This window comes from Delphinapterus leucas, chromosome 15 (assembly GCF_059928025.1).
Source record: "Delphinapterus leucas isolate spDelLeu-1000000601 "Yukka" chromosome 15, BTC_Dleu_Yukka2, whole genome shotgun sequence".
In the NCBI taxonomy this organism is placed as follows: domain Eukaryota; kingdom Metazoa; phylum Chordata; class Mammalia; order Artiodactyla; family Monodontidae; genus Delphinapterus; species Delphinapterus leucas.
Window position 1 is genome coordinate 72,532,158 of NC_143143.1, and position 142,252 is coordinate 72,674,409.

A 142,252-nucleotide genomic window follows, 5' to 3' on the forward strand; every position below is an offset into this window, starting at 1 on the left:
CACTGCCCATGACCCCTGGGAGGCCAAACCACCCCCAGCTGAGAACCACCAATGTATCGGAAACGTGGGCTCGTCTTCTGGTTGCTGCGGACCGGTGCTGCCTTAGGCGGCTTGGCCTTTTGAGGGTCCCGCTCTGGCCACTGCCCTCCCTATGGGGTGAGAGATTCGGGCAGCCAAGGAGACACGCCTACCCAGAGCCTCCGCCTTTCTGAACAACGTTCCGTCTTCCAGGGCCTGAGTGGGCTTAGGGCCAGTTCTCCTGGCTGTTAGATTGTGTGCTTCTACCCCTGAGAGGTGGCCCAGTGTGTCATCGACGGGGGAGGGAGGTGGACAGAGCCAGACGTTTGAACTAGGTGGTCTGGACACAAATGTCAGGCCCCTCCGCTGCAGGCTGCTTGTCAGAGGTGGGAAGACAAGGCTGGTGGGCTATGGGTGGGGCCCCCATTTGTATCTTGTCTTAACCTGCAAATCTCAGGGCTGGCCTGCTCCAGACCCTGGCCGCGTGTAGCTGGTGGGAATGTGGTCATAGGCCATAGATTTTTAACACATCAGTTTGAAGAATTTATTCACCTCTTTCTGTGGGGGAAGAAAAAAGGATTTAGTGCTCATATGTCTCCATCTTTGCTCTCCCCTCCTCTCTCCTCCCCGTGAAGCTCCATAATCATTGTGGTTAAATCAACATTTCACGTTTACATTCATCCTATCATGTGAACAAATGTTTACTGATGGGCCAAGGTGTGTATTTTAATTATACCTTCTCCTCGAATACTTTTGTTGTTTTTGGTTTTTGTTCTTTGGGTACTTAATTTTCCTCTGTCCCTCTTTTCCCCCAATCTCACAGAATGTGAACTTGTTCGGCATATGGTCAGATACTGGGTGTTCCAATGTGTTCTCTCCTTCTCCGGGCAGACTCACAGCTGTCGTCTGAAGCAAATCCCTTTGCTTTTCTCCATGAAGGTCCTCGTTCTTCTGGATTCTGTTCATTCCCCTTTCTTGTTTTGCATGTTCGTTGCGATGGAGCACATCTGCCAGTAGCTTTCTGAGAAAAGGTAGATCGGAAATATTTGGGGCTCTGCAAGTGTTTTTATTCTCCCCTCACACTTCATTGATAGTTGAACTGGGTAAAGGTTGAAAGTAACTTTCTCTGTGAATTCTGAAGGTGTGGCTTCATTGCCTTCTAGCTACCAGTTTGCCGTTGAAGAATCTAATGTTATTCTGCTTCCCGTTTCTTCATATGTTGCTTGCATTTTCTCCCTTCTCTGGTAGCTTTTGGTTTTCTCTATGTCTGGTATGTCTTGGGATGGCACCATGCTGTACATTGAGGTGGGTCTTTTTTCATTGTCCGAAGCTCGGTAGACTCTTCCAATCTGAAGAGTGCTAGATGGCATCTCCCTACCGACTACTTCTGTCTTAGCCCTAGACCATATGTTTGAACTTAGAAGGCAAGAGATTGGCTTCTCTGTGCTCTTATCCATGAGGATAAGATGTGCTCTTATAATCACTAGTAGGAGAAGAACGTGAGGAACAAAGCACACCAATTAATTCTTCCACATGGCATCTCATGCCGGGGGTGAGGGGCGTGGCAGGGAGTGTTGGAGCTCCTTCCTCTTCTCTCCCAGCCTGGCTCTGGGCCACAGACCTACATCCTGAGCTCAGCCAGCCCTGCTAAGCCCCCACCCAGACCACCTTTGATGAAGACAGTGTATTAGTCAGCTTGGACTGCCGTAACAAAATGCCGCAGGCTGAGTGGCTTAAACAACAGACATTCATTTTCTCACAGTTCTGGAGGCTGGATGTCCAAGGTCAAAGTGTCGGCAGGATTGGTTTCTTCTGAGTCTTCTCTCCTTGGCTTGCAGATGGCCACCTTCTCTCTGTGTCCTTACATGGTCTTTCCTCTGTGCGTAAGAGTTCCTCGTGTCCCCCCTCCTGTATGTCCAGATTTCCTCTTCTTATAAGGACACCAGTCAAATTGGCTGAGGACCCACCCTAATGGCCTCATTTTAACTTAATCGCCTCTTTAAAGGCCCTGTCTCTAAATACAGTCACATTCTTAGGTACTGGAGGGTAGGACTTCAACACATAAATTTTAGGGGAGACACAACTCACTCCTTAACAGACGAGGTGGTTGATGTTAATTAGTAACCCCACAGTGCTGGTTAAGTCCAACTACCGGTTCATGGGCCAAGCAAAAGGAAATCAGAAAAGACACACAAATCAGGAAAAATTCTGCATGGGTCCATGAAGTAGCTGATAACTCTGATCACCCCCCTTGGGAGGATGCTGTGAAGTCCAGACGTGTCACATCCACCTCCAGCTCACCATCGTCTGTCACAGGAAACCCACACATCTGACGTGGTGCCACGCACACTGCAATTACTCAAAGAACATTTACTAACATGTCAGGGGACAGCACTGAAAGACAGGGCTGCCTCCCATGTCTCTGGAATGACATTGGGCCACAACCACTTGTCATCTGTGCCTTCCTTAAACCTCCAAGCTCCCCCAGTAGTTTTTTTTTTTTCAGTCCACAAAATGTTATTAGAATAAAGGGAGTCAACACACTGTCATTGGCATAAATGAAGTTGCAAATTCAAATGGCGTCAGAGTTGCGCAGATAAGACCAAAAAAGGAAAGAAACGACAGTTTGACAGGGTATGGTGAGGACCGTGGCTAAGCGGAGACTGATGCCCTGCCAAAAAGCATTTAAATTCAATGTGTTTTAAAGCATTTAAATTCAATGTGTTTTAAAACACCAAGCTGGCCCAAACAAGACAAGTTTGCCAGCCAAATGCACCCTCCAAGCATCTAGTTTGTGCCTTCCATTGAGGGTATGGTTAAGAGTATGGGTGTTGAAGACAGACAGACAGACCTAGGTTTAAATCTTAGCTTCTAATCTGCAAAGCACAATGGCCTTTGAAAACACAGAGCTGTTGTGAGGAATGTATGAAATAATGCATGTAGAGTGCTTGTGCAGGGCCTGGCATACAGTAAGTGCTTAATTTATAGTAGATTTTATTATTATGGTGAATCAGAGCATAGCAATGGTGATGATGAAATTTTTGAAAATTTTATTTATTTTTGACTGCGTTGGGTCTTCGTTGCTGCGCGCGGGCTTTCTCTAGTTGAGGCGAGTGGGGGCTACTCTTCGCTGTGGTGCACGGGCTTCTCATTGTGGTGGCTTCTCTTGTTGCAGAGCACAGGCTCTAGCTGTGCAGGCTTCAGTAGTTGCAGCACACGGGCTCAGTAGTTGCGGCACACAGGCTTAGTTGCTCCATGGCATGTGGGATCTTCCCGGACCAGGGCTCGAACCCGTGTGCCCTGGCATTACCAGGCGGATTCTTAACTACTGCGCCACCAGGGAAGTCCAATAATGATGAATTTTTTTAATAAAAGCAGCCTTCTCTTGAGCACATTCATGAGAGCATTCATGTGTGGAGTGGTGGCGCCTCCTGGTGGTCATTTTCAAGAACTGCAGTGCAGTGTAGCAGGCCTAACAGCATGGGTAGTAGCCAAGGTGGGCTTTAGTGTCAAATAGACAGTGAATTTGAATCCAGTTCTGCCAGATACAAGTAAGTAACATGGGTCATTCACCTCCACCCTTACCCTGCATCTCCTGCTCCCAACAATTATGATCCCATGGAGGGGCTCTGACAGCTTAATGAGACAATATAATATCATTGGCATGCAAGTGATATGAATAGCTCTTAATAAGTGATGGCTATGACCCTAGCGCCCCACATTGCTAATATCCTTCCTCGTGTGAGCAGGGAAACAGGTGTATGATTATTTATTTTTTCTTCTTTTGGGTGGGGGTGAGGAGGGGTTACTTTGGCTTGGAGCACCTGGCCAAAAAACAGCTCCCCTGTGGATAACTGAAATTTTTCTAGAGTAAAATATTCCTTTGGATCATGCATTGCTCTATCCAGGCTTCTCTTTTCAAGTGAAAACTCCCCTGGAAGGATGGCTATTCGTGTCAAATGCCCAGGTGACGATGAGTGTATCAGCTACTTTCCTCCCAGGCTGGAGGGGCCTGGGAGACACTCTGTGTGGTCGTTATCTCCAGCCAGACCCCTCACTCTACACCCACCCTCTGCCCCACTTGCTGTTCTGCCTAGAGAGGGGACTTCCTTCCTTCTCGGAGGCCAGGAGGGAAGGAAGAGCCTAGGCTGAGAGAACTGCCCTCCAGCTCCCCCCTCCCCTGCCCCAAGATGGAAGACCCGAGGCCATGCCTGGGCTCAGACTACAGGGTCTCCCTCACCCCAGCTCCCCACACGTCAGCCTTGCCCATCTTCCCATATCCTGCCCACACCTCCTTACAAGCCCCTTCTGTCTGGAAACCTGGGAAGAGGGGCCTCCACCTGCTCCCTGAGCACCCTGTCCCGCTGCCAGGTGGCGAAATAAGAACAGGGTAACAGCTCATGCTGACGAAGCTGACCTTGAAGGAAGTAATCTGTTCTGTTCTCAGAGGAGGTGCCGCATGGCCAAGAAGCACTAATGAGGTCTCGTTGCTAAGAGAGGTCCCTGGATAAGAGGTAGTCAGAAACGGGGACCTCAGTCCTACACCCACAAAAATGAATTCTGCCAACAACCCAACGGAGCTTGGAAGCAGATCTTTCTCTAGCTGAGCCTCCAGATGGGGATGCAGCTAGCCAACACCATGATTTCAGACGCGTGAGCCCTTGAGCAGAGGACCCAGTTAAAATGTGCCAGACCCCTGAGCCACAGAAACTGAGATGAGAAACAGGTGGTTGTTTTCAGCCCCTGTGTCTGGGGTAATTGTTACACAGCAATAGAAAATGAATACAACCTGCAAACCAGGTTGCACTAATGATGGCAGTTAGGGTTCGATTGCTAAAGAAAACTCACAGGACCCCAGATGACAATACCTATAATCTAAGGTTTATTGCAAGAAAATAATTCAATATAGCAACTGCCCTACAGTACAGAGAGTCATCACAGACAAAGACTGCCTCGTAACCAGGTCCCGAAGGCTGTTTGTGAGCTCCAACCATCCTCCCCTCTGCAGGGTCCTACTAGCTGTGCTTTCTCTCTTGGATCAGGGAGCCTAAGATAGAGTCTTGTACCCTGCTGGTCACATGGGCACATTCTTGCTATGTAACCAGTCCCCATAGCAGAGCCTTCTAGGGGCCTCACGGAGACCAGGTGCAAATCATCAGTCTCACTGTTATCAATAAACCACGCTGACAAGCTGTTATAAACTGCCCCCAAGCTCACCTCGAACCCACGGTTATAAAGCATCACAGTTAATCAGTCCATTTCATGCCTTGAGCAGGGGTCAGCCCTGTGCAGGTACATCTCTTGCTTCAGCAAAACAACAGGCTAATTCCAGGCCTCCTGGAATTATCCCTCTCGGCAAACGGGTTCAAGTTTTTCTTCTTCAGTCAGCTGGAACTCTTCTTGAGCCCATCCTGTGCAGTGACGGACAGGCAGCAAAGCCACAGAAGCAAGAGCCCCAGGAGTCTACACTTCTGCTCATGTAACTTACATCTTGAGGACCAACTTGAGCCTGGCCTTGTACGTGCCAGCTCCCCCTGATGATGGATTGCAACCGTACCTGCCCAGATGTCTGGCTTGGCGGCCTGAGAGCCAGGCATTTCGTCTCTAACAGGACCCAACAGCAAGTCCTGGTATTTTTCTCTGGGGAAGAAGGCATGACTTTGCTCCAAAACTCAAAGGTCTGTGCTGTGATTCTCCTGTTGGATTTGCTAGAAGCTCCCTATTGCATCTCTATTTGACATGGACTTTTCAATATCATTACATCTGATCATGAAACCCTTATTTTAAAAAGTGAGGTAACATAAAGCCTTTATGAATCAAGAAATCAAACCCAGTTGCTAAGTAACTTGGTTTGGATTATTTTAGTCATTAATTCCAAGTCAACTCCTCTGCAAAGGGGCTCCAGAAGCTCCAAGAGGGCCATAGGCAAAGGCCTCCATTACTGCCAGAGCGGACCTCTGCTTCCCCCAAGGGCTGGGTTGACTGGCCCATCTGTTTGGTCCCCATGTGCCATCCCCTGTAAGTTCCTCTCTCTCCCAGTCAAGGCTAGGTCTCCAATGGTTTTAATTGCCTCATGGAAGTCCCACATCCTCTCGAGTTGTCACTTTCAGCTCTAGTTCCTAGACCCACCAGCCCCTTTCCAGGACCACTTCCTCTCAGTTCACATGCCCTGCTTCCAAGTCACCCCTCCTCCTATCCCCAATTGTCCAGACCCCGTTGTTCTGTCTCCCAGCCTTGTTACACACTCACAATCATGGAAAGGCAGTTAAGTGTAAGGTGGTGAAGAGCCCGGGTTTAGAGTCAGCCTACTCGGGGTCCAGTCCCACCTTTGGCCCTGTGTGTCCAGGGGCAAGTCGCTTCACCGCTCTGAGCCACCATCTGCTCATCTGTAAAATGAATACCATGGCTTCCCTCACATGATCAACAAACTCATCCCCAGAGAGTGGTTACTATGGCAATGCTGGGTTCATGGAGAAAGTGGGAAACAAAGCTCAGGATGGTACCCTCTGCTGACCCCACAGCCCTAGGGCATGAATATCTCTAAAAGATCGCTAAAAAGTGGGCAGGTAAATGACCTGACACATGGAGGAGCCTGGCATGTGCTCTCCTGGCAGGAGGGTCCCACCTACAGTCAGCCTGTGAGCAAGGGGTCACTGTCCCCTCCGTCCTGGTCTGTCACTGACCTGCTGTATGGTCCTGGCAAGTCACTGGCCTCTCTCCAGCCTGTTTTCCCCTATGACAAGTGAGGGCGCCAGATTAGCTGATCGCTTAGACCTTCCACCTCTGCCACCTTGGAAGTCATTTCCTCGAGCTTCTTAAGGGAACCTTTCCTTCTGTGCCCGAGCTCTCTCAAGAAACTGTGAATTATCTCACCCACCCATTTCCAATATATGAATCCCCTCGGCCATATCCCTGTGCGGTAGCCATCTGCTCTTAGCTGGCTTATCCACAGTGACGGGAAGCTCACTCCTTTGCTGTGGGAAGCAGTGCAGTTCTGTGGAAAGAGCACAGCCTCTGCCCTTCCCTCCCTGCGATACCCTGAACCAGTAACTCCATCTCTCCAAGCCTCAGTTTCCTCATCTGTAAAATGGAGAGACATATCTACATCGTGGAGTCGTTGTGAAAATTGAATAAGGGTACATTTATCATGGGCTCAGCCCATGCTGGGCACTGTTCTCGGGGCTTCATTCATAGTTTTAATCTTAAGAGGCAGGTGGTAGCATAACCATCATCTTGGAAAAGGAAGTCAAGAAGATTTGAGATGTCAAGGGATGGGGCCAGGATTCAGACCAGCAGCCTAACTTTAGAGTTATTGCACTAAATCACACAGCTGTTCTGTCACTGGATAGAGTAAGTGAAGGGCACAGCACAGGGCCTGACCCACAGCTGCCTGACTCCGTTGAATGTGGGGTTTCCCTCCCTGGGTGGACTGGAGAGAGAGGGAGGGAGGGAGAAATTCAGCCTCCATAAACACAGTCAGAATTTTGGACAAAGAAAAAAATGAAGAGCTATTTTAATTTCAGCATACATACAAGTTTTGTGTTTTACAGTTTTGGTATTGCTTTTATTTTGAGCTACTTATTTGAAGGTCCTCCATATAACTTTTTCAGGCTTGAGGCCTCCACAGGTCGTAGTCTGGGCCTGCATCTCTCCCAGCGCAGCCGGATCCTTTGTGCGTTCATCAGAAATTATGAAAATTCCCATCTTAAAAAAAAAAGGAAATTCCCATCTTGCCACAAATCCCCAATCTGAATCCCACAGCTCCCAGGCCCCCTCCCTTTTTCTGCCCTGGAAGAGTCCTGCCAAGACCCCAAGGCAGTGGTCAGTGATCACAGACCCTGGCAATGCCCACAAGGTGGTTTTAAGTTCCCCTATGGCACAAGACATCTTAACCGGATCCTGGACCTGGCAGAGGACAGGACAAACTTCTAGAGCTGCCAGTGGCCAAGGCGGAAAAAGGGACCAGCCAGGCTGTAAGCTCTGCTTCGCCACCAGGGGGCGCCCGACTCCGACCAACCTTACCTGACTCGGAAGTTCCAAAGTGCGGCTCGGGAATGAGCTTTCTTTCCAAACCATTCCAGGTGATTCTAATGCAGCCGTCCTCCTGCTCTCCACCCCACACTCCCACTTTACACACACACACATCCAGTCTACAGACTAGTCAACTGGGCTGGCTGCCCACTTGCCCTGCCACCCTACCCCACACGCCTTCTCTTGGTGGATTTTACCCAAACCTCTGCAGATTACCACTCACTCCCACCCCCTCCATCCCTCCCGTAGTCCCTCCAAACCCATCCTTCTTCCTGGGGATCCCTGGATTATTCCAGGGTTTTGACAATCTCTTTGCCACCCATAATCTACCTCATTTGATTCTTACAACTGCACTGCCTGTGAAGAAGGCAACAGGGCAGGAACGATGGTCTCCTTGGCAAAAGAGGAAGCTGACACCCAGAAAGAGGGGCTGACTGGCACGCAGCAAGTCAGTGGTGACACTGGGCAGAAAGCCAGGGCTCCTGATCGCCAAAGCACCCCGGGACCTGCCTGCACTCAAGCCAATTGATGGGCGAGGGACCCTCCCCTCCAACCATCTCACTGGGGGCTCCTGGCTTTGAGAGAACCTTAATACTTATCCACAAACAAGATAACTGCTTTCCTGCCCTTGACTTGCTGTGTGACCTTGGGCAAGTCTCTTCTCCTCTCTGAGCCTCTGTAGAGGATGAAGATGGTCTCTGGGTCCCCCCTCTGACTGTGACATTCTGTGACTCTCTGATGGGGGCGTGAATCATCTCCACCCCCTTGGGGCTTCTGGGGTCTCTATCAAAATGCAAAAGGCTTGTGAGAGGACTGATGACAGCACTTTCGTGCAAAAGCAATAAGGATCCCAAAATGGAAAGTCTGCACTTCTCACTGCTCTCAAGAGCTGGGCTTTACATAAGCTTCAACATTTAACGTTATCCTCGCTGCAACCCCAGGAGGTAGTAGTATTATTTTCCCCATGTTATAGATGAGGAAACTGAGGCTCAGAGAAGTGAAATAAGTACGCTGAGCAGGACTAGAGCCCAGGGAGGCCAATCTCAAAAGGCAGGCTCTTTGGGGACTTCCCTGGCAGTCCAGTGGTTAAGACTCCACGTTCCCAATGCAGGGGGCATGGGTTCGATCCCTGGTCTGGAAACCAAGATCCCTCATGCCACACAGTGCGGCCAAAGATTAAAAAAAAAAAAAAGAAAAAAAAAAAGGCAGGCTCTTTCTTCTACTATATGCTGCTTAGGGAATCTTCTGGAAGTCTGCTTTAGAAACCCAGGGTCTGCCTTAGAAGGTCTGTGGCCTTTGGGGCATCCCTCCAGAACTGAAGCCCTTCAGCCACCCCTCAGGAGGTATTATGGGAACTGTAAGAGAGAGACAGGGCCTGGACCAGCATGACCCAGGGTCCCGGGCCTCTCTTCTCCTTCAGCCAGTCCCTCTCCCTAAGCCCACAAGCAGACACTGCAGCCCAGCCAGAGCCTGTGAGCAGATGCAAGTTTATTATGGCACAGACGGCAGCTTCCTGAACCCTCACCCCAAACACCAGCCCCCAAACAAGGCTCCGGGAGGGAGCTCTGGCAGCCAAAGGCTTATCCCTGGCCCCGAGCCAGACCAGAAACCCTCAACAGTGACCTCTGAGCCGAGGCCTGGAGGCCGTCAGCCCTGAGCAGTGCCCCCAGCCCACACCCCTCATTCCCTAGCTGTCCAGAAAAGCCCACACACAGAGGCAGAGCCCTTGGAGGATGGGAGAAACCACGGGCTCCTCTCCGCGGAAATGCAGTCCAAGGTTCCAACCACGCCTCGAGACCACAGCAGTGCTTGAAACAGCAAGTGTGAAGCTGGAGGGAAGGTTCCCAAGTGTTGAGGGAGGAGGGGAAAGCCGACCCCATCAGAAGCAAACTCCAGGTCAAAGAGCTGCCCCAGAGAGGCCAGACCACAACGCCCCAGCCCCCAGGGAGCAGACAAACAAAGACGAGCAGCTGCCCCCTCCAGCTCTGCTTAGGTGCCGTGGCCACATCCTTTCCCCCGGCTCAGCTTGGAGGGGCCTGGAAGACCTGCTCTCCATCCTCCCCGGGGCAGAGGCCACAGCCCTCAGCCTCCCCCCAGCTGCAGCCAACACCAAGGCCCAGAAGGATCAGTGTGGTACAAAACATCTGTTAACGGGCTACATGCAAATACCATCTTCTGCCAAGCAAGCCGAGGGGCTTATTATCACAGACTGTGCCCAGTGGGAGGCCCAGACTTGCTCCCCTCTCCCTGGGAAACGCTGGCTGACAAGCACCTGTCTTCACACCTGCCCGAGAGTCAGCCCCAGTGAAATCTGCCTGGCCTTCCATGCTCACGCTTCCCCGAGCCTGCGGTGGCCCCTGGGAGCGGAAGCGGACAAATCAATTCACGGGGCATCCCCGGAGCTTTGCACCAGCCCCACGGCTCCTGCAGGGCGACCCCTTCTCCCCCCTCAGCATCCTGGAAGCCCCACATGCAATGCCAGCCCCAGGCTCAGGTGCACTCAGAGACAGGGCCATCCTCACCACCCCTTAGCCGTTCTCCCCACCCCCACCCCCTGGCCACCTGCTCAGTGGCTTCCCAGCCAAAGGCCCCAATTCCTCCCGTCTCTCCCTCTTCTACTGGTCCAGAGGGAAGCTAACTGGACCAGTGGGAGGAGACAGAAGCACTGTATCCTGGGATATTCAAATGGAACATGTCCATTTCCTCTACTGTCACCCAGAACATCTGTAAGCAAGGGACAGAGTGTGGGCGGGGTCCGGACTGCGATGGGAAGGGCCACTGGGCTGTCGGAGCGTCTCCCTCGCTGGCCCACCGCAAGGATCTTGTCACTCCCTCCACTTGCCCGAAAGGCTTCAGCCCAGCAGCCAGAGGATGAAAGAAAGCAAGGGAGGGTAGAAAGAAGGCGACTGGGATTTTAACATCCTGGTTTGGTGACTTCTCCCAAAACACAGAAAAGCCCGGGGAGGGGGTGATCCAGGGGTGAGGCGAGCGAGTGGATGAGGATGGGGGACGGAGCAGATCAGGGTGCTCAAGACCAAGGCTCTGCCTTCAGGGCTTTCCCTGCCACTGGGCAGAGAGCTCCCGGAGGGTGCCCAGCCCTTTCTCTCCCTCTGGGCACCGCCTGCGTCGGGCATGGGTGCCACGGGAAACCTCCTTAAATGTCTGTGGTGTGGATGCGAGCTGGACCCCGGCATCCAGGTCCAGAGTCCAGTCCTCCTCGGCTGCCCTGCGGGGCACTGCAAAAAGATGGGTCCACGCGTCCTCAGCAGGAACTCCTGGCTCTGCAAAGATACAGCAAGAGGGTCAGGCGAGGGAAGGAGGGAGCGGGGAGAAGGGCAGGGAGGCTGAGGCTGAGCCAGGCTCCAGGCAGGGTTCAAGCCTCAGGCCTGATGCTCTCTGGGGCAACATCTCTATCACCACCACCAGCCCCGCCTCCCCAAGCCCCCAGGGCAGCCTTGCCCCTTGGCTCTGACTCAGTGGGACCAGATACAAGTCCCGGAGGCCTCCCCTGGCCCTTGCAAGGCCCCCCGCTGGATGCTGCCTCTGCCTATTTGCTCTCTCTGCCTGTTCCCTTTACCTGGGACACTCTTCCCTTTCTTCCTCCTCCCCCACTGCCATCTGGCTCACCCCTCTCCATCCTTCAGGTCAGGAAGTTGGCAGTCCCCACCGCAATCATTCCCAGATCCCCCATGAGACATGGACCCTGCCTAGCTCAGCATCCACCCGCACGCCAGCACCTACCAGGCTAATATTGTCATTGGCTATTTACCCGGTGACAGGACAAGGATTCCTTCTCCTCCTCTGGGACTGAGTAGGAACCTCCAGCCCACACTAAGCTAGGATCAAGGGAGGGGGTCTCTGGTGGAGCAGGGGAGGGCAAGAGGCAGAAACTGTTAGCATCACCAAGCACAGGAATTATAGTGTAAAGGCAGGTCCTGGCAGGAGAAAGATTTTATTTGCCTTGTAGATATTTCACCCTGAGACCAACCAGGGCCTTTTTCCTTCACCCCAGCCCAGCCCACTTCCTTTTCTCCCCGGATCTTACCCAGCCCCTGAGCTCCATCACAGGGAGAAAACCAATTGATGGAACCAACTGACTGACAGCAGGGTCTCAGGAAGAGAGGACTGAGGGTGGGGGCGGGGGGTGGGCAAGTAGAGGGTGGGAGCAAGAGAGAATTGGAGGACAGAGAGAAGAGGACCCGGCCATGCCAGGTGGCCTCAGTCTAGACCTGCGGGGGTCTGGGGGGATGGAGTCAAGAACGGTTTTGCTTGACCTTTAAACTGCAAGACTTTTACATAATGAGCTGTAAGTTAAAGGTTTACTCTCATGTTCACCCCCTTTCTTAGGGCAGGAGTGAGTCCCTGCTGAATCCTTAGATCCCAGCGAGCAGGTGCTCAGTAAGCTGTGCTTAAATTAATGATGTGTTAGTGAATGAATGAATGAATGAAGCCCCCAGTGCTCACCTGACAGAGATCCAGTGCTCTGCGAATGTTGAGCTAATGAGGGGGTGTACGTGTGTGTGTGTCTGTGTGAGGGTGTGTGTGTGTGTATTGTGTACTGGGAAGAGAAGATCTCTCAAATCCACACTCTAGGTCCCTGCCTCTGCTGGGGGATGGGCCTCAGTTAACCACAGGATGGTCCGCTAGGCAGGCAGCTGGCCCTTACTCTCCTCCCCCAGGGGCTCCCACCCCCTCCTCCCAGCCGCACCTGGTGGATGAGGTCAGGTCAGGAGGTGAACGAAGAGGATGGCCAGGCCAATGTTAAGCAGAATCACCATGCAGATGACGACGGTGTTGGGGACCTGGGAACAGTGGAGAGAGGCTGCCTGAGTCCCCGGGAGAGCACACCCCCACCCTCTTGCTCACTGCTGTGCCCAGCACCGGGACACACCATCAGTGCTGGAAGGATTCTTGGAAATAACCAAACTGCTCAGGGTCCTGAGAGGGGCAAGAACGTATCCCGGAGCACACAGTGGGCAGAACTGGGCCTGGAACCCAAGAACACGGCCTTCCCCACTGCTAATTCCTCTGGGGCCACAGCTGTCAGTCCCTCAGAGCCCAGCTTCAGTCTTTGGCACTGCAGTTCCTAGCTCCCAGCCTCCTATAGCAAGCCCAGAGGTCCAGGACCCAGGCCCCCCACTGGGCCCCTTGCTGCTACACCTTGCAGCTGACGCTGGGAGCCTGATGGACAGGGGCATCCCACCCCAGCCGCTTAGGACTCCCAGCCACCTCTTTCTCCAAAGAACTGCCCAAACAGCGGGCACAAAGGCCAGCCCCCTGCCCCAAGGTGGGGGGCTGTGTTGCATAACCGTGGATCAGGCTGCACTTAACTAAGGCCACATCCCGCCTGCCCTGTCCTGCGCCATCACCCTCGCCACCTGGCCATCTGCCCCCGAATCCCACCCCCAGCTCCCCCACGCCTGGGGAACCCGACTTCCCACCGACAGCCTCACCTCCTCCACCTCCACCTCCGCCGCCGTCGCCACCTCCTTCCGAGCCTTCTTTTTGGCCCCGGCCTTGGTCAGCCGGGCCTCCGTCTTGCGGGCCTTGGCCTTGGGCTCGGCCTTGGGAACGATGGGCTTGGGTTCCAGCTTGGCGGGGCTCTCGGGGGAGGAGCCTCGGGGCGGGGCCGCCGTGCCGGGGGCGGACGGGCACGGGGGCGCCGAGTCGGCCGCGGGGACCTCGGGCTCGGGCTCGTCCTCGAAGGGCGGCGGCGCGGGCGGCGCGGTGCGCACGGCGTAGCTGTGGTAGCCCTGGTACAGCGCCACCTCGGGCTCCTGCGACCGCGCGGACGGCGCCTGCAGCGCCTCGATGGCTATGCGCTCGCTGGCGGGACGCGCGGGGCTGCGACGGCCAGCGGCCTCGGACGGCGTGACCGGCCGGCTGCCCTCGCCGCCGGGCTCGCCGTTCCAGGCGCCCGAGCTCAGCAGGCCGTCCTTGGACGCCGCGGCCGGCCGGGGCCGCTTGGGCTGAGGGGGCGTCCCGGCCGGCGACGGGGGGCCACCCTCGGGCGCAGGGGTCTCGCGCTCATGCAGCTCCGGGCTCTCGCGGGGCCGCTCCGAGAGGCCTGCGGCGCCAGGGCCCCGGTGGGGGGAATCCAGCAGGCTCTCCGAGTTCTCCAGGATCTCCTGGAGCAGCCGGCGCTTCTGATACTCCGGACCTGCCGGGGACCACACGGGGAGGCTGCATTCGAACCCCGGTCCCAGCACTGGATGACCCAGGGCAAGTCGCTCTGAGTCTCATTTATGTACTCAGCCAGCCTTAACCTACGGCCACCAATTGCCAAGTACTGTTTTAAGCAAGTCCCCAATACTAACTCATTTAATCATTTTAATAACCCTATGAGGTGTATGCTATTATTTAGCCTCCATTGTACAGATGAAGAAAAGGAGGCTCAAGAGAGGTAAAAATCACTTGTCCAGAGTCACTCCGCTGACCAAGGGCAGAGCCAGGACTGGCATTCAGGCTAGTCTGGCTCCAGAGTTTATGCTCTGTATGGTGACACTGGTCTCTTTCCATTCTCTTATCTGACAAACGGGCCCAATCATACCTATTTCATAAATACTAACGAAAGGATTAATCGGGTGAAAAAAAAAATGCCTGTAATATGCTGAGCTCAGTGCCTGGCACGTGGTGACAGCTGTTGCTATGACCACCCAAGGGCGGAGGCAGCCAGCCAGGGTCGCTCTTCCTTGGACCAGCAGGGGGCGCACTGTGATGGGAAGCGACTTAACCTCCCAGGCACAGATCTGCGCTCCGCGGTCTTCCATCTAGTCTCCCTTTGGTCTTCCGGCCGCAGCCAGAATGTTTAGAAAATACAAATCTAATCGTGCCACTCACCTAAAAACCCTCAGTGCAGGCTGCACCACTCCCCCACCCTGATGGGCTCCCACCGCTCTATCCAAACGCAAAGTCTGTATCAGAGCCAGGGGGTCCTCCTTACTCTGCAGCCCCATTTCCCAGGGAGAAGAGATGGGCTGGAGTGGGGGAGCCTCTGATACCCCGCCACAATCTCAGCATGAGTCCCCTTGTGCCATGCTTGCACCCATCCCATGCTTGCACCACACTCCACAGATTCTGGAACTCAAAGGCATGCGTGGACCCAGTTAAGCATCTCAGCTTTCCAACAAGCAAAGAAAAAGTGTCCACCCCCCGCCCAGGACCTACCCCTACCCCGTCCTGCCCCACCCCTCCCAGGTTGGCCCTACCTGGCTGGTAGAAGTCTGGAGCCAGTTCCCTGGCCAAAGTGCGGGCAATGTTGGACTCTTGGTTGGCAGCCAGGGCAGCCTGTTCTGCTGCCTCAGCTTTGGCCTTGGCGTGACTTGTCCTAAGGAGACAACATGGTGGAGACTCAGGATCCCTCCAGAGAACTAGTCCTCTGCCCTTCCTCCCCAACCCACAAAGAGACACTCTGGACAGAATTTTCATTCACTTCAGCTGTCAATGAGTATTTATTGAGCCCTGTGGTCCAGAGTGCTGTGCATTCCCCAGACCACTTCCTCTTCATTCTGGGCACACAGATGGGCTACATTTCCCAGCCTCCCCTGCAGTTAGGTGTGGTCAGGTGACTGGCCAAAGCATTGTGGGAAGACAGGATTATGCCATTTCCAGACCTGGCCCACAGAAACCCCCCTGTAATCCTCTTCATCCTCTCTTTTCCCCCTGTTGCTGGTAAAATGCAGAGGCCAAGGCCCAGAACAGGGAATTTAACCTCATTTGTGTCACAGATCTTCCTGGCATCTGGTGACACCGCTGGACCCCTTCTTGGAATGTTTTAAAATGCACAAATTACACAGGATTACAAAGGGATGCAATTATATTGACACACTGTTATCAAAATATTTAAAGGGACAAATTTGTAATATAATAATGTATATTCTTCTTTATTAACACTTTAAACAAAAAATCTAGCAGGTCTATTAACTACCATGATTTAAAAGTATAGATTAACATAAAGAATATTTCAAGGATACGTGCAACAACAGTAATGTGACATGAAAATATATGTGATTTCTATTAGTGACAAAGTCAGAGATACTTCTAATACTACTGTTGATTTATTGCCAACTTCCATAATTGAAGAAAATACTAAATTTCAGTTAGAGGTTAGTAAAAATAAAGATGTATGGGATCAGGCTGAAGCTGGACTCCAGGTAAGACCACATCCCTGCTTGGCTACTTCCCTGTCCGATTCTGTGTCTCTCACTCCCCCTGTCTCCTGAGAGCACTTGCTCCATAAATCGTCTGCACAAGGATCCTCATCTCAGACTCAGCTTCTAGGGAATCTAACCTAAGGCAGCATCCAGGTTCACGGACTCCCTGATTCCTCTCCAAAGTACTGCCTGTGGACCCCAGGTTCAGAAACACAGTGGAAGGAATTTGGGTCCACAAATGATTATTGCATAGAGCAAAGTCCCCCCCCCCGCAGCCCCGCAAAGTCCCATATTAAATGTGGAACATTTAAGCATTAAATTTAAACATTAAAATCAGCAAGCCTTAAATGTCTACTGCGTTAAGCACCTGAAATTTGGGGGATGTTTATTTCAGTTTATTTAATCTAGCCTAACTAGGAGAAGTACCTGTTAAAATAGTAACAGCCCCACCTACCAGTGGGCAGTTTTAAAGGAATTATGAAGATTATCTCACGTAATCATCATGATGCCTTAGAAAGCTGGTGCTGTTATTATTTTCCTTGTTTTACAGAAAAGGAAACTGAGGCACAGGCAAGGTAACTTGCCCAAGGTCACAAAGTCTTTAAGTGCAGGAACTGAGATTTTGAACCCAGGCAAGATGATTCCAGAGCCTGTGCTGCTCTGAAGCATGTGCCACACTTGGCCAGGAGCTGGGATTCCTGTGGACAAGACAAGCCCCTCTCAAGTGAGGGAGATGGGCTGGAAGCAAACAACCAAAATTATTTAATGCAATGTAATTAAATAAAAAGTGCAATTGTGAGGGGGCTTCCCTGGTGGCGCAGTGGTTGAGAGTCCGCCTGCCAATGCTGGGGACGCGGGTTTGTGCCCCGGTCCGGGAGGATCCCACGTGCCGCGGAGCGGCTGGGCCCGTGAGCCATGGCCGCTGAGCCTGCGTGTCCGGAGCCTGTGCTCCACAACGGGCGAGGCCACGGCAGTGAGAGGCCCGCGTACCGCAAAAAAAAAAAAAAAAAGTGCAATTGTGAGAAGTGCCATAAAGGAAGAGTACAGAATGCAATGAAAATGTACAACAGGAAGATTGATATAGATCGGCGGTGGAGGTGGGGATTAGGCAAGGTTTCCTGGAGGATGTGACATTTAAGTTGAGACCTGAAACTGACACATCAGTTGGCCCATCAGAGGTGACGTGGGGACAGTGAGCCAGGTAGAGGGAAGAGCACGTGCAAAGGCCCTGAGAGGGAGTAAGAGCTTCGTGCCTTTGGGGAACTGAAAGGTCAAACCGGTATCCCCATGGGCAGATGAGTCAGTTCCTCGGGGAGCTGATTTGCGTGTGTCTCTAGCATGGAATTGGGCCCACGATAAGGGAGATAAATTTTACTAAGCTCCCTCCAAGTGCCAAGCCCTTTGCCTACATTATCCCTTTCAATCCTCAAAACTGCCTGGGAGGTAGTTTTTACTGTCTCTATTTCACAGGTGGGGAAAGTGAGTCTCAGACAGGTACCTTGCTCAAGGATGCAAAGTAACAGTTGACACAAAGCATTTACTACATATCAAGGGCTTTATAGAAATTAACCCATTTAATTCCCCCAATCACTATGTGGTAGATGTTATCACCATCATCCCTCTTTACAGAGGAGAAATCCGGGGCATAAGAAGGCTTCAAGGATCCCACCAAACTTACCCAGCCAGCAAGCGACAGCAAGTTTTCAAACCAAGGCTTTCTGGGATCTAGAGTCTGTGCCCTTAACCACAGGCTGTATCTCCACTCCATAATGAGCAGTGGAGTTCAAACCCAGAATTGTCTGATTTCTAAACCCTTGCCCTCTCCACTGCCACAATAATGTTTACTGAAGAAAAGAAAATTTTACTGAATGAAAGCATGCATGCACACGTGCACGTATGTACGCGTAAGCGGGAAGCATAGGAAGTAGTTAAGAGCATGGTTTTGGAATCGGCAGTCCTGGATTCCAATTTTGGCTCTGCCAAGGCTGGGGCTAGGGTGCAAATGAGGCATTCACCTCAGGCTCAAAATTTAGGGATGCCAAAAAACTCAGTAATCCAGATAAATAATACTCGAATGCCGTATTTTTAAAAGTCCAAACTAATGCAAAAATAATCCTTGATGAGCAAGCTATGAACAAAATTTAAATAAAGGCCAAATCAGACCCTGCATTTGTATGACTCTCCTCACTCGCCCCCCTCCCCTAGTCCCGACCCCACTGGGACTCCAGGACCTTGGGTGAGTGGCTTTGCCTCTCTATGCCTCAGTGTCTACATCTGTAGGATAATAATTCTGCCCTTTTGGAGTTGCTGTGAAAACTACTGAGAGGCAACACATGAAAGTGTTTAGCCCAGGATGGGGCTGAGTGATGGTGGTGACGGTGGTGATGGTGGTGATGGTGGTGGTGGAGAAGGAGAAGGAGGAAGATGACATTTGTGACATCAAAATCCAGTGTGGAGCCAACAAGGAACCTACTGTAGAGCACAGGGAACTATACTCAGTATTTTGTAATAACCTATAAGGGAAAAGAATCTGGAAAAGAATATATATATATATATATATATATAATATGTATATACATACCTAGATATATGAATATATATACACATACATATATATACGTATAACTGAATCGCTGTGCTGTACACCTGAAACTTACATGATATTGTAAATCAACTATACTTTAAAAAATTTTAAAACCGAGTGTGGTACATGCATATCCCCAGACTCGTATTTGCCTGTACATGGGTATGTGTGATTCAAAGATCTAAATTTTCAGAGACACTTCCCTGGAAACCTGAAACCCCAGGTTGGGGGAGGAGGGAAAGGGCTGGGCAAACCCTCAAACTGAGAAAATGTCCTTTTTTGGTAATGTAAGCTGGATGAGGCTTGTTTCCCGGTGCCCTGGGAAGCTGTGTTGCAGGACTCCTCAGGCCAGAATGGCAGCCTCCACACTGAGCCCTGGAAGATTCTGGGGGATCAACGGTGGACCCTCCAGGGCAGCCAGAACAGGGGTCAGAGGGGAGTGGCCACACAGCCCAAGGCAATAAGGGCTGCTGGGTTTAAAGGAAGCATGCTCCTCTGCCCACATCCATCAATCTGACCAACTGAATACCTTATTAGCTCCCCACGAAATGCCTCTGATTTCAGGAATAGCTCCCCAGCTCCCCAGCCTTCAAGCCAGGAATCCCAGCGTCTCCCACACCCCCCTTCCTCATCTTTCAATATTCACAGACAACAACCACCAACTCCTGTCTCTCCTGCTCCCCCTATAGCTCTTGAATCTGCCCATTCTCCTTCCTTCCAGCACTCCTCCTGCAAGGTCCCCCACTCCCATCTGTAGCCTCCCTGCCTCCAGGCTCGCTTCCTACAACCAATTACATGCAGCTTGCTTAACCCATACATCTCCTGGCCTCACCTCTTGCTGAAAATCTTTGCAAGGCTTCCTATTGTGCTGAAAATAAAGTCCAAACTACTTAGGGTGGCCTTCAAGGCTCTCCAAATTCTCGGCCCGAGGCAGCCTTGATGGGGTATATCTGGCAGCTTACCAGGGCAGGCTGAACTGCTGTGGTCCAAAGGCTATCTTCTGGTCCAGTGGCACTCACAGTGTGGTCCATTCACCAACCCCCCAGCCCCTCATCATCCAGGCACTTGTTGAAAATGCAGCTTTGGGGGCTCCACCCCAGATCTATTGAATTAGAATTTCTTAGGAGGAGCCCAGGAATCTGTATTTTATAAACCTCCAGCTGCTTCCACTGCTCATTAAAATTTGAGAAGCATGCACTAGTCAGACAGAGAGAAAATCCAGCCTTCTCTTGGGCAGTTCCTAGCCTGCTCAACCCCCCAGGAGCCTTGAGTGGCTCTCTTCAAGCACCAGGATCCCTCCCTGAGTCCAGGTCCTGCTAGGGAAGCGCAGGAACCATTTCTTTTCCTATGACCACTTTGATGTTTCTTGGGGAGGGTCTCCTAGGATGGCTCTGCCCCTAATGGGGAGAAGGGAAGGAGAGTAACTGGGGCACGGGGTGGGGCAGGGATCAGTCACCCTTCTTGATTTCAACAGATTTTCTTTCGTCAGCAGGGTTAAAAATAGGGCTGGTGGTGGTTCAGGGATGGGGCAGGGCAATAACTCAGTGGAAGCACGTCTGAGAGTATCCAGCCCCACCCCCTGACTCCTTTGCCCACCCCAGACCCCTAACCGCCCCATTAGATCTGGCCTTGTTGCCCAGGTGTCTCCATCAGGCCACCGATGGCTGCATTGGGCCAAAGGGAGACACCCACAGGATGTACCCCTGACTCCTTTGCTCTGGTTGTTCTCCCCTCTGGAATGTTCCTTCTCAGTCCTTCCACCTCCCAGCCTTAAAGGGCCAGCTCAAGACCCACTTCAACACCCAGATTCATTCATTTCATACAACTTTATGGAGTGCCTACTATGTGCTAGGCACTATTCTGGGCACTGTGATTACAACAGCAAACCAAGTATCCAAAAATCCCATGTAGAGCTCACATTCTACTGCAGGGGTCAGCAAGTCAGGCCAACAGGCCAAATTTAGCCCGCTGCCTCTGTACCACCTGTGAGCTAATGATGCTCTTTATATTTTTAAAGGTGTGGAAAAAAATCCAAAAGAGTAATTTTATGACGTGAAAATTATATGGAATTGAGATTTGTGTCCATATAAAGTTTTATTGGAACAGAGCCACACCCATTTGTTTACTATTATCTAGGGTTAAGTAGTTGCCACCGAAGTCCGTGACCTGCAAGGCCAAAAATATTTACCGTCTGGTGCTTTACAGGAAAAGTTTGCCCACCTCTATTCTAATGCATCCACTCAACAACGGCCTCTTCTACTACTCTTACTAATAATATTAATCTGTTATTGGTTGAGCACTTTGTGCCCAGCTCTGTGCTATGGCCACAATTACACATATGGCTTCAGTGAGGTGAAGTCACTTTCTCAAGGTCACACAGCTAGAAAGTGCACCTGCCCAAGCTCTTCCCCATTACACCGAGCCGCGGCCTTCCTGGCACTAACTAACTGGGCCAGGTGTTCCACGTGCTGGGACCAGGGATGGGGAAAAATCAGACCCAGCAGCCGCCTGAGGAGCTCACAGCTTAATGCAGCCCTGCCAGGTCAACTACGCCACATCTCTGAAAATCAGTGGATGGACAGGGGCGCAGAGCAAAGCCTTCAACTGCATGGGGGTGTGGCTAAGAGGGGGCAGCTCTGGCTAGGTTGTCTGGGGTCAGGTCTCGGCTCTTCTCCTTATACCCTTGGGCAAGTCTGAGCCCCCTGAGCCCCAGTCTCCTCATCTGTAAAATGGGGATAATAACAGCACCTGCCTCAGAGAAACAGTATAAGGAGTAAATGAATAAACAGTCATATGGCCCTTAGAACAGTAGCCAGGACACAGAAAGTGCTATCTAGGTGCTTGTTAATAAAATATATAAGAAGCACAGTTGTTTTTAGACGACTGAAACAAAAGACTTGAATGTACTTAATGTCACTGATTTGTTCACTTAAAAATTTTTCAGAAATCCATCAGAACAAGGAGCCCATGGTAGGTTTGGAGGACAGAGGCAGATAATCAGAGCCCCCAACTCAGGCCGCTGCCAGCCTCTCTGAAGCTGCAGAGGTGGTTGATAAGGGCAGTGCAGCCAAGTCTTCCTGAGGGGATGCTTCAGATGTCACCGCCCTGTCTTCTCCCAAAATAGCCCCTCGCCCCTAGCTCTGGCTGGCTGTAGCCGTTTCCCCCCAGAACAATCATGGTCAGAGTAAACTCGACGAGGAACCACAGGTGGGATGTCCAGCCACCTGCCCAGATAGCTCCCTGGGAGAAAGTTCCCCTGCCCTCCAACAAGGATGTAGACAAGGGTCCAGTCTTGCCTGGACTGCATTCATTTGGCAAATATGTGCTAAGCCCTGCTGGGAAACTCTTCACCAGAGGGATTAAGGGTACAAGTTCATGTCCATCATATTCTGGGTACCTGACCTTTGCTCTCTGGCCTCAGTTTCCTCAACTGTGAAATGGGGTTAATAACATTTAACTCACAAAATTACTGGAAGCCTGAAATAAGATTGCACAAAAGTGCTTAGCATAAACTGAGCACTTAACAAATATTAGCTATCATTATTGTTACCATTTTTGTTATTATTATAATGATGTTTACCAGCAATTCCCTTCCAAAATGCTAAGGACTGCCAAAAAATTGGGATTTAAATATGCATTTGTAGAAGGATATGTCATGTAAACATTGTTTCAAGGTTCACCTACATTGTAGCATAAATAATGCTTCATTCCTATAGAAATGCCAATAGAAATTGCCAAATAATGGTCCACTGTGTGGATAAACCATATTTAGTTCATCTGTTCATCAGCTGATGGACATTTGGGTTGTTTCCACCTTTTGGTTACTATGAATAATGCTTCTATGGATATTCATGTAGAAGTTTTTGGGTGGATGTGTTTGCATTTCTCTTGGGTATACGCCTAGGAGTGGAATTGCTGGGTCATGTGATAAGTCTTTTTAACCTTTTGAGGAACTGCCAGACTGGTTCTGAATTGAGTGCAAAATTTTACCTTCTTCCAATAACATATGAGGATTCCAATTTCTCCACCTTCTTGTCAACACTTACTATTATCCATTTTTAAATTTTAGTCACACTAGTGATTCGTGAGGTGCATTTCATTGTGGTTTTGATTTGCATTTCCCTGATGGCTAATGATGTTGAGCGTGTTTTTATGTGCTTAATGACCATTTATGAATCTTCTTAGGAGAAATGTTTATTTAGATTCTTTGCCTGTTTTCAATTTTTTTGTCGTCTTATTGAGTTGTAAAAGTTCCTTATATATTCTAGATACAAGTCCCTTATCAAATATATGATTTGAAAATATTTTTCCCATTCTGTAGTCTTTTCACTTTCTTGATGGTGTCCTTTGAAGCATAGAAGACTTTAAGTTTAACGATGTCCAATTTATCTATTTTTCTTTTGTTGCCTGTGCTTTTGGTGTCATATCTAAGAAAGCTTTGCCTAGCTCAACGTCCGAAGATTTACTACTATATTTTATCCCCAGGGTTTTATAGTTTATTTCTCACATTTAGATCTAGAAACATTACTTCTAATAAGAAAAAATGGGAAATAAACTAAGGGTTCGTACCTCCCTAGGAGATAGGCACCACAACCATTTTACAGAAGAAGAAACTGAGGCACAGAGAGGTTAAGTCACTTGCCCATTATTATTATAATGAACATTAAGCCAGACATGGCCCCTGCTCTGGAAGGATGTAGAGTCTGGTCAGAGATAAGACAAGGTGAAAAGTTTTGAGAACAAACAGAAGGCTACAGGGCAGGAGAAAGCCCATGTGGTGGGTTACATGTTCATAATTTGTATTTTGTTATTTTTATGTTCTATATTATAAATATATAAAATATGTAGTAAAAATAATATGGTTTCATCATCAAAAAAATTGGAAAATAAGCAGACGTTTTTGAAAAAAGAAAAATTGCTGTAAATATTTTGGTATTTTGAGGTGGTTAAGAACACTGTTTTTGACTGTGGGTGGCTTACATAATTCTCTGTACTTTGAGTTTTTTCCATCTGTAAAATGGGGCTATGAATAGCCCCTGCCTCATAGAGCTGTTGGGATTATAGAGTGAATGTACATAAGGCATTTAGAACAGGACGTGGCACATAGAAAGCGCTATGCAAGTGTTTGAAAATTTTAAAAAGTGAATTTGTTTTAGCTGAAGTGGAGGGGCATGGGTTTTGAGTCTAGGGGGCTGTGCCCCCCTTCAGGCCCTAGGTAGGACCTCCCGACCTTGGAAGCCCAGCCTGAAATCCCCAGGCCATGGCGGTGACCTGTTCCAGATCACGTTTTACAGAAACCTTTCTCCCCTTCTTGAAAAAGAGCCACCAGCCCAGCTGGGAAGGGGGCTCACACTCACCATGTGTGGGTGGGTGACACCCCTTCCCCCCCTCAGCCTCTAAGGGGGAGGCAAAGTAAAGAGTTGCTGTTTACTAAGCGCTAACTATGTACCAGACACCTGATCTTTGTGGTCGGCTGAATAATGGCCCCAGAGATATCCAGGTTCTAATCCCTGGAACCAATGAATGTCACCTTATATGGCCAAAGGGGCTTTGCAGATGTGATTAAATTGAGGATCTTGAGGTGCAGGAATTATCCTGGATTATACAAGCAGGTTCTAAATGTAACCACAAGTGTCCTTATAAGAGGGAGGCAGGGGCAGATGGGACCACAGGAGAGGAGACGATGTGATGTTGGAGCAGAGACTGGAGTGATGCACTTTGAAGATGCAGGATAGGGCCCCAAACCAAGGAGTGGGGGCAGCCACCAGGAAGTTGAAAAGTCAAGGAACTGGATTCTCCTGTCAGCCTCCAGAAGGAACCAGCCCTGTCAACACCCTGACTTTATTAGCCCACTGAGACTGATTTCAGACTTTTGACCTCCAGAACTGTAAGAGAATAAGTCTGTGTTGTAAGCCCCCAAGTTTGTGGTAATTTGTTACAGCGGCAACAGGAAATTACAACAACCTCTGTGATCTCATGTCATCCTCAAGACAACCCACTGTACAGGAGAAGAAAGGAAGGCTCAGGAAATTATTTGCCCACAGCTCATAGCTAGTGAGATCCAGAGCCGGCTGGAACATGATTCCAGATCTGTCTGGCATCAGAGCCTTTGCTGACCCACGCATCTGCTACACACTTCAGTTAAGCCAGAAGAGCCCAGCAGCTGGGACTGGCCACAACCACGCCTCTTCCCCCCGGGGCGTGGGCATCCCTAGCGTTCATCCTGCCTATCATAGAGCCCAGGGCTAGTAGTTACCAGCAGTGATACCCTCAACTTCCGCAAAGAAAGGTTAGTCAGTTGGAACCTGGGAATTGCCTGGCTGTGTGACTAAAGTCTGGCTGTATTTCGGCAGCCAGTGAAGTGACAGGGAGGGGACCTCAGGCCTTGCTCCCCCCGCCGCCCACATAGGACTGGGCCCTGCAGTCCAATCTGGAACCCAGGTCTCAGAAGTGAGGCCTTCTCTGGATGAGTTGGCTGCACTGGGAAACTTCCTTTTTAAAAAGTCTACACCAAGGACTTCCCTGGTGGGCCAGTGGTTAAAAATCCTCCTTTCAATGAAGGGGACGCGGTTTGACCCCTGGTCGGGGAACTAAGATCTCACATGCTGCGGGACAACTAAGCCCATGCAACGCAACTACTGAGCCTGTGCACACTAGAGAGAAGCCCGTGCGCCACAACTAGAGAGAAGCCCGCGCGCTGCAACAAAAGACCCTGCATGCAGCAACGAAGATCCCATGTGCCACAACTAAGACCCGATGCAGCCAAATAAATATTTAAAAGTCTACGCCAGATTTTAAAATCACATTTTTGAATTATGAAAAGAGTAACAGTAAAGCAACAGCACTGGGAACCCACTGTGCTAAAACGATAGCTATGTTAGCTTTTGAGCCTTCTTTTCTAGCCTTTCCACGTGTACATCTATTTTTTAACAGAGCTGTGAACACAATAAAGATTCAATTTTGAGGGCCAGTTTTTAACAGCATGGAATCTGAAGTTATGCTACCCAGGTCTGAAAACCCTGACTCAGACATTAGCTGTGTGACCTGGGCAAATCACTTAACCTCTCTGTGCATCCATTTCTTCTTCTGAAAAGTGAGTGTGGCAGGAAGATTTTTCAGATGCCTCCTGGTATTCATACCCTTATGGGATCCCCTCCCCTTGAGTATGGGCTGAACTCAGTGACAGGCTTCTAACAAAAAGACTATGGCAGCGGTGATAGGATATCACTTCCATGACTAGTTTACAAAAGATGGTGACTTTGCTCTTGCTAGCAGACTCCTGCTGGCTTTGAAGAAGCAAGCTCCCATGTTGGGGAGGCTCACGTGGCAAGGAACTGAAGGCAGCCTCCCGCCAACGTCAGCAAGGAGCTCAGGGCCTCAGTCCAATGGCCCACGAGAAACTGGATCCTGCCAACAGCCATGTGCGTGAGTGTGGAGTGGATCCTTCCCCAGGGGAGCCTTCAGATGGGATCAAAGCCCCGGCCGACACCTTGACTGCAGCCTCATGGGAGACCCTGAGCCAGGGGACACAGCTCAACCACGTCCTGACACCTGACCCACAGAAACTGCGAGATAAGAAAAATGTGTTGTTTTGTGCTGCTATGTTTGGGGATAATTTTTTAGGCAGTGATAGACAACTATTGCAAATTTGGATAATAATAATGCCTACCTCATAGGGTTGTTATGAAATTTAAAGGAATTAATATACAGAAAGCACTGAGTGTGCACTAGAGAAGTTTAGCTTTCACTATTATACATTTTTCACTCACATAATTTTTCACGTTTCCATAGATTCATGTTTATCACTTCAGACTGCTCAACCTTTTTTTCTTTAGAAATTTAACATCTACATATTTTTGTGCTATAGTGCTTCCCTTCCTGGGAATCTGGCCAACTGACATACTCAAATTGTGCAAAATGACACACGTACAAGGGTATTTACTGCAATCCTGTTTGTAATAGCAAAAGATTGGAAATGAAGCCAAAGCAAGAAGTGAGGAAGTAGTTGATTAAATTATGGTGTAGTCATTTGAAGAACAATTCTTGTTGAGTGCCTACTGTGTGCCAGCACTGTGCTCAGATATTGGCATGTATTATTTCATTGAATCCTCACAGTATTCTCTAAGGTAGACATCACTACCAATTCCCATTTTACAGGTGAGAAAACTAAGGATGAGAAGGTTAGATAAGCCACCCAGCTCACACAGTCAATAAACGGGGAAAGCCAGGAATTCCAGTGTGGTGAACACCAAAATAAGATTAATATTAAATAATTTTTAATATGAATGTTGGAGTTTTCGTTAATATTGGTGTCAGACGACCTGGTTTCAAACCCCAGCTCCTCCATGTCCAAGTTGTGTGACCTTTGCCAAGTCGTGGAACCTCTCCAAGTCTCAGTTTCACCATCTGTAACTCGGGTTAATAATAGCACTTAGCTGCCCCTAGAATTATTGTGAGGATCAAGTGAACTGTGGCATGTGAAGGGTATACTCATTTGATCGTGACAAGTATTTACTAAGCACCTACCGTGTGCCGGGTCCTGGGCTAGATCTAGGGGTACAGCAGTGAACAGAAGAAACTCACCTCCTAGAACTTACAGACTAGCCTAGCATGCCTCCCTGTGCATAGTGGGAACCCCATCAATGGTAGCTGCTATTTTTGTTGCTATTACTTAGAGAGTGATTCTTCACCCCAAGGGCTGGACTTCCCACCTGGGTCTACTGGGATCGCCCGCAGACAGCCCACTGACCTGGCTCTGGGTGTGATCTGCTCCCCGCCTCAGCCCACCCCACCCACCCGGTGAGCCAGCCGGCCGTGGCATCCCACAAGGCCCAAGTCAGCAGACATCTCCTGTCTAAATAAGGACAAGGCGCACAGGAGAGCTTTCTGAGCTGGAGGAATGTTGACAGCTGAGCCCTCCCAGCCCAGCACCCTCCCCAGCCTCCGGCCCCTCCCCAGGTGGTACTCCGCTGCTGCGGCATTCCAGTTTTTCCCAGAGCAGCCCCCAAGGTCCCTGACACCCCCCTTCACCCCCGAGGCTGCTCTGAAAACCGATAAGGAGCCTTAGGAAGGAATTCCAGGCAGCTCCATCTGCTCCTGGGGGCTGGCACCCCTGCTGCCACACGGGGAGGAAGAAACCGCGGGGAGGGGCCAACCCCGGCCCCAGCCCTGGAAAATCACATCCCTTGCTTCGAAAAGCATTTCCAGAGATTTTGTTTGGCTTCAGGCACTCTGTCAGGTGTGAGGGCCCCAGAGGAGATTCCGACCACGTTGCTGTCTTCCTCTATCCCCAAACCATGTCACAGCAGTCACGACTGAGACAAGTCCATGGCTCCTGGTGGGGTGGGAAGGGGGAGACACATCTAGCCCAGAGCACGGGCTCAGGGGAGACCTCTTAGAGAAGTTCTTGCTGAGGCAGTGGCTGAACGGGGGAGCTCTGGCACCAGATGACTGGGGTTCCCATCCTAGCCCTGCTTCTTCCTAGCTGTGTGACCTTGAGCAAGTTACTTTACAGTTCTGTGCCTCCGTTTCCCCATCCGTGAAATGGGAGAATAACAGCACCAACCTCACAGAGTTGGGAGAACTAAATGCGTGGGTATTTGCCAAGTGCTTAGAGCAGTAAGGGTGGGGGGTGGAGGGTCACATCCTCAGGATTTGTTTAGGGTGACCGGAGAGCTTATCATTCAAACCAGGGCACCTGAGGGTGAAAGGGGGTCTGTTTATAATTATACCCAGCATGATCCAGGGCGATCTCAGGCACACGAGGCAACGTGGTCATCCCAGCTTTGACCACAACTAAGGTGCCAGCTGTCACCGACAGCGACTGTCTGTCACCTTTGTAAGCCAGCCCTGCAAGAGATGAACACCATACTCAACACACAGCAGGTGCACACAAGAGCTGCTGAGGTTTTGTTTCCAACAGATCTGACTTTCAGATTTCCCAGGAAGAAAAAATTACCCTTACGATGAAGACATGTAAAAACGAGACTTGAGCTAGAGTCCAAGGAAAAAATTAAGGATTTCAATGCATTAGTTAAGAGATATTTATTGAGCTCTTTATGTGGGTCCATGCCTAGGCCCCGGGGTGGTGGGGTGAAGGGGGAGGGGAAAGAGGTGTCATAAGGAAGCAAAATAAAGAAGTAAAGGATTCCATGCCTGGTGACCAACTATGGTTGGTCGGGTAACAAGGAAGCATTTGGAGACAAGATTCAAGATATAACAGACACCATCAGGGAGGGGTCAGGTCTTGGGTGGGCCTGAGGGATGTGACAAAGGGAACCGACCAAATGCAGAGCAAAGGCATAGAGGTGGGTAGGAAGGGGGCCTGGGGCTTGGGAAGGGCATGTCCTGATGGCTAAGAACCAAGTCTTGGACCAGAATCAAGGGCCCAAGTCCCATCTCCACCCCTTACGCACTGGCTTACCCGGGGCAACTCACACGATCTACTTCGTCTCACTTTCTGCAGCAATAAAATAGAGCAAAGGATACCTTCGCTCTTCAGGGCTGCCCGGAGACCAAATGAGATGCCTGTGAAATTCCGTTCAGTTAATGGCACATTGCAAATGTAGAACGCTACATTTAGAACACTAAATGTAGAACGTACTACAAATGTAGTACGCTCCACAAGGAACAGATTTTTGTCTGTTTTGTTCATTGATGAATCCCCAGCACCAAGAACAGGGCCTGGCCCACAGCAAGTGCTTATTAAAAATTTGCTGAATGAATAAATGGCAGCCATTATGACTATTATTATCATAATTATTATTCAGTGATAGGCCTGGCTGAGCTGGAGCAGAGGAAAATAAAGGAGCTTTTTACAGATGTGGAAGCAGGCCGAGACAGGTGAAGGGATTTGCCTGAGGTCACACTGCCAACAAGTCACAGAGTGGGATCTGCCTCCGTGGCCAGGCTCTTCAACTCTACCTCTTCCCATCTTCCCTGCCTGCCTGCCTTCTATAGACATTCCCTGGGTGTCTACTAAGTGCAGGCATCTGACAACATAACAGGGATATGAAGAAACTTAAAATCAGAGTTCTGGCCATAAGGCGCTTATAGACCAGTAGAGAAAGCCTATAGGAAAATAATCTAGTTGGGAAAGTTCAGGCTTTTTAAAATGGGAAATCCAGAAGAACAGACGTGGTAAACTTGCCTGCAGAGGAGATCTCTGAGCCACAGCCTGAAGCAAAGCAGGGATGGAGAAATCAAGCCTGATACTAAACATGTACTGGAGACGGCCCAGGCAAGCTCTTGACAGGACACTGGTAGCTGAGATCAGCCACTGTGGCAGTGTCTACACCATGGAAACTGGCAAACTCAAGGAAGCAGGGTTCTCCATCTCCACCCGCCACCCACCAGACCCTCCAAGAGCTGTTGAATCAGCACATCACTTCACAGAATAGACATGAGCTAGAAAAAAGCTAACTGTCTCAGCAGATTCAGATCCTTATGTTTTATCTCCTACCTGGGCAATTTCTCTCCCCTCCCCCTTTGGAAAACAGATTACTAGCTTTTTTTGACAAAAAGCACTTGAAGTCTGCCATCTCTGACCTCAGGATCTCCCCTCCCTATTTATCACAGGACAATTCTCGGAGTGGGTCTCAGGCGGCATCTGTGGAAACCTGCGCTTTGCTCTGTGAAGGAGTTAGGGGAGCTGAAGGGGACCGCTCCACGCTGTGCACAGGCATCCTCTCTTCTTCCTGCATGTAGTCCTGGGAAAATGACCAAGTCTTATTTTAAATTCTGAGGCTGTGGGCTTATTTCCATGTCTGTGTGAGCTAGTCAGATGGAGAAGAGAAGAAAGAAGTGAGGAAAGGGTGGTCTGAATAGAGGGAACTGCAGGAGCCAAGGCACAAAAAGGTGTTAAAACACACACAGACACACAGACAGACACACACCGAGTGTTTACGAAGCTGAGAAAAGTTTAGCCTGACAATGTCATGAGTGAATGAAGAATTAGGACGGAGGCAAATGATAAAGAGCCTTGAAGGCCACGTTCACTAAACATTGCTGAGACCAGATAGCAGTTCACCAAACCCCTTTCCTCTGCTTCCTGGGCACACACCCGGACTGTTTCCCAGCCTCCTTTGCAGGAAGGTGTGGCCACGTGACTAGATTCTGGCCAATGGAATGTGAGAAGACATGATGTGCCCTACTTCCTGGCCAATAAGAACCTTCCACTGCCTCTTTGCGGGTGTTTCTCCTTTTCGTTGGCTTGATGCCGAGAGCACTATGATCTTGGAAGCCGTATGTTGACGATGGCAGAGCCACAAGATGGAAGGAGCCTGGGTCTCTGAATCATGGCTTGGAGGAGAGCTGCCCGCTGAGAAGTGTACCCATTTTGGATTTTACATGCGTGAGAAATAAACCTGTACCTGATCTGTTCTGTGTCTGTGTGTTTAAACGAAGGGATGGAAGAGGATGAGGAGAGGAGCAATGGTACTCCTGTGCTCTTCCTCTCCAGTCTGGGGGACTCCTGTTCCGATGCTCCACCAGCAAGCTTCAGCCCTGAGGTAAACCGTCTGCCACAGGAGGCGGGAGTGAGAGCAGGGCATCTGCTTTCCTTGGACAAGATTCAGGAAGGCACTGTTAGTCTCAATGTCCATCCCTCTTTCGTAAGAGCCCCTCAGGCCCACTAATGAATCAGTCACTGCCGAGCATTTAGTGAGTGCCTACTGTGTGCCTACTCCAGAACTCCAGAGTCTAGTTGCTCTTCTAAAGACTGGCTTTCCCTCCCTTTCAGGCTCTGGAAAGAGGGAGAGGAGAAATCTGTCCTTCAGGCCACTGACTCAAAAGCTTACTACTGACAGGATGAAAAATGATAGGTGGTACCAGGACATTCATCAGATAACATTGTTCCTTTAAGATTCAAAGCCAACCATCCTGATCTTTTCAATGAGAAAGTCTCATTTAATGTTTATATACCTTTAGTGAGTCTTATATTCCATTTTTTTTTAACAGAGAGAGAGCAGAGCAGCAAGCAGCCTTGATCTGAGCTTTTAGTGGGCAACCGCACTGGGGATGGTTTAACGATGTTTTGCTTCACTGTGTTTTTCTCTTTTTCTTGTGCGTATGTTTTTCTGGTTTTCTTTTGGTATTGTCTGGCTGTGGTTTTGTTTTTTCCGCTAACTTCTCTTTACATAACACTGCATTTCTATCTATGGTAATGACCTAAAGATGCTTTATAAAAATAAATTTAGGGAATTCCCTGGTGGTCCAGTGGTTAAGACTCAGCGCTTTCACTGCTGTGGGCCCAGGTTCGATCCCTGGTCGGGGAACTAAGATCTTGCAAGCCGCGAGGCGCAGCCAATAAATAAATAAATTTAGGCTTAAGAAAGTTAAGGTTTTTTAAAATAGTAAGGAAATAATAATCCCAAGGGTACATGGCTGTGGCACAGCTCGGGAAGGTACATCAGTGACTGGCATTTGGGAAACGCTGCCTTACCCCACGTGGTCACGCATCTGTGCCTTTGCCCATGCTGGTCCCTCTGCCTGTTCTTCCGTGCTGACCGCACTAGGCTACTCTGGCCTTGGTCCGGGCTGAAGTCATCTCCCAAAGAAGCTGTGGTAACAATGTGCACGTGGCTGGGGTGTGGGAAAGGCCAAGCAAAAAGCCAATTCTGGGTCTCTGTTTTTCCCCAAAACAAGGCAAGGACAGTTCAGTGTCCCAGGACACGGAGACCAACAGAGGGCAGGGACATGCCCAGGATCATTCAGCACGTCGGGGCAGCCTTCTCACCCTCCTACAATGTGGATGGGAAGATAAGAAGGGACAACCACTACAGAGAGACTTTGACCACTAATTGCACTTGGGGGAATTTATTCTACAGATATACTGATCCATGGGTGAAATAATGAATGTACAGCTTTATCTCACAGGGCAAAGTTCCGGAAACTACCTAAACAATCATGTGCAGCGACAGGGGCTGATTAAGTAAATGACGACTCAGCTACATGACGGAACACTACGTGGGAGTTAAAACGGATAAAGTTCTTTGGGCTTCCCTGGTGGCGCAGTGGTTGAGAGTCCGCCTGCCGATGCAGGGGACGTGGGTTCGTGCCCCGGTCCGGGAAAATCCCACATGCCGCGGAGCGGCCGGGCCCGTGAGCCATGGCCGCTGAGCCTGCACGTCCGGAGCCTGTGCTCCGCAACGGGAGAGGCCACAACGGTGAGAGGCCCGCGTACCACAAAAAAAAAACAGCAAAAAAACGGATAAAGTTCTTTATTTGGAAAGATCTGGAAAACTCTCTGATATATACACACAGCAAAGAGAAAAAAGCAAGGTTCAGGTGAATATGTATAATATGCTACCTTTTGTGGCAGAAAGAGGAAAACAGGAATCTCTGCATTTGCTTACATCAGGTGGAACCATGTGAAGTTGCTGCTTTGTAGGTCAAACATTAAGTTTCACCTTAATATAAGCATAAAGTAACTGGAAGGAAAAGAAAAAACTGCAGGTAACAGTTGACCAGGGGTGGAGGTGGCAACCAGAGGGGAACAGGGAAAGAAGATAAACTTTACATTATTGTCTAACTGTGAGGACCTTTTAAAAATGTAAAGGAAGAACTAATGAGGCTCCAGGGCCAGCTTTTCACGTGGTGCTGGTCTCTATTTCCACCCCAGCTGGGGTGCCCGGGAAAAACTATCTATGCCTGGGCCCTACAGGGGTGCGGGGCTGCCCGGGTGAACCTCTGACCAATTCCCACCGAAAGGACCCACCCTGTGGCATTTCTGACCCTACCTGGTGGGTCAGAGCTCAGAGGACCCTGTCCTTGGCCAGGCTTCTGGCAAGGCTACCTCAAGTCCTGTGGGGTTACGGGGTTGGCAGTGGGCTGCCGTGACCTTGGGGTAATACCCCCTTCCCAGATAGGGTTGCGTGGAGCCAGGGCTGATGGGACGAGCCCATGGGCAGTAATGCGATAGCCCTCACGAGGGATGTGCTTGGCCAAAGGTGGCTTTAGAGATGGATCCTCACTGCAGCCCCTCCCTGCTCTCTGTGGTCCCACTCCACACCCCTCTGGAGACGAGAGGAGACAGGCTCTCCCTGGGGTGACTGCTGGGACAATGGAAACACCTAGGGGACCCGGCAGAGAGCTCCCACCGTCTGCGGTCTCTGATTCCTCATTCATCAACACCGGAAGGAATCACTGAAGCAAGAGGAAGCATAGTTATAGTAATAAAAATGACAACTGCCACTACTGAGTGATGGCTGTGTGCCAGGCACTGTGGCTCGTACTTGACGGGACTATATCATTTTACCCTCACAACACCCTCACCAGTAAGTACTCTATTAATTTCCACCATATTCCACAGTTGGGGAAACTGAGGCTCAGGGAAGTGACCTGTTGAAAGAAACAGTGTTATATGACCCTAAAACCCATGCTCTCGATCACTAAATGATGTCTGTGCCTCTGTTTCTCCACCTGGAAAATGGAGAAAGTGATGAGATTTGAAAACAGGGGCTGAGGAAAGGGGCTGGAGACGTTTAGGCCAGTGAAGACTCCCAGAGGCATTAAGACCACAATCTTTACATCTCCGCAGGGACGTCCAGGGCAGGCATTGCTAACCGCTCATGAAATATCCATTCTCTCCTTCTTTCCTCCTAACAGAAGCCTACTCTTGTTCAGGGAAGGCCATGTGACCCACTCTGGAGAAGGAGATGAACGTCCCCGGGCGGGCTTCCTTCCCCATCAAGAGAAGCTGTTGCATTCCGACCTCTGCCCTGGATGTGGAGGTGACGCTAGGGGCGCTGTGACCACCTTTGAGGACAAGGACAGAAACTACATTCTAAGCAGAGCAGGAGGGAAAGACAGAGGGGGCGTCCCCCGGGGCATCTTGGAGCTGCCACGTCAGCCTGGCACTGCCTCTCTGATCTTCTTCTGTGAGAAGATATAAGCCTAGTGCTTAAGACAGGTTCTGTGACCTGCAGTTGAACACGTTTCTAACCCACAGAGTCCCCGAGGGCAGAACTGGGACCAATGAATCAAGCGACAGAGAAGCAGATCATTCTCCTAGTTTGAGCAAATCTAAAAGCCAAAGCTGTCCAAAGTTGGCCTGGACTGGCTCAGGAGGTGCTGAGTTTCTTACACCTGGAGACACAGAAGCAGTGACCGAAGGGCCGTTCGGCAAGGATGATGGGGAAGGCATTCTGACCTTGGCCGGCGCTGAACCAAATGGCCTTGCGTACTTTTATCATACCCACTTTGAGAGGTGATGAAAGGACCCCAGGATGTGTGCCCAGTTATGTATGGCAAGGTTGATGCCCTACAGTGACCTGCAAGGCCCCAGAGAGTCAGGGTTTACAACACTTTCAACAAGGAGGGAAACGGTCTACCTCTGTGCCGTCTGACACGGTAGCCATGGGGCCCTTGCCATGTGGCTACTGTGACTGAAGAAGAGCACTTTTAATTTATTTAATTTCAATTCATTTCCATTTAAATTGCCACATGTGTCGGGACTTTCCTGGTGGCGCAGTGGGTAAGACTCCGCGCTCCCAATGCAGGGGGCCTGGGTTCGATCCATGGTCAGGGAACTAGATCCCACATGCATGCTGCAACTAAGAGTTCGCGTGCCACAACTAAGAAGCTGGTGAGCCGCAACTAAGTTACCCGCCTGCCGCAACTAAGACCCCGCGCAACCAAATAAATAAATATTTTAAAAATAATAATAAAAATTAATAAATTGCCACATGTAGCTAGTGGCTCCCACATTGGCAGCGACCTGTCCCCTTCCCACCCCTGCACTCTCTCCGGCCTCTTATACTACTGTCTTCTCTCAGTCCACGTCAGCCACGCTGGTCTCCTTGCTGCTTCTAGAACATTCCAGGCACATGCCAACCTTGGAGATTTTTCCTGACTCTGCCCTCTACTGGGCTGCTCTTCCCCCAGGTACCCGGTTGGCTAACTGATTCAACTCCTTCATGTCACATATTTAGAAAGGCAACCTGCCCCCTCCCATGTGCTCTAAAATTTATTTATTATGTCTGCTGTGCTGTCTCCCCAGATAGAATGTAAACTCCATGCAGGCCAGGATCTTGAAGTTTTCCTCCCTAAGTGCCTAGAACACTCCCTGGCACACAGTAGGTGCTCAGTACATATTTGTTGAATGTGATTGAAAGCTTAACTGAGTCAAATGGAGGGTGCCACCCCTTACGAGATGTTGGAGACCTAACATCAGTCATTCAGCAATGCTTCCTGAGCCCCACATACGTGCTGGGTGCCATGCTGGGTGCTGCCACCTGGCAGTGGTCCGCCATCCTCTGGGAGTATACAAAGTAGTCGGGAAGACAGAATGAGTAGGGACAATTGTCGGGGTGGCGGGTGAGGCCAGGGCACACAGGAAACATATAACCGGGAACCCAGACTAGGAAAGAGCTCAGAGCTTCCCTGAGGAAGAAACATTTGAGCGGGGTGAGGCCTGATAAACGAAGTGCTAGCAAGATCAAGAGTAAGGGAAAAGCATTTTAGGCACATGGAATAGCACGTGCAAAGGACCATGGGCAGGAAAGAGAATGGCCGTTTGGAGGAACTGAGGCTGGAGGTGAGTGATGGGGAGACTGGCGTGAGATGGGGCTGTTGTGGTAAGCTTGAGCCAGACAAGAAGGGTCTTGGGGGCCAAGGCAGGGGAATCTGAAATTTCTCCTAAGGGCAGACACCCCTGCTGCCCACATCACAGCCCCTCAGTCTACCCCCACTTTCACCCATTGCTTTGCAGGACAGTTCCACGTACAGGAAGATGCCCTGGTACTGCCAGTGTCCCACCCAAGCTTCCTGAGTTCTACCCGGAGCCTGCTCTTAATGCTGCAAGAGGCCCCTTCACCCCGACCCCAAGCGCAAGCACACCCGGAAGTGCAGTGGATTTATGCCCCTGGGGGAAATCTTCAATGAACAGGGGACTGGAGCCAGTGGATAATGCTTTGCCCACCTACCACCCCCGCCCCTGCTCCATCCTCCAGGTGCACAATCTCGGGTGCGTTCTGTACCGAGGTCCCAGCCCAGCCCAGTCCCTGTGGCTGCCACGACGCCTCGATAACACACATTTATATTGGCTTTTCCTTCTTCCCTGTCTCACTCGACCCATCCACTCCCTCTCACCTCCTCCTTCCTGGCGTCACTTCCCAAATCAACTTCCTGCACCCAAATCCTTGTCTCAGGCTCTGCTTTCAGGGGAAACCAAACTGAAGACGCCATGAAGGTTTTGCTTACTAGAGTGGCGTGGTCACGCTTAACATTTTAAAATCTCACTCCTGCTGTTGCATGGAGAGTTTAGGGCAGAAAGAGCTGATAAGGGGCCCTCACAGTGGGGCAGTGTGAGGCGCTGGTGGCCAGCTCTGGGCTGGAAAGAAGAGGCTGGAGATTCTAAGGGATCCTTGGTTGCCCCTCAAGCCCAGACGCTCGGCAGCAAGGAGGGGTGATGTAGAGGCTTGGCCCCCGCCAGCCTGTCAGCAAGAACCAGCCTCGCCAATTTCCATCCCGCAATCCCCACCTGGCTCCAGAGACCGGTTACAAAGGCGCTATTTTTAGAGAGCTGCGTGTTTACTTGAAGGATTTAAAGACTGGGCTTTATTTTTAACTCCTCTCCCAATGGCAGGGACTCACTGGTGTGGACTTAGGAAGTCAAGTGGAAGTTGGACTGGGCTGTGGAAACCCAGGGGAGGGAAACAGCCTGCACTTGGGGAAGGACGAAGCTTGGAGGAAATGCCTGCTGGCCTCTCCGAGTTCCACCCGCCTGACTCTCCGGGTAAGAATGATGATAAAACTGGCCTCTCCTTACCGAGTACCGAGACCATGTAAAATCCTCTACACACATCATCTCATTTAGTCCTCATCACAACAGTGAGCCAGGCTGTTACTATCCCCATTCTACAGACGAGGAAAGTGAGGCTCAGTAAGGACCAAGGACACGAGGCTGGCAAGAAACAGGGGGATTCGAACTTCAATTTCTCCACCTCCCCATGCTTTCAACCACTCTGCCATACAAAAGGATGGCCAGGCACCAAGGTCAAGGCACGGAATATCAGACTGGCAGAATAGTAACCTGAAATGTCGGAGCTCAAAGACTTTCTCTTCCAGCAGTGGTTAAGGGGGTAGAGTCCAGATCAGAGAATTTGAAGCCCTGCTGTATCAGTTACTTGGGGACTTTGGGCTAGTTTCCTCATCTGTGAAATGGGTTAATATAATAGATAGCACCTCCCTCGTGAGGCCTAAATGAGGTGATGCATAAAGGGAATCAGCACAGAGCCCGGTACCCAGTAGTGAGAACAGGGTCCTGACCTGTGCCCGGCCCCCTGAGTGCTTGATCCTCTCATATGCCGAAGAATGGACCTCTCATGATCCCCATCTTAGAGATGAAGAAATGGAGGGACAGAAAGTTTGTGGGGAAGTCACTTGCCCGCAAGGCTGGCAAGGGTCCAGGACCAGAACGCAGGCAGCCTGACCCTGAGTCTGAGGCCTCAAGCCCTTACCCTATGGTCCCCACCATTATTCTCACTGTTACCGTTATCCCAACACCCTGTGTCCAGGCCCTTCTGGTGATGACCCCTGAGTCCCTGGCACTGCTGGGGCTCAGCTCAGGTGCCACGGTCAGGGCCAAGCACTGGCTTCACATGGTCAGACCTTCCACTGGGACATGGGGAAACCCTGGCATTGGAGGAAAGGGGAATTTTTCTCGCAAAGGTGCGGGCTGTTTGCCTGTCTGTTCTCTGACTGCTGTTTAGGCTGAAATATCAAGCTGGAAAGGTTCCAGAGTCAGACTGAAAGCACAGTTTACAGGGCTGGGGGTGGGGGAGACAACATGCTCCTTTCTACCTCCCAGAGACCTGTCCTCTTCCAGGATGACCTATTAAATGTGACCCCGAAACCAACTGAGGTTTCAGAAGAGGCTCCCACACTCTGCCCCCTGGCCACGCTCCTCTCTCTGGGTCGCTGTCCCTTTCTAGGCCTCAGTTTCTCCATCTGTAAAATGAGCACATTGGGCCATGTCCTTTGACCGGCTTTTTCTGAGGACTGATGGGAGTGATGTTGTCTTTTCTCTGCTTCTCCCCTCTCCAAGCTTGAAAGGCCTGCCTCCCCCAAAAACACTGCCTCACAGTTTGAATATCTCCCTGCTGCCAGGGACCCAGGCAAGATCTTCTCTCTCCATAGACCACTCGGCTCAGAGGCAGCCTTAGAGTCACAGCTGCCTCACGTATATCATGAGAATCCAGCTCTGACAACTCAGGAAATTCCATTCATCCCAGCCTTCGGTCTCTGGGAACAAAGGGATTTTGTCCATCTGGCAATTCTTGAAGGACAGATGTGATGGGCGGCAGGAATCCGGGGCTGGGGGCCTTCCCAACATTTTGAGGCCACCACCTGAGAGTTTAATCCCACCCTGATGGAACCGCATATTCAAGAACCTCTGGAGGTGAGCCAGAAACAGAACAAGAAAAAACTTTTGCCTCTGCGGGCCTGGGCAGTTGACGGTGATCACTGGGTTCACGGAACACCCGACTGTCCTCAAACAATTTGGCAAAGATGCAAAAGAATGATAATCATGGTGTTGGTGATGGTGTGAGGAAAACCGCGCTCACACAACTGTACATTGTTGAAGGGGGTTATGAATTTGGTGCAGCCCTTTCGGAGATTAACTGGGGTTCTGCTAATAATTAAAATGCACATTCTTTTTGACTCAGCAATTCTGCTTCTAGGAATTTAATCCATAAAAGTACATCTGTGCAAGCAAGGACAGGCAGAGACATGGGGGCACCGCAGCAGGCTAATGACTTGACACGCCTTTGCAACAATTATTCTTAAATATCTATTTAAAAAAATATGGAGGGGCAGTGGGACCTTTGACAGGGGTGATTTGGATTTTTGCTTGTTTGTGTTAGTCCACTCAAGAGTACCACAGACCTTGTCAGGGGAGACCACAGAATTTACATTTTGACCGTGAACGTCAAGAGTCAGTCCCTTGCCAAGACCTGGGCTAACGGCATTATGTTTCCAATGCATTCTGCTGATGCTCAAATATCCCTGATAGGATAAGGTACCTGGCTGAGCCATCCCTTTAACCAGCTTCACGAGCAAGAATATGGGCCAAGGATGTTCACTGCAGCCTCGTTTGTAATTGTAAAAACATGAGATGGTTTCAATCTCCATCAAGAGAGATCTGGCTAAATAAATCATGGTACATCCGAACTGTGGAATATAATGCAGTTGTTAAAAAGATTAAGGCAGTACGTGCATAAGATGAAAAGATCTCAAAACATATTAAGTTTAAAAGCAAGCTGAAGGGCTTCCTTGGTGGCGCAGTGGTTGAGAGTCCGCCTGCCGACGCAGGGGACACGGGTTCGTGCCCCGGTTCGGGAAGATCCCACATGCCACGGAGCGGCCGGGCCCGTGAGCCATGGCCGCTGAGCCTGCGCGTCCGGAGCCTGTGCTCCGCAACGGGAGAGGCCACAACAGTGAGAGGCCCGCGTACCACAAAAAAAAAACAAAACAAAAAAAAACACAAACCAGAATAGGTAAATGGAAGGATGCTATAAGTGAACTGTTAACAATGGTTACTTCAGAGGTGCAACAGAGGTAGAAGTAGAAAAGGGGTTTTATTGCTTTTTATCTTCTATTATTCTGAATTTCCTGAAATTTTAGCACGTATGTTTTTCTGAACAATGTAAAAAAAGAAAAAGAAAAAAAAGAGGAAAGAGAGAAGTTCACTATCTCAAGTGGCAGAAACTATCCTGGACAAGATCAGACTCTGGGGCCGGAATTATAGTTCCATCACTTACTAGCTATGTGACTTGGAGCATGTTTTAACAACCTCTGTGTGCCACAGTTAGAATTAGATGAGTGAATTTAGCTAAGCATTTAGAACAATGCCTGCTGCATAGTAAGTTCGAAACTCCTTAACCTGGCATTCAAAGCCGTCCTCACCTGGTGCTAGGCTGCCTTCCCGGGCTCATCTCTAATCTCTTTCCCCAACCGCACCAGCCCTGCCAATGACTCATGGCTCCCAAAACAAACCACACACATTCCTACCTCTGTGGCTTTACCTGGAATGACCTTTCTCTCCCTCGTCTCCATCTGCAAACTCCTAAGCAGAGTCACCCATCACCTGCAGGGAATCTCCCAGACCACCTCTGGGGCAGTTAGTAACTCTTTGCTCACTTGTCCCTCTAACCCACCACTGACTGTGTCAAATCCCATTCTGTCTTGGCCACTAGGCTGTGAGTCCCCAGAGGATGCTGGCCATGCTGATCCACTGGGTGACCAATGCCCCAGCACAAGCCTGGCCCAGGGTAAGTGCTAATCAATGTTTGTGAAAGAAATCCAGCCAATGGTCAGATCACAGTTAAGACCATTCTAGAACCAGATCTCCTGGCTCTGGGGTCTCAAGTCCCAGTTCTGCCATTACTCAGAGGAATGACCTTGTTTGAGATACTTAACCTGTCTGTGCCTCAGTTTCCTCATCTATAAAATGGGAATAATAGTACCTTCCTCATGGGGTTGTTTTGAGGATTAAGTGAGTTAATATATGTAAGGTACTTAGAATCCTTCTGGCTCCTAGAAATAAGGACTACCTGGATTGTTGTTAAATAAAAATTAAACAGGCTCGAACATGGGCAGTTACCTAGACCTACCTTGACCTAGCCTAGGGCCAGACCCTCTTCCCCAGGATGGTCTGCACACCCTGTAGGTGCTGGAAATGGGCGTTGGCAGATGTGAAGTCACAGCTTGAAATAGCATCAGACCATTCTTCTTGTTGGTCAAGGACAAACCTCAGTCAGGTGCCTACAGGTCTCTCAGACCTGTCAATCTCTTGTCAATGTCTCTTTTTAGCAAAAAGAAAGCAGTCTTCAGGATTAGGATCTTTGGAATTAATAGTTTGACCTTAGACTTGAATAACATCATTCTGCTTTCAGAACTTCCCGTGCTATGGGTCTCTCACTTTCAACAGGGAGTCGAAAGTCTTCCTTTTCAATAGTTGTACATATTTTGAAGTAAGTTGATTTAAAGATAGAGATTAAATTGGAAAGCAGAGGTGATACATGGATATAGCAAAAATTGGGACTCTGGCATGCACAAGATGCAAGTTTGGGAAACAGTTGTAGGGACTGTGAGAGAAGACAGAGGCTTCCCTTGGGGTGATATCATTCTCAGGGAGACTCAGATCAGTACAAAATGATTCATCGTAACCGGATTCATTGTAACAGCGTATATATCCTTGCATGCCTTCAAAGCAAAATCCATTTACATGGGCTATCTCTTTTACTCTCTGCAACAGTACTTTGAAAGAGAATTAACATAATTCCCATTTGACTGAAAGGGAAAGTGAGACACAGGAAGGTGAGGTAACTTGCTTAAGGTCACACAGCTTGTAAGTAGCTGAACCCGGATTCAAACCTGGGTCAGTTCAATGCCATAACCCAAGCTCTTAGCTACTTACCCAAGAAATTCACCTCCCAGCAACTCACAAAGCCAACTCTAACCCTGCATTCAACTTGGGAATTTCCAGGGTCAATCTGGGCGTGTGTCTGTGTGTGGGGAGGGGGGTAGTTTGAAATGGGGGTGGGGAGGTGTTGGAGCAGAGGACAGACCATGAAATGGGGGTGGGGAGGTGTTGGAGCAGAGGACAGACCAATTCAGGGGGCCCTGTTTTCAGGGCCACACTGATGCCACCCTGGTCAAAAACCTGAGATGTTCCAAGCCTCACACCCTGGGGCAGCTGAGATCTCCTGCAGGCCAGCCCCTGCCTCTGCTGCAGGGGCACAATGACAACAATAACAACAAGAATCCTAGACAATGACAAGAGAAGCTAACATTCATTGAGTCCTGCTTCCAGCCCTGTGCTGAGTGCTGCATATACAGTCTCTGATTTAACCCTTGTGAAAACGTTTTGAGGTAGATACCATTATTCTCCTTTTAGACATGAAAGAATTAAAGTCTGGAGAGAAGATGAAATTTAACCAGCAAGAGGCAGAGCCAAAGCCCCACTCTGAACCACTCCCTGTGCTCCTTCCAGAAGGGAGCCATTTATCAGGGTGTTGTCATGACAACCAGAAAAGTTTAGCCACCTCCCCAAATATCCCAGCTTCCCTCCACAGCCCAGTATCCACGATCTTAAAAGGCATTACAAAAAGAGTTCATAGTCACAAAATCAGGAACCATGAAGCCAGCTCCCCCCTTGATCACTCAGTGACTATGGGTATCTCTTTGTCCTTTTCTGTACCTCAGTTTCCCCATCTGGTCAGTGAAGGAGTTGGACTATCTCCTTAGGGCCCTGAATGGGTCTAGAGCAACACTGTCCGAGAAAAATATAACGTGAGACACACATGTAATTTTTTTTACTTTTCTAGTAGCCACATTCAAAAAATTTAAAAGAAACAAGTGAAATTAATTACAATGATACATTTTCTCTAACCCACTATATCTATTTATTATTAATTTTTTTTTTTTTGCAGTACGTGGGCCTCTCACTGTTGTGGCCTCTCCCGTTGCGGAGCACAGGCTCCAGACGTGCAGGCTCAGCGGCCATGGCTCACGGGCCCAGCCACTCTGCGGCATGTGGGATCTTCCCGGACCGGGGCAGGAACCCGTGTCCCCTGCATCGGCAGGCGGTCTCTCAACCACTGCGCCACCAGGGAAGCCCATAACCCACTATATCTAAAATATAATCATTTCAACCTGTAATCAATATAAAAAATTATTACTAGGTTACTTTACATTCTTTTCTTACTAAGTCTTTTTTTTTTTTTTTTTTTTGGCTGTGTTGGGTCTTTGTTGCTGCGCACGGGCTTTCTCTAGTTGCGGCAAGCGGGGACTGCTCTTCATTCTAGTGTGCAGGCTTCTCTTGTTGCAGAGCACGGGCTCTAGGCATGCTGGCTTCAGTAGTTGTGGCGCACGGGCTTAGCTGCTCTGCGGCATGTGGGATCTTCCTGGACCAGGGCTCGAACCCTTGTCCCCTGTATTGGCTGGCAGATTCTTAACCACCACACCACCAGGGAAGCCCCTCTTACTAAGTCTTTGAAAGCCAGTGTGTGTTTCACATTTGCAGCACATTTCAATTCACATGAGCCACATTTCAAGAGCTCGACACACACATATGGCTAGTGGCTACCATATTGGACAGCACAGATCTGGAATCATTTTCAATCCACCGCCCACTTTAGGGGATGAGACTTCTCAGCTTTCCCCTTCTCCCTGGGAAAGCTGTCCTGATCCTAGACTTTGAGCTGATAGCTTCCATGTAAGCCCAGGACAGGGAGCCTGAGGCCACAATAGACAGAAACCCTAGGCCTGCCTGGGCCTGAAGGCTGCTGGGAAGGCTTTCTGCTCTCTGCAGCCCGAATACTCACCAAAGCCCCCAGGAGAAAGACAACGCTGCTTTTCCTCCTAACCCAAAGATGACCTTAATTGGAAATTCAATCTGAGTTTAAAACCGAGTCAGGCAGCTGCCCCCGACATGCCACCAGCCCCGTGGGCATCCAGGATGAGGAATCCAAATCTCCCCTACACTCCCCTCCCAGTGGCACCGCGTGGGGGAAGCTGGCACCACCTTCTCACTCCAGAGACTCAGTGCCCAGCTGTGGGCCTGGCAGCCTTCTTGGAGGCAGCTCAACACCTTCACGTTCAAGGGCACAGCCTTGGCAGGAAGGACAGGGAAAGCAAAGGGGCAGAGAGGGACAAGAGTTTGCCCCCAGCAGGGGAGAGCTTGGGGAAATCCCTCCTTCTCTCCAAGCTTCCATTTCCTCACTTTTAAAAGCGAACATGTTAAATGATGGCAATGACCGCTTTTATTGCTGGCTGCTCTGTGCCAGGCATTTTACAGGCATTAGCTCATCTACTCCCCCAAAAAACCCTAGGAAGAAAGAAGATCCAGGGTTCAGAGTGGTGAGGCAACTTGGGCAAGGTCACATAGCAATTCAGTAGAAGAGCCAGAATTCTAACTCTTGGTCTTCCAAATCAAGAGCTTCAGCTCTTACCTAATCTAAGCTCTGCTGTGTCCCAGGGTGGCCCCAGACAGTCCTGGCTTACACCTGTCGTAACTATATACACTTGGCATAATAATTTTAAATGTTCCATTTGGAAGAAGAGACAAATCTTCCGTACAGAAGGATTCCAAATAATGTATGTGGATACTTCCCCCTCCAAAAGGTAGAGCTTAAATTCCAGACCCTTCTCCGTCCTGAATGTGGGCTGAACTTGATGTCTGTGTTCCAAAGATTAAATTAGGGAAAGGGGAAAATGGTAACTTTATAGTAGAAGAAGCTGGCAGGCACCACCTTAAAGTCTGGAGTTTAGGTAACAGTGAGGTATGAATGTTGGCTTTGATGAATGTATTACTGTAATGAAAGAAGTTAACATTAGAGGAATCTGGGCGGAGAGTATATGGGAACTCTCTGTACTATCTTTGCAACTTTTCTGTAAATCTAAAATCAGTACAACATAAAAGTGTTATTTTTAAAAAGTGCCCCCCTTTTACTCATTAAAGTGTCCAAGTTTGGACAATAAATTATATGATCGCCTGGTCACAAGCCTGGCTCTGCCCCTAACCAAGAAGTCTTAAGAAAATTACCCACACCTTCTTTCTGCCTTAATGATACTAACTACGCATACGTTCATGACAATTTAAAGTTTACAAAGTTTAGAGTGGGAAAATGTGCTGGTTAAAGCTTTGGAATCAGAAAGCCAGGGGCTGAAGCCCTGGTTCTCTCACTCGCTTGTCAGGTGGGCTAAAACATATTGTCTTCCTTCTCTGAGCCTCAGTTTCCACATCTGTAGAATGAATTCATCGAAGGACGACAATGACTAGTAATATTGATGAAGTCCTTGCTAGGTGGCCAGCACTGTAGTAGACAATGTGATCTGCTACCGAGTCTCCCCTTCAGAACCAAGGATTTATTTCTCCCCTCCCCCTGCCCCCAACCCAGCTGCTCAGACTGCTGCCCGCTGTCAGTCCTGTCCAGGGATTGCCCTTGGCTGAGGAGAGCCATCCAGCCCCAGGTCACGCCCCTTTCTGGACATTAGCCCGCATCCAGTGCAGAGGGTGTAAAGATCCGGCTCCCTCACTTCAACTTGGGATAACTTTGAAGGTCATCTGCACTGCAGGCTGCCCCTTGTGGTCGGCTGACGCATTGTGGAGACTGCACGGCAGCTCAGCATCTCCGTCCGCCCAGTCCTGCCGCCTTCCCTTCGCCACAGGTGCTGATCCTGAGAGGGCTCCTGTAAACTTCCTGCACACTAACCTCCATCTCCAAGTTGGCTTCCAAGGGAACTCACGCCATGACAGGGCTGTGAACCACTGGACCTGCACTATGTTTCTTAACTCTCGGACCAGCCCCATTTTTATAAATGAGACAACTGAGGTTGACTTAGCCAAGAACATACAACTAAGCAACGGTGGCACCACAGATGGGGAAACGGAAGTTCAGACGGGCCAACTGATTTGCCCAGGTCTGAGCTAAAAGATGGTAGGGCCAAGATTTGACCCTCGGTCTGCTTAATCCTGAAGACCACAGTGCGAAAGCCTCCAGCCCAGTTCGTTCTGAGCCGCCAGCAGGATTGCTACAGGCACTGGGACAGGCTAGTACCTGTCACCACTGTCCTGCCACACCCTCTGCTGTCCCCGCAGCTCAGCCACATTTGCAAAATGGGAATAATAATAGTACCTACCCCCTCACGATCTTGTAAAGATTAAATGAGTTAATGGATGTAAAGACCTCAGAATGGTGACTGGCTCATAGGAAGCCCTTTATAAGTATTAGGTTAAAAGAAAATCACATAAGCAGCATAAAGTTGCAACTGTGAGATGTTCTAAGAAGACATCCACGCAGCTGAGTGAGAGGTGGCCTGAGATGGGGGGTTGGGCCTCATTAGCTCTCTATGGGGGTCAGGCTTGACCTGAGCTCTGAAGGAGGAATAGACACTAAGGGGGCAGCAAGAGAAAGGAAGAGCAGTCCAGGCAAAGGAACCAGGAGGAACAAAAGCCTTCTGACAGGAAGAACCAGAGAAGGATAATAAAAGGCCAGTGCGACTGGTACAGAGAAAAAAATCCAGGTCCAAGGAAAGGGTGGTAGAAAATGAGGCTGGATAGGAGGGGAGGAACCACCTACGACCTGGCCACTAGCTACCTGGGTGATTTGGGACAAGTCACCTTATCTCTCAATGCCTCATTTAGCTCATCTGTAAAATGGAAATAAAAATAGTACCAATATTATAAAACTGTTAAGGAGACTGAATGAGTCAATACCTGTAACCACTTAAAATAGTGCCATGCACACAGTAGGTGTTATAAATCTTTGAAGGCAACATTGGAACTTTTTCTGAAGTACAATAAAAAGACATAGAGGGGCTTGAATATGGATGAAAGGGTAGGTACTGAATGGATGGAGGGTGGATGGATGCAGGGCTGGCGGATGGGTGGGTGGAGGTGGTTTAGTGAATGGAAGGGTGGATGGACTGTTGGATCTAAGTATGGTTGGGTGATGAAGGAGGTTGGATGGATGCATAATGGATGGAGAGTTGGATGGCTGGGTAGGTGGGTGGGAGTGGATGTTGTTTCGGTGAATGGAAACATGACTGGGTAATGGGGTGATTGGATAAATGGAGGTAAATGGGTGAATGAAGGTAGCTGGGTGAATGGATGCATGGTTGAATAGGATGGCTGGTGGTTCAGTGGATGGGAGAAGTTGAGTGAAAGTGGGTGCTGGGGATGAGGAGATGGATGGGTGGTTGAATGGGTGCCTGGGTGGTTGGATGAATGGCTGGTGGCTGGATGGGTGACTGGGTGGTTGAATGAGTAAGCAGGAAGTTAAGGGGCTGGGTGGATAGGTGGGTAGAGAGATGGTTGTTCACGTTGATATTATAACGGTTGGGTGAATGTAAGGTTTAAAAGTGAAGGTAGGGGTTGGGTGAATGGGTGGATGGGAGTCACTGAGTGTATGGATGGATGGATGGATGATGGATGGATGTCTGGACAATAGATGAACAGGTGACATGAGATCCCGAAGCACCTCCAATGAACCCTCTATATAGACTCCTCTATACAGAGTCATGGAGGAGCCCCTGATGGAGAAAGAACCCGAAACAGGGCCTCCTAGGTTGCCCTGGCTCAGGATTTCTTCCCCAAGCGGGGCACAACCCATCTGCGCCCGCCCCCGGGGTCCTACCTGGAGGCGGCGATCTCGGCCTTCTGGCGCGCGATGGCGGCGGCGCGCTGGGCGCCCTCCACGCTGTGCTCCACCTTCTGGCGGACCTTGCTGCTCTTGAGCGGCAGCACGCGGCGCTTGGTGCCCTTGACCAGCACGTTGTGGCGGTACTTGCCCTCCTCGCGATGGCCGTCAGGCAGCGTGGTGCAGCCGTAGCCGTGGCGCAGGTTGTCCAGCCACTCGCCCTCGTAGCGGAGGCCGCTGGAGCGCTCGCTCACGCCGAAGCCCGAGCGCTTGTCGTTCTTCCACTCGCCCATGTAGGCCTCTGTGGTGGTGGCGTCGATGTCGGCCTCGAAGGGCGCGGCCTCGTCGGCGCCCTCGGCGCCCTCGCCCAGGCTGGCGGTGGACGCGGCGTCGCTGGCGCCCGAGCTGAGGTCGCTCTTGAGGAAACTGACGCGGCTGCGCTGGCTGCCCAGGGACGCGCGCGACTCGGCGCGGCGCATCTTCCCCAGCAGCGCGCCCCGCTGGAACAGGCCGCCGCCCTTGGCCGCCCGCGCCGCCGCCTCGGCGTTGGCCAGGAGGCTGAGCGCGAAGCCACCGCGCGGGATGGCGGGCGCGGGCAGCGTGGGGCCGTCGGTGGCCGGCGAGGCGGGCGAGTCCGGGGCCACCGTGCCGTTGCTGTGCTCGCTGCGCAGGGACGAGAGCGACGTGCGCAGCGGCGAGCGCACCACCACGGCCATCCCGTAGGGCACGCTCTGGCGCACGCCGTAGCCATGGCGCATGCCGTTGGTGAACTGGCCTTGGTACGTCCCTGCGGGCGAGGAGAGGGCGGTCAGTGGGGCGGACGGACGGGGCCCCCGGGGGCGCCGGGGCGGGCCAGGCCCTTGCGGGGCAGGGAGGGTGGAGTGACCAAAGCCTGTGAGGCTCCGAGTGTGTGAGGTTGCGTGAATGAGTGTGGGAGAACAAACGCGTGCAAGCCAGAAGTCTGCGTAGTGGTGTGAATATTTCCGTCGGTGGGAACGTGGCAAGGCCACGAGCGTGCAAGATGGAGTGAGGTGGTGTGATGCCGAGTGTCGGTGTGTGAAGTTGTGCGGGAAGGCGGGGCCCCGGGAGTGCGTGCCAGGACACGAGCAGACAGGCCGGAAGGAGTTTGCATGACCGGTGTGAGTATTTCTGTCGGTGGGAATGCGCCAGGATCTTTACTGTGCGAAATCGGGTGAGGTTGAGTGAGTCCGTCTTAAGTGTGAGGTTGTGTGAGCAGATGAGGCTCTGTGAGTGTGCACAGATTTGGAATCACACAGAGCAAATGAATGTGCCAGAGCACGAGTGGTACAACAGTGAGTTTGTGCGGTAGCGTGAATATTGCATTTGTGTGAGTGTAGAAGCTTGAGTGTGCAAGGCAGTGTGTGCACAGAGGGTGACCGAGATCACGTGAGCATGGGACGTATATAAGGTTATGAGAGCATTTGAGGTCTTAAGTATGCAGGAAAGGCAAAGTTGAGTGAGGGTGCAAGACTACTAGAGGATCAAAGAGTGCAAACTTGTGAGCAGGCAAGGCTCTGTCAGTATGTGAGGCTGAATGCGTGTGCATGGTTATCCTAGTGTGCAAGGTGACGTGAAAGTCCAAGGTCATGAATGGATAAGACGGTGAGTTTGCATAGCGGTGTGAATGTTGCAGGGCACAGGCGAGTGTGTATTTGTGCAAGGCCATGGGTAGAGGAGACTGTTAGGAACGTGCCTATTGGTGTCCTTTGCCTCTGTGAGCTCATGAGTGTATGATGCAGTGTGTACACACTGGAGTGAGTGCCCAGTGGAGGTGACATTATGGGTATGTGTGAGGTCTGAGTACACAAGGCCATCTGAGTGTTAAAGCACAAAGTAATCTGAGACACTCGAGGCTGAGTGAGTGTGTGAAGTTGTGCGCATTAATGAAACTGAGACCGTGTAAGACGACGTGTACGCAAGATGGCGTGTACAGGAAGCTGGTAACAAGAAGGCCTTGCATGTCCATGAGTGTGAATACCTGATCTCCTGGGAAATAGAATCTGTGCATGTGGCCACGACGTGAATAGAGAGGAAGCACAGAGTAATGGTTAAGAGCACAGACTGCGGAGCCAGGCTGCTGGGTCCGAACCCTACCTCTGCCCTTGCTAGCTGTGTAACCTTGGGCAAGTGACTTAACCTCTCTGAGGCTCAGCTTTCTCACCCGTCAAACAGGTAACAATTGCCTCTTACCTCATAGGGTTGTTGGAGGTTTAAATGAGCTAATATTGCTGAAGAACTAAGAAAGAAAAGATATGTGTGGTGTGATTTTACAAAGTTATGCTAGCGTGTGAGGTCACCTGAGTTGTGTGAACAAGCTGATACAAAGGTGACAAAATGTCCTCGTATTCCACCCCCATCCTAACAGGCTGTGCTCCCCGGGGCTCCGTCCAAAACCTCCTCCCCATCCTCCCTGGGTGACTGCATCATCTGGTGTTTTTATAACTGCCATCTGTGTCCTGCAGATTCTCCTGAATATATCCCCAACTTCTTCCCCTCTGCAGCTCCACATGTTGCCTTGGAGATGGATGCCCCCAGATGTTACACAGCATCTCCAACTCAACACCTCCCTCACCCCCACACACAGCTGTTCTACCTTCTTGGTCTCTTCGCAGCAGCACCACTGAAAGCCATCTCTCTGCCTTCGTCTTTGTGCCTTTTGTATGTAGAACAGTGCCTGACACATCATGTTCACTGAAGGGAGGGGGGAAATTCAGAGCCGTTGTTTTAAACACAAGCTGATGTGCTGCCCTGGTTAACCAAAAGAACCAAATGACTTAACAACAAATACCCAGGTTGGCTGGTAAGGGACTCTTAAGGTCAACCTGACAGGCATGTTCCCATTCGGACCTTTGCACTGGCTGTTCCCTCTGCCAGGAACTCTTTTCCTACCTATATCCTTCAAGTGTTTGCTCACTGAGGACTACCTGACCACCCTATTTAAAACTACAGTCTGCCTGTGTCCCCACAAGCACCAAGATATCCGTGATCTACTTTTTCTTTTTTTTCTATAGCATTTATCACCTTCTGACATACCATATGACTTATTTATTTATATTTATTGCTTTTCCTCCCCTGCTAGAATGGAAGCCTTGTGGGTGCAGGGATCTTTCCTGTTTTCTGTTCTGATGTATCCCCAGCATCTGGGACAGTGCCTGGCACATAGAGGTGCTCCAGAAATATTTGCTGATTGATTGGCTTGAACCTGTCCAGAGACGCCATCTCACGGTGTGACCTTGGGTGACTCTCTTCCTTTCTTACAGGCTCAATTGCCCCATCAGTCAATGACATGTTGGTGATGAGGCTCTAAGGTTTGGCCTCACTTTGAGATGCTGGGCTTCTAGGAATCGGGGCACTGTGACTCTGGAGGCAAAGGACAGTGAGTCCCCATGACTCCACGCGGCCCGGCCCCTCCCAGCACAGACTGCTCCAGCTTAGGGTCCCACGCCTACCCAGCCCCAGCCCTTTGTGTGTGAAGAGACCCCATCAAGGATCACGTACAGTGCGGGGGGTTCACTTACACCTCCCGGCAATCCTGTGAGGTGGGTCTCATACAGATGCTTATTTACAGGAGAGGAAGTTGGTGATCTGAGAAGTTACTAGACTTGACCAAGGAAGCAGGACCAAAACCCAAGTCTATCTGATGCCCAAAGCTCATGCTCTGAGCCCACAGTTCTCAATCCTGGATGCATGTGAGAAGCTAAAGATAAAATACAGATCCCCGGGCCTTGCCACCTGAAATTCTGCTTTAATTTGTTGGGGAGGGTGTCTGGTGCTTCTGGCCCCTCAGTACGGCAGGCAGGAACAGCCAGGGGTGAGGGGACAGCAGGGCTCACCTCCCTTCAATGACCAGCCATGGAAAACCAATGATCAGAGAATATCAACTGTAACAGGGCCAAAGAGAAATGGAGAGAGACAGAGAGAGATGAGAGCGTTGGGCATGACCTCGCAAAGGAAGATGCAAATATGCTCTCCATTTCTTAGGTGGATTGATGTTCAGAGAGGTTATGTGACTTGCCCAAAGTCACACAGTGAGGAAGAAGCAGAACTGGGATTTGAACTGAGGTCTGACTCAAGGGGGGAAGTGGGATTATGTGGCAAGTGTAGAGAATAAAGAAATGAGAGTGTGCTACAAAGGATGAAAATGTGAGGAGACAGATAGAAAACTATTATGCTCCATTTTCCAAGTTCATCCACATGGGGCCACATTGTGTGGGAAGCAGGGGGACAGAAAGAAACACAGAGAGAGACAAACTGGTTTCAAACACCATCTAAGCTGGGGAACCTTGACCAAGCTACTTCTTCTGATTCTCAATTTCCTTACCTGGAAAGTAGAAAAATAATACCTGTTTTCCGGCTTCTTTGGGAGACAACAAAAGATGGAAACAACCCAAATGTCCATTAACTGGAAAATGGATAAACAAACTGCGCTCAACCACACACTGGAATACTAGTCCGCAATAAAAAGTAGCATGTTACTGAAACACACACCAACATGGGTGGATCTCAAAAACATGCCAAGGGAATGAAGCCGGAGACAAATCATATGATTCCAATGACATGAAAGCCTGGAAAAAACTAAACTATGGTGATAGAAAGCAGATCCGTGGTTACCAGAGGGGTAAGGGGGATCCACTGTGCAGGGGCACCAGGGAACTTTCTGAGTTGATGCAAATGTTCTGTATCTTGACTATGCTGGTGGTTACACAGGTGTAGACGTTTGTCAAGACTGTACACCTCGGGGGGTGGGGTGGGGGGGTGTGATGAATTGGGCAATTGGGATTGACATGTATACACTGATGTGTATAAAATTGATGACTAATAAGAACCTGCTGTATAAAAAAATAAATAAAATAAAATTCCAAAAAAAAAAAAAAGACTGTGCACTTAAAATGTGTTTTATTGCATGGAAATTATCCCTCAATAAAGTTGATTTGATAAATGAATAATTTGTAAATAAATTTTTAAGGGAAAAAAAAAAACCCTACCCAGTACAGCGTCCTGCAAATATCCATCAGGAAATCCTGTCCACTCTACTTTCCAAGTGAATCTAGAATCTCGCCACGTCTCACCACCCCCATTGCTGCTAGATGGTAGTCTGAGCCACCATTATCTCCCTAACACACCTATCAGAGGGGATTCTGTTCAAATATAATAAGCCAGATCACGACACTGCTCTGCTCCTTCTTACTCAGAAAAAAAGCTGAAGTCCTTAGTGACCCACAAGGCCCTACCTGATCTCATCCGCATCACTCCTCCATCCTTACCGCCTCCCATTCTCCCCTTTCCCTCACTTCACTCTAGCCACAGAGGCCTCCTTGCTATTCTACCCGCACACTAGCCATGGTCCTGCCTCAGGGCCTTTGCATTTGCTGTTTGCTCTGCCTAGAATGTTCTTCCTCCAGATATCTGCATGGCTCACTCCCTCACCATCTTCAAGCCTTTACTCAAATGTCATCTCCCTGAAGACTCCCTCACCACCCTATTTAAAATTATAACCCCCACCCAAGGTTTTTTCTTTTTATCTCCCTTCTTTGCTTTCTTTTTTCCTTCATAGCATATCTAATATTACATATATTTTGCTTTTTCTTTTGTTTATTAACCATCTCTCCTACTGGAATGTAAGTTCCACAAAGGCAGGGATTCCATTCTTTTTTGCTCACTGTTGTATCCTTAGTACCTAGAACAGTATCAAATAGGTACTCAATAAATATTTGCTGAATGAGTGAGTGAGTGAGTGAATAGCACGCACTTTCCAACTATTTTCTTTTCTTTCTGCTCTATCCATCTGAAAACAGGTCTGCGAAATGACCAGAGAGATATTTAATAGTTCCTATAAGGCTCGCTGAAGATGACACAGCTAATAAATGCACAGAGTCAAAACTCACACCCATGTCTGGCTGTGCTCCTTCCAGAAGCCTCAGAAGAAAGAAGAAAAAAATATATAAATCAAAGGGGGAAGTGAGTGAGAAAAGAGCAGAGAAGATGGTAAACCAGAGGAAAGAAAGAAGACATCTAATCTCGAGAATGGACAAGTTTGTGAAATTAAATCAACCAGTCTACCTTTGGCTTAAATTTGGCATGAGATGGGCTGACGTGGCCACTTTAAGCCCAGGAAAAACTGAGATTGCAACAGGAGAAGGGCTCTTGGCCTCCAGTTGGGGAGGAAATGGCCAGGCTATATTAGGAAACTTACGAGCAAGTGGCAAGAGGCACAAACATCCAGGGGAGGCTGGGAGTGATGGGGCGCAGGGAAGGGGGAAGAGCCAAGTGCTGGAGCCATCCCCTGCCTGACTCTCTAAGGCAGGACAGTTCTCTCTGGGGACAGGAAGAATGCATCCAAAGAGGGAGAGGAGGACCCACCCACAGCCATCTGGCTGAGAGGAGCCTCTATGTAAGGAAGCGCTTCCTAATACCCTTGGGGATGATCCCCTCACTGGGACTTGTAGACATTACAGGGCTTCCCACTGCCCGCAGGGTAAGGACCAAGATTCTCAGCAGCCTACAAAGCCCGGAGTGGGCTGCCCCTGCCCACCTTTCCTGACTCTTTTTGAACGGCTCTCCAGTCACACTCGCCTTCCTACCTCAGGGCCTTTGCACATGCTTCCCTTATTTTTCTTGGTGTGCTCTTCTCTCTCCTCCCCTGGCCAGCTTCTAGTGATATTTCAAGATTCAGCTTAAACCTGACTACATCCAGGATGATTTCCTGAGCCCTTCCCCCTGAGTACTACCACATGATGTCAGTACTTCTTCTGGACATTGTGTGTAGTAGCAGCTAACTGATTATTATGATCATTTATTCACCTTAAGCCTTCCCTACCAAACTGTGGCTTCCAAGAGGGAAGGCATCATATCTAGCTTATTTGCTGTGATCTCAGCAACTAGCACAGTTCCCAGGCCTGAGGAAGCCGAGTTAACATCTGATGAATCTGGGAGGATTTTCTCCTGAATGACACCCTGCTGTTCTTTCAAGGGCAGGAACTGCATTTTTCTTTCCCCTCATGACTCAGCGCATGGTAAGTGCTCAGTAGGGACTGGCAGTGGCTACCGAGAATACTCACATCTAACTCTGGGAGTTATTGGGTTATTTGTAAAAGGCTGGTGAAGTCTGTAACCATGGTAAATGTAGTCCTAATATACAGACCAGGCTCCTAAGTTTAATAAAACCTGAATATCGCCTTCTCCCTGCAATTCCCCTTCAGGTTTAGTATAGAATAACCTGGGTTTTAACCTTAACTCTGACACTGGATAGTTCTAAAACATGCATAAGTTATTGAAACCCGGTAAGCCTCAGCTGTCCTATAACATGGAGGTAATGATACCTACTTTATATGGTTTTTCATTCATTCCTTTGAATCAGCAAGTATTTGCAGTGCACCTGCATTCACTGGGCTAGGTGCTGGGGATGCAGTGTGAATAAATAGACGTGGTCCCTGCCCTCAAGGGGCTTGGAGTCTAGTGCCAGCAATAGACTGGATTTAATCACTCATCAGAAATAAACGTTACGCAGCCCCAGCAGTGTGGTCCAGAGAGATGACGATCCAGATCTTGGTTGGCAGTGGAGTGGGGAGGGTTGGTTGACCAAAGATTAAGTGAACTCTATGTGAGGCAGCTAGCACACAGCAAGTGCTCAATAAAGGCTAGCTTTTTGGCAGGTCAGAGTCTTTGCTCAGAAAAGCTGGCAAAGGATTAACTGGGATTAACTGGGAAGATGAAGAAGAGCCAGGGAGGACAGAGAGAACTCAGAGGGAGAGAACGAGACCAGCTCTGGTTTTCTGCCTAGGTGTGTGTGCTGGTAAGAGAGTGGGCTGGTGGCCTGGAATGCCCGGCTTTCGCTGGTTTGGGAACACCCCTGAGTCGGGCCTCAGAACTTCTGTCCTTGAGAAGAACATTTGGGGGTCTGCTTATCAGTGAGACCTGCTTCCACACCCTCTAAACACACAGGATGGAGGAGTTTCTGGAAGCCACATCTATAGTTTAAGATCCACTCCCCAGGGCCAGAGATTATGACTTAGTTGATGTGGATACTGGAAAGCATCTCAGATGATTCTAATATGAATTCTGTAAAAGTTTTCCACTGACCTACAGTTAGCCACCATGCTCTGTTCCTCTGTTGTAAAACCTGCTAACTGATGCCCTTAGCACCCTGATGTGCCTGCCCAGCAGCCTATGCCCTAGCAAATCCATGCCTCTGTTCCCACATGTGGAACTGTGTGTTTATTTAAGACTGTTCCTAAACCTGTTTACCTCCATTGTACTCATTATTGAAATTTTGTTATTTATTAATATTTGTTCTCTAAACCAATGGACTATGAGTGTACAGAAGAAGAGTCTTACTTCTCCAAACACAAGCTGAATGTTTTCGGATGTTCACAGGGAGACAGTTCCTTAAAAATCGCTCCCAAATTTGGCATGAATGGGATAACTATAAAAGTTTGGAACAAAATTATAGAAATCTAGACGTTTTCTACACTCGGATTACGTTGCAGTGTCTTTAATTTCTTGCTCCATTTTAAAGAAACCAACAGAAACTGGAAATTATAGATGATACGTTACAGGAATGGGAGACAGACAATGGGAAACTCCACTGCCATCATAAAAAAGGCTTTGCCGGGAATTCCCTGGCGGTCCAGTGGTCAGGAGTCTGTGCTTTCACTGCCAGGGCCCAGGTTCGATCCCTGGTCGGGGAACTAAGATCCCGCAAGCTGCGAAGCACAGTCTCTCTCCCCACCCCCAAAAAAAGCTTTGCCATCAAAAGATTAGTGAATGAAAAAGACTGAATATCTATACACTATACGTAAATGTGATATAAATGAAAATAAATGTCATAAGATATATAAATCATTTTTAAAATCTTTCTCTGATCTTACTAACATTCAGTTAACCAGCTTGCATTTGGTATTGATGACATCAGATAAGAGGGCTTCTGCGGTTTTAAACGCCAGTGTGAATACATTTGCTTTGACAAAGAGAAAGCAAGGGAAGGAAGACACCGAAAGGGTAATCAAAACTAAGTCTAGGAAAATAAGCAAGTAACCACATGCCAGCACCCTGACGTGCGACTTTCCCATAGGGTCTGAATCCAAGTTTTGGATGAGTTTAGTTAGGGCAAAACTGCACTTTTCATTCCTTCTCAGGAAAAGGATGCCTGTGGCCTGAGTCACTGGGGCCTCTATCCACTACCTGGTCTGCAGGAATCTTCCCAGCGTGGTAGGTACTGCTCATCCAGTTTTGACCATAAGAGGCCAAACTGGAGGTGTATAGCCTGTGGAAAATTTTCCTGGCTGTATAACTTAATAATCCACTAAGGCAGGATCTCCAAAAAATGTGTTTCGCAAAACTGGTGTTAATGTATTTTATCATGTAAAAAAAGAAAAACAATTCTGAAGTCAAGACAGTTTGAGGAGGTTAAATGAAATGAGAGTTTTCCTGCCTGTGGGAGTTTGTCAGAACTCCTAAAGTGCTCCTGGGGACCATGAGTCTCCGTGAGGAGATGCTAGTTAATCAGAAGACCCTTCTTGCAGAACACCTGTCAGGATTAGTATTCCATGGAACCCACTTTGGGAAATGACCATAAGGCGCACATCAGTTTAACCTGGTGGGGTCAGGGGAGCAGGTATTATTGTACAGCTACTGTTGGTTGTTGCTTACCCAACAACAATTGTCCTCTTTGCTAATAGAGCCTTAATTTTTGTCCCAGGGTCCAGTATTCCTCCCATGTGACTCAGAGTAAGGTCTCCAATCCAGGGGCAAATCCTGATTGCTCTAAGCCAGGCATTCGGGAATTCCCTGGTGGTCCAGTGGTTAGGACTCGGTGCTTTCACTGTCAGGGCCCGGGTTCAGTCCTTGGTAGGGGAACTAAGATCCTGCAAGCTGCAAAGCACAGCCAAAAAAAAAAAAGGCCAGGCATTCAAGTCTATCCACCTTGCCAGCGATTGGATTAGACATGAGCGTATGAACATGTGATGAACTCTGGCATTGAGACCTGAGGTAAGTCAGCAAAAGGTGTGGGGCAAGGGAGACAAGAAAGAGTTCTTAGTTCTTCTGAAGAGATACTTGTGGAGAAACATACCCTCTTTTTCTGCTGGATGTTGTCGCATGTGGACATGACTCCTGGAGCTGTGGCAGCCATATTGGGACCATGAGGGGAACTAGCTGAGAACAAAACTGACACTCTGTGGATGGCAGAGCAAAAAGGTAGCAGGAACCTGGGTCTTGCTGATGCTGTTGTGCCTCCAAATTAACCAGTCCTGAGACTTGCCTACCTCTGGATTCTTGTTTATGTGTGATTAGAAATATCCTTATTAAACAAGGTCTGTGCTGTCCAATACGGTAGCCATTAGATGTGTGTGGTTATTGAGCACTGAATTTAAAAGTTTTAGTACAGGGACTTCCCTGGTAGCGCAGTGGTTAAGAATCCGCCTCCCAATGCAGGCAACACAGGTTTGAGCCCTAGTCTGGGAAGATCCCACAAGCCTCAGAGCAACTAAGCCCACGTGCCACAACTACTGAGCCTGCGCTCTAGAGCCCGCCCACCTCAACAAAGAGTAGCCCCTGCTCGCCGCAACTAGGAAAGCCAGCGCACAGCAACGAAGACCCAGTGCAGCCAATGAATAAATAAATAAATGAATAAAAATAAAAAGATTTAGTACAACAAAGAATGTAAAATATCTCACTAATAATTACATATTGATTACATGTGGAGATTATAATATTTGGGGTAATGGGTTAAATAAAAGATGTGATTAAAATTCATTTCACCTTTTTAAATGTGGCTACTGGAAAATTTTAAATTATGTTTGGAGCCCATGTCATATTTTTGTTGGAAAGGGCTAGTTTAGGTCATCTGGAGTTAGGGTTTTCTGTTACTTGCAGACAGAAAAAAATATCCAAACAGATACAAGTATTAGCATTCTGATTTTACAGTGGGAAAAACTGACACTAAAAATGTAAATAGGGCTTCCCTGGTGGCGCAGTGGTTGAGAGTCCGCCTGCCGATGCAGGTGACGCGGGTTCGTGCCCCGGTCCAGGAAGATCCCACATGCCGCGAAGCGGCTGGGCCCGTGAGCCATGGCCGCTGGGCCTGAACGTCTGGAGCCTGTGCTCCACAGCGGGAGAGGCCACAACAGTGAGAGGCCCGCGTATCACAAAAAAAAAAAAAAAATGTAAATAACTTGCTCACGATCACACCAGTGTAGCAGTTGTTGGTGATCACAGCCAAGCATCCTGGCCAGTGCTTTCTCCTCTGTACCTCTAAGAACCTCAGAATACCCCTTACAAGCGAAAGGTTCAGAAACCCTCACCCAAACCTCAGCTCGGAAGAAAGCATGACCATTTTAGAAACCCAAGGGGAGACAGAGAAGAGACCTGTGGGTCAGACCATGGATTCTGCCTCCAAATACAGAATGAATACTGAGAGCACCATCCCCTCTGGCCGGTGACACCTGCCTATTTCTAGGAAACTGAGGTCCAACTGTCAGTGTCCCTAGGGGGCTGAACAGAGATGGAGAGAAAGTAATCAGGAGTAGCTCCTCTCCAGGGGTCCCCACTGCCCATGGAAGTCCTTACCCGACAGTTCAGTGTCTTCATGACCTGGTCCCAGCTCACCTTCTCAGTTTTCCTCCCCAAATCCCCCAAAGCCTACTTTCAAAGCCACCTCCTTCAGAAACCTACCCAGGCCACCTTCCTTCCTCCAAACTCTCATCACTTTTTCCCACCTATGGCCGCTATCTTGTCTATATATTGTCTATTTTGTCCAACAGCCATCTCTGATCCTTCTCCAAGTCCTCTCACGTAGTCTTAGAAGTTAGTTCAAGATCTTTGGGCAGGACCATGGAAGCGTCAACAATAGATTTCAGACAGGGTTTAAGATAGAGCATGGCAGGTAGGGGAGTGAGCGCCAGAAGAGTCCAAGGGTCACGGCTCTTGTCCAGGCACCCTAAATCAGATGAGGTAAACCAGGAATGCCCATTGTGGTGAACACACATGCCCATGCCATGGACAGCCACGTAGCTGCTCTTGACTATAGGGGACCCATCCCACCTTGATGAAGACCATGGATCCTGTGTCCCAGAGAGAGCAAGTCAAACCTGAGACATCTTTGGGAGCAGCAAAGAATAATGGAAATTGCTTGGGTTTTGGAAACAGACCTGACTCTGAATATCTCTTTAATCTCTCCCCACTTCCCTTTATCTCCACTCCGTCCATCTAGTGCAGGGCTGTGCCAATATTCCCTGGTTAACTACAGTAGCATCTGCCCTGGTCTTTGCCTCCCCAGATACCCACTTCAATCCAGCTTCGCTGCCGCCAGAGTCATCTCCTTTGTAAGATGCAGATGTGATCAGGTTATCCCCACATAAAACTTTGTGACGGCTTCCCAGTACCTTGAGGGAGGATTGTCCCCTAGGAAACATATTCTGAGACTGAGATTGCACGTGGGTGATTTTGGGGGGAGGGCTCTCAGGGCAAACAGCCGTAAGGAAGGAAGCAGGCTTCAATAAGTGGAAGAAGTTGAACAGTTGCAGCTAAAGCCTCACTGGATCCCATGGGGGTCTCTGGAGCTGGTATGGCCCTTCAGAGTTGTCCAAAATCAAAGCAAGGAGGCTGGATCTTTGTACTCCTGTATCAACTAGTCCTTAACTGTGGGTTACCCCCAGAGGGGGGCACCTCCTTTTGACAGAGGGCAATGGCCAGCTATGAGCCATCAGCAGCCCAAACTTCCGGCAGCTGGGGAAAAGAGGACCCTGCTCCTGCGGCGTGTCTGAGGGAGTCCTACAGCATCTGCTCTAAGGATGAAATTCAGACGCTTCGTTGTGACCCACGAAGCCCTCTTGGCTTGGGCCCTGCCAACCCTCCAGCCTCATGTATCCCACTCTCTCTCCCAGTCTCTGTGCTCCCACCTTTTCTTTTTTATTTTTTTATTTTTTTTTCAGTACGCGGGCCTCTCACTGTTGTGGCCTCTCCCGTTGCGGAGCACAGGCTCCGGACGTGCAGGCTCAGCGGCCACGACTCACGGGCCCAGCCGCTCCGCGGCACGTGGGATCTTCCCGGATCGGGGCACGAACCCGCGTCCCCTGCATCGGCAGATGGACTCTCAACCACTGCGCCACCAGGGAAGCCCCCACATTTTCTTGAACACAGCATGCTCCGTTCCCACCTCCAAGCCTTTGCACTCAATATTCCTTTTGTCCGGCACCATGTGGTCCTCCCAGCACCCATCCTTAAGATCTCAGCCTCAAGGCTAAGATCACTTCCTCAAGGAAGCCTTCTCTGATTACCCGACCAGACTAGGCTCACCCATTATCAGCTCATAAACCCTTCTACTTGCCCTTCAAATTATTTATCCCATGTTGTAATTAAATAACTGTCCAATGCTTGTCTCTGCTGTTAGAATGCATGCTCTTGAGGGCAGGGACCCAATGCCTTGCTCACCACAGCATCTCCAGCCCTCAATGTGATGCCCAGAGAAGGCATCCAGCAGATACTGTCAAATGAGTACATGAGTACCTGGCGCTGGACAAGTTCTTTTTGAGTCTATCTCTGCTCAGCAAAGGAAGCAAAGCAATTTTCCTTGCAGGGTTGCTGTGAGTGTCCTGTGAGTTATCTAGCAGAGACCTCAGACTCTCGATAAATGTTGGCTCCCTTCACTTCTTGGGAAAGGATTGCAGGGTGACCAGTCATCCCCGTTTGCCTGAGATTGAGGGGTTTCCCGAGAAACTTTAATACTTTCAGTACTAAAACCAGGACAGTTCCCAGGCAAACCGGGAGGGTTGGAAACAGGGAGGGTTGGTTGCCCTAAATTTGGGTGGGAAGGAGAGAAGTGCATTTCATATTAGCACATTGTTCCTGGTATGCTGGTAAAACAGCTCTTTGGAAAAACAAACAACCCTGATTCACCGCGTCGGCCAATTTCCATCATCTAAATATTCCCACCCTGGCCAGTGAAGCTACCAGCGGTCGAACAGCCAGCTTGCAAAATTCCTGAAAACTTAACAATGGGCCGTCATGCACCAGTAGGAGCTGATGCCAGCGCCCCGTAGCTAATACAGACTGTGGCGTTCCTGATATCCACACATGCACAACAGGGTCATAGACAACCTCAACTCGGGGGTAAGTGAGAATATTTCAATCCCAAGAAAGGCACAGCTGGAACGGACCTTGAAGACCATCTAGTCCAAGGCAACAAGTCATCTGTCACATGGGCTACCACTTCCCCATCCTGTGTCCACAACAGACGTTGTTAATCGATCATGATGCTGAATCCTAATAAGGCGGAGCAGTCTCCCCTCACCACCTCTCCGGGCAGCCACAGTCGAGTAGCTGATGTTGCATGTGCGAGAAATCGACTTACCTCCAGGAGTAAGTGTGGTTCAGCCCCTCATTATACAGGGGAGGAATCTTAGGCACAGAGTGGTACAGGGACCTACCCAAAGCCACACAGCCAGGCAGTAGCTCAGCTGGGACTAAAGAACAGATCGCCTGCCTTCCTTGCCCTTTCAATCCTGCTTTACCTTGAAGAGCTGAATACCCCAGAGTGGGGCAGAATGAAGGGAACTCCTTTGGGATCTGAGCCTAGATTCTGGGGGACTCTCCTTAGAGCCCCCAAACTCTCTTTGTACCCTGAAGCCTTCTTAGCATGTCAGCATATAAACGTTTATGTGTTGCGGGGAGAGCACTTCTGAAAAACTTACAAAGTTGCACATGCCCATTGCATAAAATTCAAACAACAGGGGAGTATTTAAAATAAAAAAACTCTTGTATTGTCGCCCCAGAGGTAATCACTGTTAACAATTTCAGTCCTTCCAGGACTTTTTCTACTTATTTACAAGCCTGTATATATCACAAGTGAACTAAAAGATTAGCTGCTCCCCACCCTAACACCTTCCCCCCGCAATAAATATTTGTCCAATGGCTCTTGTTTGCTTAAAATGTCTTAGATTCCTTTCCATATGAGTATAGGTGGGTCTGTCTCTGTCCTTCCCCCCTTCCCCCGGCTGCGCCGTGCAGCGTACAGGAATCTTAGTTCCCCGACCAGGGCTCGAACCCACGGCCCCTGCAGTGGAAGCTCAGAGTCTTAACCACTGGACCACCAGGGAAGTCCCTGTCTCTGTCTTGTTTTTTTTTTTTTTCTCTCTCTCTCTTTTTAAACTTTTTTTTTTTTTAAATTGAGGTGTAGTTCTGCCTCGGTCTTTTTAATGGTTTTCGTACTTCCTGGCATGGTCTTATGAATTAATTGAACAGTCCCTTTGGGTGAGCATATAGATGCTCTTCCGTTTTTCCGGTAACAATCCCGAGGCCTTGCTCTCTGGCTCGCCTGCGAGGTGGTCCCGAAGTCCCTTCCTGTGGCCCCCAAATGCTACCTCCCATCAAAGCTCCACTGTCTCTGGTTTCGCAGGACCAACAGGGGATTAATCAGGTGGTACTGAGCGGATGCTGACAATCCTGGGGCCTCGGGGGAAGCATCTTTGCCAGGCCCTGGGTCAGCTCAACAACGCCGAGGGCCTTGGAAGCCAGAAATAATTGAGTGTGGGGGAGGAAAGGGATCAAGGGGAGACGGCCTGGGCTCAGACCCCCCACTGGTTGCTCAGGGCTCCCTGTCTGTGTGCACGCCCGCCCACAACCCTCACGCCCACGTGCCGTGTTTAACGGGCTTTGCTGACTCTCAGTATACAGCACCGAGCTCCTGACCTTCCCTCTTCAAACCCTCACCCTATCTTAGCTCAGGGCAACGCCATCCTTTGTGGCTCAGGCCAAAACCTTGGAAGCTTCCTTGACTCTTCTTTCTCTCACTCCCCCTATGCAATCTATCAGCCCAATCTTTCGGCTCCAGGTTCAAAACAGACCCAGAGCTCAACCACTTCTCCCCACCTCTGCTGATCCAGGTTGAAGGTCCAAACCATCGTCATGTCTCATTGCAATAGACACACTAACTGATCTCCCTGCTTCTACCCTTTCTGCACCACATCCTTGCCCCCAAACCGTCTGTGAACACAGTAGCCAAAGGAAGCCCTCTAAACAAAGTCAGAGCATGTCACTTTTATAGCCTGCATTTTTCTCAGGGTAAAAGCCAGATTCTTACAATGGCCTACCAGGCCCTGCGTGAACTACCCTGTACCACACCTTCCCGGCAGGAATATTATATAGGGGATGCTGTGTCCTTCTCTGTACATCCCAACAAAGGCCCCTATTGTCTGGTTGTCCTGTCATCAATGATGTGAAATTTGATCACTTTGTTAAGACGGTATTCACAAAGGATTCAAATTTAATTAAAAATAAAAGTAAGAAAAACATTGTGCATGCCACACAGAGCATTTCCTGCAGGTTGCGGCCCACCCTCAGGCCTCAGGGTGTGGCCCCCATTCTACACGGTTCAAACAATGGTCAGCTGCACATGCTTGAATACCTCCAGGCACAAGGTGCTCACTACTCGCCTAGGGGGAGAGGCTTCTGGAGTTCCCACTGCCCCTGATCGCCCTCTCGATTCTGCCAGGCGGGTCCGGGTCAGTCAACTCCCAGTTATGCAGGAGTAAGTAGAGGCCTTGGTCTTGACCAGACCCAAAGCCCACCTACTCTGTGGCTCTGGCTTGGGAAAGGAAAGGAGAGAACAGGGGCGGCCCTCTGGGCTGTGGCAGGAAGCAAGCCTGTCTCGCTCACCCCACACCCCGCCCTCAACCAGGGCCCTTAGAAAATGAGATTGGACATTCCTCACAAAGGTGTGGCAGCCAGGGCTGGTCCAAGCAACAGCTGCTGGGGACATGAAATTAGCAGGCCCTGGAAGCAAGCCAGCTCGATGAATGCCAAGGGCCTGGCCTTGGACAGGGGTACGTCTGGGGAGATTTGGCCAACTGGACACATGCATCCCAGAAAACAAGGCTGCAGAGAGGACTAGTGACATCCACTTCCCTGTCTCACTGAGGGTCCACTTTGCTCCCCTGGAGTCCCGGATAAATGCCAAGAAGCTGCTGTGACAGCAGCCCAGATGACTATCATGCTGACCCCCTGGCTGTGAACTGGGACATGAGATTTTCGAGATGAGGTTAAATTATGCTGATTCTACATTCGAAATGGAATCATGCCCGACTTGGGTTCCATCTACACTGGCAGGACCCAAGGCAGAACTAAGCAAAGTCTTGGCTTATTTAAGTGCTCCAAAATCAAAAGCTAGGTTTTGTACTGAAATATTCTTCCCCAAACGGAGGCAGGTGTGGTTCAGGCCATCCTGAATTAGTTCGCCCTTTGGACTGTAAAAGAAACACAGGAAAGAGAATATATGTTTCAGCATTTCCTCCGTGCCAGGCATCCTGCCAAGTCCTTTTTATGTATTATCTCATTTCATTGTTTCAAGCACATTTTGAGGGAGATTTTGACATCCCTAATGGAAAAAAGGAAATGGAAGGTGAAAGAGCTCACATGATACGCTTATGTTTGTAGACTTAAGAAGTGGCCCCACTGGGATTTGGACCCAGATCTGGCTACTCTAAGCCCCAAGTGTTTAAGTAACACAGGCTTCCTTTAGTCCCATCAGATTCTCTTAGGACTTCTACACTTGAGTTTTAAAAGCAATCAAGAAATTCTAAATTAAAAGACGTTCTTTTTAAATCTGAAAAACAACCCCCACCCCCCAAAAAAATCACACCAAAACTAAGAAATTAATTTAGCAAAGGTGAAAGGATTGAAAAAGCAGTGAACAACTGGAACAATGAAATTTAAAATGCCATTTATGATATCATAAAAAAGTGAAATACTTGTTAATTTTATCAAAAAAAAAGTGCAAGACATTGAAAACTCTAAAACTTTGCCGAACAAAATTAAAGAAGACCTAAATAAATAGGGATATATACCATGTCCATGATTGGAAGGCTCACTGCTGTTCAGATGGCCATTCTCTCCAAATTGATATGTAGATCAAATGCATTTTTTCTGTAATTATTTTACTCATAATCACACAATAAATGAATGTAATGAGTGCATCAGTATGAACAATGCAGCAAATCTTTAGAAAACTAACTAGGATCCAAGAAAATGGAAAAAAAGAATTTAAAAAGCAACAAGACAGTTTCCATAGACCTATATGGATGGGTCTCTTAAATTCTCTAGTGAAGAGATAATACCGTCACTTCTTTACAAATTGCCTTTGGTTCTTATGTTTGTCTTAATTGTGAAGTTGTGTTGAATATACTTCAGCATAATCCATCAAATGCATTTTTAATCAAATTTCAATCAGGCTTTTTTAGTAGAAATTGACAACCTGATTTTATCATCTATATAGAAATGGAAATGATCTAGAATAACTGAAATGGTCTTGAACAAGGAGAGCAAAGTTGGAGGATTTACTCTGATTTAAAAACTTGTTTTAAAGCTCCACTAACCAAGGCAGTGTGATATTGGCACAAAGATAGACACATAGATCAATAGAAACGATATTCCTTTGCAGAGCAAATATGTAAAGAAATATGGAGGTTAAGTTGCTTCAAGGAACCCATATCACAGGCCCAGATAATGTGACATCAGGTATTATTCGGCCTGTAGCCTGGCAAGTTCATTTAGCTCCCATGTTCAGAGTCAATTGGGCTAAAATGAGCTTAAGTCATCAGCTTTGGGAAGGATAAAGAAATCTGTATCCAGAGCATAGAAGGTTGTGTTTTTGACCCAGGTCTCATACTTAAACATTAAAATATCATTTTTTCAGTATGTAATAATAATAATAAGAGCACTAACCACATGCCTAACACTGTTCTAAGTATTTTAAGTATATCAGTGCATCATTTAATTCTCTCAACAAGAGAGAACAATAATTCTATCAATAATATCTCATAAAAGAGAAAAGAGCAAGTACAGCATATAGGAAGAGAAATACTGTTTCATGATGATTTGCTTCAGTTTTATGTTTTTGTGTGTGTGTGCATAGAATTACAATGGGAAATACATATCTTAAGGTGGGTTGTAGTCATAAAAATTTGAAAGCCACTAGTGTAGTAGATGAGAGAGTTGTTAAGAAGCCTCAATAATAAATTGGGAGACTGGGATTGACCTATACACACTACTATATATAAAATAGATAACTAATAAGAACCTGCTGTAAAGCACAGGGAACTCTACTCTGTATTACAGATTATGTATAGTCTGTAATGGACTATATGGGAAAGGAATCTTTAAAAAAAGGGTGGATATATGTATGTGTATAACTGATTCACTTTGCTGTACACCTAAAACTAACTCAACATTATAAATCAACTATACCCCAATAAATATTTTTTAAAAAGACCCACTACTGGGCATATACCCAGAGAAAACCATAATTCAAAAAGACACATGCACCCCAATGTTCATTGCAGCACTATTTACAATAGCCAGGTCGTGGAAGCAACCTAAATGCCCATCGACAGACGAATGGATAAAGAAGATGTGGTACATATATACAATGGAATATTACTCAGCCATAAAAAGGAACGAAATTGGGTCATTTGTAGAGGATGGACCTAGAGTCTGTCATACAGAGTGAAGTAAGTCAGAAAGAGAAAACCAAACATCATATATTAATGCATGTATGTAGAATCTAGAAAAATGGTACAGATGAACCGGTTTGCAGGGCCGAAATAGAGACACAGATGTAGAGAACAAACACGTGGACACCAAGGGGTGAAAGCCGGGGTGGCAGGGTGGGGTGGTGGTGGGATGAACTGGGAGATTGGGATTGATGTGTATACACTAATATGTATAAAATAGATAGCTAGTAAAAAATATATATATATATATATAATTATGTTAAGGAAAAATAAAAAATAAACCTCACTAATATAATGAACGTATGATTCTTAGCACAGAGCCTGAGAGATAAAGACTAGTAAAAGCTCCGTAAATGGTAGAGACAGTTATTACTATTGTCACAGAGCCGGATAAAAACTAGTAAACACTCAACAAATGGTCAAGACCATTGTTACTACTGTCACGGCCAGCTTCATGGGCATTTAACCGGTGTAGTCACACAGGACCCTGCTCAGAAGGGTCCTGAACTTGGCTTAACGCTCTCTTGTCACCATCTTGAAATTCTTACTGATTTTGAAGAAGGGGCCCACATTTTCATTTTGCACTGTGTCCCCCAAATTATGTAGCCAGTCCTGATTATTTTGCATAGCTGTCTGTCATTTATTAAAATATTGATTCATAATATGTATAAAATATTTAATTATCACTTACAACGATCAAATTCCATCTCTGCCTCTTATCAGCTAGAGGACCATGAGAGGATACTTACTGTCTCAGTTTCCTCTTCTATAAAAGAGGGGTAACAATAGTACTTCTCCGTAAGGTTACTGTGAAAGTTTAAATAACACAACACATGCCACGTACCACGATCGGCACCTGGCACATCGTTCCTACTCCAAAAATGTTAACTATTATTATTATTAACTTCATGAAAAAAAGGCAACCTTGGGCTTGGTTTTTCCTACTGCACATTTTGGGGAGGGGATTACTGAACTAGACCCATGGTTCTGGAATTTATCTGAGCACCAGATTACTTGGAGAATCTGATGGCTCTTTGAGGAAATACCTCCCAGAAAAACACAGATAGTCCACGCACATAGGCACACATCTTGCCTGCAGTTTCAGGCCATTTATGGGCCTCTGAGGCCAAGGCTCAGGCCCAGGTCAAGATCTGAGGAAAGCAAAGATCACTAGTGGCCCTTCTAGTCCTGGAGTCTGTGGGTCTCTGGGGAGGAAACCGCCAGGCAGCACGTTACTACTTAAGGACCGGGTGTTGCAGGCTTTGGGCTTTTAAGTCAGCAGCTATTTTTAGCTTTGCTATATATGGCCAGGGGAGGAATGTGGGGCTATAGGCAGGGGAGGGGGTGCCAGGAGGCTTAGGGCAGAGTTTGGGAGGCTGGAGCTCCTTTGCCTTGACCACCTTACCCTTCCCAGCAAAGAATTGGAGCTTAACTTCCAGCCAAAGCAACAAGCATGGGGAAGAGAGAAGGTCTGTGGATTTAGGAGTGGCAGGGGCTTCCATGAAGATGCCAGGTCAAGTCACTTTAGAACAGTGATATTCATACTCTTTTGACCGTGACCTGCAGTAAAAAATATATGTTTGAATCATGACACACTCATAAACACATTTTTTTGCCCATGATGAATAATTTATTAATCTACCATGAAATCATGAAAATAATAATGTGCGAATTTTCTATATTGTTGAATTTAATTTAAAGGGTCATCTTTTATTCCTGATTAAGTACTTCGTGTGGAGATATTAGTAGACGGTAGTCATCAATGTAGAAACACAGACGTTTTAATACACACACTATATATACATATATCCATATATGTATATATATACATATATCTCCAACTGAACAAACATTTCAGGAAACAATACTTTAGCTCATTCTCTATGAAACACTTTGATATTTTCTATTCTGTTCTGTTCTATTCTATTCTTTCATTTTTTAAAATGCAGGTCATGACCCAATAAATTGATTTTGCCAATGAGTCAACATCTCCAGTTTGGGTTTGGAGCAGGCAGACACCTGTAACATTGGACTGCAAGGTAAGGTAGGGAGTGGAGGAAAGGGGACATATTATCGCTTAGCTCAGTACTTCTCAAAACTGGGGATAAGATGAAGTTTTCAGCTTGATATCCGCTGGATGGCAAGCTTTGGACCTCAGAGTCTTTGTACACTGTTCTCTCCACCTGGAGCACGCGTCCTCCACCCTTGTCACCTGGTTCACTCTGGTACTTCAGAGCTCCACTTGCCACTTATTCCAGGAAGCCTCCCTGATTGCCTCGTCTGGTTAGCTGCCTGCTTCTTGCTCCCTTAGTCCCTGGCACATCCCTGCTTGGCACCCAACACAATTTTTTCTTAGATTCTCTGGAAGGCAGGAACCTTTCCCATCCTGTTCATTTCTACGCTCTCCTCACCACCCGCCCACCACCCACCCAGTGTAGCGTAGCACTGGCTTCCTAATAATCACTCAGTAAATATTTATTGAATGAATTGATGATAGTTAATAGTAATAATGGCAACTACACATTTATCGCATGAGAAATCTTAGGAGAGATCAGTATAAATCCATTTTAGGGATGAGGAAACTAAAGCTCCAAGAGATCAAATAATATGATGGGGGAGGGGAATAATCCAGCGTTGCCTGACTCCCAATGGTACCTAATCACAGGATCTTATTTGTCCACATTCCCCTCAACACTGTCCAGGATGGGGCAAAGGGCAGGTCCTTAACAACCCCTGGGAGAACTGATGACAGGTTGATTAAAGAGATTTTCCGAAGCAGTGGCCACATCTAATTTTGGAGGGTTGCACTCGTAGGAGAGGATCTATGAGGTTTCCAGGCCCCCTGGATGTGGGGCTGTCCCTTTCGGGAGGAGAGTCTGGGCTTCTGACAAACCAGGGAGGCAGGCCTTCCGATGACACACCTTTCTAGGCTCCTGGACACACTTAGGCTAAAACCCAAGGCCCTGCAAGTGTGTGTGACCTGGCCCATGCCTGCCACTCCAGCGGCAGCCCCATCAGCCCGGCCTGTTCCGCTCAGTCACGCGGATCCCGCCGCTCCGGTGTTCTTGCTGTCCTCACCCATGCCGAGCCCAGTCCTGCCTCAGAGCCTTTGCAGTCGCCATTCCCTCTGCCTGGGATCTTCCCTCCCTCTCTAGTCCTCTCCACCCTACTTCTCAGGAACTCCCCATCCAAAAACATCACCCTCTTCCTTCTCTGCTATTTTTTTCATAACACTAGTAACTTCTGGAAATTGCATATATGTTTGTTTTCTGGTTTATTTCTGTCTTCTTCACCAGACAGGGAAGTCCCTGAGGACTATGCTTGCTCACTGCCTTGGCCCCTAGGACTCACTGTGGGAGGGTGCCTGACACATAGTTGGTGATCCATGAATGAATGAATGGGTTTCCCCTGTTTTAGACATCTTGGGACATCGGCCTCTAGTTTCCCAGAAAAGTGTGTCCCTGAGACTCACATCCAGGCCCCCAACACACACAAACCGTGGTTTGGGGAGGGGAAAGAAGAAACTTTCAGCACATGCGTTCTTGCACCACTTTGCATGGATAACTGATGTCCAACAAGCATGCAAGGATTATCTCCATTTGGTAATTGGAGAATCTGAAGCTTGCTCTCTACTTGTCCCCAGTGTGTAGTGTAGTGTCCGGCATAAACATCTGGTGAACTTAACTGCACTGAATTGCAGAGATTCCGCAAACTGCTCAAGGTCACCAAATTAGGAAACGTGGAGCCAGATTTTGTTCAATTCCAGCCAGGGTTGCGTGGCCGCCATAGTGCCATAGAAACTCCAGGGACACAACCTGTTAACATCCAGATGCATTCGAGGGTGGGCCCTCAGACATTCACCAGTTGGTAGCCCAGTCAGGAGCCCATCCTGCACCTGAGGCCATTCTCTATCTGCTTCTCAAACATAATTTTCCCATCAAGGTTCAGTTCAGATGTCACCTCCTCGAAAGCATCCCCCTGATCTCAAATCTAACTTCTCTTTTCTGCCACAGCACTCTGTGAATACTTGTGTATAATTGTTTGTCCACAAGCCTATCTTTGAACCCATGGGATGTATCTTGTTCCTCTTTATATCGAACCCTTTTTACAGTGCCTGGTGAATAGGTGGTACTACAGGAATATGCACTGAATGAAAGGATGCTTGGATGGATGGGTGGATGGATGGATGGATGGATGGATGGATGGATAAATGAGTGGATGGATGAATGACTGGAAGAACAGATAAATGGATGGATGGATGGATAACTGGGTGGATGGATGGATGAATGGATATGTGGACGGATGAATGGGTGGATGGATGGATGGTTAGATAGATGAATGGTTGGAAGAACAGATAAATGGGTGGATGGATGGATGAATGGATGAGTGGGTGGATAGATGGATGAATGGGTATGTGGGTGGATGGGTGAGTGGGTGGGGGGATGGATGGATGAATGAATGAATGAATACTTCATGATCTATTGATTGAAAATAATTTTCATGGCAAAGTTGACATTAGACACCAATTCTTCTGGAGCATATTCCACATCTGATGGTACACCTAGCATGCAACAGTAGCAGTAGTGTCTTACTGAATGTGTATTTCTATGGCAGGCCTTGCATTAGAAGCACTTCTGCCAATCCTCTCAATAGCTCTGTTATTGACCCCACTTTACTAACAAGGAAATGGATGCAGACAGAGGCGGAGCCGCTTGCCCGAAGCCACACAGCAGATAACATCCTGGCACCTCTGATCTGGTGCTGTACTGCCCCTGGATCTTCCCACCCACCACCCATCTTCCTCACCCTGCCTGGCCCCTCCCCCAGGTCCGCAGGCCCCAGGCTGGGCTCACCTCCATCTGCATAGGTCTCCGTGCCATAGCCGTCCTGCAGGCCATTGTTCCAAGTGCCCTCATACTTGGCACCGCTGCTGCTGCTCTGCCGGGTTCCGTAGCGTCCCTTGAAGCCGTGCGTCCACTCGCCCTTGTACAGCCAGCGTCCCTTGGTCTCTATGCCCAGCCCATGCCGTTTGCCCTGGCTCCAGTATCCCTCGAAGGTGTTTCCACTGGGCCAGGTATACACACCCGCCACTTCAAAGCCAAAGTTCCAGGAGCCCGAGTATTCGCCCTGGCCCTTGGGGCCCGTGCACAGTCCGTGCCCGTGGGCCTTTCCCCCCTCCCAGCCCCCGCAGTACGCCCCACCATCATCAAAGTCAAAGCGGCCCCCGCTCATCTCATCGTAGCCCCTGACCACCTCACCGTCCTCCAGCTTCGGGGGAGAGGGCAGTGGGGGGGGGGTGCCAACGACTCTCTCCAAGCAGCTCAGGGCCGCCCCCCCCACCGGACTCACTGCGCCCCTGGAGGGGGTAAGCAAGATGCCACCCGAGGCTGAAGGAACCCAGGAGCCAAGTCAGCACTGGGTCGGCTGGTCAGTGCCATGCCTGGGAGGCCCCCACTCACTCAGCCAGAGGAAGGCTGCCAGCTGGGAAGGAAGTGGGAAGGAGAGGTTCAAAGTGTCCACGGAGTGTCCCAAACCTGGCTTCCATGGAGTCAAAGGAAAAACGGTGTGATCCCTTTAAGAAGTGCAGTGAAAGGGATAGGGTGGAGGGGTCCCCAGTCCGTTTTCAAAGAGGAGAAATTCCCCCTCGGTGACAACCCCCAGCCCAAGGCTGAATTCCTGCAGCCGCCTGGCCCCCTTCTCCTCCACCCCCGGTGGGTGTGCAGGGCTGTGATTCCCCAACCCCTGCCCCGCCCCTCTCCAATCCTGCCCTCCTCCTGGGATGGAAAGGTCAGTGTTGCCCTAACAAGGCCATTGGAGCTCAGAAGCTGCTCCCAAAATAACCCCCTGGCCGGCCCAGCCTCCTTCAAAGTGGGAGGGGTATTTCAAACTGGGCTAGCGCTTCAGACTCAGGGAGTGGTTGGAGGGATGAGGACGAGAAGCTGAGAACTAAGCGTGGGCAGCTGGGGAGATTTGGTGGCTTTTCTTCTCTTGGGTAAGAGCTCCCTTCCACCTTCCTGGTCCCCTGAGTCTGCAGGCAGGGAGAGGAGAGGAAGACCAGCAGAACACCCGGTCCCGGAGCACTTAGAATCCCCCAGAGCATAGAAGTTAGCAAATCTCAGCCCCGGCACCACTCACATGCCCCCGCAGGACCTGGGGCTATTATAGCACCACTGCCAACCCCATAAAGGAATCTGGTGACCTAAAGAGAAAGGAACGGGGCATGGGTTCACATATGCTTTTGAGAGTGGAGGAGAGAACTCAGGAAGAGAGGTGAGGTTCTGGAGACAAGAGTTGGGAAGATAAAGCGAGTCTGAGTCTAGCACAACCCCAAATTCCCTCCCTTCCCCCCAACCCTGGGAAAACCCTGGAAAGAACACAGTGCAAGAAGCACGGGTCACGGATCACTCCCTTTCTCTCTTCTGACGGGCAGGGAGGCTGCCCTCCTCTCTCTAGTTCTGAGACACAGTGTTGCTGGTTGTATTGGAATGAGGTCATCTCAGAAATACTCAAGGATCAATGTTTTTTTTTTTTTTTATTTTCCCTTCCCAAGCTCTCTTTTGCTGTGTTGTCCTAAGAGCCTGGGAGGCCAGACTTCAGAAAGCTCTTGGGGCAGGGTCAAGAGCAAAGGGACTGACCAGCACTCAGGTTCCCACCAAAATCCAGTGAAAGGGACAAATAAATCTCCAAGACGAGAGGCAGTGGCCAAGGCTAAAGGCTGGAAATTCCAACTGAGCCCAGTGTTACCAGGAACACGGAGTAATTCTGGGAAAGGTAGGAGCCACCAAGCACAGGAAGCTGTGTGTGTGTGTGTGTGTGTGTGTGTGTGTGTGTTTATGAGATGGGGGAGGAGGAGGATAGAAATCACCAAAAAAGCAAGCACAGAAGTGACTTGAGAACATTCAACTATTATTATCTGACTTCAGACTAATCCGTCATACTCCAAATCCCATGATGACTTAGCCACTTAAAGTCGCTGCAGAAGATGTGTTCTTGTCTAAGGAATGGATAGAAAAGCCTCTCTCCCTTCACCCCAGCTGATCCTGGTTCTTACCACTTGGTTCCTTCCTCGTTCACAACCCTCTGTCTTAAAGAGCCCTTCTCTGCCCACATTTCACCCCCAGGTAGAAACACCCAGCCCCACAGCTCTCTACTGCTGGTTCTTTGCCAAGCTGACATGCAGCAAAAAGCAGTAGATAAAGACTGTATCATCTGGGTTTTGACTCACTCCTCCCGCGGGTTGACCGACAGCCTGCTTGCACAATTCACAGCTGAGAGCACCTCAGTGCTGCCCCCAGAGAGTTCTGCTGTTGCCACTTCTGCTGGGTCTTTGGAAAATCACACGTTTCTTTCCAGCTCTGCTCTCCAGGGGAGAGGAAAGAGCATCTCAAACTGGAAGCCAGAGGGAGTTCAATACCCTTTGTAGTTAAATGCCAGCCAAATCACCATAATCCTGTTCTAAGGCTGGTGGCTACTGTGTTCTAGGGAGCTGTTCCGCCTGCATAAGTGTAGCCACCGTACAGCTCCCTACGGTGGTTCCCTACCAAGGGTGGGTACGTGTAAGAATCACCTGTAGAACTTAAAAACATGAACAGAGTCCCACCCCATCTCAAACCTACTGAGTTAGATTGTCCTAGGAGAAGGCTTGGGCACTTGCATTCTTTTTAAAAGCTCCTCAGATGAATCTGACTCTCATCCCTGGTTAAGAACGACTGTGGGGGGAGTGGGGGGTGGGGATGAATTGGGAGATTGGGATTGACATATATACACTAATATGTAAAAAATAGATAACTAAAAAGAAACTGCTTATAAAAATAAATAAATAAATAAAATTTAAAAAAAAAACCACACACAAAATGGGGAGGGGTTTAAAAGTCATCTTGTCCAATCCCTATCAATATATCCAGGAGATTTTTCACAGAGCTAGAGCAAATAATCCTAACACTTATGTGGAACTGCAAAGGAGCCCGAATTGCCATAGCAATCCTGAGGAAAAAGAACAAAGCTGGAAATATAACCCTCCCAGACTTCAGACTATACTACAAAGCTACAGTGATCAAAACAGTGTGGTACTGGCACAAAAACAGACACATAGATCAATGCAACAGAATAGAGAGCCCAGAAATAAACCTACGTACCTATGATTGATTAATCTATGACCAAAGAGGCAAGAATACACAATGGAGAAAAGACAGTCTCTTCAACAAGTAGTGCTGGGAAAACTGGACAGACACACATTAAAAAAAAAACAAAAACCACTGTATGTTTTCAAATTAAAAAACAGTTCCTTAATGATGTACAAATTCATGCATCCACTTACTTACCATCGGCTGTGTCAGGTAGATAGCTGTGGAGTTAGATTTGTGTTCAGATCCCAATTCTGCCCCTCAGAAGCTGTGTGACCTTGGACAAATTGTTAATTTCTCTAAGCCACAAATTCTTCATCTGTAAAAGTACCTATCTCAAAGGATTCTTGGTATTAAGGATAATAGTATCTACCTTATATGGCTGGGTATTATGTGAGTTAATGCTGTAAAAAGGCTTATAACAGACTAAACACCTAATAAATGTTAGCTAATATCAATATTATCCTCACATGACAAGTTGCTTTTCAAACTATCATGATTAATAAAATAGTCACCAAAGAGGGAAGAATCACCCCCTAAATATTAAGTATATTGACACTGAAGCACTCCTTACTCTTCCCAGTACATGTTTACTCAACGTTACCCTGTGGTTTTTCCTTTTTTAAACTGATAAAATGTGTTATTGGTAAAGGGACACTTTGATTTCTTAAGTTTAAGTAAATTCTTTGCCAAACTTGGTACTGGCCTTACGTGACCAGCCATCCCTTTTTTGCATCTCCCTTTAAACCAATGAGTTTCAAGGAAAGGGAGACCCCTTGTGGCCACATGTGCATTACAACAGATTTTTCTTAGGAAAACCAAGTTCTTTCAAACCAAAGAGAATGGTCTTGGGATGAATTTTAAACTGTTTTTATAGGTAGCTATCCCATTCTCTCTTTTTCACAGGTTTTTTCTCACTCCATGGTTCTGTTCTTTGGTCGGAGGGGGCAGTCACTTGCTTCCTCTATTTCTTTCTCAACTTCTCAAGCATGGCTTCTTCCTAGGGAAGGTGGAGAGGAGAGAACTGAAAATGCAGAACAGAGAAGAAATGCACACAGGTATCTGCTTGAGTTTCTTCTCAGCCATCAAAGGCTTAGCTGAAGAAGCCTCACCTCCCAGACAAGTTACCTGGCTGGGTTATGTGCCTTCCCACATACTGGCTCCTCCCTCAAACTATGAGCTGTTTGAAGCAAAGACTACCTTGATTCCAAAAAAAAAAAAAAAGTGCATGAACACCTCCTAAGTGCCTGCCTGGCACTCTGGCTCCTCTTTGCGTGCGTGGCACCTGCACATACTGGGTGTCCTCATCTTCCCTTCCGCGCATTATTTGGCAACTGACCACTCCCTTCTCGAGATGCTTTTTCATTCGACTTCTAGGGCTCGTCTCTTGGTTCTGCTCCTGCCTCACTGGCTGCTACCACTCAAGTCTTCTGCTGGTTCCTCCTCATTCCCCTGATCTCTATACCTTGGAAATGGCCCAGAGTTTGGTCCTCTGACTGATTATCATTTACTTCCTAGGTGATCTCCTTCAGTTGCAGAGCTTTCATTAACAGCCACATCCTGATGGCTCCTAACTTTGTATCTCCACCCTGTACCTCTCTCGATCTTCAGTCACATAACCAACCTCCAACTCAGCATCTCTACATGATATCTCATGAGCATCTCAGACTTGAGAAGATCAAAATCAAACTCCCAAGGTCTCCTCCCAGATCTGCCCCTCCAGCCAGCTCCCAGTGTATTAAAACCTTTGGAGTCATCCTTAATACCAACGCTTCTCTCACACCCTATATCCATCAGCTCTACCTTCAAAATAATCCCGGGATACGTCTTCTCTCCCGCACTGCCAAGCGTCCGAGCCACTAGAAAGCACTGCCTACTGCAGGAGCCTCCTGACGGCCTCCTTCCCTTCCTTCTCCTGGTTTCCCTCTTAGTCTACAGAGCAGCCAGTGCTCTTTCTAAAAGACAAGTCTGATATGCCTCTCCTCTCCTCCAAACCCCCTCAAAAGCTCCCTATCTCTTCAGGAGTCAAAGCCTTTAAAACGGCCTCTGAGGGCCTCCACGATCTGCCCCTAACTCACATTTCTGGACCTCGCCTGCTTCAGGCCACAGATATCCTTGCTGTCCTCTGCCAGGAATGCTCTTCCCCCAAACATCCACATGGCTCACTCCCTCACTTTCTTCTGGTCTCTGCTCAAATGTCACCTCACAGAAGCTTCTCTGATCACCCCAATTAAAATGGCAACACCCCCCTCCCCCCCGCCCCAGCCCTTACTCTCTACTAATCCTTCTCTCTCCGTTAACATTTTCTGCACTGAGGACATGATGCTGTTCTAGTCCCAGCACCTAGTATAGTGTGCCTGGTGTGTTGTCAGCACTCGATAAATATTTGTTGAATGAATGTTCAATGAACAGTTATTAAGTAAAGGGACATGTCAGGATACCACCTTCCAAAACATCAGAGTAAAAATTCCTCAAGCCACGATCTGAATCCATTTTCCAGGATGCATTTGACAAACACTGGTCCCATAAGCTGCACTCACGAAAGGTCAAATGTTCTAATCAGGGACACATTAAAGCTGGCCCATCTGGGTGTGAGCAGAGTAATTGAGGGCTTCAAGATTCATGTTTTGAGGAAGATTTTGACTGAGATGTAAATGCTTACAACTCCTTCCTGCAAATCTGGAATGCCTAAGCTTTCATCCAAGTTTGGATTTCTTCAGCAGGTTACTCGGCCATTGGAACTTGGTCCTTTTCAATCCTGACACCCCTCCTAACAGCCCTGTACAAAAGGAATGTGCATGATTCATCATTCTCTGGTGACTGTTCTGTTAATATACAGAATTAAGTAAATAACCAGATCACTGGTCTGATAAGTAAACTAAAAAGGACTTAAGAGACTTAGGAACAATTTTCATTCAAGTAACATGTTCAGCCCAATTTGCTCCACTTCTCTCTAGTAAAAAAGGTGAAGCAAAACACTAGTTGTGGAGGTCAGGGTTGGGGAGGTAGGTAGTTTTACAACCAGAAGCTCTAATAGCCTAGGATCAGTGGTTCTCAGAGTGGTCCGGGAATCCACTCCACCAGGCTATCTGTGCAGTCAAAACTATTCTCATAATATTAACACAGCATTTGTCTTTTTCATGCTCATTCGCTCACAAGTGTAGAGTTTTCCAGAAGTCATACGACATGGGATGTCACAAGAGATTGCAGAAGCAAATATGAGAATATAGCTGTTTTCCATTAAGCCCAACATTAAAGAGATTTGCAAAAACATAAAACACTGCCACTCTTCTTACTAAATATTTGTTTTGGAAAAGTTGTTTTCCGATTAAAAATATTATTTATATTAACTTAAATGGATTTGTGGATTCTTCATTATTTTTAAATGAAGTAATAGTCTTAAAATTTCTTAGTTTTAATTTCTAATATGGTAAACACAGGTAAATATAACCCACATAAACAAGAGCTCTTTGAGATCCTCAAATTTGTAAAAGAGTCCTGAGACCAAACAGTTTCAGAACTTCTGCCTCAGTTATTTGAAATAGTGTACCTTCTGTTCACATTAAGAAAACTGTTAAGTTTCTAGCACTGTGATGACAAGCCTCTCTTGCTCCAACCAGAGTCTTCAGATATTGCTAAATTCATACTAAACTAGTAACTAGCTGGGGTCTCTCACTACTTAAGTTCAGGGCTTTTCCAGTAAATACCCTTCCCACCTCTCCCAAGTACAAATCACCTATTTATGAAGCCCAAACCCCACTGTCATGAATCAACTCCACATTAGTGGGATGTTTTAGTGAAGAGTAAAACCTATTTTGTAATCAAAATAAAAGTGAAACAAACTTTCTGTTAACACGTTAAAATGGCTGGACAAATTTTCACTAAATTTGATAGGTATGCTTCGGATGGTCCGAATTGTTATACGGCATACATAAAATTCACTTTGGAGCCACCTGGAAAAGGAAGGGATTAATCCTCCAGCTGACACTGAGGACAGATTTTTTTTTACCAAACTTTGGAGGGAACTGTGGGGCTGGTTGGCCATTAAATACTGGATATGGCATGTATAAAATTCTCTTTGGGGGTTGCCAGGATAGGAGGGCAGTACAAAGAGATAATATCCATCCAGAACATTTGAAACTGAGGTATGAGATCTACACTGCAAGTGACTGAAACGTGCCATATGTACTAAAATGCTGGAGATGGAGAAGACGCACAGCAGTTTCAAATATCACACCCCCTCCCCCAACTGAAGCAGCCCCACTCCAAGTCACTTCTCACATAAGAAACTTCATGTGACATGTCTCAGGGTGAAGAGCACCAGCAGGGGTTTATTTAGTGATGGTTAATGATTCTCTCAAACAATGTAGGGCAGGCCAGCTAGTTTATTCGTATTGAATCTAAACCTTAGATCTCTGGCTTAACAATAACATAGGAAACCTTTAAAGACACAATAAATCTTGCGTTAAATCAGAGCTGGTTTAAACCAGTCATAAAACTTCTAATACTCTGGGCTGGCAACTACAGCATGACAAATGTTTAGTCCAGGTACAAAACCACATTTCATTCTCCTTGGCACCCAAATCTGAAACAGATCTGAAAAATGCTGAAAAATTGTTTTTCAAAGGCTTTCACCACAGACCCACTGCTACCAGTCAAGCAATCATTTCTTCATCCCCCAGGAACAGTTCTAAATGAGAGGGATTGTTCTTTTGATTGGCTTGCCTTGGTGGGTATGTAAGAACTCAGAGAGTTAAATTTCAAGAATGAAGATTAACTGAGATGCCAAGAAAAGTTTTTACAGCAAGCACAGTGAGCAGAAGGAGATGTCTCCTCAACCAAGGCGGCCGCAACGTCTGCCGTTAACTAAGCTCTCCGACAAGCCTTCACTGGTTAAAGCACAGTAATGAGCTTCTTGCTCTCAGGTGTACATCATTTCTGCCATGTGGGACATTTTCTTGGGAATATACAAGTAATATTCCATGTAGCCTGACAGGTCCTCAATGGTCACGTCATCCACGAAGACTCGAGCTTGCTCAGAACAGGAGCGGGGGGAGCCAGACAGAGTTCTTGTGTGAAGCGACTGAGAGTAGTCCTCCAGCGTGGATCTTCGCTCGGGGGCTAAGGGAGGGACGCTCTGCAGGCCTGAAAAGGAATATACCTCCATATCATGCCACCTCTTACACTGGCACTCCTTGCCTACGCATGCACATGGCTTGCCCTGGTTTAGCCTGGAAACGGATTGAAAGTCAGAGAGATCATTGGCCTTGAGACTTGCTTGGGAGACCTGGGGAGCATCAGAGGAGTCTTCCTCCTTACTCTCTGATGGGAGCCTTGGAACCGAAGTTCTCAAAGGCTCAATAACTGCCCCTGTGTGATGAGTATCGAGAGAAGCTGAGCATTCTCCTGCACTGAACTCTTTCGGGGTTGCAATTCCCAGCCCACTGCCGCCATCAGGGGAGTCCGCCTGGCTTCTGTGCTTGAGCTGGCTGCTCGAGGAAGCAGCTATTGTACTGCAATGTATAAACTTTGGAGGATGAAGGACAGGAGACTTAGAACGCCGACGACGCTGGGTCCTCACTGCTCCTCGTGAAGACTTCCTTGTAGACCTAAGAGGAAAACAATGCACAAGAAGATGTTGGAAGACAGAGGTCTCCTAAAGAGGTTCTTTAAGATAGTTGGAAATTTGCCACCTCTCTGGTTTATGAGTCTAAATAAGTTTCCCCCAAAGAGATGTGCCTATCTATTTTCAAGCTGCCTAAGTCTCTGTGTCTCAAAAATGTCAACATCTCCTTATTACCAAGGTATAGAAACAGGAGAGGTAAAGGGGAGTTTTAAATCGCACTTCTTGGACGAAACATTTGGCGCAGAATACCTGTCTGCCCTGCCCAACCCTTGGCTTGGGAACCTCTGACCAGTGGGTCTGGAGAAGCACCCTGCACAGACAACTTAGACTGATGCTGTTAAAACCTCAATGTTGTGCTCCATGCCCTGAATGCAGCACAGCAGCTTCAGTACCCTGCGGGGCTAATGCTACAAACAGCCACTCTGCCGTGATTACTCAACAGAAGAGCAGATTTAGAATTCATTTCTATCACTGGGAACAGCTGAAAAACAGATTTAGACTCTCTGAAGTTTTCAGATATTGGGAATTATCAGACGTACTGTAACGTTTTATAAAATTTTCAATAAATAAGAATTGAGGGAGTTCCCTGGTGGTGCACTGGTTAAGAATCCACCTACCAATGCAGGGGACTCGGGTTCGATCCCTGGTCCAGGAAGATCCCACATGCCACGGGGCAACTAAGCCTGTGCACCACAGCTACTGAGCCTGTGCTCTAGAGCCAGCAGGCCACAACTACTGAAGCCTGCGTGTCTAGAGCCCGTGCTCCACAAGAGAAGCCACCGCAATGAGAAGCCCACGCACCACAACGAAGAGTAGGCCCCGCTGGCTGCAACTAGAGAAAGCCTGTGTGCAGCAAGGAAGTCCCAATGCAGCCAAAAATAAATAAATAGTAAAAAAAAAAAAAAAAAAAGAATTGAGCAAAGAGAAAAATGACTCAAAATTGCCAAGCAAATTTGAAAACAGAACCAAGTAGAACTTTAAAAACTTTGTAACTGAAACTGAACTAAATAGATGGGCTAAACAGCAGAACACATACAGCTAAGAAAAGAAAATACTGGAGGATAAATCTGAATTATTTACAGCAGGGGTCAGCAAACTGCAGTCTCTGAATCAAATCCAGCCCCCTACCTGTTTCTGTACAGCCCATGGACACTGCTCCCATAGGCTAGAACTGTGAGCCATGCAGACATGCCTGAGGACCCCGCTTTGCCCCTGTTCTTCCCTCCACTCCCTGTGCCCGTCTTCCTGGCCAGCAGACATGTGCGTTACACCACGGCCTGGGGCCTTCACTGGCTACCATCTACATGTTGGGGCTCTGCTGTCAACAATCGCTAGGCACTGAGAGGTAGAATCTCAGTTTGTACCAGGCTCTCTGGAGGAGAGAGGGTGTGCTGGAATCTGGGTGCCACTGAGGTAGAGAGTAAAACTGACCCTGGCAATGCTCCCTCCCCACCCATCCCACCAGGCTCATCATTTCAGCCTCAGACTGTCTCAGCAACTGAACACAAAGTGTGCCCACCAGCCAGGATGGTGAACATCAAGCAAACAGGGCAGGGCAGGAGTTTTCTCCCTTTTTAAGTACCTACGAAATATCCCTGGATCTCATCTCTTGGCCTCCAAAGCCTAAAATATTTATTTTCTGACCCTTTACCAAAAAATTTTGCCAACTCTTGACCTAGAAGACAGCACAGAAACTTAAGAGATTTGGAAAAATGTAAACGTTAAGAGGTATGTAAGACAGAATAAAAAGTCTGGAGTCTCTGAAAGAAAGAATACAGTGAATGAGAACACAGGTAATTTTTTAAGAGATGATGGCTGAGAAATTTTCTGAATTGATGCAAGAAGAGAATCTACAGATACAAGAAGCACACACTAAAGCAGGACAACTAACTGGAGAATACCAAAAACAATAGGAATACCTTAACAGCAGCTAGAGAACTAGGCAGATTATTTCCAAAAAAAAAAATTATTTGAAAAAAGATCCTATAAGTAACACATTTTTAAACTTAATTTAATGGACATATATAAAACCTAAGAATGATTAAAGGAGAGCCATTCTTCTCAAACACACATAGAACATTTATAAGAATTGACTACAATCCAGGCTATACAGCAAGTCTCAGCAAATTCACAATGAGAAGAAAGGGTCTTCTTTAACTGGTGCATCTTGGGTTCTATATCATAACACACTTTTCTGGATACTTAGGAAAGAAAACTCAATAGTGTGTTAAGGTGCTGGGATAAAAATCATCCGCAGTGAGAAGCCCTTACCCATGCCAACTGTCTTTAGATGCACATGTGGTTTTAGGTTTGGTATCATCCACTGCTGTTCTGACTGATGCTCTGACACTTGTGCCTTCTCCAACAGACAGAGATGCTACGGACCTGAAGACAAGAACAAAGTTTACTGCTTAGAAAACCATGAAAGGAGGAGAACATATTGCTCTCACCAACCCAAATGCAACTTGTATTAATACCTTTATTATCTTTCTAGTTTGGGTTTCTCAAAAATTGCTCAGCTTTTAGTGTAAATTTTCCTCCAAAACCAAAGTTGGAGTATCCCTAAGAGCTCGCAGTTGCAAAATCATAAGCAAAAGAATGATTCTTAAGTATAACCAGCAGTGGGATATAAATAGACTTTTAGGCTGTTTATCTGGGGCACATCAGGCCTTATGTCCAGGGAGAATGCTAACGACAACGACCACTTACTTTATATGGGCAAACCAGAGCCATGGAAACTAAGCTTAGGAGCAAAAACTTTAGGAGACTCAATCTAACTTTAGGAGACTCAATCTAAATGAATACTTTTTCAAACAGTATACAACTTATACAAAAATATTCTAATTTTTACAACCAATAAACCTGAAATATTACTCAGAGCCAAATCTCTGCAGTTTAAAATTACACAAGTAACATGGGTTCCCAGGAAAGATGAAAAATTTTAAAAGAGAGAAAAGAATCATCTATAATCTCACAACCCAGAGGTCACCAACATTAACATTTAACATCAACTTCTTTTGGACCTTTTCAATACACACATACATACACACATATACAGGGCTCCTACTATACATGCTGTAGTCTTGATAAATATCCTTTAGAAAGAGACAATCTACTAAGTGAAAAGATGTTCACTAAAATATAATTTAAAATAAACTTAAATGTCTAATAATAGAAAATACTGTACTATATAAATTATGGCCAATCTGTACAATGGAATATTAGGAATTTATTAAAAATTAACTGTGCAAAGAACTCTTAATGACATGGGAGAATGTTTATAACATAATATTATGTTATGCTTGTAACATAAGAGAAAACAGCATGGATAAACACCTGTACGTATATTATGACCTCAACTGTGTAAAAAAAGTGAACACTGTTATTACAGATGATCTAGATATTAACTGTGGTATTGGTAAATTGTGATTTTTTACTTCCTTTTTTATCCTTTTTTTTTTGTTTTTGCGATTTACCCATAATAAGCATGTATTATGTCATAGTCTGATGAAAAGGACTATGTTGTTTTACAATAAATATATAAAGATTTGTCCTGATAAGACAAATACCATTAGAAACCAAAACCTGTTGAACAGGATCATGCTAAATTCCTGGCAAGGCTTGGTTACTTTATGAGTCAGTACCTCACATGTTCCATTCGTAAATCAGCAACAATACAAACAACTAGAAACGTATGATACACTATACAAGTCTTATTCTGCTTAGTCACAGTAGTGACTCACCCCTTGTACTCTTATTTGGTTTTCTCAAATGTTCTGCACTGCTCCTTCTCTTTCTATAACTTAACTCAAAGTAGAGCGCATGCTACAAATATATAATATTTGACCATATATTGTACAGACATTTTGAAAAGTTTTTTTTATGTTCCAAGTAAATTTTAGGGGCATGGAACTAGCTTAATTTTATGCTCCAACTTCTTAAAACACCAGGAAAGAAGTCTGTATATCAAGGGTTATATAAATGTATATACTAAGGGATACATGTACGTGTGCATTTATACATTCCTAGCATTTTCCTGATTAAAAAATATTTATTTCTATACCAGAAATCACAAAGGAATACACTATGACTGCAATCTGGAACTATTTGTTTTTCTGCTTTGTTTCTGTTTCCCAAAATAGCTTATAAAGTACTAATCAATTCTAATGGCAAGATGACCATATTGGAAAATCACTAGGAGAAGATACTTATTTGAAGTATCACGGAAGCAAATGTAAGCACCTGTAACAGCTACTGTGCAAATCTATTAGCATAAATTCTCTCATTTGGTAGGCCAAAAATAGTACTAGCAATAAGCAGACAGCTATAACGACAACTAACAACTATTTAATTTTACATGCACCAGGTACCGAATGCATTTCTTCATGTTGTCTTCAAGGTACCATATAAAGGAATGGTTAAGAGCAGAGGTTCTGGAGATAAACTGTCTGGGTTCAAATCCTGGCTGTACCACTTTTTACCAACGTGACCTTTTGCAAGTGACTTAATTCATCTGTAGCTCCTCTGTAAACTATATAGTATACTCTGTAGTATCTATCTTCTAAGTTGGTAGTAAGGATTAGACGATGTGTACAGAGTACTTAAGCCAGTGTCTAGGGCATAGTAAATGAATAATAAATTTGAGCAATCATTATTTACTCCTTGCTGTGGAGTGTTCAGTTTCCATTCATGAAATGAAATATTCTTATATCCATTAAAACTTTGAGATTTCTTCTGGCCTGGGGCAAAGAAGGGGGATGAAAAGAGTCCTGCATAGAACATTTTGCAAAGGGTGAAATATTAACATTCAGACAGCAGCTGGTCTGCAGGTGCTCTAATTAGTTTGGCCAAAGGGTCCAAGATTATTGATCTCAGTGACAGAACCCTAATGAACAGGTTTCCATAGTAACAGGGTCAGCAATCAGAGCCCATGAAATCACAATGTCTGCAGAGATTCCTATTGAGCCAATTCACTTTTAGTGAAAAATACTGTGATTCCCTAGAGATATATGAGGAACTCTCTGATGGGACACTGCCTAATGTTTGATTAAAAAGAGGTGGGGGGAGGGGGAAGGGGAACCCTCCTCAAAGTTAAGAAGAACCCCCAGCCTTGGAGTACAAATGAGCATCTACTTTTCAAAATGTAACAGAAGAGTTTCTTTTATAAGTAAAACAATGCTGTACAGAATTTGGTAAAATGTCACACTATTAACATTGACACCTTCTACAAATAAAAAGAAATTTTAGAAGAGAAAGAGCTCCCCTGAGGAAATGTCTATTTAAATCTAGTAAACAATTCCCCAATAATATATTCCATATTTAATTACCCTGATGCATCCACTCTTAATTTCTTGAAAGCAGTTTGTAGACTCTCCTCCTCTCCATCCTTGGCTTCAGATTTCATTGTGAAAGTTTTACACTACTATGGATGTTCCCGTTAATACTAAAAAGAAAATAAAATGAACAAAGTGAAAACAGGTGAGTTCAAACATATACTTTTGTTAAAATCTATATTCCTGATACTACCATTGCTTGTTAGGGGGAGAAAAAGCAAATTTCTACTTCTAAAAGGAAGTTTCAATGACTAGGAAACTGTAGGTTTTATTTCTTAAGAGAATGAAATAATACAGAAAAAGTATATTTATTATGATGGAATTTAAACTGTCCAAATACTTGATGCCAATATCCTATTACACAGTTTTGGAAACTACGTCACCTAAAATCTGTGTTTAAGTATACTTTTTAACAGGAGGTGAAATCTCTCCAGTTGTAGAAGTCTAGAAACCTACAGACAAAATGACCTCTACATCAGAAATATAAGGGAAAAGCTCAACATATAGGACTCTGAGCTTTAAAACACTACTGAGGGGACTTCCCTGGTGGCGCAGTGGTTAAGAATCCGCCTGCCAATGCAGGGGACATGGGTTCGAGCCCTGCCCCCGGAAGAACCCACATGCTGCGGAGCAACTGAGCCCATGTGCCACAACTACTGAGCCTGCATGACACAACTACTGAAGCCCACACGCCTAGAGCCTGTGCTCCACAACAAGAGAAGCCACTGCAATGAGAAGCCCAACGAGGAGTAGCCCCTGCTCACCGCAACTAGAGAAAGCCTGCGCGCAGCAACGAAGACCCAACGCAGCCAAAAATAAATAAATAAATTTACTTAAAACAAAAAACAAAAAACACTACTGAGTGTTTGTCTCATCCAGCTCTAAACATTTCAGGTAAGAATAACTTTGTGACACATGATAACATTTCTCTAAAGCAATCCTGACCCAGATATCAATGTTTATACTCATATTAATATTCATACCCACGTATCAAGATGTTACCATTACTAAGGCAGGATTGCAAACAAGTTTCAATGATACTGCTTACTCCACACTCAACCTTTCTTTTCTTTAGCTTCAAATACTTTCTTACAAGAATAGATGAACTATACTTGCAACTCAAAAACAAACTTAAAACAAAAAAGAGGTAGAAAGTAAAGGAAAAAACTGAAATTATTCTATAGATGTGCCTTTAAATGATCTCCACTTAATCAACTAGCTTGATTAACAAAAGTTCTCCATTTCTTCTACCCTGATTTTTATATTTAAACCAAAAAAAAAAAAAAAAGACGGGAGAGAGACCAACCAAAGCAACAAGAGATACAATAGAGAAGTTAATAAATTCTTTGACTCTAGTCTCCCATTTTTTTTTACTCAGGGTAAAAAATTTCTTAATAACACATCCTGAACAAAGCATAAATCAGTCTCTATAAACATATCACAGGGAATCAGAAAGAAAAAAAGTAAAACAAAAAATATAAGATGGGGAATTTTTGAAGCAAAGAATTCACTTTACCTTCTCTATTTCTAGAGTGCCCTTAGGCACTCTCAGAGGGAGCAGTGCCTCTCTGTGGATCCTTGGATCCTCTCTGATTCTGTATCTGCTCATTTCTCAGGGGTGGGTTTGATGTTATTGTGAGACCTCTAATATTCTACAGGTCACGGTGTCATAACATGTTTGATATAATGTAACCATGTAGTACCAGTGGCAAAATTAAGAAGCAAGTGATCAAGACTATTTGTTTCATTTATTAATGTGTAGAAGGTATTTTAGGCAGATCTCTCTGGGGAGCACTGAAAACAGTCTCAAAAGAATTCAGCTAGCTTTCACCTCAACTTCTTAAGACAAAAAATTTAAATACACTCCCCATATGTATTTTGCTGGTTTACTTAACCAGTACATCAATTTGAGGAAACATTATGAGTTCCACATTTCACTGGTTCCTAATTCTTCAGGATTCAGAGGAGGACCCTCTCCCAGATACACAATAATGTCCTATATACTTGGGGAGAGGGGTGAGCAAAGATCACATATTCTATTATTTTTGAAGCTCCACAGCATCTAAAAGGGTGCTTCTGTAGTCTATAAACAAATTCTTCCTGCTGAAGAATACGGGGATACAAGGGAGATACAAGGGAGAACCTGACACCAGGACTGTGAACCCTATTCCTGTAAGGACTGGAATCTCATTCCTACCCTAACACTGTGCTAAGATGCTCTGCACCCAAACATGGAACTTTTAATTACACAGTGTTAACTTAACATTACTGTAGGTGACCTCTAGATGTTAACACAAACTTAGCTAACATTCTTGTTGACACACTAAAAGATCCATCAGTTAAAAACCAAAACAGACCAAAATAAAACTGGCTACAGAGTAAAACTTGAGGAATGAAGTTCCAACTAAACTAGTCTCAGACTTCCAGCATTTTGATTACTCACCTTTTCCCTCAGTTATATTAACCCAGGGCAAAGGTGAATCTTAGGCATGACCGTAAGAGCTAAATCAGAGCATGTCTGTAATTACAAAAAGGCTTATTATGCTCCTCCCTCTTCCCAGCTTCCCATTCACTCAACTCAAGAGCTGTACAACTAACTCCGGGAAACATGTACATGATTTGCCCTTCTTCATTAATATTAAATTTGTGGGAGGCATCTTGCAGTTTTTACTGCTCTAACTTCTTGAAATTGAACAATCCCCCCAAAGATCAAACTTCTACTTTGTTTTAAGTCAAATCACAAGGGGCCTCGGATTTTCCCTAACCTTTCAGAAAACACAAAATTCTTTTAAGTTCCTCCAACAAAAGGGCAAATTCCGGATTTTCTCTGACTTTCAACGAAGAGTATGTCTCACAATCTTATTTACATCTTGCAGTTTTAACCAATACCTCTTTGAACCTCAAGCCTAGGTCCAAATTTCCAGGACCCTGAAAAGAGCTGAGCACGATCAATAAAGGATCTGCGCGCAAGCGTGTCATCACAATGTTAAAGATTTAGAAAATTTCCCTGCCCACCAGGAAGCGTGGAATCCGGGGAAGAAAATCGCGTCCAGCAACTCTGGAAGACGCAAACCAGACTAAGTTGCAACAATCTGCCCCCGAGACAAAACACGTTCACGCTTCTCTCTACTCACTCAACCCCTACACTCTAGGTGCAAGAGCACTATGTTAATTCTTTTTACCCAGAAACTGGATCGGTCGTGCTTAAACATGGGGGAAAAGGTCGGGACCTGGGGGGTTCGGAGAAAGGGGAGCTGTCCAGGGCCCTAGCTGTGCCCGCCCGGGGTCTCCCGTTGGAAAGCTGCTCCTTGAGGATACTCCCCGGGCCAGAATGAGAGACTTGGGTCAGGCCAATAGGCAAGGGATGCAGGAGGAGGCGGGAGCATAGCCGAAGAGGCACACAACGAGACTGGGGCTCAGGAACTAGCGGGAAAGGGCGGGAAAGGGCAAAGGGCGGCCGAGAAAGGCGAAAAGGGGAAGCTACGGACGAGAGGGAGAGGGCGGAGGCGAGGGACGGGGCGGGAGCAGCGGGGGCGGGAAGGGGCGAGAGAGCGGAGCTCGGGCAGGGCCAGGCCGCAGCAGCGGAGGGGGCGCGGAGAAGCGCAGGCCCTGCCCGGCCCAGGCAGCCAGCGCCGGGGGAACAACGCGACGCGAGGCTGGACGGCCCAGAGGAAGCCGCCCGTGGCCAGACCGGGCCTGGAGGCCGAGACGCGGTGCCGCAGCGCCTCCCCGTCACGTCTGGGCACGCACCTCCTCGCGCCAGGGGCGCTCCGGTGAGCCAGTCCGGTCACTTCAGATCGTCTCTCCCCGATCGCGGCGCCTGACTGACCCGGATCTAAATCCACGGAGGGGGCGACCCGCGCCTCCGGAGTCGCACTGCGCCTGCGTCACTCAGACACGCTCCCCGCCCCCTGTTCGTGCTCCTCCCACCCCAGTGACTAGGCAACGCGGCAGGCGGTGGCTGCGCAGGCGCGGGGCGATGGCCGCGCCTCTCAAACGCCTGACGCCCGCCCCTCGCGAAGCACGTGCTCCTGACGTCAGTTCCTGTTATTCTCTTCATTAGTCCCGCCCTCCGCAAAGGATTCGCTTTGGAACGGGTTTTGGGGTGTGCCTGCTTCCTCCTCTCGGTCAGGTGAGTGAGTGGGCGTTGTTCTTCGTTGTCGAGCTGCCTCCACTTCCCCGTGTCTCCCTGTGCTTGGTGCTCCACCTGGAGTCAGCGAGGCTGCGGAATTCTTTGGGGTGAGGCCGGAGTGGGGGGATTTTCACAGCGACGGAGCCCGTCTGAGCGCTTGGCCCAAGCCTCCTCGATGCTCGAATCTGGACGGCGTGCGACATCTCCAGGGCTCCGACACCAGCCCTGGACTCCCGGGGATCTTCCAGGGCTGCAGAGAAGCAAGGAAGTATTGGACACGGTCAGGACCGTGAACGTGACGCCGGAATTGGAACTGAAATGCCTTCGCTTTAATACGCCTGTTGTTTGACTTGAGGCAACTGCGTTTCCCTCTCTGGGCCTCATTTTCTCCCTTCCGTTAAGTGAGGACCTTGGACTGTTTCAGCGAATCTCGTTTTTTTCAGGCATGGACTCCTTTGAGAATCTGGTGAGAACTGTAGAACACCTCGACAGAGAAACGCACATGCATACTAAATTTTGCAAAAAGTTTTGGACAGTTCACCTAAGTAGGTTATTTTTAGGGATCTTTTCCATTTGTATGACTCTGACGGTTGCTCAGATGGCAGGCAGAGAAGGGGTGGGCTGAGCAACAAGCTGCCACTCCCTCCAACACCAAGACTGGTTCTGCTGCGCTAGCTGTGCCCCTCCTCACTCACCACGCCCCAGCTCCACGTCTGCCCTTCTCAGAGCTTTATAGGAAAAGATGGCTTTCCTCAGTAGAATGGGCTAGAGTTGGTTACGGCCCAACCTTTGTGTGAGGTTGTCACCTGAACCAAAACTTGACCCTCCCACTCCCCAATACCTTAGCTGTAATCACCTAATTTCAGATAGGCTGTAATCACCTAATTTCAGATAGCTGTAATCACCTAATTTCAGATAGGCTGCTGAAAATAGCTTAGTATATTCAACTTAACTACAACCAGATCTTGGAATGCCTGGCCCATGCCTGGGAATGGAATCTACAGGTCATTGGATAAGGTTGTTAAAGCATGTCGCGGGTAAAACATTTTAAATCCTTCTTGTTCATAGGAGAGGCTCAGTAACTGACAAGGGATGAAAAAAACCTATTGGGACTTACCCGGTGGCGCAGTGGTTAAGAATCCGCCTGCCAATGCAGGGGACAGGGGTTGGAGCCCTGGTCCGGGAAGCTCCCACATGCCGCGGAGCAGCTAAGCCCATGCACCACAACTACTGAGCCTGTGCTCTAGAGCCCGCGAGCCACAACCACCGAAGCCCGCAGTGCCTAGAGCCTGTGCTCCACAGCAAGAGAAGCCACTGCAACGTAGAGTAGCCCCTGCTTGCAGCTAGAGAAAGCCTGCGTGCAGCAATGAAGACGCAACACAGCCAAAAGTAAATAAAATAAATTTATTTTTTAAAAAGAAGAAAGAAAAAGTCCTGTTAATTGTGAAGTTCCAACATCAAACCTAATGATGCTAATAATGACTACCCTGTACTATGCAGTAGTACCATGCACATGTTCACACATTTAATATTCCTGTGGTTTTACACATTTTACAGATGAGGATGACTGGGACTCAGATATTAGATATCTTGTTCTAGCGCCAGTTCTATGTCACACAGTGCTAGGAAGTGACTGAGTCAGGATTTAAACAGCCTCAAAAGCCTGGTCACCCACTGCTGCCCATCTCTCAACACCTCTTATAAAAGAATAAGCAACAGGAAAGTATTGGGATTTCCCTGGTGGTCTGGTGGTTAGGATTTGGTACCTTCACTGCCGTGGCCGGGGTTCAATCCTAGGTCAGGGAACTGAGATCCCACAAGCTGTGTGGTGTGCCCAGAAAAAGGGAAAATGTGCATTTTTTCCATCAGAAGATGCCAAGGGAATTTCATCAAGACCAAATACATGTTTTTAAGCTGTCATTTGAAAATATTCCTTTGGGTAAAACCACACATCCTTGAGGGCAAGGACTGTATCTAGATCAGTTGAATTCCCAAAGCCTAACACAGTTCCTGGTTAGTTAGTTCCTAGGTACGTACAGTTTTGGTGAATTCTTCATTTTACCTTATTTCCACCCATACAGCGTTAAAATCCTAAAAACTGAAACGTCTTAAAATACTTTGTTTTAGGTAAGCATGTCTCCATCATAAACTTGGGTGCTGAGGATGTGGCTCATTGATCGGGGAGTATTTGGAAGGCGAGAACCTCTCGGGAATAAAGTCTGTTAACTCACACTACCTGATGTGGCCAGAAATTTCAAGTCATTAGATATAGGCCTGATTCACTGTGTGGTACCTCGTGACAGAATGAGAGAGAGGAGCCACAAAACGTGACCTGAGGGAACAAAAAGCCCGATCTGCGCTCCTACATCAGTGACACAGGATCTTTCCAGCCAAAGAAAAAGCCCTGAACTTATGTGGAGACTATATTCAGGAACTTAATGCACATAGTAATGCCATCTAACCAGAAGGCTATGGTAGCTGTAAAATTCCTTTAACAGTATACTTCCTTCTTGGTACATGAACCTTATAGGTGATTGAACAGAGGAAACCTAGTTCCATCAAATTATACTCAAAAGCAATCAATTTATATAGGAAGGTAACTTTTTTTTTTTTTTTGCGGTACGCGGGCCTCTCACTGTTGTGGCCTCTCCCGTTGCGGAGCACAGGCTCCGGACGCGCAGGCTCAGCGGCCATGGCTCACGGGCCCAGCCGCTCCGCGGCATGTGGGATCTTCCCGGACCGGGGCACGAACCCGTGTCCCCTGCATCGGCAGGCGGACTCTCAACCACTGCGCCACCAGGGAAGCTCCCCACTGGCTTTTGAGACCTGTAACTGGGGGCTTTTGGCTCCTTTGACAGTTGATTTTAGCAGCACGGCCATTCACAGCAGTCTCTTGTTTGGGGAGGAATAGGCGAGAGGTGGGGAAGTGGAGATTAACTGTGTTTTCCTGTCATTCTATTCATAGCCCCCAAAGCTATCATGATCTGTTAGTTGATAGTTGCCTCCCTCAAATATTGGCTCACAGAAAGGGGAGGGAATGGGAATTTCGGGATGCCTTGATAAGTGACCTCACTCTATCCCTCTAGGCACTGGTTCTGGTTAAATCTGCAGCAGCTGGAGTCCCAGGACTCAATCCTCAGAGCCTGGAGCGGGGATGGGAGGCTTTTCCTGGTAACTATTGATCACCAGCAGGGGGAGCGCGAGGATCGCAGATTCTGGTAAGTGTGGTTAAACCCCTTTACAGAGCAGAGTGGGTTTTCAGAACTGTTGAAGACTGATAGTTATGAACCACTTGCCTTCTAGCTCAAATTTTCATTCAACTTTGCACCTTAAACTGTATGATGACATCAGGAAGGTATCAAGGCCAAGAATTGGAATCAACCAGTAAAGCTACAGAAGAAAAGAATCTGTAAATGGTGAGGACAGGAAGGGATTATTGAGAAGAGCTACTGGGGTGCTGGTAGTACTGTTTCTTGATCTGATGTTGGTTATAGGAATGTGTTCAGTTTGTGAAAATTCATCAAGCTATAACACATAGTATAGGTACATTTTTCTGTATATGTATTAATTTCAATAAAATGTTTTAAAAACTAAAAACAAAACCTCTATGTATAACCCAAGATATGTATTGGATTAGGGTGACTGTTCTTTTTACCCCATAAATCTTAACCTTATCGGAGTCACAAGACCCTCTGAAAAAGACCCAAGGTTAAGAACTTTTGCAGCAGCAAAATGGAGAAAAGGAGCTAAGCACGCGAACACATAGTTCACCGAAAAAAGAAATACAAACATATGAAAAGATGCTTACTTTCAGTCTTCAAAAAATGAATGCTTCTTAAAAGTGCACAGAGATACCAATCGTAACCTATCTGGTTGGCAACAATTCCAAAGTTTGAGAGCACATTCGGTGGGATTGGAGGTAGGGGGTGGGCAGTAGGCAACAGGCTCGCTCAGATATTACTGGAGGGATTGTGAAATGACAAGTCTAGGAATCCACCCTGTAGATGACATTTGTAGATCCATGCAATGACTTATGTAAAAGGTTAGCCATTGCAGCATTGGTTGTAAGAGCGAAAAGATTGGAAACAACCCAGATGTCCATCTGTACAGGACCGGGCACAGAAACCGTGGTGCGGCTCCATGCAGAAGCGCTAGGTAGCTGGAAACAGAGGAAGCTCTTTGTGGACTGAGGAAAGCTCTCCAAGATACAGTAAGTAAACAACAAACAAACAAAAAACCAAGATGTGAGCTAAGAATATATACTTGTATTACTTGTGTGTGAATAAAGAAACACTGAAAAGGTATACAGGACAGCAAGAGAAGCAGGTCAGAGAATGGGGGGGGAGCCAGACTTTGTACCGTGGACCTTGGGTTCTGATTTTTGAATCCTGAAGTATCTTACCTACGCCAGACATGAGCCGCGGCAGATTTAAAGAGCCCTGTTCTGAAGCTGTTGAGCTAAGCTTCTAGGCTCTCATACTTATTATATCTGCCAACTGCACAATGGCTGGGTTTGGTTTTTTAACTTTGAGTGAAGCTGTGTCTTGATGAGAGTCTTCAACTTATTCTGCATTTGAGCTGCTGTGTCACGGTTTCCCGGCTCAGCCTCAACTCCCAAGAATTCTTTCCTTGCCCTGCCTGTGCTCTAAACCAGTCTGCCGCCCTCTCAAGGGTTGACATCTACCTATAATTCATGAGCATCGTATTTTGCCTGAGGGAAAAGGAAAAGGTTTCACCAAAAGAGTGCTCCTGTGCCCTCAGATGCCATCTGAGACCTTGGTCTTCGTCCGTTCACCTTTGCCCGTCACTACCGCCATTCTTTTCCCTTCCCACCTCCTTAAAGTGTCTTCCCTCCAAGACCAGCCCCCACTGTAACGTCACTTTGGTTCCTGTCTCTTGCACCTTCTCTGGAAACTCACACCATTTTTTCTGTACGTGCTAACATACATCATGTCTTCTCCTGTATTTAAAAAAAGAAAAACAAAACAAACAAAACACCCCCACAAAACCCAAACCCACAAAGCCCCTTTCTACCTGGATTCCCCCTAAGTTCCCATCCTTTTTCTCGCCATTAGACCATAGTCAGTGTCTCTCCTTTGATTCTCATTGTTCAGTCTGCTGCAACCAGACTTCCGTCCTCACTGAAACGCTTCTGGCCAAGGGCAGGAGTGGCTTCCTTGCTGCTGAATCAAGCGGCCCCTTTCTCAGCTCTCACGTTGCTTGAGTTCTGAGCACTGTCTGACGCTGGTCGTGGCCTCCTCCTCAACTCACTCCCCTTCCAGCTTCTGTGGTCCCTGCGCCCAGGGCCGTCCTCGCCGCCTGTCCTGCTCCGTCTCCTCCCCAGGCTCCTCTTCTGCTCGTCTGCGGTCCTCAGGCCTCGCCGCACCACGCTTCTCACCTCATTCACTCCCTGGGTGAGCCTGTGTCAGAGAATAGAGAAATCCACTCTGACTAGCTTGAGTAGAAAAGGAATTTACTGGAAGGATATCAGAAAGCTCACTCAACAAAAGGGAATGCTGAACAGCCAGGCCTCATCAGACTGGGGACACAGCCTTTCCCAGGAGCCAGGAATTCGCAGGCAGCCTCTCTGGGGCGTCACCATCAGGTGCCACGCGTTTGTGATCCCTCCATGCCGCTCTGCACAGGATTCAGGTTCTGAGGGGAGAAGCCCTGGGTGGCCCTGCAGCAGCCGTCCGCCTTTGTCCCCCACTACCAGTACCCGGGGATGACCACTGTCAGCATTTTGTCGTAGTGCTGTGATGTGCCTAGGAGCCAGGCTGGCTCTGTTAGAAGTCCGGCTTCACCACACCCACCCCTCTGTGTGGCCTTGGACATGCTGCCCAAGCCCCTGTGCCTCCATTTACTGCTCTGAAAAATGGGGGTAATGATAAGACCCACCTCAGAGGGCTTGGAGAGGATCGAGTGAGTGATTTGATAGGATACTGCCAGGTTCCTGGTGAGTGTCCAACAAATGTTAGCTGCTATTATTATTATTATATTAAATGTATCTATCTTTTTAATTTAATTTTTTTTTTTTGGCTGCATCGTGCAGCATGTGGGATCTTAGTTCCCCGACCAGGGATGGAACCCGCAACCCCTGCAGTGGAATCGTGAAGTCTTAACCACTGACTGCCAGGGAATTCCCTAAATGTATGTATTTTTATTGCTGATAAACTATGTATACAGTTTTATATTCTGCTTTTTTTTCATTAACTATTGTAAGCACCTTCCATGGCACAAAATATTCCTCAAAAACATTTTTTTTTTTTTTTTTGGCCATGCTGTGCACGATGCGGGATCTTAGTTCCCCAACTAGGGATCAAACCCCTGCCCCCTGTAGTGGAATTGCAGAGTCTTTTTTTTTCTTTAAATTTATTTATTTATTATAAATAATAAATAAATTATTTATTATAAATATTATTATTTATAATAAATAAATTATTTATTATAAATATTATTTATAATAAATAAATTGTTTTTGGCTGCGTTGGGTCTTTGTTGCTGCATGCGGGCTTTCTCTGGTTGCAGCGAGTGGGGGCTACTCTTCATTGCGGTGCGTGGGCTTCTCATTGCGTTGGCTTCTCTTCTTGAGGAGCATGGGCTCTAGGCACGCGGGCTCAGTAGCTGTGGCTCGCGGGCTCTAGAGCGCAGGCTCAGTAGTTGTGGTGCATGGGCTTAGTTGCTCCACGGCATGTGTGATCTTCCAGACCAGGGCTCGAACCCATGTCCCCTGCATTGGCAGGCATGTTCCTAACCACTGCACCACCAGGGAAGTCCAGGAAGCACAGAGTCTTAACCACTGGACTGCCAGGGAAGTCCCCAAAACATAATTTTAGTGACCGAATTCTAGTCCATTACTTATATTCATAATTTCTTCTGGAGTTAACCATTCCTTTATTTTTGGACAGTTGTGTCTGTGTGTGTTGTATATGTGTGTGTGTGCTATAATAAAGAACTCTGAAAAACAGCACATACTGTGTGATTCCATTTATATAAAGTGCAAAAATAGAAGTAATCTATGCTGTTAAAAGTCAGTATTGAGGTTATATGGTGGGGGGGGGCAGAAGTCACTGGAAGAGTGCAGGAGAGGCCAGTGATGCTGATAACATACAGTTTCTTTATCTGGGCGCTGGGCCCATGGGCCCGTTCTAGTGGTGAAAATTCATCAAGCTGTACTCTTAGGACATGTGCATTTTCTGTATGTATATTATACTTCAATAAAAACAAAAATAAAAATGAAAAGAACTCTAAGCTGAAAAATCCTTGTTTGTGTGTATATATACACATAAAAACGTGTGTGTATATATATCTAAGAATGATTATTTACTTAGAATTTTACACCTGGAACACCTGAGTGAGAAGGAATGAGCTGTTTAAAGTCGCCAATAACGCACTGATAAATTGCCTAAAAGAAAGGCTATCAGCCATTCACACACTCAGGGTCCACCTCCCTACACCCTCTCCAGCAGTGAGATGATCTTGTTTAAGTCTGCCTGTTGTAGCTGTCATTCCTTTATAAGGTCACTTTTATTTACCACATTTCACTGAGATGGTAGGAGATGGTTCCCTGCCCAAGGTGCTTCTGCGTACGTTACCTTTTATAATGTTAATAAATTAACTGAGGAGTCCCATAAACCCTGGATAGACATATTAACTTGCTTCCTGCCAGGACCATTTTCCCGTGTGTGGAAATATAACCCGTGGCGCTGGTAGTACATTGGGTTTTCTTGTTTCCCTGTTCCCCCTGCCCTAAGATGTTTAGCATATGGCATCTCTTCCTGGGGACAGCACAGTTCCCCAATCCCAGTGATAGGCTCTAAAGGAACCTGGCTCAGGTAAGTTACAAGCTTAGATGGACAGACCCATTAATCTGAACTCTGCATGTGGCCGTCTCTTCTCAATAGACCCGGCCAATCTTTGTCCATATTTCAAATTCAGACTTCCATTCGATGTACCGCTCTTACTGGCGGTTACCCTAGCAGCGTTATTCTAACCTCACGGAAAGAGAGCTTTGTTAAAATGAACTACTGCTTCTAAGGCCTTTATATTTTACAAAATGCATTCACACACGACAGCCTGAATCCCCAAAACAATTCTGGGAGGTAGGTATGTTTATCTCCATTTTACAGTTGAGGCCCAGAGAGGTGAAGCTACTTGTCCAGCTGGAGATTGTCAAGGTCAGATCTTAAATCCCTGCTCTTCCTAAAGTATGGTGCCTTCAGCAAAGGAGAGCCAGAAGGCTGAGAATTACTTCGGGGAGAGGAGAACCCGCTTTGGTTGAAGGAATAATTGCTGAAGAGGAGTTGAGGATTAGAGGCCACAGAAGGAGTGCAAGCACGTTAGGCCTGTGGTTATGAGAGCCTGTGGCTGGACCTGCTCTCGTTATTATGGGGCCCGGGGGTGGGGGTAGGTCTCTGGGACTCCAGAGACCAGGGCTCCCTCTTGCTCTCTCCAGGGCCCCCATTTCTACCGCTTCCTGCTGCTCAGCCCTTGGGCAAGTCACTGTACTCTGAGTCTCAGTTTCTCCACCTGCAAAATGGATATAACTACCTCTCTCTGCCAATTTAGAAGAATTACTTTGAGGATCTGGTGAGATGGGGCATATGATGCTGCCCTGGGAATTTTATTTTATTATTTATTTATTTTTGGCTGCTTTGGGTCTTCTTTGCTGCATGCAGTCTTTCTCTAGTTGCGGCGAGCAGGGGCTGCTCTGTTGCGGTGGCTTCTCTTATTGTGGAGCACAGCCTCTAGGCACGCGAGCTTCAGTAGTTGTGGCACGCTGGCTCAGTAGTTGTGGCTCGCGGGCTCTAGAGCGCAGGCTCAGTAGTTGTGGCGCACGGGCTTAGTTGCTCCGCGGCGTGTGGGATCTTCCCAGACCAGGGCTCGAGCCCGTGTCCCCTGCATTGGCAGGCAGATTCTCAACCACTGCGCCACCAGGGAAGTCCCGCTGCCTTGGGAATTTTAAAGTGTGGGGCACAAAGGAATCCCTTAAGCCGTGTCAATTGTGCTGAGGTTGAAAAACCCTGACCTACACCTTTGCCAGTGCTGGATATTGCCATTCTTTTTAATCTTGCCAATCTGGTAGTTCTAAAAATGATACCTTATTTTACTTTGTACCTCTTCAGGAGAATGGAGTTATTTTTACTTCCTCCTTAATATATTATTTGATTTGTTTGTTTGTTTTTTGGCCGAGGCTCACGGCTCGCAGAATTTTAGTTCCCCAACCAGGGATTGAACCCAGGCCCCAGCAGTGAAAGCGCCAAGTCCTAACCACTGGACCGCCAGGGAATTCCTTGCACTTGTTATAATGAACATGTAATATTTTTGTATTTTTCTGAAAAGCCATTAAAGGCTTTTTAAAAAGCTATATCTCTTTGCTGGTTTGCATGCAGTCTATTCTTAAGATTTGATCGTGTAAGTGCCTGCTTGTTTTTCCCTGATAAGATGTAGCAAGAAATCCTCAATGTGGGCCTTGAGAAGCTGTCAATATTTCAGGTTCAAGTACCCCATCCTGTGGCTTCAGAATTTCTCCATTTCTCTTCCAAAGTACCTTCTTCCAGCAGACACCGAGGCCCAGGAGCCACCTCTGAGAATCATTTTAGCCAGAGACATTCCTCACCACAGACCAGGGCTCCAAGACAAAAGCTTTCCCAGGCTGACCTTAGGGCACCCGAACACCTGCCATGGACTCAGCTGCCCAGACGCCAGGAAAAATAAAATCCTCAGGCTCCTTTCTTAGCTGTGAAACCTGAGATCCATTCACCCTGTGCACCTCCCAGGCATTACAGCCAGTCAAGGCCATGGGGCTTCTGCAGAACCTGGGGCTGCTGGTATCAGCTCTGGTGCGTCAAGGATGTGCTCACATTTCCCTCCTCTGGGTCCTGTCCAAATGGAAAAGAGCTAGAGCCCTGCCCCAAGCCCAGCCCAGCATGGCAAGGACCCCTAGAGAAGGGTCCCACTCCTTTTACTTGGCCCAGAGCAAGCCATAGCCAGCCTGAAGGAAGTGTCCATGGAGGACTTGTTGGTATTACCTGGATCCTCCTGAGAAAATGTCCCACATGGCAGAAATAGGCTTGCTTGAAGCCTTCGCAGATGGCCCAGTAGCAGACTTTCAAAGTGGGCAGGCAGCTCCTCCTGGCCCAGGGCCAGGCAGGCAGGACTTCTGCCAGTGGTTCTATGCATTTGATGTGCAGCTCACTGTGGTTTTACAGGAAGTAAGGGCAGATGTGAGGCTGCCTCGTCTAATGGCTCTGTCCACTCTCTGGAATCCACACAGATCCATTCACACAGTGGAATGGAATGTCCACCCTGTGAGGCCATGGATGCCTGAGACGCCCCTGCATTGTTGACTTAGAAAGAGAGAGAGAAAGAGAGAGACTTAGAAAGAGAGAGAGAGAGAGAGAGAGCGCGCGCGCGCGCGCTGTTAAGAGGCTCCCAGAGGGAAGGGAAGGGAGTGATGTGAGGGAAAGAACACCCACCCACAAGTCAGGGCCTGAGTTCTGCTCCTGCCTGGCTCTTTCTCTGGGACACATAAACCACTTTACTTCTTTGGGCCTCAGCTTTCTCGCTAATCGGTTATGGATAGCACTAACTCTTTTCCAATTTGCAATTTTCTTAAATAAAAACATTGTCAATTAGATAAAGCTGGCTAAAATAAATGAGAGATTTTAAATGAAGTTTAGAACCAGTCCAGTTCCTGTTGGTTAGTTTTTCTTATTCAAAAGTAATAGGTGCTCAGAACAGGAAAAAAAAAAAAAAAAAGAAGATACAGCCAAGCGAAAAGTAGTTCATAGAGAATTCATAGAGAACACCCAGAATTCCACCGATCCAGAGACCGTGCTTGTTGGTGTCTTGTTGGGATCCTTCCAGAAAAGAGGTTCTTAATGTGTATTGGTGGATGGGCTTTGGGGGAAGAGAGCCCCTGAATGACTTAACAAACCCCCTCTCATGAGCCATTTAGGATATTTCCATTATTTTACCATTACAAAGAATGCCGTGGAGAGAGAAGCCAGATGAAAAAGAATTCGAACTTAATGAGAAAACAAGAAGAAAAACACAATCTGAACACCTGACAAAAATGCTTTAAAGGGCACAAAAGGAGTGCACAAAAGTTACCATTCAGAGACAAAGGATTAGTGCTCATTTTCATCCATTTACATTTAGGTCAACAAATATTTACCGGGCAGATGCTGTTACATGCCAGACCCTGTGCCAGGTGCTTCCCACCTGAAGAAGAGATCTTCTTCAGGTGAAGCAACCAATCCCACGGTCTGGTCCTCAAGTCAATGCCCAGCATCTGTGATGTCCTGCCCTGGCAGGAAGGGCCTGCCAGCTCCCTGTTGAGTCATTGACCTGTGAGCATGCCCAGACCTTCCAACAAAGTATCCGTGAACAGATGGCCACGTCATGGGGGCAGCAAGGCCCAGACCTTTGAGGACAGACTATGCTGGTGACACTAGAAAAGGTTCTGCAGCCTCAAGAGGGGATGAGTGGGGATGGAGAGAAGCTGAGTCAGCCCTGACTGGAGGATATAAACTGCTGTCCTCCCTGCAAAAAGCCCGTGTGCCTGAGAGCAGTGCTTTCCCACTCGTGTGTGTTGATCTCCTGGGGGTCTTGTTAATTGTGGATTTCGATTTAGCAGGTCTAGGGTTGGGCCTGAGATTCTGCATGTCTTAGTAGTTCCCAGTGATGTGCTGATACTTCAGACCAGACTTTGAGTAGCAAAGCCCTAGGGCAGTGGAATCACAGTCTCCTGGAAGAACTTTAAAAATATGGAAAGTTTGGGGCTTCCCTGGTGGTGCAGTGGTTGACAGTCAGCCTGCCGATGCAGGGGATCCGGGTTCCTGCCCCGGTGCGGGAAGATCCCACATGCTACGGAGCGGCTAGGCCCATGAGCCATGGCCGCTGAGCCTGCGCGTCTGGAGCCTGTTCTCCGCAACGGGAGAGGCCAAAACAGTGAGAGGCCCGCGTACCGCAAAAAAAAAAAAAAAATATGGAAAGTTTGTTTTCCCCCAAACCTACTGATTCAGAATCTTCCGGTCCATTTATTCAGTAGTTCTCAACCTGGACTGCATGTTAGAATCATTTAAACGGTTTTTTAAAAAGCCGATTCCCAGGGTCAAGAATCACGTGATAGCCTCCCTTCCTCCTTCCCTCCCTCCCTCCCTCTCTCTCTTGCAGCTTTAGTTTGAAAGTCTCCCACAGGTGACTCTGATGACCAGCCCAGCTTGCTTGGGGACCAGAGGCAGTGTTTCTGAGTCCTGGCTGCACATCAGAGTCACCCGAGAGCTTTACAACATGTTGATATCAGGGCCCCTCCCCGCAGACCAATTGATTGAGAATTTCTAGGGGCTGAAGCCAAGTGATTAGCGTTTCACAAAGTTCCCCAGGGTGCAGCCCCTAGGGTCGAGACTGATATAAAAATCATCTTGGGATTCTCAGTGGAAGTACAAGTTACCACACCCTCTCCCGAACATTCAGTTCAAGGTCTGGGGTGAGGGCCAGGAACCTGTATGTTTAACAAGAGATGCTCATGAGATGGCAAGTTTGGGAAACGTTAAGGTAGAAAAAAGATCCTTGGGTTGGAGTCAGAAAGACAGTGCTCCTGGCTGTGTGACTTCTCACAGGTCACTTAGCCTGAGATTTGTATCTCCATTGATAAACCAGAGATGATAATAACTGCCTGAGGCAGGGATGGATAAGATCTGTTTACCCGTCCATAGGACAGTTGTTGGAAAGTGGCTGCTACAGGCCAGGGACTCACATACCCAGCTCTGCTTTGCATTTAAGTGGGGCAGCCACAGGGTTCTGTCCAATGGAATGTGAGCATAGTGAGGAGTGCTCACCTGGTGTTCTGCTCTCTCTTTACTATCTGCCCATAAAGATCAATGCCCATTGGATATCAATGCCTGGGTGATCTTGGAAGCCACAAAGGCAGGTTGACAGAACCCCCTGCCCCTCCCCCCACCGGCTGCTAATTGGACTTAATGTGAGTGAAAAAAAAACTTCAACTGGGTAAAGAAAGTCGCTGGGATTTGGCAGTTTAGTTGTTACAGTAGCTAGTGCTATATTAACTAACACACTGCCTCGAGGATTGTGGCAAAAACTAAGTTATCAAAAGCAGAGGCTGCAAACGAACTACACGAGGGCTTAGCTCTGGCTCACAAGTATGTTTGTTACAAGACCAACTTGGGGTCTATGAGTCGCCACAATCCCCACCACACCCTGTGGGATCATACCTGGCCGGCCTCATATCTACAGCATTTATGGCATTTCTCTGATCTCTGTGGCTTCCTGAGTCAGCGGTCCCTGATGTAATAGATGTAGAAGTTAGATGTATCTGCTGTTAGGATTTTTCACAGTGAATTCCTTTAGGTGACTTTTAATTCCCAGGAGAACCATTCATCCTGCCCAGAATTTGGAAGCAAAATCTCCTGAGTGATCCTTACTGGCTGAAGGATGTCATCCAGCCCCACCCCACCCTGTGACCATTTCAGCATCTGTTCTATGGAGGTAGCAGGAGGAGGAGAAAAGAACTCAGGTGCTGGGACTTCCCTGGCGGCCAAGGGGTTAGGACTTCACCTTCCAGTGCAGGGGGTGCGGGTTCGATCCCTGGTTGGGGAGGTAGGATCCCACATGCCTCGTGGCCAAAAAACCAAAACATAAAACAGAAGCAATATGGTCACAAATTCAATAAAGACTTTAAAAGTGGTCCAAATCCAAAAAAAAAAAAAAATCTTTAAGAAAAAACAGCAACAAAACCTCAGGTGTATCTGGGGATCAGGTAGACGCGGATCCCAGCTCCAGCTCTGCTGGTTCCTAGGTGGTGATATGAGGTGAGACATTTTCTGTTTGCCGAGCCTGTTTTCCCCTCTGTCAAGTGTGGACATTAATACTCTTCTTGTGGGATTTCTGTAAACCACCTGGCTAAAGGACACTGAGATGACCATGTTAATTCCTCCCTCTTTTCCTGTAGTGTGGGGACCAAGACCGGCTTTGTCCCCAGTAGTAAGGGGAAATCCAGTAGTATCTCTTTTTTTTATCAACTTTGAATTCTTTTTTTTTTTTAATTTATTTTTGGCTGCGTTGGGTCTTTGTTGCTGTGCGCGGGCTTTCTCTAGTTGCAGCGAGCGGGGGCTGCTCTGTTGCAGTGCGTGGGCTTCTCATTGCAGTGGCTTCTCTTGTCGCAGAGCACGGGCTCTAGGCCCGCGGTCTTCAGTAGTTGTAGCACGCGGTCTTCGGTAGTTGTGGCATGCGGGCTTCAGTAGTTGTGGCACGCGGGCTCTAGAGTGCAGGCTCAGTAGTTGTGGTGCACGGGCTTAGTTGCTCCACGGCACGTGGGATCTTCCCAGACCAGGGCTCGAACCCGTGTCCCCTGCATTGGGAGGTGGATTCTTAACCACTGCGCCACTAGGGAAGCCCCAACTTGAATTCTTTTGAAAAGATACAAATAATGCGCTTCTGTTGTAGGTATATTAATCTGCTCTGGCTGCCATAACAAAATACCGGAAATTCGGTGGCTTAAACAACAGAGATGTATTTTCTCACAGTTCTGGAAGCTGAAAGTCCAAGATCAAAGTTGCCAATGGAGGGCAAACTGAGAAGCTTATTTTCCTGGTGCATCTAGTTGCTCAATGATAAATAAAACATTATAGCAAGGTAAGCAAGGATATATTAAGGAATTTATGTAAAGTTCCCATGAATGTTTAGGATAAACTATGTGTCAGCAAAGGCATTATGGGGCTCCTCTAGTCATGCCTCAGTCTCCTGGGGTGAAAGTGTGACCTTGGACCAATGAATGACTTGACATCGCTGAGCCTCACCTCCCTCATCTGGAAAAAATGATTACTGTGCAGGTGAAATGAGGTGATGCATGTAGAGTGCTTGGGTTGATAAATGCTTGCTGTGCTGTTGTTTACATTATTGTCATGTTATGACCTTATGGCTAAAAACAGAGACTCTGGAGCTGGTCAGCCTGGATTCGAATCTCAGCTCCACCACTTTCTAGCTAGATGACCTTGGGCAAGGTCACTTAGCCTCTCAGTGCCTCAGTTTCCTCCTCTGTTAAGTGAGGCTAATAGGATTATTGTGAGGGTTAAATGAATTGATGGTGCCTGGACACACAGGAGTGCTATGTAAGTGTTTGTTCCATAAATCATAATGTGTTCCCTTCTGCCCTTAGAGGTCCTTCTGGAGAAAAGTTAGAAAATAACAGCTTCAAAGAGAGATGAGCTATTTCCAGACACTGATTTATAAAAGGAATGTATTTCTATAACACCAGTTGTCCTATTTGCCTTTTAGAAGATTTGAGAGGCAGAATGCGTTTATAATGGTGGAATCTTCGGCAGGTGGCTGGCCAGATTCGAGCTATCTGGGGGCATGGCCCACTTCCCTATGGCTCCTGGTGCCCTTCCACCGAGCCTGACCTTGGACTGGTGGCTTTTCTGGCACGGGCCAGGGGTGGGCCAAGGGGAGGAGGAGGAAAGGAGCTCCCGGGATCCCCCTCGCCCCTCCCCCACTCGCCCAGTGAGTAATGACATTCACGGGGATGGGAGGGAGGGAGCGAAGGAGAGGGGCAGGCTCGGCGAGGCCATGTGATGTTGGGCGAGAGAGAGCCGCCCCCGCCGGAGCCTCCTTCTTTCTTCCCTCTGATTTCGGGCTGTCATGGCGACCCCCAATAACCTGACCCCCACCAACTGCAGCTGGTGGCCCATCTCGGCGCTGGAGAGCGATGCGGCCAAGCCGGTGGAGGCCCCCGAAGCACCCGAAGCGGGCAGCCACGCCCATTGGCCCAAGGAGAGCCTGGTTCTGTACCACTGGACCCAGTCCTTCAGCTCGCAGAAGGTAGAGCCCGGAGGGAGCAGGGGAACCCGACCGATGCACCAGGAGGCTTGGGGGAGGGGATCCGGGAGGGCTTAAGGGGTCTGAAAACCTGGTGAGAGACTGGAGGGTAGAATCGGGGGCTTCGGGGCCCGGAGGATGGGGGAAGCTGGGCTGCCCTCCCGGGAGGTGACTGGCCCTGTCTTGGGCCCCAGGAGCACCGTCCCTAATTCTAGGAACACCCGTTCTGCCTCTTTCCCTCCCAGAAAGACCCGGTCTGTTGAAGAGCTGAGAAGAGAGACAAAGGCAAGGGGAAGGGACTGGGCACTGCTGGGAAGGCGGCCTGTTGGAGGGGGCTGCTGCTGCGGGGAGGGGGGAGGGGCGCTTCCTGGGGTCCAGCCTCCGGCCCCAGTAGTCCCATCGCAGACCCTCCCCCCCTCCCCCCCACCCCCACGCTGCTGTCCCCATGCCACAGGCCTGCGGGTCAAAGCTCCTCTGCCCTTCTGCCCGGCTGGGGGCCTTCTGATTGGGGCTTGAAGGGTCTGACCCTAGCCCTCCCCCCACCCCACCCCCAATCTTAAGCTGAGAAGGAAGGAGTTAACCCATCTCCTCAAACCAGCTCAGCAGGCCCGCAAGGTCTGTGCTTTTTGCTCTTAAAGGCACAGACGGCCACACGGTCCCATCTCAGACTCAGGGGAGCTAGAAGGCGGTTGGGAATGCAGCCTGGTGTTGAGTTATCGGGGTTCCCGCTTCCTGGGGGTGAGGTCCAAACACTGAGCCTGCAAGACCAGGGGCCTCTAGGAGCGCAGTCTCTCACCCTGGGCTGTCCTCTCTGTGGGGTACGAATTCAGCACCATGGCCAGGTCCCAGCAGCCGGTCCTGCTGGAGCCTAAGGGTCACCCATTGCCTGACCCTTCGACTTCTCTTCTCCCTGGAAGATCCTTTTGTTCCATTCACTCATTTTCCAGATGGAGAAACAGATTCCTTAAAGAGAAATGGCCTTGGAACCAGGCTCTTTGGTTTGATTCTTGGTCTAGGCTCAGTTCCATCATCTGGAAAATGGGATGATAATAACAATAATAGCAACTTCTTCTAATTGCAACCCCCTCTCAGGATTGCTGAGGGTTGTTGAACAGGCGGTACTGCTTAGTGTTCTACACTGGCACTGGTCAAACTTGAGCATACATTACTGGTTCAAGCACAGAATACTGGGTCCCACCCCAGAGATTTTGATTCAGCAGATCTGGAGTAGGGCCCAAGATGCTGCATTCTAACAGGCTACCAGGTGAGGCTGATGAAGCTGGTCCACTGATCCCCCTTTGAGTAGTTCCTAGTTTAAAGTACAGACTATGAGGCCAGAAAGTCCCCAGCAGGAGAGCCATCTTCTCCAATAATTCACCATGGAGTTTTTGGCAGGTCACTTTGCTTCCCTAAAGTCTCAGTTTTATAATCTGTAAAATGGAGCTAGTGGCATTACCTTCTTCAGAAGGCTATTGTAATGGTGAAATGAGATGATGCACAAAAAGTGCTGATCGCAGTGCCTGGCATGGTGTCAAGGCTCTGTTCATAACGGGTGTTATGATATCACTAAAGTGCTAGGTAAAGGAGGGGTTGGAGTTAACCAAGGTCATGCTGGGACTCTTCTGTACATGCATGCTGAACACCTACTGCATGCCAGGCTCTATACAAGTTGCTGGGGGGTTTGGGAATGAATCAGACTGACCTCCAGATGCCAGGATGTCCTCCTCCCCAGAACCTCAGGAGCCAGGCCCCAGTGACCAGGAGGTAGGAGGGTGGCCCTTCCCATCACCATTTCCTGAGGGAGCCTCCTGAATATTCCTTATTCAGCATGAGCTCAGGGCTAAGGTGGCCCCTTAGTCAGGGATGGGACCACCCACTGCAATCCCATTTGTGACCAAACCTCTGACCAAGGCAGCCTAGCATTCTCCTGCCTCTCCTGCCAGGGCCTTCCCCTTGCCCAGGGGCCTGTGGTGGGTTCTAGAGGCAGTGTAGCCTGATGGAAAACACATGGGCTCTGCAGTCAGATGGTCCTGGTTCCAGTCTCATCTTGAGTGCTTACTGGCTGTGTGACCTTGGACAAGTCACTTCACCTCCTCTGTGCCTCAACATCCTCATCTGGAAAAGGGGACGTTTACATCCGACCCTGTAGGATTCCTGGGGGACTGAAAGGACAGGGACACGTGTTAAGTGTCTGGCACACAGTATGGGCTTAGCAGGTGCATTTCCTTCTTTTGCATCAGTCCTAGAGGGCCTTGCCTGCATGCAGAGGGCCCTCCCAGACATGGCAGAAGGGAAGTAAATGACCTCTACCTGCCACCCTGGCCTTACTTTTCAAGCTCTTGGGCCCTGGCGCCCCAGCCCTGTCCATGCTGCCCTTGACCATTTACCACCCCCTCTCCCACTCCCAGGAGGTCCACAGGCGAGAACTGCACATCTCACTACTCCTCTGCTCAGAAGCCTACAGTGGCTCACAAGTCCTTCCCGGAAAAAGCCGGAGTCCTCATAATGGCCTCAGGCCCTACTGCAGGATCTAACCTTGCCTGGGCCATGGACCCACTCATCATTTGGGGGAAGCCTATGGGCTTTTCTCAGAATAGTACTTTTAATTGAATAACATCAAATACATAGGAGTATTAGATTAGAAGGAAAACCAATCATACTGAAGTAAAGCTACTGACATATTTTCAAAACAAATTTGTTACATAATAATATGTGTTTCTGCATTAACCCATACCCATAGTATCACATGACCTAGTGGCAGGACTAATAACTACTGTAATGTTGAAGTCGTGACGGATGTAAGTGCAGCAACTGTGAAGTGATGAAAATATCTGATTCCTAGTGGTGACAATATTACAGGCACTGCTAACACCACCATGCTTTGTTGCCTACACTCATAACTGAAGAGAATGCTAAGTGTCAGCTTGACATGACTGAAAATAAACCTGTAATTTTCCCATCCTAGTTTGAGGACTCCCTGAATTTATTCATAGACCCCTGGGTCTAGGAGTCTCAATTAAATGTCCCTGTGCATGACCCTTTCTGACCTCCTCTCCTTTTGTCACCTCCATCCATCCTGCTCCAGCAGGATGGCCACCTCACCATTTTTCAAACATGTCAGACATGTTCCCACCTCAGGGCCTTTGCACTGGCCGTCCCCTCTGCCTGGATCCCTGTGTGGACTACTCTCTCTTTGTTCTTTGCTCAAATGTCACCTTCTCAGAGAGGCCTGCCCTGATGGGTCGCCCTACTTAAAATTGCCCTGATACCCTGATGCCCTGGCACCCCCAATTTCCCTTACCTTGCTCTATTTTTTCTTTTTTCCGATGAACTCACTATCTTTTTTTTTTTTTTTTTTTTTGCGGTACGCGGGCCTCTCCCTGCCGTGGCCTCTCCTGCTGCGGAGCACAGGCTCCAGATGCGCAGGCTCAGCAGCCATGGCTCATGGGCCCAGCCGCTCCGCGGCATGTGGGATCTTCCCGGACCGGGGCACGAACCCGCGTCCCCTGCATCGGCAGGCGGACTCTCAACCACTGCGCCACCAGGGAAGCCCTGAACTCACTATCTTTTGACACACCATCTCGTTTTAACTGCTTCTCGTCTGTCTGCCTCCACCAGAATGTCAGCTCCCTGAGGGCAGGGATCTTTGTTTTGCTCACGGCTGAGTCTTGAGCACTTAGAACAAGACCTGGCACAGAGTAGGCACTCAATAAATAAGTGTTGAAAAGTGGCGCATTTGTAAGCCATAAGATGTTATATAAAAAAGGCATTTGATTCTGTAGGCCTAAAACTGGTGTAAGAAATAAAGCTTATTAATTTTTTTAAAGTATTTGTGATAAATAAACTAAGACTCAGAGACTCTAAGTGTCTTTTACAAAGTCACACTGCAACTAAGTGGCTGGGCAGAGACGCCAACCCAGCGCATCACAGTTTTCTCATAAACAAGGGCCCGGGTGAGGGGGGACAGTACCTAGCCATGACAATGAAGCACCAGTGGGTGACTTTCAGGCACCCACAGGGGGGATAGTTTGCCCAGAGTTGGCTGATGTCTGGTCACACTGAGTGGTGACCACCTAAGTCTGGCGCAGTTCCAGGAGGCAAAGAAGGCAGATGGCCTTGGTGGCTGCACGCCCTCCCCCTGGGCCTGGCTTCCTCCCCCGCCCCCTCCCCTGCAAGATGGCACATCCTGAGCCTGCAGCTCAGCTAAAGGAGAAAGTCTCCTTGGCTGCTTGCTGGTGTGATCCTGAGGCAGCTCCAAGCAGGACTGTTGTTCCTCTAAAGACAGTCCCCTCCCCAGGCAGGAGCCCCATCAGGCACCCTCACTGGAATTCAAGGGCAGTGCCCAGGGAGTGGTCCCTGGGAGCAGATGCCCTGCCAGGATGGAAGGCCAAACGTCTGGACCCGCCAACGGCAAAGGCCTGATTTAGTTTCTGTTTCCGTCCGTTCAGAGATCCCAGCTTGACCCAGACGCTGGGTGGCTGGGCAGAACCTGCCAGGAGGATGCCAGGGCAGGCAGGAAGGGAATAGGAACTGCCACCTAGGTATGTACAGGGGTCATCGATGCTTAACAGGAATAGACCTTTGCCTCTCTCAGGGGTGCCCTCTCTTTCTCCTGGGCTGGAGCTAGAAGCAGGGAGGAGCAGGTAGGAGTGGAGCTTGCCATCCTTTTGCTGGGGGACCTTAGACAAGTCTAGCCTACTTTCTGAGCCTCAGTCCGCAGGCAGGGGATAGTTGGGCTAGGTGATCGTTAACCACCTGCCAGCTCAGAACTGTTGGGCTGGGTCAGGAGGCTCTCCGTTCGCATCTACCAGGCCATATGTTTGTCTGGGACCTCCTGGAGATTAGGGAAAGACTCAGGAGGGGCCAGGCCCAGGACTCCCTGGAAGGGGCCCCCAGGGCAGTGAACACTGGCCTGAGAGTCAGGAACCATTGCTTCTAGTTTTAGATCTACTGCTAAATTGGCTGTGTGGCTCTGGGTCAGTTAGTTGCCCTCTCTGGACTTTCGTTTTCTCATCAGCAAAAACGGGAGATAGGCTCTGCTCTGCCCTCCTCTGGAAGGCTATTGTGAGCATCCAACAACCAGATGGGAAGGTGTCTGGGGACAATAAAGGGCTAGGCTGATGTTGGCAAATTATTTTTCACTTCGCTTTGTTTCTCAAATAATTTGAGAAATTTTGCTACTGATCGTGGTGATGATAAGAATTTCTGCAAATTTCATGGCCAGATTCACGTTTGGAGGACAGGCTGAGAGCCCAATCCTGATAATGAGAATTATGAACTAAGCACTATCTATATACCAGACACTGTGTTGGTACTACTATTAATACTTTAATTCTGCAAATAAAAAAACCATGAAGCCCAGAAAGTGTAACGAATCCGCCCAAACTCACACAGAAGAGCCAGAAATCCTATCCCAGGTACGTCCAGCAGTGACACCCAGCCCCGTAACCACCAGGCAGCTCTGCCCCTTGTCCCCAGGGCAGAGCTCTGTTCCTCCCACCGCCAGACCCCGGGGATGTATCCCCCATCCCGTACCCCAGGGGCCCAAGAGTGGGCTGGAAGCAACACGGTCCCCTCCAGTGTGGGACCCCTGACCTCCCTCCCCGCGCGCCCCGCCCCACCTGGGCAGAGTGTCCCCGTGTGTCCGCCCGCCTTCCCTGCTCTGACCCTGGCGCCTGCAGGTGCGGCTGGTGATCGCCGAGAAGGGCCTGGCATGTGAGGAGCGGGACGTGAGCCTGCCGCAGAGCGAGCACAAGGAGCCCTGGTTCATGCGGCTCAACCTGGGCGAGGAGGTGCCCGTCATCATCCATCGCGACAATATCATCAGCGACTACGACCAGATCATCGACTACGTGGAGCGCACATTCACGGGAGGTACGGCGGCCGCACGGGCCCAGACAGCGCCCCGGAACCTTGGGAAGCCTGGGCAAACCCCGCGGGCCCGGGCTCCCCCACAAGGAACCCCGGGCTACAGGCAGGGCTCATGTGCCCCCCAGGAACCACAGAGCATGGCCACAGGTCCCCGGGGACCCCACAGATCTGACCCCCCCTCCCCGGTACTGAGGGAAAGGGCATGGCCCAGACACCCCCCTTGGAGCGGCTAGGGCTATAGCCTCCTTGCCAGGGGCCTCTGGAGTCACAGGCTCGGCCACAGACACTCTGGAGCCCATCAGGCATGAACGGGACCCAAACCCCCTTCTAAGTCCCCACAGACAGGATCCAGATCTCCCGGGGATGCCAGGGCTCAGCCAGGACCCAGCCCCCTGAAACCCTGTAAGCATAGTCAGGGCCACAGGCTCTTCCGGAACCCCACAGACATGGGCCCGGATACCCGAGAACTTTGCAGACATGAGCAGGGCCCAGCACCCCAGAACCCCTCAGAACCCTATGTCCTCCATCCCTCCTTCCCTCCCTCTGGCCTCGCTCAAGTCCAGAAGCTCAGTGCCCATGGCAGAGGCTGCCGATGCAGCTGAAAGGTCAGGGCCCGGACATGCACTGTTTTAAAAGAATATGAATTAGTTGCCAACATTTAAAAACCAAGGAGAGTGCAATTTCAAACATCCAGGTTTCCAGCTTCTCTCCAAGTCTGGCAACACTAGGCCTAGAGACCCACCTGGCAACAAGCCCGGGCAGGTGAGGAGTTGCCCCTCAGGGGACGGCTCGGCAGGGCTCCAGTGAGGAGAGGTAGGCGAGCAGGATCACTAGGGTCCCCTGTCAGCCTGGTGGGGACTTACTCTCAAGAGTCAAGGAAAGGGGATGGGCCCCAAACTTCTGGACATGTCGCGGTTCCGGGATGCTGAGGTTGGGGGATGGGATGCCAGAGGCTGGCCTCTCTGAATCAGGGGGGCGGGAGGCCCGACACAGGGCCCTGCGTGCCGCCGCCCAGCCCCCGGCCGTGCCCCGCAGAGCACGTGGTGGCGCTGATGCCCGAGGCGGGCAGCCCCCAGCACGCACGGGTGCTGCAGTACCGTGAGCTGCTGGACGCGCTGCCCATGGACGCCTACACGCACGGCTGCATCCTGCACCCCGAACTCACCGCCGACTCCATGATCCCCAAGTACGCCACGGCCGAGATCCGCAGTGAGTCCCGGGGTCGGGGTCGGGGCGCAGAACCCTAGGGTAACCTGGTCTTCGCCCACCTCCTCCCTCTTCCTCCCATTCCTGTATCTCTTACTCACTTTCTTCCCTTTAACTCTCCTCTTCCCCGTGGATATCCCTCTGCCCCTGCCTCTCTCTCCATCCCTGTGTCTGTCCCTGTCTCTCACTTTGGCTCGCTCTCTCTCTCTCTCTGGCTCTCGATCTCACTCACCCTGTTTCGAGCTGAATATGTCTCTCTCTCTCTCTGGCAGTCACTCTCTCTCATTCCCTTCTCCTGCCCCCTCCTCTTATCCTGCCATCCCATACAGAGGCCATAGGGCTATCTGTCCCCCTAGAGGCTTGCCTGTCCATGGGAGCTGGGACACCTCCCCACAGGCATCTCAGCCCCAGACACCTGGGGTTGGCAGCCCAGGGCACTGAGTGACATCAGGGCTGGCATCACCAAGGAAGACTGCCCAGATATTGCAAGGCCCCGGGTCTCTGAGTTCTGATTCAAGCATCCCCATATACTGCCCTAAATGCCAGCCTGATTGTGCCCACGGCCTACTTTATCCTTTCATTTTTTTCAGTACTCAGTAAATAAGTGTTGGATTAAATCAGATCATCCATCAAAAACTGTTTACAGACTTTGGTCCAGGCTCTATGCAGACACCATGGGGTCCAATACACAGATGAAGCATGATGATTCCAAATAGATAATAGGTGCTCGGTAAATGGTCACTTCCTCTCTCTCAAAGGAATGAGGCTCACGTCCAAAGGTGGGCCAGGTTGTGGCACTCGATTTTGTCTCTTTAGAGTGCCCTTGAACAGGACTCAGGACATATTTATATTGTCCTGTCCCCATTGAGTCAACAACATTTAACAACATTTATGAAGTCTCCTATGACCCAGGCCCTGGGCAGGGGGCTGGGGACAGAAGGGGACTGTCACAGCTTCTCCCCTCCCAGGGTCACAGTTTCATGGAAGCAGAAAGACAGATGACCAGATGATTACAATGCAGGACTAAGTAAACTTGAACAACCTCTCAGGAGGGCAGTCTGGCCCTCTATATCGAGTATTAAAAGGCCCACACTTTGGAGACTGTCCTGCAATGACACTTGGATGTGTGCGCCAAAGAAGTACGTACAAGGATATGCATTGCAGCATAAGGGGTAATAGCAAGAGGCTGGAAATAACCCAGTTGACCATGATTTGGGGACTGGGTAGATAAATTCTGGTACATACAAACAATGAAATACTGTGCAGCTGTTAAAAAAAATAACAGGCATGTGCAATGCTCTCTAAGATATATTAGTAAGTAGGGAGAAAGTGAAGGGCAAAAAAATGCATCTAGTGTACTATCATTAATATATGTAAAAGGGGGTCGAATGGATACACAGGTGCTCGCAAACACAAGGAGTACTTCTGGAAGGACGCATGAGAAGATTGGGAGAGCAGAACTAAGGGACTGCAGATTGAGAGGAGAGAGATTTACTTTTCACTGTATGTTCCTTAATATTGTTTGAATTTTTAAACAAGCATGCATGTATAATCTATTCAAAACTAATTGATTTTGGGACTTCCCTGGTGGTCCAGTCGTTAAGACACCGTGCTTCCATTGCAGGGGGCATGGGTTTGATCCCTGGTCAGAGAACTTAGATTCCGCGTGCCACACAGTGTGGCAAAAAAACAAACAAAGAAACAACCCACATTGATTAAAATTTTTCTAACCTAGTACCAATCAGTGTTATGATAAGGGGAACATAGAGGCAGTGGGGCCAGAGAAGATGCCCATCCCAGTCCAAGAGATGTCCAAGTGGGACTGGGACCCCGGGGAGAGGGCAGGCCAGGTTTGAGTCCCACCACACACCTGGCCCACCATGTCCCATACTTACTGGCTAAGAGTTCCAGAGAAATCCTGCCCCAATCATGGAACAGACCTTAGGATCTTATCCCACTTAATGCTTCCACCTCCTCTTGTAAAACCCACAGCTTACAGCTAGACTTTTAATGTCAGATTATAGGACACTTTGTCTCTCCCATTAAGTATAATTATCAAGGTGCTGCCTTGAGTTCCATCATTGATCCACATTCCATCACCCAGGCCTTTTCAGCATCTTTAAAAGGCCAATTTCCCAGGAAAGGTGGTCAATACGTCCCTGAATCTTCAGGAAAGTTGCCTCACCAGAAGTGGAAGTTTCAAGACACCAAGCTCTCTTATAGTTTTTTTAAAACAAGTTTTTCCCTGTGGATTACAGTGAGTGAGCTCTAGACTGAGAATTGGACAGATCCTGATTCAAAATCTGCTTGTCGTTTACTAGTGTGGAATTTACTAGCCTCTCTGAATCCGTTTCTTCACTACAGAAAGGGGTGAGGGAGACGTTCACTGAAGCATGAGCTTGTCCACATTTAGGGTGATATTCATTTCCGGCAAACTCCTACTCATCCCCTAGAGTCTCCTCCTCAGTGAGGTTTCTTGACACCTTGTGCCCCAGGCAGGTGGTCCTCTGGGTCCCACAGTATTCTGTTCACTCTTCATTAGAGATTGATCATGCTATGTCGTAGGTATCTCTTTTATGGTCTAGGGCAGGATGGCATCTCATCCATCCCTATGTCCCAGCTTGTAATGACATAGTGTCTCCTAGTTATGCCTGTTGATATTGTTACTTCCCGGACTAGAGTTTGAATGGGACCTTTTCCAAGTTGTTGGGGGGAAGGGAAAGGAAGAGTACCAGGTATCAGAAGAACGGGACCTTTCCTATTCTCTCCCCAGGACATTTAGCCAACGCCACCATGGACTTCATGAAATTGGACCATGAAGAGGAGCCCCAGCTCTCTGAGCCCTACCTTTCTAAACAGAAGAAGCTCATGGTGAGTGACCCCAGGCCTGCTCATTCCCCTTTCCCACCATCTTTTCCATGGAAAAGAAGAACTGGAAGAAGCTGGTTCTAAGTAGAGGGTCAGCTGATGATATGAAATGGGAAAACCACTGGTTTGCTTTCCCAATCCTGTCTCCTCTCATTTACTGGCTCTTTGACCTTGAGCAAGTCACTGTTGCCCTGGAGCCTCACTTTCCTAATGTCTTAGGTTGTGTCCCTAAGAGCAGAGCATTGGACAGAGGTTCTGGGGTAAGCGAGGTATTGAGGGAGTGCTCTGCGAGGTATTGAGGGAGCGCTCTAAGGAGAACCCAGTAAGGATGAGATAGGATGAAGAAGGGGCTAAGTTCACCTGATCCCACAGGGAGCTCTGGAGGATAAATGGTGCCACAAAGTCGATCCGCCTTGAGACAAAGGGACAGACTTTTATACCCTTATATCAGCCAATCATTGACCTATTTATTTCCCAAGTATTTCCAGGAAACTCCTCATTGGCTGAGAACAATTCTCTGGAGAAAGGGAAGCTGTGAGCCACTGTCAACCAACTCTCATGGCAGCTGGTGTATGAGAGTACCAGCCCCATGAAAGGGATCTGGCCAGGACAGTCAAGCTCACAGGACTATTGTGAACACAGATGAGGATCCTTTGTAACAGTGGGGGTATCCTACACACTTAAGGGGATACAAGGAGACTGGGTTTGCAGAAGGGGATTTGGGCCAAGAGTCTTCCATCCCTGGTCATCCTTGCTCTATTGAGGCCAACTCAGCTCCTCTAGCACCTGCCTGTCCTGCCCCCAGGCCAAGATCCTGGAGCACGATGATGTGAGCTACCTGAAGAAGATCCTGGGGGAGCTGGCCATGGTGCTGGACCAGATCGAGGCTGAGCTGGAGAAGAGGAAGCTTGAGAACGAGGGTGGGTGCCAGTTCTGGGGTAGGTGAGTGCTGGAGCCCATCCAGCCCACTCTGTCCATGACAGTCCCAGCATCTTTCCCCCCAAAGATCTTAGAGGACCATCCAGGTGGTTAGGATCATGGGCCATGGAGTCAGAAAGACCTAAGTTTAAGTCCTAGCTTGGCCACTTGCTAGTTGAATGACCCTGGGCCACATGCTTCACCTCCCTAGACCTCAGTTCCCCATCCATAAAATGGAGATAATAATAAGACCGACCTCAGAGAGATGTTGAGACACCGCATGAAATAGTATATGTAGAATGCTTAGATCAGCGCTTAGCACACGGTATTTAATAAAGGCTGTTGAAGACGATGATGGTAATGGTGGTGACGATCATTATCCACTACACCGTCTCCCCGTTCCCCGACTGAAGGACGTATTATGGCTCCTTCATGCTGTAGGAGCCAGACATCTAGGCTCACCCGGACTCTCTGACCTTGACTCTTCCTGTTCTCAAGTGCCTCTCTTCTCTGGACGCTGAGCATGCCAGCTACATTTCCACCTCCACACCTTAGCCCCTGCAGCTCTTCCAGCCTGGAGCACCCTCTCCTTACCACTCTGCTCCCTTTTTGCATCTATACACCATCCTTGCCGCCACCCTTCTTCAAATTTCATTCGGGACCTTCCCATTTTGCTCTATTTTAGGTACCCTGTTAGTCTGGTCTCCTCAACAATGCAAATTTGTGGAACCCATTCAACATGCACTGCTACACTCATAGCTTCACACACACGCACAGATGTCTGTGTATGTGGGAAGGTTGTGGAGCACAGTGTTCTAAAAGATGGGTTTTGAGTGAGACAGATATGAGTTAGGGTCCTAGCTTTGCTGCCTATACCGTGTGACTTGGGCAAGTTCCTTTCCTTATTGGAGCCTCAGTTTCAACATCTGTGAAACAGGATGGTAATAGTAGAATTTAAAACCTAAACTCCATCTTGTTGAACTCTTTAAAAAATGAAAAACACTCAGCACAGTGCCTGGAACATACTAGTTAATTACATATGACAGCTAAAGGCACATGCATTCTCCAGGTGAGAAAACTAAAGCTCAGAGAGATAAAGTGACTTGCTCAAGGTCACACAGCTCTTAAACGGCATAGTTAGCGTAAGAACAGGTTCCCTCTCAATGGGTATAATGTTCTTCCAGCATTTCACAGCTGAGGCCTCAAGCAAATGGCACACACAGATACCTAAGGTCCTAAACAGGAACACTGTCATGCATGCTGAAGCCAGCTGCCATAAATCCTTTCTAGAAAAAGGCAGAGTATGGCTAAATGAGTAAAAACAATGCATACCTCAAGAAGGAACTTTCTCATTTCTATCAGAGAGGGTGCTGGAGAGGGGCCATTACAGAAGAGTGTTCAGGGGCCAATGGAAGTAGCTGGACCACATGTTGCCCATCATCCAGCAGGTTAAGCCAGGCTCTTCATATGATGGTGGTCACAGGGATACTGAGAGCAGCAAGAGAGCAAAGCCCCAAGGTGCAAATATGTTTTAAGCCTCTACTTGTGTCACATTTACGAAAGCCCCATTGGCTAAAGCAAGTGACATGGCAGAGCCAGGATTAAAAGGGTAGAGGGTTGGACTCTGCCTCTTGATGGCAGAAGCAGTACAGCCTTTGCAAAGGGGCAAGCGTGCAGGAATGGGAGGAATTTGCAGCCATTTTTGCAATCTACTCAGGGGTGAGGTGTTCTGATTTTACTTTTAAAAGTACTCTGGTTGCTGTGAAAATGGATTTCAAGGGAGACAGAAGCCCAGATGAGATGGTGGTGGCTTGGACTGAGGTGGTGGCAGTGGAGATGGGGAGGCATGAAAGGCTTGAGAGGTATTTTGGAGATAAAATGGGCAGGAACTTGCTGAAAGGTCGAGGGTATTGGAGGGAGTGGAGTAAGAGGGGATAAAGGAATCAAAGATGACTCATGAGGTTTTGGTCTGAGCTACTGAGTGGTACCATTTCCTGATATGGGCAAGGGGGACCCAAGAGTTCAGGTTTTTTTTAGATTCCGCATGTAAGTGTCATTCCCCAAGAGGGGATGTCACATAAGCCATTAGGTATTCTAGTCTGACTTTCAAAGGAGAGGTCAGAATTTGGAGATGGAGATTTGCAAGTCTTCAGCATATACACGGTGATTAAAGCCATAGAATTGGATGATGTCACCTAGAGGGCAGTGGAGAGAGACAGAAAGAGGAATCAAGACCTGCTTATTAGTTATTTATTGCTTATAACAAACTGCTCCCAAACTCAGTGGCTTAAACAAACAACAAAAAAGCATTTGTTGGGCTTCCCTGGTGGTGCAGTGGTTAAGAATCCACCTGCCAATGCAGGGGACACGGGTTCGAGCCCTGCTCCGGGAAGATCCCACATGCCGTGGAGCAACTAAGCCCACGCGCCACGACTACTGAGCCTGCGCTCTAGAGCCTGCGAGCCACAACTACTGAGCCCGCGTGCCACAACTACTGAAGCCCGTGCGCCTGGAGCCCATGCTCCGCAACAAGAGAAGCCACGCAATGAGAAGCCCGAGCACTGCAACGAAGAGTAGCCCCCACTCGCCGCAACTAGAGAAAGCCCGTGTGCAGCAACGAAGACCCAACACAGCCATAAATAAATAAATAAATAAATAAATAAACAAACAAAAACAGGCAGCAGGCTAGGTTTGAGCTGAGGGCCATAGTTTAAAAAAAAAGGGAAAAAAAAGCATTTGTCATATCACACATTTTCTGTGAATCAGAAATTCCGGAGCAGCTTGGCTGAGTGTTTCTAATTCAGGGTTGCATGATGCAGGGATAGATGCATGATGCATCTATCCCTCCCCCCAACTCTTCCCCCATCTCTAAGTCAAGCCGTTAGCTGGGGCTGCAACACCCTGAGCTGAAGGGTCCACGATGGCTCATTCACGTGGGTGTTCACTAGAGGTGTCAGTTCCCCACTGCTGTTGGCCGGAGACCTCAGCTTCTCGCTACATGGGCATCTTGTTAGGGCTGCTTGAGTTTCTTCACAACACGGCAGCCGGCTTTCCCCTGAGCAAGTGATCCCAGAGAGACAGAAGCAGCGGAAGCCACATGATCTTTTATGACCTACCCTTGGAAGTCATTCTGTCATTTCTGCCACATTCTATTCATTTGAAGCAAGGCATTAAATACAGCCCATATTCAAGGGGAGAAAAATTGGGCTCCACCAAAGAGATAAGTATCAAGTAATATGTGAGCGTATTTTTTTCTTTTTTTAAATTGAAGTATAGTTGATTTACAACTTTATATTTATTTATTTATGGCTGTGCTGCACGGCTTGCGGGATCTTATTTCCCCCACCAGAGGTTGAACCGGGCCCTGGGCAGTGAAAGTGTGGAGTCCTAACCACTGGACTGCCAGGCAATTCCCTACAACGTTATATTAGTTTCGAGTGTACAGTGTAGTAATTCAGTATTTTTAGATTGTACTCCATCAAAAGTCATTACAAGATAATGGCCATAATTCCCTGTGCTATATATACAGTGTATCCTTGTTGCTTATCTACGTTACACATAGTAGTTTGTATCTCTTAATCCCATACCCCTAATTTGCCCCTCCCCCTTCCTTCTCCCTTTTGGTAACCACTAGTTTATTTTCTCTCCCTCTCTCTCTCTCTCTCTCTCTCTCTCTCTTTTTTTATGGAAAGGCATTTTATTTTAAATATAGCAGTGTATACATGTCAATCCCAAACACCCAATCTATCCCTCCCCCCAACCCTTCCCCCGTCTCTAAGTCTGTGAGTCTGTTTCTGTTTTGTAAATAAGTTCATTTGTATCATTTTTGTTTTAGATTCCGCATATAAGCGATATCATACGATATTTGTCTTTCTCTGACTCACTTCACTTAGTATGATAATCTCCAGGTCCATCCATGTTGCTGCAAATAGCATTATTTCATTCTTTTTAGTGGCTGAGTAATATTCACTAGTTTATTTTCTATATCTGTGACTCTGTTTCTGTTTTGCATATACATGTGTTTATATTATTTTTTAGATTCCACAGAGAAAGACAAGCACTGTTTCGTATTTTAAAACTACCACATCTGCCCTGAGGCTCCCCCTCATTGAGAGAAGGGTAAAGACAGACGAGCTGGCAAAGCTGATGGGACACAGTGGCCAGTGAGGCGTGAGGACTCCTGTGTCATAGAACCCAGAAAGGATTGTGTTTTAAGGAGGGAGAACAGTGTCAAATGCAGCTGAGAGGCTGAATAAACCAAGGATAGGAAAGCGTCCCTTGGGTTTTGTCCCATGGCTGTTGGTGGTGACCTTGCCAAGAGCAGTTTCACTGGAATGTGAGGGCAATGGCTGAAGAGTGAATGGGAGGTGAGGCGTGAAGATGGCCAGTGTAGACAACCCTTTTGAGAAGTTTCGCTGTAGAGGGAATAGAGAAATGGGGTGGTGTCTGAAGAAGGCTGTGGGGCAAAGGGAGGAATGTTTTCAAGATAGGAGATACAACAGCGTGTTTTCAGGCGGGTAGAAATGCCTCAGTGGAAAGGAGAAATCAGTGATGCAGGACCAATGAGGATTGAGAAGGTGTGCTTCAGGCAGGGTCCCCAGGGGACACACAGGGCACCCTCAAATTGGGTAAATCAAAGAGGCCTTCATAAAGGGACTGTTTACAGATGTGTGGGCGGGACACAGGGAAAGCACAAGGAAAAGTGCAGTACATGGACCTGGGGTTGTGAGCGATGGGGGCAGTTTCAGGAACCAGGACAAAGAGGGCCACCTGACAGGAGCTGTGACTTTCTGGGTTCGATCTCTGGTCAGGGAACTAAGATCCTGCCTGCTGCCTGGTGAGGCCAAAAACAAACAAATAAGCCAGCCCGTGGCAACCTGCAGAGAAAAAACTGAGGGAAGTAAGACTCTGACCTCACCCTCGCCCACCATCCTATCTCCCACCTCTGCTCCCCATTGGCCAAACACCCCTGGAGCCAGAGGGCACGGAGTCCCATCAGTGTATCCGTCAAGTTGGCCTCCTGGGGGGCGCAGAGCAGCGTGGGGAGGGGAGGAGAGTGGCTCTAGAAAGGGAAAGGGAGCATGTGCAGCATTGGGTGGGTGCAGAGGACCACACAGGGCCTGACCTTGAGCGTAGGTGGCTCACACCCTCCCTTGTGTCAGCAGGTGGTAAATGCAGGGGCCTGGCGTTGTGGGTTTCATGGTGGGGGGTAAGGGCTTTCACGTCTGAAGGTTCCTGTTTTCTGAATGAAGCATGAGGTGACGTCATCAACAGAGAAAACCACCAGGTGCGAGGAGAGAAGATGAAAGATGTGCGTCTCTCTGCAAGGGGCGGTGAAGCGAGCATCCCCCAGGGCTGCTACAGGACTGCTACAGGACCCGGGCAGGGCTGCCGGCCCTCCCGGGCTTTGTGGTCAGGATTTAAAGTGTAACTGGTAAGGGTAACTGTCTCCGGCACACTCAGCTGGCAGACTTGGAGAAGGCACAAGACAGGGTTCATCCAGGGCTGCGACTTGGCAAAGAGAACCCACAGCTGCAGGAGCGGGGGAAACCGAAGACCTTCTGTTGACATGCCAGATAGCCAGCTACCCGTGCCCGTGGACGTTATGCAGTCATGGCTAGCAGTATTTGCCTACAAACAGAAACACAGGAATGGACGTACTTAAATAGCGATGCACGCTTACACACTCATGAACATCTGTCTGCAGGCAACCACCAAGTGCACGTGGGCATACACTTCACTTATGCATGTGGTAATCCCCCCACTGCATGCACACAGATGCCCATGTGTGCAGCTGTCTACATGCTAATACACAACCAGCTTCATGGATTTGAGCAGGCATTCACATGGGTAAACATACACACCATGCTGGATGCAGACACATAGGTCCCCACACATACCCAAATAAAAATGTACCCATTGAAAGAGGCCTACGTGTCAGTGGAGATACATACATATGTATGATGAAGTACTCTCTCAGGTAGATGTCTTACATTTGACAGCAGCTTAGATTTGTTGAGAGACAGTGCCCTGTACTCCCTCTTGTTACCAAGGATAAACTGTTCTTGAACTAGCTAAGCCTAGTCCCCTCCCTTGTGTACTTGATGCCACCCACGCTCATCCCTTCAAGGACACCACATCAGTAATTCTCTCCACTCTCCTGTAGCATCACCTCCTCTCGGCTCGATCATTCCCATTAACGTGCTGTTTTCTTCTTCCCAACTTACAAAGGCACTCTTTTTAAAAAATAATTAATTAATTTATCTTTTCATTTTTGGCTGTGTTGGGTCTTTGTTGCTGTGCACGGGCTTTCTCTAGTTGCGGTGAGCGGGGGCTACTCTTCGTTGCGGTGCGCGGGCTTCTCATTGAGGTGGCTTCTCTTGTTGCAGAGCACGGGCTCTAGGCGCGCGGGCTCAGTAGTTGTGGCGTGTGGGCTCAGTAGTTGTGACTCCTGGGCTCTAGAATGCAGGCTCAGTAGTTGTGGTGCACGGGCTTAGCTGCTCCACAGCATGTGGGATCTTCCTGGACCAGGGCTTGAACTCGTGTCCCCTGCATTGGCAGGCAGATTCTTAACCACTGCACCACCAGGGAAGTACCCCAAACACTCTTGACCCGTCTCACATTATCGGCATATCCTTCCCATGACAGCAAAACTCCTTGAAAGGGTGACCTTTGCTCACCGTCTCTGATTCCTCTCCTCCCTTTCTTTCTTGGACTCCCTCCCAACCAGGCTTTCAGCGTCAGCATCTACTCCCACTGTTCTTGTCAAGGTCACCAGTCGCCAAATGCAATCGCCAATTCTCAGCTCCTTTTCTGTGACTTCCCGGCAGCGTCTGAAGTCAGCTGAGCACTATGTCCTTGGAACACTTTCTTATCTTGGCTTCTGGGACACCACACTCACCTGGGTCGTCTCCCACCTCACCGGCTACTCCTTCGCACACTCCTTCACTGGTTGCTTCTTGTTGCCCAATATCTAAATCTTGAGGCCCCGAAGCTCAGTCCTTGGTTCTGTTCTCAGCTCTGTCTCCACTCACGCCCTTGATGATGCTGTGCACCTGTACCTCTAACTGCAGACACATCATCTCCCCTCAGAAGTCTAACAGGCATCTGGAAGATTCCGTATTCAAGAACAAACTTCTGATCAGTGCCTTCATTACACTTTAGCTCCTCCTCCCCTGAGACTGTGAGCCTCTGGAGGGAAGACATTTGTGTCTTGTCATGTCTTCATGCCCAGCACATACTACCAGATAAACATTTGTGGGATGAATGAATGAACATGAGGACACAGAGTGAAAGGGGGAGGCTCAGGCTGTGAGGGTGAAGGGTATTAGACTCATGGAATTTCTGAGCTGAAAGGAACACCTCTACAAAAGGGCAGAAGCAAGCTTCCCAAGAAAGCAGACCTCACCGGAAGTGGAGAGGAAGGGGAGAGCATTCCAGGCATGAGGTGCAGCAGGGGCAACGGCCCAGAGGCCAAAATGGGCGTGGCTTGCTTGAGGGGAACAGTGGGTAAGTGGGCAATTTGTGAGAAGTGAAGATCAGAGAAGTACTGGGTTGGCCAAAAAGTTCGTTTGGGTTTTTCGTAAGATGTTCTAGAAAAAAGCAAACGAACTTTTTGGCCAACCCAATACATTGGAGCTCATCCAACTACTGAAAGGGCTTAAAAGCCACACAGAGGAATCTGGACATTAATGTGTAGTCACTGGGGAGAATTTCAGGTTGTTGAGCAAAGCAGTGATGAAGGAGACCAAAGGGGCTCCAGAATTTCAAGTCTAGTGTTTCCTAAATACACAGGCTAATTTTAGATGTCACGTGACCATGGCGATAAATAATATAAAACCACGTGATGAGAATTATTCTCTTTTTAATTCTTTTGATTGTATTAAAGAAAGAGTGTTAGTATGATGCTAGTATTTAATTCCCATAAAGGGGTTATGTATTAATACCTGCCCTTTTCTTCAAACAAATAAATAAGTCTTGGGCTCAGGGATTTTGGGCAGGCAGTAGTATCCAGCTGGAATTTAATAGCATTTGTTTTGTTTTTTGTTAAATGTACTTTTATCATTGCACATAGGTTATGGCAAATGATACTCTTAGTGATAGTTTCTTTTCTCATTCATCACTCATTAAGTAAAGATTTAGTGAGCCAGGCACTGTTCTAGGTGCAGGGGATACAGCTGTGAACAAGACAGACCCAAATTCCTGCCCTCATGGAGCTTCCATTCTGGTAGAGGGTGGCAGCCAATAAACAAAATGAGCATGTACAGTATATGGTGGAACACTGGGGAAAAGTTGTATGGAAGAAAACAGAGCAGGGGAGGAGGACAGTAACTGCTGGGATTGGGGTTTCAATTTTAACTGGGTGGTCAGTGAAGCCCCCCGAGAAGATGGCACTGAGCCAAGACCTGAAAGAGGTGGAGGAGTAAGCCCTGTAGCTCTGTGGGGGAAGAGTGTTCCAGGCAGAGCAAACAGCAAGTGCAAAGGCCCTGGGGTGGGAACGTGCCTAGAATGAGGAGCTGCAAGGAGGCCAGTGTGGTTGAAGAAGGGTGAGTCAAGGAGGGGGACTTCCCTGGCGGTCCAGCGGTTAGGACTCAGCACTTTCACTGCTGTGGCCCTGGGTTCAATCCCTGGTTGGGGAACTAAGATTCCGCAAGACATGAAGCACAGCCGAAAAAAAAAAAAAGAGTGAGTCAAGGGGGAAAAAGTAGACTCCTAGGTCTGAAAGGTACCTGGGGGCCAGATCACGTAGGACCTTTAGACCATTAGAAGGGCTTCAGCTTTGACTATTACAGGGGGTCATTAAAGGGCTTTGATCAGAGAGAAGGACATGATCTGACTTAAGATTTAACAGGATTCCTCTCTCTGCTGTGCTGAGAATAGACTCTAGGGAGTCAAAGGCAAACGATAATGGTCGTTAGGACCAGGATGGTCACATCGGAGGTAACATCTAACTTCGGATGTATTTTGAAAATAAAGCTGATGGGAACTGCTGACAAAGTGTATGTGGGGTGTGAAAGAAAGAGAAGAATTCAACATGGCTCGCGTGGCTTTTGGCCTGAGTGGCTGGAAGGATGGAGGTGCTGTTACTGACATGGGGATGAATGTGGTGGGTTTGGGGGTGACGATCAGTTTTGGACATGTCGCGTTTAAGATGCACAGTGGACTCGCAAGTAGAGCTGGAAAATGGGCAGTGGGATATATGAGTCCAGAGTTTAAATACATATATTTGCATTTAATAAGTCAGTTGATTTAAAGAAAACAAATAATAGAGGTAGGATATGCATCTGGCAAAAATCATGAAAGAAGTGCAGGAGTGGGTGACCTTGGGGGAACACTGTAGCGGGCAGACAGAAGCCAGAGGCGTCACTGAGAGAGGAGGGTGTGTATGGCGGAAGAAGAGCTGACTCCTCCCCTCCCCCATCTCCTGTCACTTCCATTCTAGGGCAGAAATGTGAGCTGTGGCTCTGCGGCTGTGCTTTCACCCTTGCTGATGTCCTCCTGGGAGCCACCCTGCACCGCCTCAAATTCCTGGGACTGTCCAAGAAATACTGGGAAGATGGCAGCCGGCCCAACCTGCAGTCCTTCTTTGAGAGGGTCCAGAAACGCTTTGCCTTCCGGAAAGTTCTGGGCGACATCCACACCACTCTGCTGTCAGCAGTCATCCCCAACGCGTTCCGGCTGGTCAAGCGGAAACCCCCATCTTTCTTTGGGGCATCCTTCCTCATGGGCTCCCTGGGTGGGATGGGCTACTTTGCCTACTGGTACCTCAAGAAAAAATACATCTAAAGCCAGGCCCCGGGCTTGGTGTCTGACTGTTGGTGTCTCTGTCCTGTGTGATTCCCAGTGAGCTCTCAGTAACGCACCGTCTCATGCACACTTGGACAGCCCCTCCCACCCCTTGTTTGGAGCAATTCTATCGTCAGTCTGAAAACATTCCATAGTTTAGGAGTAGATGTTGCCAGTGCCGTGAGTTGAGGCCACGGTTCTACTGAAGGAGAGAAAGAGTGAGTGGGAGAGAGAGAGAAAGAGAGAGAAACAAACAAAAACACGAATGCCTTTTTTTTTTCGATTCAAGGTCTCAAGATGGAACTGTGGGGACTGGTTAGGATCCAAGGTGAGTCCCAGGTCATTTCATTCACCAGGGCCCAGATTCTGGGAGGTGCTGGGGGCTCGGAGGGCCTGACCCCTCACCTCCCCTTCCCTCTTGCCCAGGGAACTCTTCCACAGGACAAAGCCAACATCAAGACTTGACTCTTCTAAGCGCTACCTCCAGGTGGGGCTGGAGATCTGGAGACCCCACGGGAGGCCCCTGAAGACTGGAAGGGGCTTCATTCTCCTCCTGGAAGTGAACTGAGACAGCACTGGCCGAGCCAAGGCAGTGACTTCCAGCCACAGGCCATGTCTGGGGCCGACACCATGAGCACACCCTCCCATTCCCCTCTTGATTTGGCCAGTGTGCTCTGGTCGGGCACTTTACTGGAAGTCCCTGAAGGCAGTGTCCATCCTCCTCTTCCCACCCGGAGCTGAGTTTTCCCACCATGTGAGGTGGACTTTCAGGAAAAGCCACATTGATCTTCTCTCGGAAGTTCAGCCCTGGCCGGAGAGCAGGGGTGGGTCTGGAGGTGGATGTCCCTCCTCCAGCCTCTGCCAAAGCCATCTGTTAACGTCTGCCTTCCCCTTCACTCTCGGGGCTCCCCCCACACCCTACCATGCCATGCAGGGGGGGTTCCGCGTCCACGCTGCCCGTCCTTGCGGCGTCTCACTTCCCTGTGCCTTTTGCATGTTGGGAGAGGGTCTGGGTGTCACTGCCGCTCATGCTTAGAAACCACTGAAAGCCCCCAATAAAAGCATCAAGGAGGAGCAGCTGCTTTTCATTTCTAAATCTGTGTTGCCCATCTAGTTCTCGTTTCCAGAGTTTGGGGCCAGAGGGGTGGAGGTACGACGTTGAGACTCAGTGAGTCTGACTCTCCTGACTCTCACCAATGTTTTGACCATTTCACTTCTGGTGAGAAGGAAGAGATGACTGATGGCTGCTTGGGGGGCCCAAGGCTGGATCTGGGGAGGCCGGGTCTTTTGTTTGTTTTTTGGCTGCACCGCATGGCTTGAGGAATCTTAGTTCCCCAACCAGGGATCAAACCCGGGCCCAAGGCAATGAAGCTCTGAGTCCTAACCACTGGACTACCAGGGAATTCCCACAGCCAGGTTTTATCCAATAGGAAAGGATAGGATGTTAGAGCACATGTCCAGTACTTTAAGGCCCAGCTGTTGAAGAGGGTCATGTGACTTCCACACACGGTCCATGGGTGAGAATTTAATTACCAGGCTTCACCCAGCTGCAAAGGAGGCTGGGAAATGTAGTCTGTGATTGGGCAGCCTATTGCTAAGGAAGGAGAGAACAGATCCTGGTGGACAGCCAGCAGCCTCTGACATAAGGAAGCACTGAATGGGAAGAGGCCCAGGTAGACTGCTGGAGAGAACCATAGACTCAAAGACTCCACAGGCCCCACCTGCCAGTTCCACATGTGCAGAAACTGAGGCCTGGGAATGGGCATGTGTCTGGTTTGGTCAGGATCGCACAACAAGTGAGCTAGAGCTAAGTGTCCTTTCCCTGGTCCCTTTCTGTCTCGGAATGTCATGGAGAGCAGCTCGGGTGTGGAAAAGCGTCAACATGCGTACGTTTACTCAGGATCCATCAGCAGCTGGGCCTTCTACCAGGTGCCACGGAGGGTTGCAGAGATAGATGGACAGGGTGTGGGGCTGAGTTCAGTCTAGCTGGGAAGACAGACACCACCACCGCCAGGACTGCGGTAATGGGCGCCCCCAGTGTTTACAATGCTAAGAAGGTCTATCCAACATTCACAGAAGGATGCCTGTTGGGGAGGACGGTAAGGGCTGCTGAAGGTCATATCTCCTTCAGCTCATTGGCTGCTCACTGCCAAAGTCACAGAGTCATCTGCCCGGGCCATTCCAACGCTATCTCAAAAGACCTGTTTGGTCCTCCCCTAGCAACCTGGGCCCACATTGCCTAAAACCCTCAGTTTTCTCATCTCTAAATGGAGCTAATAATAATAATGGCAGCCGTCCTTTGAGTACTAACCAGGTACTAGGAAATTCACAGAAATTATTTCTAAGTCTGCAAAGCATAGCTTTTTATGTCTCACTGATGAGGAAACACAGGCTCAGAGAGTTAGCACCCAAGGTACAAGTGGTAGATTGGATTTTTGGATTCCCTAATAGGGTTATACACCCACAACCCTTGCCACGTGACTTTGTAGCACCTCCCACCGTGGGGTGGACTTTATTCCCTGCCCCATCAGGGTACTGTCCATGTGACCAGCTTGGGCCAGTGGACTGTTAGTGGAAGGATGTGATGGGAGTAGAGGCTTTAAACGTACCATGTGGGTGCCTCAGTGTTCATCACGAGAAGAGCAGGCCCCAGGTAGTTGCTGCCCTTTTCATCTGGACCTTAGAATGAAAGCAGAACAGACTTGAGCCCAGCTTGTGGCCTCGAACCAAGGCCAGCTGGCCCACTGCCTGAAGCAGAGCTCACCAGCTGAGGCCAGCCCATATCTGCAGAGCTGCAGCTACCTGTGAGCATTTGCTGTCATAAACCATCAGGTTTGGGGGTTATTACTGCAACAGCTCACTAATACAGTAGCAGAGCTGGGATGAAGCCAAAGCCCTTCCTGTTTTCTCTATGGCCTAGGCTGTTGGGAACTACAGCTGAGATAATTCAGTAAAAATGTCAGGCAGCGGGATTCCCTGGTGGCGCAGTGGTTGAGAGTCCACCTGCCGATGCAGGGGACACGGGTTCGTGCCCCAGTCTGGGAAGATCCCACATGCCGCGGAGTGGCTGGGCCCATGAGCCATGGCCACTGAGTCTGCACGTCCGGAGCCTGTGCTCCGCGACGGGAGAGGCCACAGCAGTGAGAGGCCCGTGTACCGCAAAAAAAAAAAAAAATGTCAGGCAGCAGATTTAAAAATTCAGAACAAATGCTGCTAGTTGTTATTGATTTTAGTCAATGCTATATTTAAAAAATTATATTAAAGACACCGAGCCAGTTCAGGTTATTGGGGACATGTAGAAGTTACAGTGCCCAGGCTTCTGAGAGAGACATTCACCAAGCAAAGTAAATCTCTTCAGTAAAAAGCAGTCCTCATAGGCACCCAATATTTTAAAGTTTAGAACTTATTTTCCTACCCATCATTTCATTAAATCAGTCAAAGACCAATGACGTAGAAAGAATCATCCCCATTTCATAGATGAGTAACAAGCCCAGAGAGGTTAAGTGACTTGCCTAAGATCACACAGCTGAGGGAATGATAGGCAGGATTTGAATACAGTCTGCTTGCTCCAGTCCAAGGCTTCTAATAACTCTGGATAACTCAGCTTCCGCCACGACCTGTTCAGCCCTGCATCACTGCCCAGCAGCATGGGGCCCATGGCAGATGAAACATGCTCAGGAAATGCAAATGGAAGGCAAGAAGGCATGAAAGGAGTGGAGCTGGGAAAGGGTGACAGCAGCTAGATCAGACAGGGCCTGAATACCTTTGCTCCAGGAATTAAGATGTCAATCAGGGGTGGCTCCCAGGCTCCCCCATCTACTCACCTCCTAGGCACTCAGACACACCCTTGGGGAGCCATACCCCGGCAGAGAAGGCAGGAGAAGTGATAAGTCTCCCAACCCAGTCCCTCAAATACGCAGCCTGGAAACCAGGGTCAGGCAGCCCTTAGCTTACCTGCAAGTGGACAGCACCTCAAACACCTACTTTACCTTGGTGCAAAGGACCCCACAGGTACACGGATGTCCTTTCCCCTCAGCTCTCCCGGAAAACACTTCTCTCACTCTCCCCCACCTCCTAGTTAGCCCTGAAACCAGACTATAGTCTTGGAGACTCCATTCATTCTAGAGGTCCTGGGACATGGCCTTCCACATTCGACTGTATGTTTTAACTGCCTCTGAGTCAATAAAAATTAAAACACTGACATGTATGGTGTTTCTTTTTCCTGAATTTTTTTTTTTTTTTTTTTTTTGGCCACACCATGCGGCACGCAGAATCTTAGTTCCCCAACCAGGGACTGAACCCGTGCCCCCTGCAGTGGAAGCGTGGAGTCTTAACCACTGGACTGCCAGGGAAGTCCCTCTTTTTCCTGATTTTAAAGTAGTTATAGTATAGATGGCACATTAGGGACTTATTGTGCACTTGAAAGACTTTTATATAGTGCCTCCCATAGACTAGGTCCTGTCCTAAGTAAGCCCTTTTCAAGTATCAATTCATTTAATCCTCACAACAACTCTACAAGGTAGGTACTTCTATTATCCCCATTTTACAGATGAAGAAACTGAGGAACTTGTTCAAGGTCACACAGCCAGTGTGTATGGCAGAGGCAGAATAATCTCCTCCGTCCTTTGCTTTTCTGAGTGTGTTATGTAAATCATCTCTGCCTGATCTGGGACAATGTTGGGGTAGCGGAGGGGAACACTCTGCTTTTGACGCTTAGCACCCTGTTTGGATGTGCTCATTTCATTGCCTGTGCCTGGCTAGACTGAGGGCAGAACCGTGTCTCTGAATTAACACCGTGTCCAGCATAGTGCCCCTCACCTAGCGGGGCAATGGATGTCGAATGAGGTGAGGCATTATCCTCACCTTACCCTTCACAAAGAGGCTCAGAGATTCTGACCTGACCGAGGGCACACAGCTGTAAGTTCTAGTCAGCACGAATGCAGAGTCTTTCTGCCACCAGATTCTGTGCTAAATATAACACCATTTATTCTTTGTTGTGACTGCATTATATTCCTGATATGGTTACCATAATTTATTTAACCAACTGGCAACAGTTAGATAAATCTTGACAACTTTGCACTACCACAAATAGCTGCAATAAAATCTTTATGTTTATCTTTGCCCACCTCTAATCTTTGTGTTGATCTTTGCCCACCTCTAATCTTTGTGTTGATCTTTGCCCACCTCTAATCTTTGTGTTGATCTTTGCCCACCTCTAATCTTTGTGTTGATCTTTGCCCACCTCTATGAACATTCCCATAGCCTAGGTCCCTAGACTGAGATTGTTAGGTCTGCATATTTTTTTGTTTTGTTTTTGTTTTTGGCTGGGCCACACGGCTTGTGGGATCTCAGTTCCCTGACCAGGGACTAAACCCGGGCCACGGAAGTGAAAGCCTGTAATCCTAACCACAGGCCACCAGGGAACTCCCAGGTCTGCACATTTTAAGTTTGGATACGACAAGGTTACCATCTAATCATGTGGGCCCAATTTACCATCTCCCCTCTCCCTAAGGTATGGGAGGACCTGTTTTCTACGCTGTGTGTGTTCAATTTTAAAACACCCCAGAGGCTGTATTAGGGGTTTCTGGGACAATTTCTGAAGGTGACTATACTGCACGGAGTTTCCCTTAACAGAATCTACCCTCTCCTTGATATTGAAATTGGTTTGATTTTGGAGACCTTTTTAAAAAGCCTTCTGCGGTTCATCCCTCTGGGAGCTAGGTCCAGCTCCCCATGTCCAGGAAGTCCCTATGAAGCCAAGCAATGAGGTCTAAACTGCATTAGGCTGTCGATGCAGAGAAAAGCAGGGGTATGATAAAGTGCACCCAGAGATCAGCTCCCCGATCACTCACCGGGAAGCCAGCTGCCACCTCACCTGAGTGGGAGCTTCTTTTCACGTTGTTTCCTTAAATAAAAGTCATAACCAGCTTGGGAAGAACTTTTCATCAAGCGAAGCAAAGAAATAGAATAGAGCAGAAGAGTTGATGAGGTTAACCAGTCTGTGCCCGTCATTTATCAGATAAGGAAGTTGAGACCCAGAGATGTTGAGTGACTCGGCCAAGGTCACACAGAAGAGCAGAAAAAGCAGTGGTGGAAGCCAGCTCAAAGCCGGACATTCACACTTCTAGCTGAGTGCTCCTTATAACATAGCAGGGCGCATCCAGGACCTCCATTGACAGTCCTTTCAGTCTGCCTTTCTTCAATCACTGTTGCTCTTGAACATGAGGGGAAAGTTAGGTTTCTTGAGAAGGGATCTCTGGATGAAAATCATGGCAGCTCATCTCCGTGCCTTTGTGCATGCTGTTCTCACGTCCTTGGAGTCTGTTCTCTGCCTAACTGCTTTAACTCCTTCTCATCCTTCAAGACCCAAAAGAACTATGTTCTGTGAAAATATCCCGTGATTCCCCAGGGCACCTGGTTGTCCCCTGCTCTGTGTTCCCAGGCCCTGACCTTGGCCAGCACTCAGAACACTCTATGGTGGTTGACTCCTTATGCATCTTCTCCAGGAGTGAAAATTCCTCAAACACACAGAGGTGGGCTTCCCTGGTGGCGCAGTGGTTGAGAGTCTGCCTGCCGACGCAGGGTACATGGGTTCGTGCCCTGGTCCGGGAAGATTCCACATGCCACGGAGCGGCTGGGCCCATGAGCCATGGCCACTGGGCCTGCGCGTCCGGAGCCTGTGCTCCGCAACGGGAGAGGCCACAACAGTGAGAGGCCCACGTACCGCAAAAAAAAAAAAAAAAAAAAAACGCACAGAGGTAGCAAAATCAAACTTTGCAACCCCACTCACACCTTAAGCTCTGAAGGGATAGATTTTGGACCACAAGCTCCAGGAGGGAGGGAGTTCATTATCCTGTCCTAGCTCCTGGCTCACAGGATAAACTCAAGAAGGGTTTGGTGCTGCCAACGGAATCTGAACAGGGAAGTTCTGCCAAAGGAGGAGCTTCAAATCTTGGAGCCATTGGGCTTTTGACAGATACTACGTGGAGGGGCCAAGCAGGTCAGGCTGACGACGGGAGAGGGCGCTAAAAGGTACAAAAAGTCCTCACACGCGTATAGGCCTCCAGGGCATTTTCACAGATGACCTCATTTGAGTGAACTTTGTAACTGCTCTTGTGTAACCTTCCTCTTACTGCCAAGAAAACTGCTCCCAAATCCGGCTGATCCAGGCCTCAGGACTCTGAGACACAGATGTGGCACAAAGGGAAGGAGTAAATCAGGCTGAGAAATACATGACAACATATCCTTAGGTCACAGGATTGAGGAGAAAAAAAATAAGAGTGACTACAGCCTTGAAATTCCCCTATACACAACGAGTAGCTCCAGTAAGAATTACCCTCCTTTCATAAAATGGGCTGAGCTCTCCTGGTTCTGGGATTGAGGGTTTTGGAAAAGAACACACAAAATGCAGGAATGTGGGATTTCATTATCTCTAGTTTAATTTGCCTGTTTACACACACGATCTGTATGTGTACATAACAGTGGTAAAAGCCATTCTCTAAATACAATCTGGTACTCAGACTATGACAGATGCATGTGGAAAATGAGGCGCCAGTGAATGAACCTCAACACGGAGAGACAAACCAAGCACGGTGGTATTCTGTGATCACAGATGCCCTCAAAACCCTCTTGTTCAGCACCTGGGGAGCAGACACTTTTCAAAAGACAATACAAGGCTACTTCAACAGGACACCCAGACCCCAAATGGCACTCCAAAGAACATATTAGTTTCCCTGCCTTCTCCAGAGGAGCCATAAAGTTCTAAAGGCTTAATCAAGAAAGAGGAGGCAGGGGGATTATCACCTGCTATGCACATGTGCTGGGCATTTTACATACATATTCCCTTCATCCTGACAGCACCACCTCCATTTTACAGATGGGGAAATTGAGGCTTGACCAGGGTCAGACACGATTTGGACCCACATCTCACATGTGCCTAAACTTTCAGCCTTGCCAGGCTGTGTCACACAGGGATTGAGAGCATGTTCCCTAGAGACAGGCAAAGGTGCTAAGACTGAACAGGAAGTGGCAGAAGACTCCTCAATAAACAAGATTCGGTAATGGACGCTTTCCGCGGAGTCAGTGTAAGGCTGAGCCTGAATCAGACGTGCAGGAGAGAAATGTCTGAACATTTAAGTGAGACAAGTGAACTTCTGGCGTCACCTTGTGCCTGCTGCCTTTTGGTGCTGAACGTGAAACGTAGGAGAGATGTCAATCCCTTCAGCAAGCCCCTGCCACCTACCCCAGCCCCACTTCCACCACCCCCGTTTTCAGATGTAAGTTCCGGGGGGCAAAACAATTCTCCCGGGGCCCATCATAGCTTGCCAATGCTCCCAAAGCACCATGGTGACACCTTCGAAATCTCACTGTCAGGTGTTTCTGCCACCTTTGGGTACAATGTATCACACCCCACATTTTGATCGATACAGGTTAACCTGTGGCCGGATGAGATACGAACTACATATTTTAAGTACATATTTATACGCAATACATTTTACACTGAAGATTTTCCAGACCTCAAACTCCTACCAACCTAAGCTTGAGTTAAGCCAGGCGAGTGCAGTGCTTATCAGTTAATGCTATTACCAGGCTTGACTCGGGGTGGGGGGTGGGCGTCAAAGAAGCTTCCAGGATGATTATCCAAAACACAAGGGGCTTGGTTCGAAAGGCTTAAGGAGACACCCTGAGAGAGGGAAGGGGTATCTCATCACAGAGCGGTAACTGTGCCTTTGTGGGGCAGAGGGGACAGGGCATCTCACCACTCCCAGCATTCCCAAGGTAAGGGCCACACAAGAACAAGGCTGGAAATTGAGAAGTGCTGCCAAGGGGAAATAAAAGGTTGAGTTCAAGGGCAGATGCACAGGCCCGTTTGGTCTGGTTTGGGTGGTGGTCCAAGTAAGAGGAGGGTGGGCCAAAGTCAAGTCGCCATTTATCAGGGACATTTTTGCAGACAGGTTGGCTTCTTGCCATCAGAAGCAAGGGAAGATATTTTCGTCCACTTCTGACTCAGCATAACCTTGTCCAAAAGGGTAAAAGTGCCTTGGGCCACAGCGATGAACAGAAGGCTTATTATCACACAGCCCTGAAGCACCACTCAGTCTGCACCACGGACGGGTGGTCAGGGAAGTTCAGTGCAAATATGCATTTTGCAAAATTACCCTGACTCAGCTTAAAATTCAACAGGTTATTAAAACGTCTGCTCTCCGGTTTTATTCTTAACAGAGAAAAGAGTCCCGTGTGCTTGAATTTAATACCGTAAGCCAAGAGTGTTCTAAAAAACCCTCAAAGCAATCTACACATGTGCCAAAGTGCAGAGTCGTGAGTTATTTTCGGGAGTTCTGTCAACAAAGAACAAACGCCATGATTGTTATCAAAAACTATAAAGCATTCACTCACAATGGGGGGGGGGGAGTAACCTTATTGCTCCGAAAACCAATATATAATAGACAACATGGACAGAAAAGTATCAATGTTCGTTACCTAAAAGTCATCCAATACTCTGTCGCAGAGGCACACCAGTTTAACTGTTTTGGTAGCTAATCACAAGCCACTTGCAATATTTGACACTCCATGGACGAAATAAATACTACAGCCAGAATGTGTCTTTCGGGCAGTTGGCTGTTTTATAAAGAACCCTGCTGTAAATAAATGCTTCTGCAAAACTGACCAGAGGGAACTACTGTTAAATAACACCATTAATAGCCACGGACCCAGAAGACAAGGAAGAATCAGGGAGCATCTGATGGCAGCAGAAGAGAGTCCTGAGGCCCCGGCCCCACTTCAGCCACACAACAGAGGCTTTCCCGATCCTGCCCTCTCGCTGAGCCAGAGCTTGGCCCTCTTCGGCCAAAAGGGATGTTCCAGATTAAGGTCAAGTCTTGCCAGGAACGCAAAGTGCCTGACTGGGAGTGGCGGTGCTTGTGACACAGGGCGATGCCACCAGGGACAGTCTGGGGCCTGACCTTGCTCGCCCCCCAGACTCCACCCCACCCCCACCCCACACACTGCCCGGTAAGCTTCCTCCCGGAAGCAGGATCAACAATTTAGTCGATAACTAAGAAAGATAAGTGGAAAATCTATTAGCCACTGTCCTGCTGTCAGCCCTTTTGCTTCTCTTTTATTTCTTGTAACCGTCTTGCTTCAGATTCAAACTAGAGCTCTGGGGAGGAAGTCCTGGAGAGAAGGATTTCAGATACCAACACCCGTACGTTCCGTACCAGCCCAGCAGACCGAACAGGGTGCCAAACACTTTCTGGGACAAGTTGTGAAAGTAAACGGCCGTGCACAGAAACATCCACACCCAGATGAAGGTCAGGAGGCCCAGGGCGACCCCCAGGGTGGTGATGGCCGCGTGAAGCCAGTGGCTTCGGTCCGTCCTCAGCTCGTGCAGCACAGCCATCTCCTCCACAATCATAAGGACACAGAAGGTGAGCAGGAAGGAGTGGCCTGAGATGTCAAAGCCATGCCAAAAGCCTCCTTCCCCGTGGCACTGCTGCTTGCTCTGGTGCTCCTTTCTCACCCCCTCCAGGGCTGGCGATTGGTAGCAGCTGCCTGTGTAGTGCTCAACGTTGGCGAAGACGGCTGTGCCCACGTACCAGATGGCCGTGCCCACAAGCAGTGTGCTCAGCCGCCGCAGGACCAGGCCGGCCTTGCCCATCAGGTGGTAGTTGGTGAGGGTGATGAAAGGCAGGAGGAGACAGAAGGTCCAGGCCCAGGCCACTTTGACAAAATACCTGGCAGAGGAAGAAAGTGGAAGTGAAGACGGGGACATGGCGGAGAGGGAACAATGTCATCACTCAGGACTCTGGGCTCTCGAGGGAGGGAAAAAGGAGAAATAGGTGATAAAAGCTATAGACCACAACTTCACTAAGTACTTTAAGTGTAGTAACTATTGAATCCTTACACAACTCTATGAGGTACGTACTGCTATCATCCCTATTTTACAGAGAAGGAAACAGAGGCACAGAGAAGCATCGTGCCCAAAGCAGAGGTCATCAGTGGTGGAGCCGGGATTTAAACCCAGGTTCTGTGATCTTAAGCACTAATTGCTGAGGAACGTAATTACAGAGCTCTCACATACATCCACTTTCCCATAGAATACTCAGTTACCTCGGGGGGAAGGTGTCACTAGCCCCATATTATAGGTAAAGAATAGTTCAGTAACTTGCCAGGATCACACTCACATGACCAGCAAGCCCAGGTTAAACCAAGGTTTGGCCAGCCCCAAAGCCCATGCTTTTTCTACACCAAGGCTTTTTCCTACGTGGTAGAAATGAACAGACAGAGCTTGACTTCACGCTAGAAGACCCAGGTTCAAATCCTGACTCCGACTTATTACCACACCTCCAGGCCTCCGCTTCCTCAACTGTTAAATAGAACTGAGGGGATCCAACGATTTTTAAATCCAGAGCCAATGATTCACTAGTTCCCTTTCAATAATTAACTAGCATAGAGGTGTGGAGCGAAACACCAGAATCCACGGCAACTCGCCAAAGACAGGGACTTGTCTGCTAGGCTCTTCGGCTCCCAGCTCACCCAGGCCAGATCAAGGAGCAGCTGTCTTGTCTGCCTCCCCTGCCCTCATCAAAGGTGGCTGAGCTGGGGACCAGATGCGGTAAACACATATGCAAGAGGCTTGGGGCCATAACCACTCTCATAATCTATTCTCAGCCCAACCTCCGTGGGTGGGTGAGGAAGGAAGGTGCACAAAGGACAGAAGGACTCTTCCTGGGTTCCAAAGGTTCTTCAGACACCACCCAAGGGCCTGTCGCTAAAATCTTCCCTGGGACTGATATGCAAGGATCTGGCCACAGCCAAGACCTGTAAGGTATTTGATGAAACTGCTGGAGAGAGAAACCAGGGTTTTAAGTAGGTAACCAAAGTTGGACTGACTTTTGGGAGATGCTGCAGACACTGCACCTCCCAAGGAGAGTTGAAGCTCACGTCAGGGGAGGAGTTTTATCTTTCAGAGTTTCCCTTTACTATTGCAACGGTGTTTGCGTCGATAAGCTTAAAATCCAAGAGATTTAAAAAAAAAAAAAAAAAAAAGGAGGGCGTGGGTGGACTTAAGGAGAAGTCTCAAAGGGCCCGGCTGGGATGGTGTTCCTTGGCCACTGCCATGAACTTTGAGTGACTGAGAAAATCCAAGCAGATCCAGGGGTAAGGTCACGGACTGGAGGGTTCCACTCTGGGGCGGCTGTCTTGGAACGGGGGTTGGCATGGGCTAGGACAGGCTCTCAAAGGTGGCGGGTGGGGGGTGCTGGCGAAAGAAGGCAGGTCTGCTTGCCCCACCCAGGTGTGATGGGATTCTGTCACCAGCTGGGGGGTATCAGATTTAGGGCGGAGGCGCAGGGTCTGACATTGGCAGGCAGGAGAGAGGTGGCATCTCCCCCAGGGCAGGGGCCAACTCCTAACCCCCCAAAGGGAGGCAGGGGGAGCAGCGACACAGGCCGGTTCAACCCCCTTCCCACCCCCCACCCCTACACACACACAGACACACACACCACCCTGCCCAGTCAAGCTCAGACTGTCTGGTTTGGGTGTGCAAACGCGACCTGCTAGTGACACTAGCTATTCCGGGGTCCCTCCATCGCGACACGCGTGCAGACGCTGCTATCACGAAGGGGAGAAGGATCTCCCCTTCCAATGACTCGTCCATCAGGGCAGCTAACCCCCGGCTCTCTGGGCAAGGCGACAGCTACGGCAGGGACAGGAGAGGACCCGGGGCGCACTCACACGTTGAAGACGTTGCGCTTGTTGCTGAGATAGCTCTCGGGCAGAGGGGAAAGCTCCTTCAGGAGGGAGCCCGCCAGCATGGAGGCCACCAGGGCCCAGGGCAGGTAGCGCCGTACGGCCGCCCGCACCAGCGTCCCCCTGAGGGCCCACGCGCAGCGCTCCAGGTGCTCCATGCCCGACCTGTCGGCCTCCGTCAACATCCCCGTGCCCTCTCGGCCACCGTCTAGCCCTTCGTCTTGGCCGGCGCCACCGCCTCCCTTTGAGCGCACGCGCGTCGCTCGCAGGCCCCGCCCCCGAGGAGCGTGAGCGCTCCGGAGCCCGCGCGCTCCCCCTCCTGGCCACCGGCGGCCCCTGCAGCGCTCCTGTTTCCAAAATCCTCGCACGCCTCCTTGCCTTCTCGAAATCCCGCCGCCAGGGTAACATGCTCCCGGTAAGGAAAGGCACACATCCTCTGTGCCTTGCTCTGATCGGAGGAAAAAGCGCTTGTGGAAATATTTGCTGGAGGTGGGGAAGAATAAACGTAGAGTTGTAGGAATTGGAGCAGTGGTCCCAGCATCATTTAGTCTCTCTTGGAGATGCTTCCTCCATCTGAGCCTTAGTTTTCTCATCTGTAACATGGGGAGCCAAGAGGAAATCAACCTTTCCCAAGTTAGTTTATGAACTCGAGGTTCATTACGGTGGTCCAGACATACGGACATGAGAAAATAAATGCATAAAATAACCATTAGATTTGCATTTTAAATTATTAGCTTTATTTTCACTTTTAAAACAACTGTGATTGGTATTGAGAGAAAATGCTGGGCGCTGGGGGTTAACGGCCATCAGATGAGGGCGTTGATGACTCAGTCACTCGTTTATCACAGAGTTAAACCCACTCATCCCCTGTCATGGCTGGGTGTCTAATTGTTTCCCAACCTTGCGGCGTTTCTTTGCCACTGTATTAGTTTCCTAGTGCTGCCATAACAAATTACCACAACTATGTTGGCTTAAACGAACAGAAATTTATTCCCTGACAGTTCTGGAGGCCAGAGTCTGAAATGAAGCTGCTGACAGGATTGGTTCCTTCTGGAGGCTCTGAGGGAGGACCCTTTCCATAGCTCTCTCCTAGCTTCTGTGACTGCTGGCAGTCTTGGCATTCCTTGGCTTGTGGCTGCATCACTCCAATCTTTGCGTCCGTCTTCATGTGGGCTTCTCCCTTCTATGTCTCTGTGTGTCCTCTCTCCTTCTGTCCCTTATAAGGACACTAGTTATTGGATTAGGGTCCACTCTAAATCCAGGATAATCTCATCTTGAGATCCTTAATTATATGTGCAACGACCCTATTTCCAGATAAGGTCACATTCCTAAGTACCAGGGATCAAGACTTTGACATATCTTTTTTTGGGGGATGGTGGTGGTGGTGTCACCATTCAACACATTACGTCCACCTTAACTGTTTTTGCTATGTCCGTATACCACCAATACTATTATTTGCTTAACATTTTTCTTTAAACAACACACATTTAAAACTGAAATACTTACTCAATAGCCTCCCAAGCAGAAATATCCATGGAATAATAGATTCTGTGTGCCAGTTATGTTTTTTCTATTACAAAAAAAACATTTCTATTGAAATATGCATCATCTCTAGCTGCCTAAAATAATCTCGTGTCCCTAAACCAAGGATAGCTACTGCACTTTGGGAAACACTGGCCTGATTTACACGTATAATACAATGATGTTTAAAATCTCTCATGCAGGGAATCAATAAACTAATAGGAGTAAAAGTATTAATGCCTTAAAACTGTCTCAAGGTGATCGGTAAATTGCATTTATCTGATCATAGTTTTTACGTAGCAAGACGTCTCTGGGTCTTCAAAAAGCTAGGTTGAAAAAAGCAATGTACTGGTGATTATACTAATTCGCCTTTTCATGATTGGAGATAAAAACCACACAGCTGGCAAGATGTTAATTGTGAAGGCAGCTTGTAAATAGTATCTGAAACCGTCTGTATCTCCTGAAGATTGTCAGGTGCTGAATTATTGTTACTTTCCATAGCAAGCTGCATAATGGTTAAGAACAGGGAGGTAGGACTTCCCAGGTTGTGCAGTGGTTAAGAATCCGCCTGCCAATGCAGGGGACACGGGTTCGATCCCTGGTCCGGGAAGATGCCACATGCTGCGGAGCAACTAAGTCCATGCACCACAACTACTGAGCCTGCGCTCTAGAGCCCGCGAGCCACAACTACTGAGCCCGCATGCCACAACTACTGAAGCCCACACGCCTAGAGCCCGTGCTCCGCAACAAGAGAAGCCACCGCAATGAGAAGGCTGCACACCTCAATGAAAAGTAGCCCCCGCTCGCCGCAACTAGAGAAAG

The 142,252-nt window shown here is 48.4% G+C and overlaps 4 protein-coding genes and 1 long non-coding RNA gene across 7 annotated transcripts; 2 read left to right on the plus strand and 3 right to left on the minus strand.

The window, feature by feature from the left end:
• Window positions 1–12,570: 12,570 nt before the first annotated feature.
• Window positions 12,571–72,790, minus strand: JPH2 (junctophilin 2). Its single transcript, XM_022592950.2, has 5 exons — window positions 72,310–72,790; window positions 47,931–48,720; window positions 15,258–15,376; window positions 13,503–14,209; window positions 12,571–12,851 (listed from the first exon to the last, which is right to left on the minus strand). The coding sequence occupies exons 1-5, from the start codon at window positions 72,686–72,688 to the stop codon at window positions 12,771–12,773; spliced, it is 2,076 nt and encodes a 691-aa protein (XP_022448658.2). The 5' UTR covers window positions 72,689–72,790; the 3' UTR covers window positions 12,571–12,770.
• Window positions 72,791–79,884: 7,094 nt separating this feature from the next.
• OSER1 (oxidative stress responsive serine rich 1) lies at window positions 79,885–90,422 on the minus strand. The gene is made up of 4 exons (XM_022592351.2): window positions 90,289–90,422; window positions 86,533–86,648; window positions 83,477–83,590; window positions 79,885–81,188 (listed from the first exon to the last, which is right to left on the minus strand). The coding sequence occupies exons 2-4, from the start codon at window positions 86,607–86,609 to the stop codon at window positions 80,501–80,503; spliced, it is 879 nt and encodes a 292-aa protein (XP_022448059.1). The 5' UTR covers window positions 86,610–86,648; window positions 90,289–90,422; the 3' UTR covers window positions 79,885–80,500.
• On the plus strand, window positions 90,362–98,199 carry LOC111184157 (uncharacterized). 2 transcript variants are annotated; one of them, XR_002647191.3, is made up of 4 exons: window positions 90,362–91,215; window positions 93,757–93,888; window positions 93,974–94,086; window positions 94,781–98,199. It is a non-coding gene; the product is annotated as an uncharacterized LOC111184157 (long non-coding RNA). The 2 variants fall into 2 exon arrangements; XR_002647190.3 differs by lacking the exon at window positions 94,781–98,199 and having other exon boundaries at window positions 93,974–94,766.
• An 8,119-nt stretch (window positions 98,200–106,318) lies between these two features.
• Window positions 106,319–128,204, plus strand: GDAP1L1 (ganglioside induced differentiation associated protein 1 like 1). 2 transcript variants are annotated; one of them, XM_089896933.1, is made up of 7 exons: window positions 106,319–106,513; window positions 112,192–112,384; window positions 113,149–113,150; window positions 113,353–113,590; window positions 116,361–116,458; window positions 117,261–117,375; window positions 126,816–128,204. In XM_089896933.1, exons 1-7 carry the CDS (start codon window positions 106,334–106,336, stop codon window positions 127,157–127,159), a joined length of 1,170 nt encoding a protein of 389 aa, XP_089753059.1. In that variant the 5' UTR covers window positions 106,319–106,333; the 3' UTR covers window positions 127,160–128,204. The 2 variants fall into 2 exon arrangements, with proteins under 2 accessions (XP_089753059.1, XP_089753058.1); XM_089896932.1 differs by lacking the exon at window positions 113,149–113,150 and having other exon boundaries at window positions 113,417–113,590; window positions 117,261–117,393.
• Window positions 128,205–134,176: 5,972 nt separating this feature from the next.
• Window positions 134,177–140,100, minus strand: FITM2 (fat storage inducing transmembrane protein 2). Its single transcript, XM_022592346.3, has 2 exons — window positions 139,895–140,100; window positions 134,177–137,892 (listed from the first exon to the last, which is right to left on the minus strand). Exons 1-2 carry the CDS (start codon window positions 140,092–140,094, stop codon window positions 137,277–137,279), a joined length of 816 nt encoding a protein of 271 aa, XP_022448054.1. The 5' UTR covers window positions 140,095–140,100; the 3' UTR covers window positions 134,177–137,276.
• Between the last annotated feature and the right edge of the window lie 2,152 nt (window positions 140,101–142,252).

Bases quoted from the DNA above. Each gene is read 5' to 3' on its own strand.
- OSER1 (XM_022592351.2), bottom strand. From the start codon at position 86,609: ATGAAATCTGAAGCCAAGGATGGAGAGGAGGAGAGTCTACAAACTGCT. The intron at 83,591-86,532 runs GTAATTAAATAT...TCTTGTCTTCAG, and splicing joins TTAAGAGTGGATGCATCAGG to GTCCGTAGCATCTCTGTCTG. The intron at 81,189-83,476 runs GTAAGGGCTTCT...TTTTCCTCTTAG, and splicing joins TCTAAAGACAGTTGGCATGG to GTCTACAAGGAAGTCTTCAC.
- GDAP1L1 (XM_089896933.1), top strand. From the start codon at position 106,334: ATGGCGACCCCCAATAACCTGACCCCCACCAACTGCAGCTGGTGGCCC. The intron at 106,514-112,191 runs GTAGAGCCCGGA...TGGCGCCTGCAG, and splicing joins AGTCCTTCAGCTCGCAGAAG to GTGCGGCTGGTGATCGCCGA. The intron at 117,376-126,815 runs GTGGGTGCCAGT...CTTCCATTCTAG, and splicing joins GAGGAAGCTTGAGAACGAGG to GGCAGAAATGTGAGCTGTGG.
- FITM2 (XM_022592346.3), bottom strand. From the start codon at position 140,094: ATGTTGACGGAGGCCGACAGGTCGGGCATGGAGCACCTGGAGCGCTGC. The intron at 137,893-139,894 runs GTGAGTGCGCCC...TTCCTCTGCCAG, and splicing joins AAGCGCAACGTCTTCAACGT to GTATTTTGTCAAAGTGGCCT.
- JPH2 (XM_022592950.2), bottom strand. From the start codon at position 72,688: ATGAGCGGGGGCCGCTTTGACTTTGATGATGGTGGGGCGTACTGCGGG. The intron at 15,377-47,930 runs GTAGGACCCCGG...TTGTCTCCTTAG, and splicing joins GCCGAGATCGCCGCCTCCAG to GACAAGTCACGCCAAGGCCA. The intron at 12,852-13,502 runs GTGAGGCTGTCG...CACTGTTCCCAG, and splicing joins CGGAGGTGGAGGTGGAGGAG to GTCCCCAACACCGTCGTCAT.